Raw genomic sequence first — 144,179 nt, 5'->3', positions numbered from 1 at the left:
TAGTGGTCAGTGTAGTGGTTAGTGTGGTGGACAGTGTAGTGTGGTGGTCAGTGTAGTGTGGTGGTCAGTGTAGTGTGGTGGTCAGTGTAGTGTGGTGGTCAGTGTAGTGTGGTGGTCAGTATAATGTAGTATAGTGAACAGTGTAGTATAGTGGACAGTGTAGTATGGTGGTCAGTATAGTGTAGTATAGTGGACAGTGTAGTATGGTGGTCAATGTAGTGTAGTATAATGGACAGTGTAATGTAGTATAGTGGACAGTGTAGTGTAGTATGGTGGTCAGTGTAGTATGGTGGTCAGTGTAGTATGGTGGTCAGTATAATGTAGTATAGTGGACAGTGTAGTGTAGTATAGTGGTCAAGTGTAGTGTAGTATAGTGGACAGTGTAGTGTAGTATGGTGGTCAGTGTAGTGGTCAGTGTAGTATAGTGGTCAGTATAGTATAGTGGTCAGTGTAGTGGACAATGTAGTGTAGTGGACAGTGTAGTTCTCAGTGTAGTGGTCAGTATAGGAATCCGGTAGGTCAGTACTATTGTATTTGAAGGACTCAGGGATAGCTAAAAGTCCACAGGTTGGGGGGGGGGCGCAAATTACTTGCCTTGCCCCGGGTGCTGACAACCCACGCTACGCCACTGCGGGTATGTGTTACATGTTTTCACGTTATGTTATTATTATTTGGTTAATAAATTGGGGCTGCTGTGGCCATATAAAACCCATGTCACGTGGTCTGTGTCTTTAATTTAATGGTAAGGACCCAAGGTTGACGAATCCTTTAGTCAAGTGAGACCCGTAGGAGAGAATGGACGGAGGGGCTGCATGACTATGGGAGGAACAGGGCTCAGGGAACGGTCAGTCAGGTCAGTGGTGAGGGCATGGGTGCAGCTCTTACCTGATTGGAGGTAGAAGGCAGAGGGGGCAGGGTCCAGAGGTTGGGGTCCGGTGTAGGGGGTGGATTCTTCATCATTCAGAGAAGTTTGGAGAGGAGACATCTTCCCACCCTCCTGCCCTGGTGTTAGGAGTCAGAATGCTGGACAGGTAGGGGGTGTATTGGTATTCATGAATGGTGAGTGAATGTGTTTTTGTCGTTCATGTTTTGTTTTTTAAAAAAAAAAAAAAAACAATAAATAAGTAAAATAAATAAATAAATAATTGAAAATAAATAAATAAAAAAAAAACACACATTGTCTATGGTATAAGTTAATGTTGGGGTGTACTGTTCAATCGTTGTCACAGCAGTCGGCGGTTCAAGGGGTCTTTGGGGGGTCAGTGAGAACTTTACATGGTCACAGGATTAGTGGGGGGCCCATCTAAGGATGGAGCTTACCTTTGGTTAGCGGTGGTTCTCCTAGGAGATAAGTCCCCTGGGGGAGGGGAATATGGAAGTAGGTGTGATGTCAGAGCGTCCTCGAGCCAGTTGGGGCACAGCTGAGGATATAGACCATTACAGTTATAAAGTGTGCTTTTTAAGACACCCAAAGACCTCTTGCTGTTGGACATTATTTTGTTAAAAATTGGCACTTACGGGTATGTGTTACATGTTTTCACGTTATGTTATTTTTTATTTGGTTAATAAATTGGGCTGCTGTGGCAATTTAAAGCCAAATTAACATTTAGTGATCAAGTATATTATATGAATATTAATAAAATGAAAATATATTAATATGAACCATTTAAGATATAGAAGTAAAAAAGAAAAAAAATGAGAAAAAAGATCTGAGTTAAAATATTAAAGATAACAATAAGTGATTTAGTGTAAATTCATAAATGAAGATTTAAATAAGGGTCCAGACTTATCTAATTAACTGTATCTCAAATGCCCCGTACACACGATCAGAAATTCGGCCAGCAAAAGACAGTGTGTATGCTCCATCGGACTTTTGCTGGCGGGATTCCAGCCAGCAAAAGATTGAAAGCATGTTCTCAATTTTTCGGTCGGAAAAAGTTCCGATCGGAAATTCCGATCGTCTGTACCAATTCCAACACGCAAAATTCCTTTGCATGCTCGGAAACAATTCAACGCATGCTCGGAAGCATTGAACTTCATTTTCTCGGCTCGTCGTAGTGTTGTACTTCACCGCGTTTTTGACGGTCGAAAGTTCAGCGAACTTTTGTGTGACCGTGTGTATGCAAGCCAAGCTTGAGCGGAATTCCATTTAAAAAAAAACATCCAAGATTTTACCGACGGAAATTCCGCTCATGTGTACGAAGCATAAGTTGTAACCTGAGCAAAGTCTGGTGAATTTCTACAAATAACCCATGGTAACCATATCTTATTAAATTTCTCTATTGATCCATTAGCTGTTGCTACCAATTCCTCCATGTTGTAAAGCTCCTGAATTGTATTAATCCATTCTTTAATTGATGGATTGCATGTAGATTTCCAATATCGTGGTATTAGGACTTTAGCTGCTATCAATAGGTATCTTTTTAAAGTGGAGGTCGGCCCACTGCTGCAAACATTAAAAGCCAGCAGCTGCACATACTGCAGCTGCTGACTTTTAATAATCGGACACTTACCTGTCCTGGAGTCCAGTGATGTCAACACGGCAGCTGATGTTTCCATTAGCTGTCGGGTGCTGCCGCCTCCATTGCGAGTAAGAGCCCATTCACACAGGGGCGACTTTGGATCCGACTTGAAGTCGCCCAAGTCGCCTCAAGTTGCGCGACATGATAAAATCAATGTAAGTGAATGAGAGCCATCTTAATGCACACTACTGAAGTCACTCCGACTTCAGAAAAGGTTTCTGTACTACTTCAATCCAACTTCTAGGCAACTTGTACCCACTGATTTCAATGGAAGTCGCCTCCAAGTCGGATCACCGTCCATAGTGAGGCAACTTTACAGGAAGCTTTACAGGAACTTTACAGGAACAAGAATGATGTCACAAGAGCTGATAAGCTCTGATTGGCCACTTGTAAGTTCCCTGTCCTGGAGGCGACTTCAAGTCGTGTTGTAAGTCGCCCCAAGTCACGCTGAAGTCGCCCCAAGTCACTCTGTGATTCATACTCAAGTTGTGTCCAAGTTGCCTCCCAAAGTCGCGCTGGAATTTGTGTTGCCCCTGTGTGAATGGGCTCTAAGGGAACCTAGCAGTGAAGCCTTATGGCTTCACGCCGAAAACCCTACTGCGCATGCCCGAAGCTCTGCTCCTCACTCCTACTGGCCCGGCGGCCGAGGAAGGAATAGGGAGCCTGAGGCTCCCGGAAGTGGGAACAGAATACCTGTGAAAGACATGCTGCCCCCCCCCCAAAAGGTGCCTAATGTGGCACCTGAGAGGGGAAGGAGTACAACAAGCAGAAGTTCCACTTTTGTGTGGAACTTCGTATTAAAGGGGTTTTTTGAATTTTTTCATAGAGCAGTCAGAAATATGAAGTAAGCAACAGGCTGGTGTCAATTTAATATTTGCATCAGTAATACTTTTTATCAATGCACACATTTTCTGCCAAAATGGGGTTATTAGAGGGCATTTCCACCAAATGTGCACCAGAGAACCCATCTCTTGATTACAACGCCAACACAAATCAGAGCGGACTGTGGGAAACGATTGTTTCAACTTATCAGGAGTTATATACCAATGTGATAGTAGTTTATATGACAGTTACTGAAAACGGGAGCTAATGGAGCATTTGTGTGCAAAGATACGTGCATGTTGCCATTGTTCATAATGGAATGTTGTATTAAGAGCTGCTTCCCAGAGTGCTTTAAATCTGACCTGGCTTGAAGTGTAATGCCGCGTACACATGAGCGTAATGTCTGACAGAAAAAGTCAGACGGAATTTTTCATCGTATATACCGATCATGTGTATGCCTCATCGGACTTTTTTTATCGAAAAATCTGACGGACCTAGAAATAGAACATGTTCTAAATCTTTCAGACGGACCTAATTCCTATCGGTAAAACCGATCGTCTGTATGCTGCTCCGGACGCATGCTCTGAAGCGTGTACGAGACGGAAGCTATTGGATACTGGCTATTGAACTTCCTTTTTCTAGTCCCGTCGTAAGTGTTGTACGTCACCGCGTTCTGGACGGTCGGACTTTGGTTTGACCATGTGTAGGCAAGACCGCCTGAATGGAATTCCGTCGGAGTTCCGTTGTAGAAACTGTCGGAGTTTATTACAACGGCTAAACCAGTCGTGTGTACAGGGCATAAGAGGTTTGTAGCCAGGCATATACTGTAAAGAGTTTTTTCCATAGTATTTCCTTGAAGGCATACAGATTTGAAAGGTGTTAAAGATCTTAAGAAGGAATGTTTTCTTGTTGTAGTGGAGATGTAATTGTGTATCTGACAGTACATCCTTTTTGGTATAACTTGATCTCCTAATTCTGTTGTCATAGCTGTATGCGATTTTATTTTGCCCTTTTGAGTATAATTTGTAATCAACAAAGGTGTGTGTTCATTTATTTGTAATTTAGATGAAGTTCTTTTTTTTACATGGGTGTAGGGGGTATAAAGAAAAAAATAGTTGAAGTTCTGCTTTAATCACCCCCCCCCCCCCACACACACACACACACACACACACACACACACGTCATCCAAAACTAAAAAGAAAAGTTTTGGCCATAGATACACTTCTGACTTTTTGTAAAATAATTTTTGGATACACACTGACCTCTGCAGGGCTTTTTTTCCTCAAACAATAAGTGCTGGAACTCAAACACGACCCCCCCAAAACCCCTCCCCCACACACACCCTCCAAATCACATCAAATAGTGGGTGTGTTCAGTCAAATTTCACAAAAACAGTAGGAGGGACTTAAAGGGGCATTGCATTACATACAGAGTGCAGAGCTGTCACTTGTAAACACAGAAACCAGACTTCTGTGTTTACAAGTGATTGTGGTGAGCAGGCACCAAAGGGTCTAAGCCAGAGGTGGTGGAACTGAGTTCCACCAAGTTCCCCCTGAAAAAAAAGCCCTGGACCTCTGCAATAAAGGCATAAAAATGTAAAATAGCGATAGATGAAATTAAGACAAGCTTGATGTGCCCACAATGTTAGTAAGTGTAAGACATGTGATTCCTGTCTTCACAGACTCTTAATTGGATGAAATAAAATTTACCAAAAAAGGGGGTAATATCCGCGCTTGGTAAAAAACAGCATGCAGCAGCTGAACACTATAACCCAGATATGAGGCACAGAATAAATGTGTAGAAAAAAGTGCAGCGCTAAAATATATGAAGAAAGTTGTTGGGCACAACTTACAAAAAGGGGCAAATTAGTGGCCATATAATGTGAACAGTGTTACCATAAATCACATATTAACAAGAAAATGCTAAATACTGCAAAAAGCTTGTATAAATCGCATATAAAATCACATATTAAACAAGAAAATGCTAAATAAATAAAAACTTGCATAAATCAAGCAAAACTGAAAACTATATACAAGGCCAAAAGATCATAAATATATATATATATATGGAAAGTGCTACAATAAAAGTGCAAAAAATATGGTGAAAAAAATATATAGTGAATATCTAAAAAAAGTCCATAAAAGTGACTAAAAAATATTCATATGAATATGTGACTTGATGTGATTGCTTGACCTCGTGATACCCGTCACCTATAGTAAAAGGAAGGCTTACCGGACCGCCAGCGACCCCCCCTTACTCAGGTAGGTCAAAGAGCGCAAATTGGATCACAGATCCCCAGAAATTAACTCCAGATCTCCTGGGCCTCCTTGATCCCTCGGGTGTCTCTTGTCAGTATCCTGGACGGTCTCTAATGGTAAGTATCCCAAGTGTTCAAAAGATGGTGCAAATCTTGCAAAAAAGATATGATACTCCAAATAGTGTGATATTGTTTCATCAAGAAAATTTATTGGAGTAAATGATACAATGCTGTTTGGGAGCTTCCACAAGTCTCCAATTTGCTTAAAAGCAGGTTTAAAACAAAGAGTTGCTAGCAAGTAAAAAAGTCTTGTATACAGACATTTAAAAAGCGATCGCTCATGCGCAGAGCGTGTGAGTGTGACTACCCGACGATCGTTTCGTCAACAACTGACGTCATCAGGGGTACCCCTGTAAGCCTTCCTTTTACTAGAGGTGACGGGTATCACGAGGTCAAGAAATCACATCAAGTCACATGTTCATATGAAGATTTTTTAGTCACTTTTATGGACTTTTTTTAGATATTCACTATGTATTTGTTTTCACCATATTTTTAATACTTTTATTCTAGCACTTTCCATATATATATGTGTGTATATATATATATATATATATATATATATATATATATATATATATATATATATATATATATATATATATATATATATATATATGATCTTTTGGCCTTGTATACATTTTTCAGTTTTGCTTGATTTATGCAAGTTTTTATTTATTTTGCATTTTCTTGTTTCATATGTGATTTTATATGTGATTTATGGTAACACTGTTCACATTATATGGTCACTAATTTGCACCCTTTTGTAAGTTGTGCCCAACAACTTTCTTCATATATTTTAGCGCTGCACTTTTTTCTACACAATAAAATTTACCAGGCAGCTAATCCTTGGGATGGACAGAAGACATATGTCAGAAGGAGAGAAATAGTTTCACATAGATCCTGCTTTGAGAAGCAGCCAAGGCACATAAGCTCCAGAAGTTTGAATCCCTTAAGAAACACAAAGCTGAAATAAAAAAAAACATAAGACTAATAAAAAATAGTAAGCTTCAATATCGAGGACAGTAACACTCGGTTAGTCCTCGGAATTTCAAAAGGACAGTTCAGACCAAGAGACAAAATCCCGGCAGGCTTGTAATAACACTCTTATCAAAGAGTGCGTTCTTCGCTCACACAGGCCAAGGCTGCGCTGTTTTTCCATAATTAAGTATAATACCGATGGAATGAGAACTGAGTTTAGAGGCTGGCAAGAGCCTGTTTATCCAGCAAAATGTTTTGGAAACTTGGCCAGTTCTTCATTTTTGGCTACAGAAATTCATTTGTCCCAGGGTTTCTCGGCTTAATAAATCCTGATAGATTATTAAATCTAGGTATTTAGACTTGTACGATTTATCTATCAGGGCAACAGTAATTCTCTGCTTTAGAGAAAATGGCCCTTTTTGACTTGGATTACTGTATTTTATTTTTCCTTCTAGCTGCTGTAGTGCTTTGCTCCAAGACTTAAATGCTTTTCATTTATGGTCAGTAGCTGCTGCGGCTTTTCATTTCCTCTTAAGGCCATCAACTGGCATTGCAAGAGACTTGGTTTTTGTAGAACGAGACAGACGGCTGAGAAACAAGAGGAGAGAGAAAAGTCAGTGAAATGTGTGTGCTTTCTATGAAACAAACAGTTGAGCTGGAAATAGATGTCAGAGCTGCCTCGGGCTGACAAAAGGCTCTTATTGAGCTGCCATCTTAGAGCCCCGAAGGCCATCTGGACCAAAAATTCTGCCAATAACTCAGTACGTCTTGCCTGACCTCTGGCACAGCTAGCTTGTCCTCAGTGCTTTTCTGTGATGTCTTTTATTACGTCCTTGCAAGGACATTACGCTAGAAAATGACATACCGGTAATTAACAAAATATATATTTTTGAGGATTTTTTTTTCTTTTACGCAAAAAAGGTCAATTTGTGTCTTAGACATTTCTTGGGGAATGTTTGTGCAATGTAAAGGAAAATAGAAATCCCAGCTGCCCCTCTTTTGGACCTCAATCCTTCTGTCCTGCTTTCCTTTACAGTTGGCAAATGGTTACTGTAGCTTTTCTACCTTGCAACAGTAGGGTCCACTGTTCAAGTCCTGCATGGAGTTAGCATGTTCTTCCTGTGCTTGCCTGGCTTTCCTCCAGATACTCCGGTTTCCTCTCACACTCCAAAGACATGTTGGCAGGTTAGTTGGCTCCTGCCTAAAATGACCCTATTATGATACTCCATTGAGCGACCCTCAACATGGCCTTACAATCTGATTCAACAGAAGATAAACTGCCTTGAGTTCCAGGCAGGGCATTTTTTCAGGGGGAACTTGGTGGAACTCAGTTCCACCACTTCTGGCTCAGACCCTTTGGTGCCTGCTCACCACAATCACTTGTAAACACAGAAGTCTGGTTTCTGTGTTTACAAGTGACAGCTCTGCACTCTGTATGTAATGCAATCCTGGTATTTAATGCCCCTTTAAGACCCTCCTACTGTTTTCGTGAAATTTGACTGAACACACCCACTATTTGATGTAATTTGGAGGGTGTGTGTAGGGGAGGGGTTTTGTGGGGTCGTGGTTAAGTTCCAGCACCTATTGTTTGAGAAAAAAAGCCCTGGTTCCAGGGGGAAAAGTGCTTCAGAAATATAACCTAAAACGGTTGTAAAGGCAGAAGGTTTTTTTATCTTAATGCATTCTATGCATTAAGATAAAAAGTCTACTGTGTATAGCAGCCTCCCCAGCACCCCCTAATACTTACCTGAGCCCCATCTCTCTCCAGCGATGTCCACAAGTGACTTAGCCATCAGGGACGGCTCCTCCTGAATGGCTGAGACACAGCAGTAGCACCATTGGCTCCTGTGGCTGTCAATCAACGTCAGTTAGCCAATCAGAGGAGAGAGGGGTGGGGCCAGGTCGGGGCTCCGTGTCTGAATGGACACACGGAACTGTGACTCGGCTCGGGAGCCTCTATAGAAAGCTGCTTGCTGTGGGGCACTCGACAGGAAGGAGGGGCCAGGAGCAGCGAAGAGGGACCCAAGAAGAGGAGGATTGGGGCTGCTCTGTGCAAAACCAACTGCACGGAGCAGGTAAGTATAACATGTTTGTGATTTTTATTTTTTTTAAACAAGACTTTAAGATCACTTCATTATTATCTTGAAGGAGTTGTAAAGTCTCAGGGTTTTTCACCTATGCATTATGCATATGCATTAAGGTGAAAAACCTCTTGTGCTGCAGCTGCCCCCCCAGAGCCCCCCTTTTTCTTACCTGAACCCGATCGTTCCAGAGACGAGCACGAGCCCAGCAACTCCAGCCTCTGTCTCGGGTCCTCATTGGATAGATTGATAGCAGCGGGAGCCATTCGCTTCCACTGCTGTCTATCAAATCCAGTGACATGGGAGCCAGGGGGGGGGGCAAGTCCTGCTGTCTGTGTCAATGGAAGCAGCAGCAGGACACAGGTGCCCCCAATAGAAATCGGCTCTCCGTGGGGGCACTCGCTGAAGAGGAGGAGCCAGGAGCGCTGCCGGGGGCCACAGAAAAGAAGGATTGGGGCCACTCTGTGCAAAACCCTTGCACAGAGCCTAACATGTTTGTTATTTAAAAAAAAAAAAAAAAAGCGAACCTTTACAATCACTTTAAGGTATGAAGTGATGAAAGGTGATAGAATGAGTAGCCAAACAAGCTCAGCTATAATGGTTTGTTTATTCTAATAACATATTATAACCAGAAGAATGCAAAAGAAACAATCTTTAAAAGGCTTATCCAGTCAGCAACAACAATAATAAAGTAGCTTAAAAATATACACTTTATTTACTACAAATATGCTAGAAAATATATCAAAGACATTACAGGTCAAACATTGTGCCCGAAAAGCAAAGTATACTACAACATTGCACAACCTTCCCTTGTAAGAACTGTATATAAATATTATCTTGTTAAAGTAGAAGTTCAGGCAAAAACTAACTCTAAATCTACTGGCAGCCACATTCTAAGACTAATCTATCTAACCCTGTAAAACAAAAATCACTATACATACCTTTTCTGCAGCCGGTCCCATGCTGAGCTGACAGCGGCAGCCGACAACGGGAGCCCCATAGTAAGTCATTGGGGGACATCACTTTCCTGGCATTTCCCAGCCATTGTCAGCTGTCTCTTCTATATAGCATCTGCCGCTGGAGACCAGACCAGCTTCAGAAAAGGTATGAATAGAGATTTTTGCTTTACAGGGTTAGATAGATTAGTCTTAAGCCTCATACACATGATCAGACTATAGGACGAATAATTGTCCATTTTTTGTTGCATGCTAGTCTCATATCAAAAGTGAAGAGGTTGCTCAACTTACGAAAATTCTCGTACGACAGAATAAAACTTCGGAAGTGATGTAATGTGTTTAAATAGTTTTGTAATGTTTTCTTTTGTTTCCGAGCATGCGTAGTCTTGCTCTTACGATTTTTTTTCAGAAGAAAACTGTACTAATTAAATGAAAATCGGATGTTGATGAAAAGATATTTATTCCTGCGCTACCATGTAGGAAAAAGAAGGCAGGTGGAAAAGCTGCATGCACCGAATCAGGGTCAGCCAAACCCGGATAGGCAGTAATGTAAGAATGGAGGGAGGTGCTGCGCTAATCCATCACCGAGACGATAATCAGTATAAATATAAATATAAAACCCCAAAACTGGGTTAGAAACTACTGAGGTAAACAGTTTAATGCTGTGGCTGAATAAATAAAATATATGGTGCAAAAATAGGCAGCTGCTCACAACAACCGATTCTGACTTTTCGGACGACAAAAGCTGACGGTGCAAGCAATAAAATTTTTATCGTACATAAACACAACATCCGATTTTCTGTGGCTGAATAAATAAAATATATGGTGCAAATATAGGCAGCTGCTCACAAGATCACTACGTGATAAATAGTGAGGATGGACAGCCTAAAAACACCTGAAAAAATGTTGAGGAAAAGTAAAAATTCCTATACAATAAGTGAGGAAAACATTGACCATTGACACAATAACCAAAAATGTATAATAATCAATGTGACATAATAAATAAATTGCAGCATGCAAGCGTCTAAAAAATTGTCACCAAGACAGTGTGACGCATAAAGCACTCCAAACACTACGTGCTTTATCAGGATCCCCTGATGAAGTCACGTGTGTTGGTGACGTCACGCGTAGGGACGAGATAGGCACTTTGCTCTGACGTGGACTTACGAGCTCTCCGCTCATCGGAATTCAATGCCGTTTATTTTGTAATTTATATGAGTACCCTGATGCTGCTTTTTTCGAATAAAGATTACTAGTGTTTAAGCAATATCACACTATTTGGTACCCTCTTTTGTCTTACCTCCTCCACACCCACCGAGGGATCAAGCCCTGTATGGATTACACCGTGGCTCAGGACTACAAGGAGAGGTAGCCTCCACTGGCATACACCAAATGCTATTACCTCATTACTGTAAGGTAAGAGGCCACTGCTTACTATTGTGTGATTTGTACATGAAGAGGAGTCACTACTTTGCTCTATTTAAGCACTGCACAGTGGAACTTTTTTTCACTCTAAGAAGAAACACTGTCATTCTGACCCATTCATCACTATTTTGCGATTTGCACATATGAACTGTTTTGCATTTTTTGATTTATAGTTTCACTTATTTGTTACACCTGGTCTCTATCTACAATAGAGTTTTGCACACTGTTATTTGCACATCTGGACTTTTTTTGTATTCTTATTTATAAGTCACATTTACTGATCAAACTATTTATTGTCACATCCTATTTTTTGGCACTTCATCTTGCAGTTTATTTATTGCAGAGTTTTGCACATATTATTTAGCACATAGTGATTGGAGTGCTTTATGCGTCACACTGTCTTGGTGACAATTTTTTAGACGATTGCATGCTGCACTTTATTTATTATGTCACAATGATTATTATACATTTTTTGTTATTGTGTCAGTGGTCAATGTTTTCCTCACTTATTGTATAGGATTTTTTACTTTTCCTCGACAACATTTTTTCAGGTGTTTTTAGGCTGTCCATCCTCACTATTTATCACGTAGTGATCTTGTGAGCAGCTGCCTATTTTTGCACCATATATTTTATTTATTCAGCCACAGAAAATCGGATGTTGTGTTTACATACGATAAAAATTTTATTGCTTGCACCTTCAGCTTTTGTCGTCCGAAAAGTCAGAATCGGTTGTTGCAAGCACAACGATCAGATAATCGTCTGATTGTTCGTTGAACGGACTTTTACTTCCGATTTTCTTAACATGTGTACAGGCCTTTAGAATGTGGCTGCCAGTAGACTTATAGGGCGTGCACACGGTCGGACTTTGTTCGGACATTCCGACAACAAAATCCTAGGATTTTTTCCGACGGATGTTGGCTCAAACTTGTTTTGTCTACACACGGTCGCACAAAGTTGTCGGAAAATCCGATCGTTCTAAACGCGGTGACATAAAACACGTACGTCGGGACTATAAACGGGGCAGTGGCCAATAGCTTTCATCTCTTTATTTATTCTGAGCATGCGTGGCACTTTGTCCGTCGGATTTGTGTACACACGATCGGAATTTCCGACAACGGATTTTGTTGTCGGAAAATTTTATCTCCTGCTCTCCAACTTTGTGTGTCGGAAAATCCGATGGAAAATGTCCGATGGAGCCCACACACGGTCGGAATTTCCGACAACATGCTCCGATCGGACATTTTCCATCGGAAAATCCGACCATGTGTACGGGGCATTAGAGTTAATTCGTTTTTGGCTGAACTTCCACTTTAACCACTTGGCCTCTGGAAGATTTACCCTTAATGACCAGGCCATTTTTTGTGATACTTTAACTGACAATTGCGCGGTCTTGTGACGCTGTACACAAACAACATTTATGTCCTTTTTATCCCACAAATAGAGCTTTCTTTTGGTGGTATTTGATCACCTCTGCATTCTTTTTTTTTTTTTTTTTGCGCTATAAACAAAAAATGAGCGACCATTTTAAAAAAAAACAACAATATTTTTTACTTTCTACTATAAAACATATCCAATAAAAAAATGTAAAAAATCTAATTTCTAGATAAATTTAGGCCAATGTGTATTCTGCTACATATTTTTGGTAAAAAAAATCCTGTTAAGCCATATTGATTGGTAGACATGTGCGCCGTCTATAAATTTGTTTATTGAATCAATAAAGTATTAACACATAGTGGTAATGTGGATACGTATAAAGTGCTAGGTGCCACGTCCCAAAATCATTTTTATGATTACAATAAATTTGTTTAGTTTCGTTCCATATTAAAATTAATTCGTAATTCGTGTCCGAAATTCAATTCGGATTCGTACAAAATACGAATTTTCGTTAGGTTCGTAAACTTTTCGTAACAATAACGAAAGTTCGTTATGATAAATTTATCATTATGAGGGGCTCCCACCATCCCTGTGCTGTGCTGACTTCCTGAGTTTTTAACCTCCCTGGCGGTATGATTATTTCAGATTTTTGCATCTCAAAGCGGTACAATTATTTTGCATAGAAATTTGGCATTTTATATTGTAGGTCTGTAATTCTTAGCAATAACACACTTAAATCTGTCCACCAAGAGTCTAGTAGACATCCCGGGTATGATGAAGTTTGAAACACAAAATCATAAATTATAATATAATAAATAAATATAAATAATTTAAAAAAATAATAATATAATAATAATAAAATAAATTTCCCCACAAATCACTATCGCTCAATTCTGCAAGTGTTCTAGTTTACAATCGCTGTTTTCTAGCTGTTCTAAAGCCACTTTTGATATAAAGGGACACTTTTTGGTTGCTATGGACAATCTCCAGTTTCCAGGCAGAAAGAACAGTATATATAATATAAAACTGCATGCAGGGCACTGGACAAAGCACTGGGGACAAAAGAGAAGTGAAATGATTTCATACAATAATGTAATCTGTAAGATTACAGTACTGTATGTGTTATGATTTGTAAATTTTTTTGAATTTGCTGCCAGGCTCTGCCCCCATGCGTCGCGACGCTCGCAGGGAACGGAGCCTGGCACAGAGAGGCTTCGGGCAGAGGACAGAGCCCGTGGACAGCGCGGGGGGATATCGCAGGATTCTGGGGACAAGGTAAGTATACCGCACCAGGATCCTGCAATGTAATCTAAAGTGTGGCTCGGGGTTACCGCTAATGGTGCTGAAATTTAACCACCGAGCCACACTCGGGAATACCACCAGGGAGACTACCTTTAAGTTTCGTTAACTTTTCGTAACAATAATGACAGTTCGTTATGATAAATTTATCCAAAGTTCGTAAACGAAATTTCGTATTTCGTACAAAATTCGTATGCATAAAAATTCGTATTTCGGATCCTTACGAATGTATGAATTTTCGGAAATTTCCGATGCGTACGAAACTAATCGCACATGTCTATTGATTGGTATGCGCAAAATTTACAGCGCCTACAAACTATGGGATATATACTGGAATTTTTATTTAATTTTTCGACAAATTCGTTAATTCGGGAATATCCGAATTAACGAAAACCCGTTTAACGAATTTTTCCCGAATATTCGTAAATTCGATAAAATTGGACATTCGTAAATTCGGACATTCGTACATTCGTACATTAGTAAATTAGTGAATTCGTAAATTTGTAAATTCGAAAATTCGGAAATCTGAAATAATAGTTAACTAATAATAACTTAACTATTAGTAATTACTAGTAACTTTTAAATTATAGGTATTGTAATTTCTTTTCAAATTTGGCTGTTAGTGAACGTAACACATACAAATTTATCCAAAGTTATGAATGATCTGAAAAAACGGAATGGAACGTAATGAATTAATAATAATAAATAACAATAATAATAATAACAACGTTTTATTATTATTATTTATTATTAATTTGTTCCGTTCCATTTGTTTAGATGCAGCATTTGTTTTGGATCATTCGTAACTTCGGATAAATTCGTATTTGTTACGTTCACTGACAGTCAAATTTGAAAGGAAATTACAATACCTATAATTTAATAGTTACTATTTCAGATTTTTGAATTTTCAGGTTTTTGGATTTTCAAACTTCGAATTTACAAATTTCCAAATTTTCTAATTTACAAATGTACGATTTTACGAATTTACGAATGTAAAAATGTACGAATGAGCGAATGTTCGAATTTACAAATATACGAATGAACGCATTTACGAATTTACAAATGAACGAATTTACGAATCGCGATCATAAGGTATGACCCGAAAAAAGAAAAAAATAATAAACTAATGAAACGAAAACGAAAATTAACGAATTTTTGGGCTGTGCACATGTCTACAACTTACTGTATGTAAACCCTGCACCTATGCTCTGCATTGTGTTGTTCATTATAATTGTCTTGTTTTTCGGGGGAGAGAATATGGAGAAGACTACTTTGTTGTTGCAACTACTGCTTACTTTTATATAAAACACCTAAAGTAGAATTAAAGGCAAAACTTTTTTTTATTTTTTTGAATAGAGTAAGGGAGGGTTATAACCCATGTAAGGTTTATTTCTGCCATCTGTCTCCCATTGAGAAGACTTAACTTCACTTCCTGCCCCATAACTAAAACAGGAAGTGAGAATGAAAGTGAAAATTCCTCTAAATTGAGGGAATCCCTGGTTGTTACCAGAACTAGTGTCATTGGAAGATACCCCCCTTAGTCCTGTTCTGGGGAGAACCAAAAATGTGGGATTTTCATTTACTTGATAATGGTAAATAGGACAAATAAAGAGGGGGATCTCCCTAACAGGAGCACAGACAGCAATAAAAACTTAACTGGTGTTCTAGCCCCTTTCCACTCCAATAAAAACATTTTACCTTTAGTTATACCCTAAAGCTGAACTGCAGTTATGATCTTAATTGCAGACTTACATCACCACCACCATTTATAGAGTGCCTTGTATTTTTTCAAGGCATTCTCTGATTGGATGAGGTGAAGATGGTGACAAAATGTACAAGGCCTTCTGTGAATGGCAGCAGTACTGAGATAATAGTGACCCCCTGTAGTCATGATCCAGACAATAGCTGCAGTAACTGTAGTAGTGCAAAAACAGTGATTTCCAGCTTCCCCAGCAGTCTGTCAGATATGAAATGCGCAACTTACATTGGTCAAAACTGGACCACTCTAAATATGCAATTAAAGTGATTGTAAAGCTTTATTTTTTTTCTAAATAAAATGTCATACTTACCTGCTCTGTGTAGTGGTTTTGCACAGAGCAGCCCCGGTCCTCCTCTTCTGGGGTCACCCACTGGCACTCTTGGCTCCTCTTCCTCAGCTAGTGCCCCCATAGAAAGCCACAGATGGATGGATGAACGAGTTTGGGGTGGAGGAACTTGACTGGCCTGCACAGAGTCCTGACCTCAACCCGATAGAGCACCTTTTGGATGAATTAGAGCGGAGACTGCAAGCCGGGCCTTCTCGTCCAACATCAGTGCTTGACCTCACAAATGCGCTTCTGAAAGAATGGTCAAACATTCCCATAGACACACTCCTAAACCTTGTGGACAGCCTTCCCAGAAGAGATGAAGCGGTTATAGCTGCAAACGGTGGGCCAACTCAATATTGAACTCCACGGACTAAGACTGGGATGTCATTAAAGTGCATGTGTGTGTAAAAGCAGGCGTCCCAATACTTTTGATAATCGAGTGTATTTTGTATTCTTTCAGAGCTTTATTATGCATGCCTTCCTGATGAAGCGCGTCGAAGTTACAGCAAGCAGCCCATCCCCTAACTTTAATATGGTTGACGGGGAGAACATGATGTGATATAGAATACAGCTATGTTTGTATGAGACTACAGTAATGTATCAAGATTTTAACATAACACTATTGTTTTAACATTTGTACAAATAAAATTTGGGATTTTATCTTACATTTTGTGTTACCGATAAAGTCCTGACTTTTCTAGTTAGGTGGTTTCTTGTGCTTATATGTAGGATGTGGTACCGGACATAAACATTGTCCAACCCCTACAGGGTTTTCTTCGTTGTGATTCCCTCCTCCCACATGTTGACTGTTTCTTTGGATATAGTGGAGAGGGATTAGAACACCGTCATGTTTTTATTGCTGTTTGTGCCCCCGTTAGGGAGATTCCCCCTCTCTTTTTTTTCCTGTTTACCATTATCATTGAAAGTGAAAGAAAAACCCACATTTTTGTATTATCCCCAGAACAGGAATTAAGGGTGAATCTTCCAATGGGGACATTTGTTCTGGGACCCTGGTGACACCCCGGGATTCCCACACTTTGGAGGGATTTCCTATCATTTCCTGTTTTGGCTATGGGACAAAGTTCACACATGTGAGGTAACTCCACGTGCGTTAGAGCAATAATTCTAGCCCAAGACCTCCTCTGTAACTCTAAAGTGATAACCTGTAAGAAAAATTTATGGCCTATGGAGATTTTTAAGTACCAAAGTTTGTCGCCCTTCCACGAGTGTGGATTTTGCAAAAGCATTTGACACAGTTCCCCATAAACGTTTACTGTACAAAGTAAGGTCCATTGGCATGGACCATAGGGTGAGTACATGGATTAAAAGCTGGCTACAAGGGCGAGTTCAGAGGGTGGTGATAAATGGGGAGTACTCAGAATGGTCAGGGGTGGGTAGTGGGGTCCCCCAGGGTTCTGTGCTGGGACCAATCCTATTTAATTTGTTCATAAATGACCTGGAGGATGGGATAAACAGTTCAATCTCTGTATTTGCAGACGATACTAAGCTAAGCAGGGCAATAACTTCTCCGCAGGATGTGGAAACCTTGCAAAAAGACCTGAACAAATTAATGGAGTGGGCAACTACATGGCAGATGAGGTTCAATGTAGAAAAATGTAAAATAATGCATTTGGGTGGCAAAAATATGAATGCAATCTATACACTGGGGGGGAGAACCTCTGGGGGAATCTAGGATGGAAAAGGACCTGAGGGTCCTAGTAGATGATAGACTCAGCAATGGCATGCAATGCAATCCAAGCTGCTGCTAACAAAGCAAGCAGAATATTGGCATGCATTAAAAGGGGGATCAACTCCAGAGATAAAACGATAATTCTCCCACTCTACAAGACTCTGGTCTGGCCGCACCTGGAGTATACTGTCCAGTTCTGGGCACCAGTCCTCAGGAAGTATGTACTGGAAATGGAGCGAGTACAAAGAAGGGCAACAAAGCTAATAAAGGGTCTGGAGGATCTTAGTTATGAAGAAAGGTTGCGAGCACTGAACTTATTCTCTCTGGAGAGGAGACGCTTGAGAGGGGATATGATTTCAATATACAAATACCGTACTGGTGACCCCAGAATAGGGATAAAACTTTTTTGCAGAAGAGAGTTTAACAAGACTTGTGGCCACTCATTAAAATTAGAAGAAAAAAGGTTTAACCTTAAACTACGTAGAGGGTTCTTTACTGTAATGCCCCGTACACACGGTCGGATTTTCCAATGGAAAATGTCCGATCGGAGCGTGTGTGGGCTCCATCGGACATTTTCCATCAGATTTTCCGACACACAAAGTTTGAGAGCAGGATATAAAATTTTTCGACAACAAAATCTGTTGCCGGAAATTCCGATCGTGTGTACACAAATCCGACGGACAAAGTGCCACGCATGCTCAGAATAAATAAAGAGATGAAAGCTATTGGCCACTGCCCTGTTTATAGTCCCAACGTACGTGTTTTACATCATCGCGTTCAGAATGATCGGATTTTCCGACAACTTTGTGTGACCGTGTGTATGCAAGACAAGTTTGAGCCATTATCCGTCGGAAAAAATCCTAGGATTTTGTTGTCGGAATGTCCGATCAATGTCTGACCGTGTGTACGGGGCATAAGAGTGGCGAGGATGTGGAATTCCCTTCCACAGGCGGTGGTCTCAGCGGGGGGGCATCGATAGTTTCAAGAAACTATAGATAAGCACCTGAATGACCGCAACATACAGGGATATATAATGTAATACTGACACATAATCACACACATAGGTTGGACTTGATGGACTTGTGTCTTTTTTCAACCTCTCCTACTATGTAACTATGTTAGCTATCTATTTACTCTGTGTAAAATCATCTTTCACATTATACAAAAAGATTAGGCTAACTTTACTGTTTTTGTTTTTTTTTAATTAATGAAATTGTTTTTTTTTTCCAAAAAAATTGCTGCACAAATACCGTCTGACGTAAAAAGTTGCAACAACCACCATTTTATTCCCTAGAGTCTCTGCTAAAAAAAAAACATATATAATGTTTGGGGGTTCTGAGTAATTTTCTAGCAAAAAATACTAATTTAAACAAAAAGTTCCAAAAAAGGTCCGGTATGGAAGTGGTTAAGGTATGTAAATGGCCTACACCTAAAGCAAGGGTATTATTCATCTTTAGCCAAAGCTGCACAGGTGAACTATCCTTTTAAGCAATAGGTAATGTTCATCCTATATACTGTGCAAGTGTACAAAGAAATTGCCCATGAAGTAGTACTTGTCACAGTTAAATGGTACATCAGTTACCTGAAATACAGAGGTATGACAAAAGTCACAATGGTGAGTAGATAGTATAATACACTGCGAAAGTATACAAAATCCTAGATAGAGTAGTGGCAATATATGGAGCAATAATAACAGAAGGACTTTCTATCTCAAAAGATTAGATTAGACAGATTCAAATTCAGCCACAGGCCCATGGAATACTCATTGAGGTCTCCTGGGAATTCAGGGTCATGTCATGCTACCAACTTTGAAGAAGAGATTTGTAGCTGCTATAACTCTATCTGCGGATTTGTAGCTGAATACAGTTTCTGCTGTAGCTGATTACAATTCCTATCGAGGCGGCTACAAATAATTGCTGTGTCATTGTTATCTGCAGCTGCTTTGGATGACATGAGTGGCTACTGAAGCTGGCCGTTCTGTCGGATAGCTCCAAATGCTGCAAAATAAAAAGTGACTGACACTTTATTGGGGCTAGCTCCACATGTGACGTCCAAGGGTGATCTGTGTTTTAAGACTTTCCTAACTGCTTGCAGCCACTGAAACCTCAACTTTTTTTTTAGCATGCTACAAAACCATGGTCCTTGCCAGTCATCCTGCTCTTGATGTCTCACTGTAACACTTCATTGTATATTACCCTCCTCCAAGCCAAGAAACTTCTGATTGGTGTAGTTATCTAATTAGGAGCTCTGTACAAACTCGTAAAGTGAACCTGTTGCCAGGCTATGGACATTCAAATATTTGCATATTCTTACCAAGCAGTAAATGAGCTTTAATACAATCCTGTTTTTATTCCCACACGTTCCTGGATTAAAGGCTCCTTTGTAGTGGGTGCTGCAGCGACTGCCAGCTGGACACGGAATATATCACAGATAAATGCACATGTTCACCAGCACACCATGAATCTTGAATTTCAGTCCAAAACTTTTATTGCAGAAAGATCATCACAACAAGATAAGTGCAATGTTTCGAAGTCACACAGAGGTCCTGCAGTAGTAAACTCCTTTACCCCTTGATGATGTTTTTTTGAACGAAACGCGTCGGAAGGAGCTACGGTGGTATGTATTGTCATCATGCCCACTGGGGTGTTGCATGTGTATGACTGTACTATATGCAAACTTACTCCTGCCTGTTGTAAGTGGTTTTCACCTTCACTAAAAGCTTGAACCTTGCATTTCTACACTATGAGTTCCTCCTTTGCTTCCCTTCTATACTGAGTCGATTGTGGATCATCCTGGCTGTATGGTAATCCATACTGGAATTCTGGCTCTTGATATCCACCCATCCCATGGGGATACTGTGATAAGGTACAGCCAGACCTCCATCTTTTCAGTCATAGTAGCTGGTAAGCAGCTTGTGAGTGGGGTGTGAACTTTTGGGTGCGAAGGATAGGGATGGGCGAACGGTTCGGCTCGAGCATAAATTTGGGCCGAACTTTCGCTGTTCGGACATTCGACGAACAACCGAAAAAACGGGTTGTTCGACCGTTTATTCGCCCCCCCGAACCGACCACAATGCATTGCGGCGCTGAACAGTGCATTGCAAGCCCTGATTAGCTGAAGCAACTGTCAGTCATGATTGGACACTGTGATCATGACTTTATCCAATCATGGCTCAATCCCGCCCCACAGTATAAAAGTATTCTTTCAATGGCAGCCATTTTCAGTGTGATTTCGGCGTGGAGAGAGATAGAGCAGGGCTCTGTTCAGTGCCATTGTTAAGGAAATGATTAAGAGCTCCAATCGAGCCCAAGGTTATCTGCTGCTGTCTCTAATTGAAAAGTGTGGATATGCATGCATATAAAAGTAAACACTCTGAGACACGCTCAGCTCCGTTACTTCTTACACTTCTAATTTATTCAAGGCGGTGCTAATGTTTTATACACACAAATACGTCATTGCTATGTTAGTCTAATAGGTACATCTCATTGGTTAAGATAGAAAAAGAAAATGGAGAATCTTCATAACGAGGTCTGGCTGTCCTTGGTTTTATCTTCAGTTCCGTGTTCTTCTGATGTGTGGGAAGTAGGGGGTACTCGCCATTTTGAGAAAATATAGGAACAGAGCAAATCTGTATACTTATATAATGAGTAAGGAGAAGAATATGTATGCACATAAGAAAATAGACATTTTCAGATTATTATTATTATCTACATCACATTCCTTCACAATCCCCCCTAAAATGACTATTTTCTCTTTTCTGTCCCTAATACTAAAGGTCCCACTTTGGCCTGGCCCTTCTCCTCAGCAACTCTTTTAGGCTGTATATAGAATTGGGCAGCAACTGTTCACTTCCCTCCTCGATACAGCTGGAGAGGTGCAGTCAGGCGCTATCTATCCCTAAAACCCTATAGTATTGTGAGATTATGGACAGGGAGTGACTGTAGAGGAGTGAAGGGTTTGTCATCTTCCATCATAAGGGGGTCCTCTTCTTCTTGGTGGAGAAATGTAGGTGTGCTATTGTCTACAGCCTTGCTCATTAACCTTTTTTTCAAAAGATAGAATACAGCATACTATCAGGGCTAAAAGGACCAGGATTATTAATACCGTTACCCGTATCTGGGCGAGCACCTTCTGCCACCCACTCATCCAGCTAAAGTATTGATCCCATGGGTCTGTGATACCTGAGTTCTTCTTCAACTCCAGTGACAGATCTTCTAATTTCTTTATAGCTAAAGTAACCTTACCATTTGGGCCATTATTATCAGGAATGTATGTACAACAGGTTCCCGTTTTTTCCTATGATTTTACAAAACACCTCCTTTCCCAGATAGCACCATGTCTAAGGCCATCAGGTCCTGGAATGTCATGTAGGAAGTGGGGGCTAACTTGTCAGCAATTCCCTGGAGGGCATCTTTTGAGTAATTTACAAATCTCTGTTGGTTATAATATGTGTAGTGTCAGGTCACCTAGAGGCTGGGTGACAGATGCACACCGTTGGGATCAGGAGTGCACCGCAAGGTAGTGGACCCTACGGGTGACAGCTGCGGATTGAACCCTGGGAGGTTCGGGAAGCAGGTCTACTGGATCACTGACACAGATCCCACTGGGAGCTAGAGCATAGATTCCCCAGGGCGTGGAGTCTAAGAGCCAGCAGGTGTTCACCAGAGCCTTTAATGGTAAGGATGGACTGCGCTGCAGTCTGGCTCCAGGTCGCGGCCCCCAGGGTCTCACAGCTCACACTCACCGTAGACTACAGGAGAAGAGGAAGGAGGCAGCAGGCTGGAACATCAGGGTCACAGGCAAACAGGGATGGTCGGGAACAGGCCAAAGTTGGTAACAGGAATCAGATGTAGGAAACACAGCAAGTACACATAGAGGCTAACACACAATAGTTGATCAGCACTGCTGGCTTGCGGTGGACAGGTTAATATAGGGTTCCCTGATAGGGCCTGGGGTGGGGCCATGCTTAGAGGAGAGGTTACAAAAGCAGTCAGGTGAGGGTCAGCTGGTCTCTAGAGATGAACACATGGAGACAGGTATGCTGATCGACAAACTCTATTGCATAACCATGACATGTAGTTAATCCAATCTACATTCTTGCTGACAGTTGTTATGGGGATCAAAGACTCAAAACCAGCTTTTACCTGGTCCCTGGCTTTAAATTCATCAGGGACCCCCCTTGTAACCCTTATGACATGTATGTATACATGAGGATCAAAGCTTCCGGAGAGAGCTGCTCGCTTCCTCCTCTGACTGTGTGCTGGGTCAGTGTATGTATCAGGGGTATCTTTGGTTAGGATATGGGGGCTTTCTATTTTCATCCTTTTTGTCTAATGCACTCTGTGGTCGCCCAGTCTGGCCCTGTGTTCCAACCCACTGGCTCCCACAGAAACCACAACTCTGTCCCCAGTAACTGTCTGTGTGGCATACATATATGTCCTTACCGTCAGGGATATCACTGTACCAATGGCATCACTATGAAGGGTCAAACGGACAAGGTACTATGTCACAGTAATCTAAGGTAAAGGTGGTCACATGTGTACCTGAAGAGTTACACCAAAACGTAATTATGTTATCATTTTTGTGATGGCCACCTCCTGGGCCCCTCCCCCCTAGATCAAACAGAAAAAGGATATGCAGCGCCCGAAAACACGCTCTCCTGCAGTGATAAGCGTGCATTCAGGTGTTCTTCCTGGCCAACTTGACTGAGGTGGCTGTGGTCAGCAAAACTTGGAATGGACCATCATAACTTGGCACAAGGATCTCCAGACAGTAGTTGGTGTGTTCCTGTATCTAATTCAGGATCTGGAATGGAAGAAAACACCTGGACATGCATTCAGGTTAATTCTCGTGATAATGTGGTTACATAATTAGTCAACACATCAGACTGCAACTGTAACTGTTGTGGAAAGTAACAACCAAGTCTGGGAGCTGAACCAAACAAAATTTCATAAGGGGATAGGGCATGTTTCCCCTGGGGGTGTGTCTGACACTGAACAGGGCAATGGGCTAACTGTCTGGCCAACTCATGTTAGTCTCTTGGGCCATCTTTAACATCCTGTTTTTAATGTCCCATTCATCCTTTCTACCTTCCCGCTACTTTGAGGGTGGTATGGGATGTGTAGTGCCAACTGAACCCCCAGTGCTGCCCAACTCTCTTTAGTAAGGGTTGCTGTTAAGGCTGGTCCCTGATCTCTCAATATCACCTCTGGGACCCCAAATCTACATACTATCTCACTTAGTAGTTTCTTAGCTGTGGTCCTGGCAGTTGTGACCACTTCCACTAGAGCGTATTCGAATCTGCCACTTCTTGGCACTTGAGAATGATCAATTTGCATCCTCTGGAATGGGGTATAGGGCTTTTGCCAGGTGCTTCTTCTGTGTTTTTTCTGTGCGTCCTGGGTTACATTTGGTGCAGATAATGCATGATCTGCAGAAGTTGTCGGTCAGTGGAGTAACTCTTGGTGCAACACTTGTTGATAAGAGAGTTCATAAAAGTCTTTGTCAAGTGGGCAGCTCCATGTGCCCATTGCACCATGGCTGGGTACATACTCCTGGGTAGACAAGGCTTCTTGTTGCACTCGAATAGTCCATTTCTGAGAGTTGCTCCTCTCTGTTTCCAGCTTTCCTTCTTATCCGGACTTGTTGTTTCCTGTAGTTCTTTTAGATAAACTCTGTCCACTGGGAAAGTCTGTAAAGTAAGCACGGGGTGGTCTTCTTCTACCACCCTACTGTCCACTTCCCGTGGACCACCAGCTGTCTGTTTGGCAGCTGAATTGGCTAGATGATTGCCTTAAGCTTCCTTTGAGTTCAGTTTGTCGTGTGCTTTTACTCATAATAGTCACTTGGGTTGTGAGAAGCAAGGCATCAATCAAGTTTTCACAGGTGTTCCTGCAGCCATCAGGAATCCTCTGTCCTAGATAACACCATAATCATGGGCAATGCTGAAAGCATATCTTGAGTCCATATGAATGTTGGCTCTTTTTCCCTCTGCCCATTTACATGCTGTAGTAAGTGCTTACAGCTCTGCCTCCTGTGCAGACATCACCGGTGGTAAGGCTTCAGCTTGTAGAACAGTGTTTTCAGTGGTGACCGCGTGTCCTGTGTGGTCATGGGGTGACAAGTCAAGACTCTACTCCTCCTCCTCCTTTCCCCCCTCGAGAAGTGGAAGAAGGGTGGTAGGGTTCAGTGTTTGACAACTTAATAGAGTAATGCTGTCCAGTAGGAGGGAACACAGGAGTCTCAAGTGTCTGGTAGTGGACAAGTGTTTCGGCTGGATCTTGGTTGAATATGGCAACAACGTCATGGGGAGCAAGCAGAACGAGGCAGTGTCCGAGGACCAAGTTCAAAGTTTTGTCAAGCAAGGCTTGTGTAGCAAATCCAGCTCACAGACACAATAGGCCTCCTCTTGCTACCGCATCCAGCCGACAGGAATAATATCCTACGGGGCGTAGGCTGATGCCGTGTGATTGGGTGAGTACACCTGCAGCATGTCCCAGACGTTCGGATACAAAGAGCTTGAGCGTTTTGTCGTAGTCTGGGAGCCCTAGCGCCTGAGATGGCACACTTGAGGGCCTCAAACTTAGATATTTCTTCAGGAGACATCTGGAAGGGTCTGATTGCAGAGCATCAGTAGGAAGGCTTCTGGAATCCATGCTCTGCACTAGGAAATTAGTCCAAGGAAAATGACAGGTGTTGAGCACCACTGCAATTTGGGCTTTGAGGCTCTGCAGCCCTGGTTGGCAAGATAGCACAACAGGCTTTCTGAGGTGACTTCAACAGGGGGTAAGTCAGCTGCACAAAGGAGAAGGTCATCAACATGTTGGAAGAGAATCACTTCCGGGTGTTCCTCTTGTCATGTGTCAAGGATGATAGCCATAGCTTTTGCAAACTGGCTTGGAAAGTTCTGTGCCCTTTGTGGCACAACTGTTTAGGTATGTTGCCGTTTCTTTCCGTGGATGAATGCAAAAAGGTACCAGCAGGAGGGGTGAGGGTGGACACTGAAGAAAACGTTTGTAAGGTCCACCTCTGTGAGGTATTTTGCAGTCAAAGGCATCCACAGTAGGTACCTGGTTCTCTTTTTAGGATTCTCTTCTTGGGGTTATTGTGGTTTCTGGGGCAATGAAGCGCCCTCTTTTAGCTTGACTGAAACTGGTGGCACCTTTAAGTGACCGTTGTCTTCCGGTCCTGTGGACCATAGGCACACAGGGATTCTGTCAAGTACTTCCTGCAGTATTGAACTTGAAGTTTTTGCTTCATTAAGTGTCATCAGGAGAGGCAGAGAACACAAAGCAGATTAGTCTTCTAAAGATAGGGGAGTATGTAACTTCATCCCCCCTTCAGGCGTGTCCTGATTGAGGCCTGTAGTCTGGACAACACATCAGCTCCTAGTAGATTCAAGGGACATGTAGAGGACACCACAAATCTGGCAAGCAAATCAGGAAATGTCCCCACTTGGAGTGGCTCTACAAATGGACTGGAGCGCAGCACCCCATCCACTCCCACGCAGGAAACGTGTGTGTATCTCTTTTCATAGTGGGAGAAACTCAGATCATCAAAGGCCTGTACGAGTTTAGTATGATACTTCTTCAGACTCCCCTTTATCTTGGGTAATATCTTGGATTGTGGTCTTCTGATCCTTCAACTTCTCCTTTGCCCAGTCGTGGAGTTGTGCACAGAACTCCACGCCTGAGGTGTAGGAAGTGGCACTTGTCAGGCTGGCATCATTGAAGGCCGTCTGCATGACTGGCCAAAAGACATGTCCTGCTTTGATTCGGCATAGGCTGATCAAGTCTCTCCAGGCAGCTGAGTAAGTTTCTTGTATCTGCACTATCCTGTGGTAGAAGGGAATTGGCTGCTTCTCTGGGTCAGGCAGACTTGTCACTAAGGCCGCTGCTTGTGATAGAGTAAAAGCGACATACATCACTGGTGCCCCTTCTGGTAACCGAGACTGTTGTTGGGGCGGGGGCTGGCAAGAGGCACTGTTCCTTACGGTTGCCAGCATGTGTTTGAGATCCTCTCGGAACTGTGAGTCTGGAGCCAGATTGGGGGTTAAATCAGTGGGTGGCTTTGCTGCCTGCTGTTGGGCTTCCCACTCAGATGCTTCTTCATCATTAACCTATCCGGCCTGGGAATGTGATGCTCCCGTATTGGGGAAGACAGGTGTGTGGTATGAACCATCTTGGTTTAAAACAGGGAGGGCTGGGTACAGGCTGTTTAAGCTTACTGGGTGTACCAAGATGGCCGCCGGCAGGAAGTGCACTGGACTGGGTAGAAAGTGAAGGCATGGGTGCACTAAGATGGCCGCCGGGCTGAGTTGTCACAGTGGGTTGTGCTTGGGTGGTGAGAAAGGAGTGGTTGTTAGACGGAGGGCAGTGCTGTCCCTCCCCTCCTTTGTTTCAAGTTCCAACATATCATCAGCTCTGTGATACACATACATAATACAATCGCCATCTTTCTTAACTTCCTTTATCCAATTTTCTTTATCACACAGGATTTTTCTCCCTGTTTCTTCAGCAACATAACTTTCGCCACTTCTTTCAACTTTGTTAACTATTTCAACATTTTATCTCCTCTTCACTATCACATTCTTTTCTTTCTCTGTTTCTCGGCTAACGGCTTGAGAGGAGAATACATACAACCAAGGGGTTAATATTCTTTCTCAGTGTTCTTATCAACAAATTCCTTGGGTGGGAGCACATAAAACTGCGCTCCTAGCTTCTACTGTTTGCTATAACCCTGTAATGTAGGGTTAATCTCAGAACAAGAACAAACACGTCAGGGGTAGTGAGGAGCAACGGCCCGCGACCCAACAGATCCCCCGGGCAGCCCCCCCTCCGACCTTAACCAGTCCCCAACCCCTCTCGTGTATAGCAAACAGTAAACCACAAATACACTCACGACAGGACATTACACCTGCCACTCTTCGAACTGCAAAATTTCAGCAGGCTAAGATAACCCCAGGGGCAGACAACTCCCCTTAAACCCAGTTAAAGGCCGTCATTACAGTTACTCCCAGAGGCCGACAGCACATCTGGGGGTGATACATCTGTAATGCTTTCAGACTGCAACGCCAGCAGCTGAGATAACCCTCAAAGATTCGACGAACCCAGAGTAACCCATCCCATAACCGACTGCCGCAATAACCCATCTCATTCCAGAGGCCGACAGCTCATCTGGAGATGAGAACACACATGTAGCACTTTTAGACTGCTGAGTTTCATAGCCCAAAGAATGGCAGACAGTGAACAAATACAGTCAGCAGAAACCCATTGACAGGTTCGTTAAAACAACCTCAGGCGAGGAAATACCTGCCTCTAAGACAGTCTCAGCATACCGACAGAATCCAGCCGTCAACCGAAAGATAAGAAAGTCGTACAGTGGTAAGAATATAAATCAAACTTACCGGTACTGTTAGGGCTGCGCAAACCCCACTCTTATCAATCAATTAACGCCCGAATGCTTGTCGCGGTATAGCTTCGACTGTAGCCTGAGGTCCCGGGTTTCGGCACCAGCTGTTAAGGAAATGATTAAGAGCTCCAATCGAGCCCAAGGTTATCTGCTGCTGTCTCTAATTGAAAAGTGTGGATATGCATGCATATAAAAGTAAACACTCTGAGACACGCTCAGCTCCGTTACTTCTTACACTTCTAATTTATTCAAGGCGGTGCTAATGTTTTATACACACAAATACGTCATTGCTATGTTAGTCTAATAGGTACATCTCATTGGTTAAGATAGAAAAAGAAAATGGAGAATCTTCATAACGAGGTCTGGCTGTCCTTGGTTTTATCTTCAGTTCCGCGTTCTTCTGATGTGTGGGATGTAGGGGGTACTCGCCATTTTGAGAAAATATAGGAACAGAGCAAATCTGTATACTTATATAATGAGTAAGGAGAAGAATATGTATGCACATAAGAAAATAGACATTTTCAGATTATTATTATTATCTACATCACATTCCTTCACACCATCAGTTAGCTAGTGTGCTATACTGTGCTATTTTGCTTCAATTGTCAGTGTAGAATAGTAGTTTAGTGTCAGTCTAGGGATAGTGTGAGTGTAGTGAGGAGGACCATCATTCAGCTTTGCATAGTGTGCAGCTAGAGTAGGGACAGCTCAGATAGTTTCACTATAGTGTAGTGAGACAGTGTCCGGAATCTTTACATTAGTGTATAGCTAGAGTAGGGACAGTTCAGATAGCGTCAGTGTAGTGATGGTTGAACACTGTCTATTTGATTGCGTTTCTGCCAGTTTAACGCCATATAGTTCTGTGTGTGTTACTGCCAGTTTAACACCATATAGTTCTGTGTGCATTACTGCCAGTTTAACGCCATTTACTTCTGTGTGCATTACTGCCAGTTTAACGCCACATCTTTTTGTGTGTGTTACTGCCAGTTTAACGCCATATAGTTCTGTGTGGGTTACTGCCAGTTTAATGCTATATAGATTTGCGTGCGTTACTGCCAGTTTAACACCATATAGTTCTGTGTGCCTTACTGCCAGGTTAACGCCACTTACTTCTGTGTGTGTTACTGCCAGTTTAACGCCATATTGTTTTGCGTGCGTTACTGCCGGTTTAACGCTATATAGTTCTGTGTGCGTTACTGCCAATTTAACGTCATATAGTTCTGTGTGCATTACTGCCAGTTTAACACCATATAGTTCTGTGTGCGTTACTGCCAGTTTAACGCCATTTACTTCTGTGTGCGTTACTGCCAGTTTAACGCCATATCGTTTTGTTTGGTTTACTACCAGTTTAACACCATATCGTTTTGCGTGCGTTACTGCCAGTTTAATGCCATATACTGTGTGCGTTACTGCCAGTTTAACGCCATACAGTTCTGTGCGTATCTGTACGTTTGACGCATTATATTGCAGTATATTATAGTGTATCCGTGGAGTGCGTCTGTGTAGTGTTTTTACTCAAATTAAAGCGCACCAAACACCTTTTTACATTGATTAAAGGGCATCTACGTAAAGATTTCAACTTCTTCTTTACACTTGCTTATAAGTACCGCCCCCTCCCTCCCAATAATGTCTGGGAGGACAACAAGGAGAGGCAGACATTACCTTGGCACTGTAAGGGGGCCAGCAACAAATGTGTACACAGGCAAAGGTGGACGTGGTGGTCAGTCGTCAGGCAGGGCATCATTTCCTCTGTTTAGTGAGTTTGCCCGTGCTATGCAGCCACAGCATGCAGACGAAGTGGTGGACTGGCTTACTAAACCTTCCTCATCCTCCTCATACTCTGACATGCAAGCAGAGACAAGTGTGCAGTCCCCTGCAGTTGCCAGAGTGGATAAACCTGCCTCCTCGTTCACATCTATTCCTGCCATAGCCCCAACATCAGCCATTGAGGAGTCAGCTGAGTTATTTGACCACAGCATCAGCCACTTGCTCCTTGATGATGCCCAGTCATTACTGGATTCAGATGTTGGTTCTGAGGTTGAGGATGACAGGAACATGAGACTAGAGAGAGGGAGGAACACTGGTAGACAAATTGGCATTCATGTTCCCCAAGCCGCAGCGTATTGCCAAGTTGTCTCCAGTGGTAATGATGAATATGGAGGATATGGAGATGATGATGATGAGGTCACTGATGCGACTTGGGTGCCAGATAAAACAGAGGAGGAAACTGAAGGTGAGGCAGTACAACCCCAAGGAGGCCAACATCAAGAAAGCGTAGAGAACAGCCACCCTATTCCATCACTAGGGATGAGCTTCGTGTTCGAGTCGAACCCATGTTCGACTCGAACATCGGCTGTTCGATCGTTCGCCGAATTGCGAACGTTATGGGCCGTTCGCGCTAAATTCGTGTGGCGCGTCACGGCCCATAATTCACTGCGGCATCGCAGTGCATTGCTGGCTGATGATTGGCCAAGCATGCACTATGACCCGCATGCTTGGCCAATCACAGCGCTGTCAGTAGAGAGAGCTGTAATTGGCCAAAGCCAGGGTGGCTTTGGCCAATTATGGCTCAGGGGATTTAGTACACACCCCACACTATATAAGGCCGCCTGCACGGCGGCCCTGTGTAGTGTGTGTTCCGGTGTGCTGAGAGATAGAGAGAGAGAGAGACAGTGTCATTTGATTTGAGTTAGATAGATTAGGCAGAACAGTCAGTCAGTTAGCTGCACTTACAGTGTATTGTGTATATATATGCATCCCAGGTGTTGCATATATATATATACACTGTATTCAGTTTAGCTAGATCCGTTCCTGTTATCTTCTATCTAGACTATTTACATTTAATGCAGTGCGTCCTGCTCACAGTGTTCAGCTAGATCCGTTCCTGCTATTTACATTTAGTGCAGTGCGTCCTGCTCACAGTGTTCAGCTAGATCCGTTCCTGTTATCTTCTAGACTATTTACATTTAGTGCAGTGCGTCCTGCTCACAGTGTTCAGCTAGATCCGTTCCTGCAATTTACATTTAGTGCAGTGCGTCCTGCTCACAGTGTTCAGCTAGATCCGTTCCTGCTATTTACATTTAGTGCAGTGCGTCCTGCTCACAGTGTTCAGCTAGATCCGTTCCTGCTATTTACATTTAGTGCAGTGCGTCCTGCTCACAGTGTTCAGCTAGATCCGTTCCTGCTATTTACATTTAGTGCAGTGCGTCCTGCTCACAGTGTTCAGCTAGATCCGTTCCTGCTATTTACATTTAGTGCAGTGCGTCCTGCTCACAGTGTTCAGCTAGATCCGTTCCTGCTATTTACATTTAGTGCAGTGCGTCCTGCTCACAGTGTTCAGCTAGATCCGTTCCTGCTATTTACATTTAGTGCAGTGCGTCCTGCTCACAGTGTTCAGCTAGATCCGTTCCTGCTATTTACATTTAGTGCAGTGCGTCCTGCTCACAGTGTTCAGCTAGATCCGTTCCTGTTATCTTCTAGACTATTTACATTTAGTGCAGTGCGTCCTGCTCACAGTGTTCAGCTAGATCCGTTCCTGCAATTTACATTTAGTGCAGTGCGTCCTGCTCACAGTGTTCAGCTAGATCCGTTCCTGCTATTTACATTTAGTGCAGTGCGTCCTGCTCACAGTGTTCAGCTAGATCCGTTCCTGCTATTTACATTTAGTGCAGTGCGTCCTGCTCACAGTGTTCAGCTAGATCCGTTCCTGCTATTTACATTTAGTGCAGTGCGTCCTGCTCACAGTGTTCAGCTAGATCCGTTCCTGCTATTTACATTTAGTGCAGTGCGTCCTGCTCACAGTGTTCAGCTAGATCCGTTCCTGTTATCTTCTAGACTATTTACATTTAGTGCAGTGCGTCCTGCTCACAGTGTTCAGCTAGATCCGTTCCTGCAATTTACATTTAGTGCAGTGCGTCCTGCTCACAGTGTTCAGCTAGATCCGTTCCTGCTATTTACATTTAGTGCAGTGCGTCCTGCTCACAGTGTTCAGCTAGATCCGTTCCTGCTATTTACATTTAGTGCAGTGCGTCCTGCTCACAGTGTTCAGCTAGATCCGTTCCTGCTATTTACATTTAGTGCAGTGCGTCCTGCTCACAGTGTTCAGCTAGATCCGTTCCTGCTATTTACATTTAGTGCAGTGCGTCCTGCGCACAGTGTTCAGCTAGAGCCGTTCCTGCTATTTACATTTAGTGCAGTGCGTCCTGCTCACAGTGTTCAGCTAGATCCGTTCCTGTTATCTTCTAGACTATTTACATTTAGTGCAGTGCGTCCTGCTCACAGTGTTCAGCTAGATCCGTTCCTGCTATTTACATTTAGTGCAGTGCGTCCTGCTCACAGTGTTCAGCTAGATCCGTTCCTGTTATCTTCTAGACTATTTACATTTAGTGCAGTGCGTCCTGCTCACAGTGTTCAGCTAGATCCGTTCCTGTTATCTTCTAGACTATTTACATTTAGTGCAGTGCGTCCTGCTCACAGTGTTCAGCTAGATCCGTTCCTGCTATTTACATTTAGTGCAGTGCGTCCTGCTCACAGTGTTCAGCTAGATCCGTTCCTGTTAAATTCCTACTGACCGGCAGGCTTGTCTGGTTACAGTATATAAAGCTACCTGAAGAAAATTACAGGTGTTCTATTTGATCCTATTAGTACCACGGTCAGGCAGCTAGACTATTTACATTTAGTACAGTGCGTCCTGCTCACAGTGTTCAGCTAGATCCGTTCCTGTTATCTTCCTACTGACAGGCAGGCTTGTCTGGTTACAGTATATAAAGCTACCTGAAGAAAATTACAGGTGTTCTATTTGATCCTATTAGTACCACGGTCAGGCAGCTAGACTATTTACATTTAGTACAGTGCGTCCTGCTCACAGTGTACAGCTAGATCCGTTCCTGTTATCTTCCTACTGACAGGCAGGCTTGTCTGGTTACAGTATATAAAGCTACCTGAAGAAAATTACAGGTGTTCTATTTGATCCTATTAGTACCACGGTCAGGCAGCTAGACTATTTACATTTAGTACAGTGCGTCCTGCTCACAGTGTTCAGCTAGATCCGTTCCTGTTATCTTCCTACTGACAGGCAGGCTTGTCTGGTTACAGTATATAAAGCTACTTGAAGAAAATTACAGGTGTTCTATCCCAGCTTAGTGCAGCTACAGGCCATTAGTATGTCTGGAAGGCCAAGAAGGAGAGGCAGACAGTCACAAGCCAATAAGAGAGGGCAAGCAGGCTCTGTGTCTAGTGCTGGTCGTGGAGACGGTGCATCCTCATCAGCACGTGGCCATGGGACACGCTTGGCCTTTTTTTCGGCAGCTGGCCATGTTGAGCCGCAACATGCGGAAGACTTGGTCGAGTGGATGACCAAGCCGTCCTCATCCTCCTCATCCTCTCTCACCCATGCCCAGGGTGCTTTGTCTGGCAAAGCAGCGGCCTCTTCCCTCAGCTCAATGTCATCAGTGACTCCTTCCCTAGCTCCACCATGTCCTCATGAGGATTCCCTCGAACTGTTTGACCACAGTGTTGGGTACATGCTCCAGGAGGATGCCCAGCGTTTGGAAGGCTCTGATGACGATACTGAGCTCGATGAAGGCAGTAACATGAGCGCGGACAGAGGGGGTGCCCAAGAAGGACAGCAATCTGGCAGTCATGCTCCCCCTGCTGCAGCATACTGCCAGGTTTGCTCCAGTGATGAGGAGGGAGGGGATGATGAGGTCACTGACTCAACGTGGGTGCCTGATAGGAGAGAGGAGGAGGAGGAGGAGGAGGAGGAGGAGGAGGAGGCGGCAGCACATCACCAACGAGGCAGGATGCCCTCCAGGGGCCAGCCTAAGGGCAGCACATTGACTGCATCACACCCCAAAGCTCCACATGTGCAGGGCGCTGCAGTCTCTGCGCGTTATTCAAAAAGTTCTTTGGTGTGGGCCTTTTTTGAGACGAGTGCATCAGATCGCACCGCTGCTATTTGCAACATATGTCTCAAGCGTATCTCGCGTGGCCAAAATATCTCCCGCTTGGGTACCACATGCTTGACCAGACATATGTTGACCTGCCATGCAGTTCGTTGGCAAGCGTATCTAAAAGACCCACACCAAAGAACAAAGAGGATCTCTCCTTGCTCCTCATCAGCTGAGATTTCCAACCCCACTAGACCTTCAGTCCTCTCTGAGACCTGCAGTGAGAGGAATGAAGGTGTAGAATTAGGTGTGTCACAGCCAAGTACTTGTGGGCAATCTGCTTTTGGTACACCGACGTCAGATTGTACCAGGCAAATTTCCCTGCCCCAGCTGCTGCACCGCCGAAAGAAGTTTGCTCCCAGCCATCCACATGCCCAGCGGTTGAATGCTAGCTTGGCAAAATTGCTAGCACTTCAACTGCTGCCTTTTCAGTTGGTAGACTCTGCCCCCTTCCGTGAGTTTGTGGAATGTGCGGTTCCTCAGTGGCAGGTACCCAAACGCCACTTTTTCTCACGGAAGGCGATTCCGGCTCTCTACCGGCATGTGGAAGGCAATGTCCATGCCTCGCTGGACAGGGCGGTCAGCGGTAAGGTGCATATTACCGCTGACTCATGGTCCAGCAGGCATGGACAGGGACGTTACCTAAGTTTCACGGCGCATTGGGTGACTCTGCTGGCAGCTGGGAAGGATGCAGGACAAGGTGCAGTAGTGTTGGAGGTTGTTCCGCCACCACGCCTCCAAAATGCTGATTGTGACACACCTCTCTCCTCCACCCCCTCCTCTTCTTCTTCCTCCATGGCCTCTTCCTCGGAACCAGCGGTGCTCCGTAGGCGTTCAAGGGGCTACGCAAGTACGCAGGCCAAAAGATGCCATGCGGTGCTTGAGCTGGTGTGCTTGGGGGACAGGAGCCACACTGGGGCAGAGGTTCTGTCAGCTCTGCAGGGGCAGGTTCAGAGGTGGTTGACGCCACGCCAACTTAAGGCAGGAATGGTGGTTTGCGACAATGGCACCAACCTCCTCTCTGCCCTCCGACAGGGACAAATGACCCATGTGCCCTGTTTGGCTCACGTCCTTAACTTGGTGGTGCAGCGGTTCTTGGGCAGGTACCCGGGCTTACAGGATGTCCTGAGGCAGGCCAGGAAAGTCTGTGTGCATTTCCGCCGGTCATATAATGCCAGTGCTCGGCTGACGGACCTCCAAAAGGAGTTTAACCTGCCCAAGAACCGCCTAATCTGTGACATGCCCACCAGGTGGAACTCAACGTTGGCCATGCTGCAGCGGCTGCACACGCAGCAGAGGGCCATCAATGAGTACCTGTGCGACTATGGCACCAGGACAGGGTCAGGGGAGCTTGGTTTTTTTTCCCCACGCCAGTGGGCCATGATCAGGGATGCATGCACTGTCCTGTCACCATTCGAGGAGGCCACGAGGATGGTGAGCAGTGACAGTGCATGCATCAGTGACACTGTCCCCCTTGTCCACCTGTTGGAGCACACGCTGCGTGGAATAATGGACAGGGCACTTGAGGCAGAACAGAGGCAGGAAGAGGAGGACTTCCTTAGCTCTCAAGGCCCCCTTTATCCAGACAGTGTTCCTGCGTGCCCGCCAATCACACAGGAAGAGGACGAGGAGGAAGAGGAGGAGGAGGAAGATTGTGTCAGTATGGAGGTGGAGCCTGGCACTCAGCATCAGCAGCAGTCTTTAAGGGATCAGTCCCAAGAAACACATGGACTTGTACGTGGCTGGGAGGAGGTGGCTGCGGACCATGTCGTTCTTAGTGACCCAGAGGACTCCGGACCGAATGCCTCAGCAAACCTACGCTGCATGGCCTCCCTGATCCTGCAAAGCCTGCGTAAGGATCCTCGTATTCGTGGTATCAAGGAGAAGGACCAATACTGGCTGGCAACCCTCCTTGATCCACGTTACAAGGGTAAGGTTGCGGACCTTATCTTGCCATCGCAGAGGGAGCAGAGGATGAAACATCTTCGGGAGGCCTTGCAGAAAGGTCTGTGCAACGCGTTCCCAGAGACTGGGAGGTTACAAACTCCTGTTTCTGGACAACGTGTTGCTGAGGCTTCGGTCAGTCAAAGAAGGAGCGGTGGAGAAGGTGGCCGTCTGACCGATGCGTTCAGACAATTTTTTGGTCCGCAGCCCCAAGGTATGATCGGTTCCAGCAACCATCGCCAGCGTCTGTTTTACATGGTGCAGGAATACCTAGGGGCAAGATCAGACTTGGACACCTTTCCCACCGAAAATCCTCTGGGTTACTGGGTCTTGAGGATGGATCACTGGCCAGAGCTTGCACAGTATGCAATTGAGCTACTGGCCTGTCCTGCATCCAGCGTTCTTTCGGAACGCACATTCAGTGCTGCTGGAGGCGTGGTAACCGATCACAGGGTGCGTCTGTCCACCGACTCGGTCGATCGGCTGACCTTCATAAAAATGAATGAGTCTTGGATCACCACCAGCTACCAAGCACCTGATGCTGATGTAACCGAATAATTTTTTTTGAAATCTCAGATCCCTTCAAAGACTGCCTATGCTGATGCTGAGTGACTATCCCTGAGTAATTATCCTCTTCCTCCTCAATCATCACGCTGATAGCTTGTAAGAACATTTTTGGTTCTGGGCGCCACCACCAGTGCCTAAGGCACAATTTTTCAGCCCCTGTTTAACAGGGGCGTGTAATTACAATTTTTGATGTAATACTTTGCAGCAGGGCTCGTTCCTGCATTCCAACTAGAGTGTCTGTGAGGGGTTGCAGTGTTGTGGCACCAGCACCAGTGCCTAGGGCCCAATTTTTCTGCCCCTGTCTAACAGGGGCGTGTAATTACAATTTTTGATGCAATACTTTGCAGCAGGGCTCGTTCCTGCGTTCCAACTAGAGTGTCTGTGAGGGGTTGCAGTGTTGTGGCACCAGCACCAGTGCCTAAGGCCCAATTTTTCTGCCCCTGTCTAACAGGGGCGTGTAATTACAATTTTTGATGCAATACTTTGCAGCAGGGCTCGTTCCTGCGTTCCAACTAGAGTGTCTGTGAGGGGTTGCAGTGTTGTGGCACCAGCACCAGTGCCTAAGGCCCAATTTTTCTGCCCCTGTCTAACAGGGGCGTGTAATTACAATTTTTGAAGCAATAATTTGCAGCAGGGCTCGTTCCTGCGTTCCAACTAGAGTGTCTGTGAGGGGTTGCAGTGTTGTGGCACCAGCACCAGTGCCTAAGGTCTAATTTTTCAGCTCCTGTTCAACAGGGGCATGTAATTACAATTCTTGATCTAATATTTCACAGCAGGGCCCTGTGAGGGCTTACAGTGTTGTGGCCACAGCAACACCTAAGGCCCAAATTTCTGCTGAGTATATAGGGCAGGACCCTACTTTCAAACATCTAACTTACAAACGACTCCTACTTGCAAACGGAAGGAGACAACAGGAAGTGAGATGAAATCTACCCCTAGGAAGGGAAATTCTCTCCTGTAAGAGTTAATATGGGAAAACAAGTTCTCCTTTCCACTGATGCTTTCCAATCCTTGTTCCACAAAAAAACCCAAATTTTCAAAAAACATTTTTCATTGGGACAAAAAAGTGAGGTGAAATCTTCTGAAGAGGAGGAAAGACAGCAAAACAAATGTCACAGGGGTGATAACCCTTCCCTATGTTTTCCAAAAAGCTTAGAAAAGATTTTTTGGCTGGAGCTAAACACGTTAAAAATGTTCAAAATTACAAACAGATTCTACTTAACAACAAACCTACAGTCCCTGTCTTGTTTGCACCGCCTGTATACTGCTGTTCAGAGTATATAGGGCCTGGTGGCCCCACACCTTTCCTTATTTTAATTTGGGTGCGGGGTTCCCCTTAATATCCATACAAGACCCAAAGGGACTGGTAATGGACTGGGGGGTACCCATGCCGTTTGTCTCACTGATTTTCATCCATATTGCCATGACCCGACATGACATTAAACCCGCAAGCAGTTTTAAATGAGATTTTTTCCTTTAAAAATGACATTTGGTGCAGGGACTGTTCTAAACATGGGAAACACGCGTCACTTTACAGGCATACTATAGACACCCCCCAGGTACGATATTTAAAGGAATATTTCACTTTTTTTTTTTTACTTTAAGCATCATTAAAATCACTGCTCCCGAAAAAACGGCCGTTTTTAAAAGTTTTTTTTGCATTGATACATGTCCCCTGGGGTAGGACCCGGGTCCCCAAACCCTTTTTAGGACAATACCATGCAAATTAGCCTTTAAAATGAGCACTTTTGATTTCGAACGTTCGAGTCCCATAGACGTCAATGGGGTTCTAACGTTCGTGCGAACTTTCGGTCCGTTCGCGGGTTCTGGTGCGAACCGAACCGGGGGGTGTTCGGCTCATCCCTATCCATCACATTCTGCAGCTGTTATCTCCCGGCCCACTCCCCAAAGCTCAGCTGTCTGGGCCTTTTTCAGCACATCTGCAGCAGATTGCGCTGTTGCTATATGCAAACTATGTCTCAGGCACATCAAACGTGGCAAAAACACCAACCATATGCATATCATATCAATTTTTTTTGCCTTCATCAAGAGCACCTCTATAGGGTTTTGGGGGGAAGGCGCTCCTGACACCCAAAGAGTAATTTTTCTGCATTGGTTTGAGAGGTGCATATCATTGCAATTTTTTACAGCAAGGTCAATTCTTGCTTTCTTTAAGAGTACCTCTATAGGGTTACGGTGGGAAGGCGCCACCGACACCCAAAGACCAATTTTTACGCGCCCGTTACTTCTATCCAAAGTCAAAGTGACAACAGAATGTATCCAAAAAATCTCTAATCTTGTTCCCAGTGCACTACACACTACATTGTGGCCTCATCATACACACTGGATCCCCAGCTGTTGCTGAGCAAAATAAGGGCAGCTTGCAGGAAAAATGTCTTTTTTTTTGGCTTTATAAATGCAATTATTGCTGCAGCAGATTCTAGACATGGTACAGATCTGCCACTTTATAGGTAGACTAAGAGGCACTATATTGGAAGGAACTTTTCATTTTTAGGATTTCACTTTAAAAATTAAAAAACCCACAGTTAGAAACACACATAGGAAACACAGTTAACCCATTGATCGCCCCCTAATGTTAACTCCTTCCCTGTCAGTGACATTTATACAGTAATCAGTGGCTATTTTTAGCTCCGATCGCTGTATAAATGTCACTGGTCCCAAAAAAGTGTCAAAAGTGCCCAATGTGTCCGTCGCAATGTTGCAGTCCTGATAAAAATCGCAGATCACCGCCATTACTAGTAAAAAAGAATAATAATAATAATAAAAATGCCATAAATCTATCCCCTATTTTGTAGACACCATAACTTTTGCGCAAAGCAATCAATATATGCTTATTGCGATTTTTTTTACCAAAAAATATGTAGAAGAATACATGTCGCCTAAACTGATGAAGAAATTCGTTTTTTTTTTAATTTTTCTTTGGATACTTATAGCAAAAAGTACAAAATATTGTGTTTTCAAAATTGTCGCTCTTTTTTTGTTTATAGCGCAAAAATGTAAAACCACAGAGGTGATCAAATACCACCAAAAGAAAGCTCTAATTGTGGGGAATAAAGGACATAAATTTTGTTTGGGTACGACATCGCACGACTGCGCAAATGTCAGTTAAATCGATGCAGTGCCGTATCGCAAAAAATGGCCTGGTCAGGAAGGGGGTAAATTCTTCCGGGGCAGAAGTGGTTAACTGACAATTGCGTGGTCCTGCAATGCTGTACCCAAATCAAATGTATGGCCTTTATTTTCCCACAGAGCTTGCTTTTGGTGGTATATGATCACCTCTGCGGTTTTTATTTTTTGTACAAAAATAGACTGACAATTTTGAAAAAAAAAAACAATATTTTTTATTTTCTACTATAAAACACATACAATAAAAATTAAAAAATCGAATTTCTTCATACATTTAGGCCAATATGTATTCTGCTACATATTTTTGGTAAAAAAAAATCCCAATAGGCATATATTGATTGGTTTGCGCAAACGTTGTAGTGTCTACAAACTATGTGATATATATTTTTTTAGGTTTTTTTTTACTAGTAATGGTGGTAATCAGCGATTTATAGCAGGACTTGCTGTGGACTTTCTGACACTAACTGACACTTTGGACACTTTTTGGGGACCAATAACACTAATACAGTGATCAGTACTAAAAAATATGCACTGTCACTATATTATTGACACTGGCTGGGAAGTGGTTAACATCAAGGGTGATCAAAGGGTTAACTGTGTGGCTAGCCAGTGTTTTACTGTACTGTGGGAGGTGCTTTTACTAGGGGAAGAGATGGAATTGATTCCCTGCTTTGCAGGGACACAGATTTCATCCCTTCTTTCCTGTCAAAACAGCGATCTGCCTTATTTACATAGTATTGAGTTGGCCCACCCTTTGCAGCTGTAACAGCTTCAACTCTTCTGGGAAGGCTGTCCACAAGGTTTAGGAAGGTGTCTATGGGAATGTTTGACCATTCTTCCAGAAGCACATTTGAGAGGTCAGGTACTCATATGGATAAGAAGGCCTGGCTTGCAGTCTCAGCTCTAATTCATCCCAAAGGTGTTCTATCAAGTTGAGGTCAGGACTTAAGTTGAGGTCAGGACTGTGCAGGCCATTCAAGTTCCTCCACCTCAAACTCGCTCATCCATGTCTTTATGGACCTTTGTTTGTGTACTGCACTTATAGACTGTCGGTCTCCTGCAAGACCTGGACATTGGTTAATGATTTCTTTCCTACCAAAACTCTTCAAAATCTCCAAACTCCGGAACCCAATCCATGAATACCAAAACCCGGAAAGGCGTAAAGACAGGTTTCTCCACTCAAAACTGATATTCTGGAACTCCGCACTTTGCATATGTGCAAATCCTGTGTCATTTCACTTTCCATTTTCACAATAGCAGGGCCTCGCTTGTCACAATAGAACGACAAATCACTCATACCTGGGCCCCTCATTCCTCTCTAAAAATCGGGGACAGTTGGTTATTTTGCCATTCCATCATAATTCTAGACTTCCATCCAGCTGTCGTCAGCTCATCCTAAACCTGGTTCACCAGAAGGTCATCCCAGCTTCTCACCAGTGCCAGACTTAATAAACACATCCATTGTGCTGCTACTAATTTATAACATAATGTGCTTCATTTACAGTGGTAACAACAGACCACATATCTGCAACCTGCTGTACGCCTGGCACAGGGCATGCTCGTCTTTATAGCCGCATCTCTTGACAAACTCCAACAAGTGCCTCTCTCCATGGTCAATGAAAGTCCTGAACGCCTTACTAGATATGTGCCAGCTTGAAATTCCACAGCTGCGGAATGTCACATAGCTTTGTAGTCCTTCCTATGTTACCCTCACACATGGGGCACATCATGCATATTCCGGAACAAAAAAAAGCTATAAAATATACCCTCTGCTTGCCTCGCTGTAGTAGCTGGCATTGAGTGTGCATTGGTTGTCCCATGTTAACAGGTGCATATTTTATTCACTGTTTGAGGCATAAAGAGCAGCTGAGCATACAGGCCCGCGAGGTCATTTAGCGGGCTCTGGATTTTTTTCTGATCCCTGAAAGTAACTGCTCACATTAGTTGTTGGATGTTAAAGGGAAATTCTGCCTTGTACCATTGCGCTTTCAAGAACAATGTCAAGCTTAGAGTGATATTATAATTTTTTTTATAATAACAAACATGTTATAGTATCTGACAGGCTGATCCCCCACCCCTTCGACCTTTGCAGCAATGCTGGCAGCACTCATATGTCTATTTTCCAAAGGCAACCTCTGGATCTGACGCTGAGCACTTGCACTCAACATCTTTGGTCGACCATGGCGAGGCCTGTTCTGAGTGGAACCTGTCCTGTTGAACTGCTGTATGGTCTTGGCCAACGTGTTGCAGCTCAGTTTCAGGGTCTTGGCAATGTTCTTATAGCCTAGGCCAATGATGGCAAACCTTGGCATCCCAGATGTTTTGGAACTACATTTCCCATGAAGCTCATGTACTCTGCAGTGTAGTTGAGCATCATGGGAAATGTAGTTCCGAAACATCTGGGGTGCCAAGGTTTGCCATCACTGGCCTAGGCCATCTTTATGTAGAGCAACAATTCTTTTTTTCAGATTCTCAGAGAGTTCTTTGCCATGAGGTGCCATGTTGAACTTCCAGTGACCAGTATGAGAGAGTGAGAACGATAACACCAAATTTAACACACCTGCTCCCCATTCACACCTGAGATTTTGTAACACTAACCAGTCACATGACACCGGGGAGGGAAAATGGCTAATTGGGCCCAATTTGGAGATTTTCACTTAGGGGTGTACTCACTTTTGTTGCCAGCGGTTTAGACATTAATGGCTGTGTGTTGAGTTATTTTGAGGGGACAGCAAATTTACACTGTTATACAAGCTGTACACTCACTACTTTACATTGTAGCAAAGTGTCTTTTCTTCAGTGTTGTCACATGAAAAGATAGAATAAAATATTTACAAAAATGTGAGGGGTGTACTCACTTTTGTGAGATACTGTATATTTCACAGAGCAGCCCCAATATTGTCTTCTTGGGTCCCCTACCTATGCTTTTGGCCCTTCCCTTCTGCCCCCATAGCAAGCGACTTGCTATGGAGGCACCTGAGCAGGCTCGCTCCCGAGCTGCTGGTCTGTGTGTGCATTCCAATGGCTCCTGCTGCTGTCTCAGCCAATGAGGAGGAAGAGACCCACATTGCTGGATCAAGATGAAGCTCAGGTAAGTATTAGGGGGGGGCTGGGAGGCTGCTGCATACAGAAGGTTTTTTTTACCTTCATGCATAGAATGCATGAAAGCAATGATCAGTGGGAAGATAAAATGCCCTGGTGTTGATGGTCAATAGAAGGAAAAGGTGCTTGGTGTCAGTAGTCAGTGAAAGAGAAAAAAATGCCCTGACATCGGTGGAAGAAAAGAAATGTGTCTATTATCAGCGGGAGTAAAAGATGCCCTTGGCATTGAAGTAAAAAATCCCCAACATCAGAAAATAAATGTCCAAGTATTGGTGGGAGTAGAAAATGGCATGTTTTCAGTGGAAGGGAAAAAATATCCTGGCATCGTTGGTTTGGGGAAGCTGGTAGTCAATGGAGGCCTTGCAAGTGCAAGGACACGTCTCTCCATTTTTATAGGCAGCTTTTGGCCCAAGTAGTCCTCCATAAAAGTGGATGGGCAGCTGCCATGTCAAGTTGTCTGCCGTAGAAAGAAAGTGAACCAGATAGCTACGCTCAGCGGGCACAATATCAGGACAGCCCCACGGGATCCAAAATGGCTGGAGGGTATGATCTCCATCCAAGATATATATCTAATGCTAGTACCAATAATTATAAAAATACATAAGTGCTCTTTTCTGCACTCAATTTTGCACCATGCCCTTTTGATCTATTTAAAGTATGGATTTTATTGATATTATTAATAATTATTTTTTTACTTATAATCCTATTATATTTCATGGCATATTTTCATAAGGAGATTTCATTATTTTGGGTCACAGTGTTAGGAGAAGCAAATTTTGCTCCAACAAAACGCATTACACATCACAATTTATATAACTTTGACTCCTCCATAAACCTTAAGATGCAAGTTGGAAAAATCAATGGCGATTTATAAGGCACAGCTTCTCTATGGAGAAGTAGGGATCCAACTTCAAAGGTTTTTGATTGATTGGTTCTTTGTTCTTATGGATGAGTGCATTTAATACACTTTCTTTTAACAATCTAATTAATGATATTTTTATTAGTACGTTGTACATGATTTGGAGCCTATTGTATGGTCAGCAGGGTCAACCATAACGTCTCATAAAATGTTCTATTTTTCTGCACACCTTTAAGATAAGGACAACCCTGGAAGCCACCTGAGACTTTTTTCTATATGCTCCCATGTTACTGTGCTGTATCTGTTTCATAATAATAATCATCATGACTCCGCTCTAAACTGAACAATGTATGAAATGTTACTAATAAACATGGAAGAAATAATTAAATATTAACAAAAGATGCTTAACCACTTGCCTACTTGGCACTTTCACCCCCTTCCTTTTCAGTTTTCAGTGCTGTCACACTTTGAATGACAATTGAGCAGCCGTGCAACACTTTACCCATATAAAATTGTTATAATTTTTTTTCACCACTGGGTTTTTTTTATTTTTTTTCTTAACAAACAAAAAAAGACCAAAAATGTTGAAAAAAAAATGTTTTCATTCTGTGTTATAAAATTCTGCAAACAGGTCATTTTTCTCCTTTGATAATGTGCACTGATGAGGCTGCACTGATGGGTACTGATAGGTTGCACTGATGAGGCTGCACTGATAGGTTGCACTGATGAGGCTGCACTGATGGGCACTGATAGGTTGCACTGATGAGGCTGCACTGATGAGGCTGCACTGATGGGCACTGATAGGTTGCACTGATGGGCATTGATGAGGCTGCACTGATGGGCACTGATGAGGTTGCACTGATGGCACTGATGAGGCTGCACTGATGGGCACGGATGAGGCTGAACTGATAGGTGCCACTGATTGGCAACATTGATGGGCCATAATAGATGGCACTGGTGGGCACTGATTAGCAGCACTGGTGGGCACTTTTGAGACCGATGTTCTTTTACCAGAAGCCGGTTAACGTCTTTTTTCTTCTCTCCTCACGCTGTCAGTCTGAGGAAAGAAAAGCTGATAACTGGCTTGTGTTTACATCCTGTGATCAGCTGTCATTAGCTGACAGCTGCTTACGTGGTAAAGGGCCGCTGTGATTGGCCATTTACCCCGATCTGTGATCAGCCAAGTCTGAAGGCAGCGCGGTCACGGAAGGACGTCCATGGACGCCCTCCCGGCAAACTAGCCTGTAGCTGTCTTTCGGCTATAGCGCGGGTGGGAAGCAGTTAAATATTTTAAACAAATTATTCCTGCAGTGGTACACTGCCAACAAGTAGTAAGACATTGGTCACTGGGTCGCTGCCAGATGATCATAGGGTATTGGCGTTCAGACCGAACTAACCAACCACTTGGCTACTCCTGAACAGTCTTCTGATGTATTTCCTTCAGGGTCAGTTCACACCACATGCAGTCCAGTGCGTTTTTTTTTCTGCATCAAAAATGCATGGAAAGTAGGTTATATGATTTCCAATGGCATAGTTCACACCAGTGCTTGCAGTTCCAGTGCGTTCTAGAAAAAAATGTGGAACATGCTGCATTTTTCCTGCACTGGACTGTACTGGAACGGGGTAAAAAGCATCATAAACTTACTTGAATGCACCAAAATGCACCAAAATGCACTGGAACACACATGTCCTTATTTAAAGTAAAAAAAATTAAAAAAAAGGGGGAAAAAATGCACTGGATTGGATCAAAAACACAAAATAACGCATCAAAAACGTGCATGCAGAAAAGCATCTGGAACGCATTCAAACTGCGTTTCTATGGTGTGAACTGGCCCTCAATATCCATCCTATGTATGACAAGTTCATTTAACTTCCCCCCAATGTCAGTTGCACATATTCTGTCTCCCTTAATCTCCAAAGCTAATACAACTTAGTCTTTTCTCTGGCCCCAGGCTGTGATGTGGCAATGAAGGACAAGCAGTGGACAGCTCATTTGTCTATCACACAGCTCTCTCCTTCTATCAGCATGCGCCTTGTTAGCACGTGCAATGCAACACATCTATATCATAACTTCCAACTGTCCCTGATTTTGAGGGACTGTCCCTGATTTGGAACAAAGTCCCTCTGTCCTCCTCATTTGTCCCTCATTTTGGTCTCATCTATATAGTCGTATATAAAATGCACTATTTATCCTTCAAAAAGTGTTTCCCAGTGCTAAACCTTTCATCCAATTTCTAAATTGCTGCATTTGTAAATGTCAAAAGCCAATATAAAGGAATAGTAGTATTTACATAAAAGCACTTGTGGTTTAGCTAAACTTTTGTTTGTATAATTCTCCTTTAAAGGGGGCGTGGCAGGGGGTGTGTCCTATGTCTACAGTTCTTTTGCTAATAGATGTCCCTCGTTCCCATCTCAAAAAGTTGGGAGGAACTGTATGCTAATGGTTCCTTGTGCTGCTCCCTTTCTACAGGTGTTCTGCTTTAAATGCCACTGTATGCATTGACATAGCTCCTTAGACCCAGTCTGTCCACTTAGTATAAGTATAAAACACTCACTTCCAACAAGACAGGTGAATCAAGGTGAATCCAAAACAACGCTAACAGCGTGAGAAAAGGAGAGCCGATAACCGGCTTGTGTGAAAGGAACATCTAGACTAATAATCAGGCCACTGATTATCAGTGCAGTCTCAACAGTAACCACCAGTGCTGCCAATCAGTGCCCATCCGTGCTACCAATCAGTTCCTCCTCATCAGCGTCAACTATCAGTGCCCATCAGTGCCACCTAGCAGTTCCCTTCAATGTCACCTATCGGTCCCCATCAGTGCCGCCTTTTAGTGCCCATCAGTGCAGCCTCATTAGTGCCTCCTCCTCAGTGCCCACCAGTGCCACCTCATCAGTGCAGCCTATCAGTGCCACCTCATCAGTGTCCATCAGTGCAGCCTCATCAGTGCCCACCAGTGCCACCTCATCAGTGCCGCCTATCAGTGTCCATCAGGGCAGCCTCATCAGTGCCCATCAGTGCAGCCTATCAGTGTCCATCAGGGCAGCCTCATCAGTGCTCACCAGTGTCGCCTCATCAGTGTCCATCAGTGCAGCCTCATCAGTGCCCATCAGTGCCGCCTCATCAGCACACATCAGTGAAGGAGAAAAATTACCTGTTTGCAAAATTTTATATCAAACTTTGAAAAAAAATCATATGGATACAGTGTTGAAAGCTGAAAATTGGCCTGGGCAGGAAGGTGGCAAAAGTGCCCAGTAGGCAAGTGGTTAAGCTAATTTCAGTACCGATGATGTTTTTCCAGTCTTTTGATATATAACCAGAAAATTACTTTCCTGTCTCTGCAAATAACTAACATTGAATGAGGGAACATGGAAGAAGTTGGGGGGGGGGTCTAGCTAAGACAAAACTAACCCTAAATAGGAGGTCAGGACAGAGGAAGATACCAAAATCACAATAATAAACAAGTTGCAGTGGCCAAAAATTGGCCCTAGATGTCAGCATACTACAAAAAAATTATAACCTTGCACCAGTTCGATACAAGACATAAAAAATACAAGAAATTGGGGCAGAAAATCAAGTTTGAGCTCTGCTGTACAGAGAATGCAAGAGACCAATGCCAATACACAAACCTGCATGAATTGGCATTTTAGATCTCTCTGGAGCTTGTTACCTAAAAAAAACAAAAAGGAATACATAGACCCCAAACCATTCCAATATCCCTTTAAGACTTCACTGACTCACATATGGCTTATCCAAACGTTTTGAGCAAGAACTTTCAAGCTGCAATTCTTGAGGTAGCTACAGACAAAGGAAATCATTTCACAAACCAACCGCTTTTGAAAATACCAACAAAGAGTTACAAAAGACTACAGGAATACATTCACTCTCAATGTCATAAACACACAGAGCATGATCAAAAGAGCCTTCTCTATAGTCCATGTGCCTTGAATCGGTGCTGTGTGTTTAGCACTTGAACACATGGCCGTAATGACTGGGTACATTCTACAATAGAACAACTAGCGCAGCTCAGAAGAAATGATGAACACTATCAAAGCAATTGTAAAGTAAACAAGCTCGCCGGCCTTGATAGGGCATATATCAAATCATGGAAGAATAAACAATAATGAGCTACAACAATGGAGTAATGTTATAGAAATTCTGAGAAATATGCCTATTTACCATGTAGCATGTCTTTCTTCATCTGTCATTGTTTTATACTACTAATGGCCCAGTGAGCCAAAAATGCACTTGATTTATTTAAGAGCTAATAATATTCAGCAGTATGAGAAACTTAAAATCTTGTCTTAGTATTTATAAGTAGTATGAGAGTAAGTCCCCATTTATGGGAAAGAAGGGGGATTTTTAAGTGCCAAAAGGAAGTAACACATAATACAATACACCAGGGATATGCAATTAGCGGACCTCCAGCTGTTGCAGAACTACAAGTCCCATGAGGCATAACAAGATTCTGGCAGCCACAAGCATGACACCCAGAGGCAGAGGCATGATGGGACTTGTAGTTTTGCAACAGCTGGAAGTCCGCTAATTGCATATCCCTGCAATATACTATATATAAAACTACTAAATTGTATTTATACAAAAATTATTTTTAAAAAAGTAAGATATCATAGGACCATATGAAATCAACATTGTCAGCATATAATATGACCTTTCTGTGCAGACAATGCGTGGTCTGAAGTATATGGATCAGATTTATATGGATCATTTCGCCCAAATGGGGGGCTTCTTCGGGATCCACTTTTAAATATAGATAAGACTAGTAACTCGGCCATTGACCAAAAAACATGTTACCAGTTGACCACACCTTGCGTAACTGCAACCACAGTAAAAAAGTGTATGTCACAGAGACATGTGAATAGTCATAAAATCACCAATAAGTAACCTCCATCAATTCAGTCTGAATTGAAAGTGATGAGGCAAAACTGAGTGAAATTAAAAGAAGGTGAATGATGTAATTCAAATAAGAACCAATATATGTGAGTAAAATACTAAAAATCCAAAGAAAATTGGACCAAATGGAAACCATAAAGGAATTGTCAGAAACCATGAATCAGAATGAGACAGAAGTACAGTTAAATCACACTTGTTTAATAATAATAATAATAATAATAAAAAGGTAAACAGAGTAAACGTAGTCAAAACATAGCCAGAGTTCAGGAACCGAAACGGATAGTCAGACAAGCCAAAACGTCAGGGAGCCAGAGATGAGCGTAGTAGAACAGCAAGCAGGATCTGAAGCCAGAAGGAATGCCAAGCAAGTCTTTAACAGGAACACAGGAGAGCGCCTCTAGAGATGTGACCAAGGCGAAGTCAGAGATCTGGGCTGGACGGCTTAAGTAGGCAGGACTGACGAGCAGGATATCATCAACAGGTGAGTCACTGTAGAGAGGAAGGAGCTGGCAATTAGCTGACAGCTGAGCGGCCAGCTTTGAGAAGGAAGGACTGAGCCCAGCCCTGACAGGAATACACCCCTGGTTCCAATATATCTACCCCCTACCCTAATAAAACAACAAAAATAAAGCCACAGACTGTTTTCTGTCTTTTGAGTGCCTGTGAAGATTCGGTGTGCCTGGCTGTGCAGGAGTGGGGGATCCCTGTTCATCTGCAGCTCCTATGTGGGATGTGCTACACTACAACTTTACAGTAGAAAGGACCCCCCAACCACCACCAGGGCATCTGTCCATGGCGCAGGGGTAGCTGGCGTGCCTGCAGCTCCTAAATCGGGCCAGTCAGCAAGTGTATAGAGTCAAGGCCTGACCTGCCCAACTCACTGACTCCCTGGATTCTAGAGTCCTTGGCATCCTAGCAACATGACCACCGCACAATGTCTAGCACTGCCTCATTGGCTGGCAACTCTCAGTCCTGGAATCTAATTGGCTGTCAGACTAAGATTGAATTGGCTAGTGGATCTCACTCCAGGGGTTGAATGTAAAATGAATGGAATGGAAATTTCAGGGGCAGGTGAGTGTTTTGGGTTGATGAGGACTGAGTGGAGCTCCTATACCCCCTGAAGGCCACTCCAACAGCCCTGAGCTCAGCGCATGAAAGAGGTGGAGAGAGGGGGGATATGGAGCTGTGTCTCATGCTCACACTCTAATTTACTTATTACTACTGATCCCTGAACTCTGTATTCTATACTAATGACCTCTGAACTCTCTATTACATACTACTGGTCTCTGGACTCTGTATTCTATACTAATGACCTCTGAACTCTCTATTACATACTACTGGCCTCTGGACTCTGTATTACATACTAATGTCCTCTGAACTCTCTATTACATACTACTGGCCTCTGGACTATGTGTTACAGACTTCTGACCTCTGAACCCTATGTTACATACTCCTGGCTTCTGCATTTTGGGGTACATATTCCTGGCCTTTGGATTTTGGGGTACATACTTCTGATCTCTACAATCTGTGTTACATACTACTGACCCGTGCAATCTACTTTACATACTCCTCAACTCTGAGCTCTACCTTACACACCACTGACCTCTGAGCCCTGCATTACATGTTTCTGACCTCTGTACATGAGTTTACTTGCTTACTTATAACCCTTTCTCTCCTCACCACCAGCACCAAAACCCACCTCCTCCTTACCAGAAGCCCCAAGACACCTCGAGCGCTTAACCGCCACAAACTTTTTCCTCCCCATGTGCCTCCTGCTGCCTCAAAGTGAAGGCCATAAATGTCTTTCTGTGCAGAATAATGCTGGCTAACGTATGGCTTTCTGGGTAAAAAAATAGAGTACAAGACAAATGGTTAACTGCACCAAATAACAGAGAAAGTCAACTCAACTTATATTCTGATATACAATATATACAAATGAATAAATACCTAATGTGCCCAAAAAAAAAGCAACTTACAAAAATATCATCCACATATAAATGAAAAAAGTGTGCTTCCAAGCAGTGAATCCCTCGTAGAAATATAGGACTCATAATGGCACCTGAGTGCCTGACAATGTGGCGCACCACCAGCCGCAAAAAAAATGTATGTAAAAGGGTTGTCAATCAAAGCTGGAATGAAGATGCTGGGCATGAGAGTGGTGTGGGGAAAATGTTGTCTTCTATGTGCACAGCAACAGAGCAGAGGTCTGTGGACCCTCATAGCCAGTTGGTGGCAACAGGGCAAGGTTAAGGGCACAAGAGCAGCACTAGAAAGGGATGTGGCTGCTTTGTGCCCTTCAGGAGAAGAAGGAAACCCCAAGAAAGAAAATGGGGGTCCGATTGATATCCTATGATACTCATACCAGATAAAAATGTCACCCATAAAGTCCAAAAAAAATTATAAATCCAAATATTAGTCCAACACCTGGCCCCAGTGGCTGCTTGTTCCCAGGAGCTGGAAGCAACTGTGTAAATGTATAAACAATAAGAGAGTCAGAATCAGCACCATCTGAGTGTAGTATCGAACATACACTGTTTATTACACATATAATTGGCAGATCACATACGTTTTTAAAAAGAATGCTCATCAAGCATAGAGAGGCACCGCTCTCACCATCTTCTCCCCCTGTGTAGATGAACCGTAATTAGCAGCCCCAGCTGTACTGGAGGTTCCCAGAACTTCCTGCTTGGCGTGGGCACACAGAACAAGCAGATTTGACATCACGTCCTGGAAGCTGGAGCAGTAGGCATGGCACGCATTTGGAGCATGCATGCTCCATCATCAGGCCACCAGCGGTGCCTCTCTATGCCTGATGAACATGCTTTTTACATGCTTATGTGAGTTGCCAATTATTTATGTTGGAGAGTGTGATGAGTCTGAAGCATTATGGGTGAAACTGTACATGGGTGTGCGTCCTACAAAGGTTATCATTGGAGTTTGTTATAAATCTCCCAGTGTTAATGAGGGGGTGGAGGCTCAGCTCCTTGCACAGATAGAAAGGGCTGCAAGGGTTGGGACAGTGATAATTATGGGGGATTTTAACTACCCAGAGATTGACTGGAGTAATGGCACTGCTGGAACAGTTAAAGGGCAAACATTTATAAACCTATTACAAGACAACTTTATGGTGCAGTTTATTGAAGCCCCGACTAGGAATGATGCTCTGCTGGACCTGGTAATCTCAAACAATGCAGAGCTTATTACCAATATTCATATAAAATAACATCTGGGTAGCAGTGACCATAACATGATTTCATTTAATGTTTGCTGTAAGCAACAAACACATACAGGAAATATAAAAACTTAATTTTAAAAGAGCAAATTTTCCAAGGATTAGGGCTGCTCTCCAAGACTTAGACTGGGAGGGAATATTGGCATCGATGAACACAGAACAGAAATTGGAATTCTTCAAAAAGACTGAATGCAAACTCACTGTAAAGTATAATCCCATGGGCAATAAGTTTAAAAGGCTAAAAATAAAACCTATAAATAATAAGAAAAGAGCTTTTAAAAATATAAAAATGAAGGAACACTATCATCGTTTAAATGTTACAAACTGTCAGAAACCATGAAATCAGACCGAGACAGAAGTACAGTTAAATCACACTTGTTTAATAATAAAAGTAAAAAGAACAAAAGTATTCAAAAAATAGCCAAAGTTCAGTAACCGGAACGGATAGTCAGCCAAGCCAGAAGTCAGGGATCAAAGTAGTGGAACAGCAAGCAGGATCTGGAGCCAGAAGGGACGTCAGCAAAGCCAGTCTTTAAACAGGAGCGCAGGAGATAGTTTCTTGTGATGAGACCAAGGCGAAGGCACAGCTCCTCTGGACTGGACGGCTTAAGTAGGCAGGACTGACGAGCAGGATCATCAACAGCTGAGTAACTATGGAGACAGATGGGAGCTGGCAATTAGCCAACAGCTGAGCGGCCAGCTCAGAGAAAGAAGGGCTGAGCCCAGCTCTGACACAAAGAATATAACAGAATATGTATGTAGCAAGATCCTGGACCTCCAAAGGCCTAATGGTGACCTCCAGATCAAGGATAGCTGACATCCGTCTTTGCAGAGTGGGTTACAAGGCATGGTGGGTGTGATGCAAGATGCAGTGATGGGCGCCAGACACTTTTTGGATGCAAAAGATATTTTTTTAAAAAAATCTTGTGATCACCGAGTCAATGAGACGCAAGAAGAGAGGGACATAAATCAAAATGAATCAGTCCTTGATTACCAGCAACTATGAAGCCCCTGATGCCGATGCCGCTGATTAAGTGTTTTTGGGATGTGGAATCTCTGCAGGACTTCTAGGCTGCCTACCGTTGTGGGTGTTGATTTCATCTGGAAGAATTTTTTTAGTGTAGGTTTCATGGGCACAATTAACACACAAAGAAAGACCAATTTTTCAGCACCTGTTTGACAGGTGCATATAATTTTTGACAGCAAGGCCAATTCTTGCTTTTATCAATAGCACCTCTATAGTATTACGGTGTGAAGGCGCCAACAACACCCAAAGACCAATTTTACTGACCAGACCTTTGTGAATTTTAATTCCATACTCCTGATATAGAGCATCCCCTAGCTATGGAGTGAGGTAGGGACAACATCAGGGATGGCCCGTCCATTAAGGGCTCATGGGCGCCGCCCCCCGTCCATCTCCCCTATCTATGTGTCCTGCCCCTTTCAGGACACCAGCACATGGATATCAATGTGGAGGGGCTGTTTTTTTGAAGCACTGAGGCTCTAATAGGCTTCAATATAGGGTCGAAGAGAGTGTGCTCCGAGCTGACCCAGGTGTGTTACAACAGCAATCTGATCCTCCTCCCAGCCAATCATGAAGCGGGTTTTAACACCAGTCACCCGATTGGCTGAAAGGACAGGCGATCCTATTGGACGCCTAGGAGGAGGAGGGAGGAGCCGCACGGCAGAAGCCGCCGTGATGCAGGGAGGACACAGGAGCCGATGCCCGCCGCCCATAGGAGCCTGCAAACTCGGCCACTGCCTACCGCCCGTAGGAGCCCACCTGCAACTGATGGGGTAAGTGCCGGGGTAGGGGGGGTGCTGCCAACCGACCAACCGGGGGGAGGGGTGGTTGTTTGCCCCCCCTCCAAAAAAAAAAAAAAAAAACACCAGCCGCCACTGGACAACATTATTACAGCAAACAAACAATGCGTGTGTAACATAATACCTGCAGAGTCATGTTCTTACTTTTTGTTACCCAAATGGCTGTTATTTGTACCATGGCTGATACACTGCAGGCAGAGGCTGCAGACCACAACAGTGCTGTTAACAGAAGATACAATAAAAAAGGCCCACGCTTTAAAGTTCTTTCTGTTTTTAGCCTATTCAAGTTTCAGCATACTGTCTTGACACTGCCCAGCTTTTTCCAAGCACATAACTGAAGTCTATTCTTGGAAAATTTTTGGAAATAATTGGGGATACGGGTATGGGAGGGGGGTTGAAGAATGTGGGCTTGTGAGGTGTTTTTGTGTGCTCTGTCTTGACAGTTTATTAAAATCTAAGAAAATGCAGTTTGGTAATGTGAAAAATAAAACTCACAAAATATACTGTGAAACTGATTTGATACTGGATAATATGTACAAAGTTGAGGGCTTTAGCTTTATTTATTTATTTATTAAAGATTACAATTTCCTAAAGCTTCTAGATCTGTTGTGGCTGTTATTTCCACTGGTCAATTCAGGCATATAACTGCTATATAAAATATAATCAGGTGTCACAGTCAAAACTAACTAAAACCGCCTTTATTTCCTACTGAAATTAATCAGATTGGGGTGATGCTGCTGAGATAATGGTAAAAGTAAAAAAAAAAAAGACAAATGCAAAATATGTGATGTCAAAGTATGGTGACACTGACATTGGTTGTGTCAGCTTATAAGCATCTCTCAAGTATGTAACAGAAATAAATGATGTCTTTCCCATGTCGTTCCCCCCCCCCCCTAAAAAGAAGGACCCTCTTCCTGCTAAATAGTATTTTATTTTTATTTTTTGCATCGGTACATGTCCCCTATAGTGGTGCCCGGCTTCCCATGCCCTTTGTTTGACAACTAAGGCCAAGATAACTGTGTTCAAGCAAGTAGTAAGAACTTTGGCCAAGATCTTAGCATCCATGTTCAACAAGGAAATGGGACAATATGAGGAGCATAGGTCTGGATCCCTCCCGGGCTTAAGCGACACCACCACCACAGTCTCAGATATAAAAGGTGGAAGGACATCGGAGTTCAAAGACTAACACAGCATCTCTTGGATTTGTGGTACCAACATAGGCCTTATATTTCATGGGAAGACCATCTGGACCAGGAGCCTTTCCAGCCTGAAGGGATAGAAGGGCCTCCTGCACCTCCTTAACAGTGATCAGGCTATCCAGTTTAGCACTATATGTGGGGGTCACCATTAACTTTAACCACCTGACCTCCAGAAGACTTACCCCCCTTCATGACCAGGCCATTTTTTGCGATACGGCACTGTGTTACTTTAACTGACAACTGCGCTGTTGTGCTTCGATGTGCTTCGATGTACCCAAATAAAATTGATGTCCTTTTTTTCCCACAAATAGAGATTTTGGTGGTATTTGATCATCTCTGCATTTTTTATTTTTTGCGCAATAAACAAAAATAAAAACCAACAATTTTTTAAAAACATATCCAATAAAAAAATTGAAAAAAATCGAATTTCTTCATAAATTTAGGCCAACATGTATTCTGCTACATATTTTTGGTAAAAAAATCCCAATAAGCGTATATTAATTGGTTTGCGCAAAAGTTATAGAGTCTACAAACTATGGGATATTTTTATTTACTTTTATATTTAGTTAGTTTATTAGTAATGGTGGTGATCAGCGACTTATAGCGGGACTGCGATATTGCGGCAGAAATTCTGACAGCAACTGGCACTTTTGACACTTTTTGGGGACCAATAACACTAATACAGTGATCAGTGCCAAAAAATATGCACTGTCACTGTACTGATGACACTGCCTGGGAAGGGGTTAACATCAGAGGCGATCAAAGGGTTAACTGTCGGCCTAGCCAGTGTTTTACTACGCTGTGTGAGGTGCTTGTAATAGGGGAAGAGATTAAATGTATTCCCTGCTTTGCAGGGACACAAATGTCATCTCTTCTTTCCTGTCAAAACGGCGATCTGCCTTGTTTACATAGGCAGACCACCATTCTGCCCCCCCTGCATGATGTTTGGCGGGTGCCTCAGATATCGAGTAATCACAGCAAAAGGGAGCGCCAGCATAGAGGTGCCGCCCTGTAGCAGTAAAACTGCTGTAGGGCGGACCTTAAGACCCCTTTCACACCGAGTCGCCTAGAGCGCATGCGGTAAAACGCCGCTATTTTTAGCAGCGTTTCACCGTCGGATTTGCGGCGTATTTCAGCCGCTAGCGGGGGGTAAAAGCACAGAGAAAGGGTTAAAACCGCCCGCAATGCGCCGCAATAGTATAATATAGTAAAATATATAATGTTTGGGGGTTTTATCTTTTTTTATCGTGTGGCAGTGACACACACACTAATACCTCTGTTAGCCAGACCATAGTGATCTCCGCTTCTCTGCTTAGTGGCCTATGGAGAGTTCTGTGCTCTGGCATGGTTTGTGCTCACAAACCATACCGGACTACAAGTGAACCAGGCACCAGACCAGCTCTTAACCACTTGCCGACTAGCCGCCATCATACTGCGGCAGGTTGGCTCGTTCCTGCAAATTGCCATACCGGTATGGCGGTTCCTTTAAGAGCTATGGCGGGGGAGGAAGCTGCGATGTCCGCCGGCCATGTGCGATCACTCCACAGAGAGCCAGAATGGTTATCTGTCAATGTAAACAAACAGATCCCTGTTCTGACAAGAGAGTACAGTAAAATTGTCTGTTCCTAGTGATCAGGAACAGCGATCTCTCTCTACTCCCAGTCAGTCCCCTACCCCCACAGTTAGAAACATCTCCTAGGGAACACTTAACCCCTTGATCGCCCCCTAGTGTTAACCCCTTCCCTGCCAGTGTCATTTATACAGTAATCGGCGCATTTTTATGGCACTGATCACTGTATAAATGTCACTGGTCCCAAAAAAGTGTCAAAAGTGTCCGATCTGTCCACCGCAATGTCGCAGTCCCACTAAAAATCACTGACCACTGCCATTACAAGTAAAAACAAAAAATAATAATAAAAATGACATACATATATTTCCTATTTTGTAGACACTATAACTTTTGCGCAAACCAATCACAATACGCTTATTGTGATTTGTTTCACCAAAAATATGTAGAAGAATACAGATCAGCCTAAACTGAGGAAGACCTTTTTTTTTTATTTGGAATATTCATTATAGCAAAAAGTAAAAAATATTGTTGTTTTTTTCAAAATCGTCTGTCTTTCTTTGTTCATAGTGCAAAATAATAAAAACCGCAGAGTTGATCAAATACCACCAAAAGAAATCTCTATTTGTGGAGAAAAAATGACGTCAATTTTGTTTGGGTACAACGTCGCACGACCGCGCAATTGTCAGTTAAAGCGACGCAGTGAAGTATCGCAAAAAAAGGCCTGGTAATTAAGGAGGTAAACCCTTCCGGACCTTAAGTGGTTAAAGCGGAGTTCCGCTTAAAAAAAAAAAAATTTAAAGTCAGCAGCAACAAATACTTTTATTAATCGGAACACTTACCTGTTCCAGGGTCCAGCGATGCGGGGGTACGCTGGCATTGTAACTGTGGGCGCCCGGCTGTGGCTTCACAGCCGGGCACCCACTGCGCATGTGCGCACCGCGTGGCGCGTCATGACTGGCCAGGCAATCATCTGAGACCTGTGACGTGTTCCAGATGATTCCTGAGAGGGAGGGGGGAGAGGTGAACTCCCTTCCGGTGCCGCGGTGCCCCGGGAGGAAATGACATCAGGTCCTGGTTTAGGGCACTCACACTATACAAACAGGCCCACAGGGGTGAGCCGTGCCAAGTAGGGTAAAAAAAAAAAAAACTCAAATGTAATTTTTGGGTGAATTGGCCCTTAAAAAGAAAAAATATGATGATATGCCTTTAACAAAGTAAAAAAAGAAAAGATGTTTTGTTCACTGCTACCAGAAGCACACTCCTTTTTTCCATTAAGTACAATTACATGCAGATAAAGACATCATTGAAGATCAGACTGGTAGTAATTAATTCATTGTTAAAAGTCAACTGTGCCCAAATGTGTGAGATCTTGTTGAGATAGTTCTAGCGTGAGGCTTTTGCCACCCACTCCTTGGTTTAGTTCTTAGATGCTGCAAAAAACACACAATACTTGTTTTAAAAACAGGAATTGAGTAACAGGAAGGTGTCTGCCCTCTGAAACATGAAGACATTCCTGGAGGGGCGCACGATTCTTCCAGCATACGCGGGTGGGTTTGCCAGCACAATAGCAAGTAAACATTGTGGGCTTCTAAATTCCATTTATTTATAGATCATACTGGATGATGAATGAAATGTTCATTCTAAAATAATTACACCAGCCAGGGCTTTGAAAACAAACCTTCGCCTCTAGACAAACTGGGGAGTAGCTCATTGTTTTAGTGCCCAGATTCTTTTACTTTATTTTCATAAGGTAAAAGGAAAATAGATATTTAATGCAGAAATCTAGCCAAAAATGACAAGATGAAGAATGAATAGCTCATTAAAAGAAAAAAAGAAAACCATGTTTTGGTGGAATATTCGCCCTCAATCCAGAGATTTCCACAGCACTGTTAAACACATTCAATCAATTTCCTCTAAGCTCAGGGTGTCCTGGACCCGCCCCCAGCCTGCGACTGGACAGTAAAAGGAGAAGCAGCACAGTGATGAGCTCCTCCCTCTCTCCCTCTGCTTTCTGTTCCATGACTGACTGATTGTGCTGATTCCTTCTCTGGCACTCCATCAGTGTAGCCAACCTCCCGCAGCATTTTTTACTGTCAAAACATGGAAAATTTACTGAGGGAGCACATTCTTTACTGACAACCTGACATTTGACAGAACTCCAATTAAAAACTAAGACAATGATTATTTAAAGTCGAGTTCCACCCCCCCCCCCCCCCCCAAAAAAAAAATAGTAATGTGCTTAAAAGAAAAAAAAAAAATTTGGAGAATTTTTTTTTACTCACCTCTAAATGCCTGTTGCTAGGGGGTCCCTTGTAGTCTGCCTCCTTCAATGCCTGGGCTCCTGATGTCACTTCCCTCGCGCAGGAAGGGAGATTGCCTCTCCCACCTCCCTCTTGTCAATCATCTGGGACACGTGACCGGTCCCAGCTGACTGTGGGGCCAGTGATGGCACGCGGCGCGGCTCGCGCATGCGTAGTGGGTGCCCGGCTTTGAAGCCGCAGCTGGGCGCCCACAGTTAAAATGCTGGTGCCGCTGAGCGGAGGGGGGTACAAGCGGGGCTTCGTTCCCCCACATCGCTGGACCCTGGGACAGGTAAATGTCCGATTAAAAGTCAGCAGCTGCAGTAGTTGTAGCTGCTGACTTTTAATAATTTTTTTTTTTAAATGGGAACACCGCTTTAAACAGTATAAATACAATATGGAAACACTATACCCATATACCCATAACAAGTAATTTGCCTGGTTTACACTTAAAGTGGTTGTGAAGTCAGAAGGTTTTTTTTTATCTTAATGCATTTCTATGCATTAAAGCGGAGTTCCGCCTGGGTAAAAAAAAATACTGCAGCTGCTGACTTTTAATATCAGGACATTTACCTGTCCTGGGAGCCCACAATGTCGGCACCCGAAGCTGACCTGTCCCTGGGCTCCGGGTGCAGACGCCAGCATCAAGGGAAACAGGAAGGGAAACCTTATGGCAGGGATATGCAATTAGCGGACCTCCAGCTGTTGCAAAACTACAAGTCCCATCATGCCTCTGCCTATGGGTGTCATGCTTGTGGCTGTCAGAGTCTTGCTATGCCTCATGGGACTTGTAGTTCTGCAACAGCTGGAGGTCCACTAATTGCATATCCCCGCCTTATGGCTTCACAGCCTCTTTCCTACTGCGCATGCACTTTCTGCATAGTCCCTGCTGTCTTCTGGGACCTGTGTGTCTCCCAGAAGGCAGCGGGGGGGGCGGACATTACATTGTGCAGCGATCTTTCCCCGAAAGTGGGAGCAGATCCTTGAATCTGACAGGTATCTGCTCCCCCCTCCCCCCTAAAAGGTGCCAAATGTGGCACCGGAGGGGGGGAATCCAATCAGCGAAAGTTCCATTTATGGGTGGAACTCCGCTTTAAGATAAAAAGCCTTCTGTTTGCAGCAGCCACCTTAATACCTGAGCCCCATCTCTGTCCAGCGATGTCCAAGAGTGTCTCGGCCTTCCAAGATTCACCCTCCTGATTGGCTGAGACCCAGTAGGGACCCCATTGGCTCCTGCTGCTGTCAATCAAAGTCAGTTAGCCAATCAGGAAAGCGAGGGGGCGGGTCGCGGCTCCATTTCTGAGGGGAAACACGGAGCTGTGACTCGGCTTGGGTGCTCCCATAGCAAGCTGCTTGTTGTGAGGGCACTTGACAGGAGGAAGGGGCCAAGACAGCCGAAGAGGGACCCAAGAAGAGGAGGATCCGGGCTGCCCTGTCCAAAACCACTGCACAGTGTAGGTAAGTGATGATGTCCTATTGATGACGAAACGCGTAGGGAGGAGCGACACACTGACATCACCGCTACACATCTAGTCCTGGAAGCGAAGGGCTGTTTTTCGATTTATCTGGCTCGATTTTCATGCTTATTACATCTAATACCTTGTAAGTGTTCATTTGTCTTAAGTATTAATGAATAAATATTAAAAGGTTTTATGCTATGTGAGCCTTTATTGTTTTATGGGGACATACCACCAACCTGAACGGATCTACCTGCGGACCAAGTCTATTGAGGTTGAGGTTTGTTGTGGTTCCCTGTAATAAGGGACCACCTGGTTCCGGTAAGCGGCAGTGTTTTCTGTGGTGGAGGTATTCTCACTTGTCACTGTCTTTGGGAAATCCTACAGTATATCACCATTGAGGAATCACCATTTCCTACACGGACTTTCTTGTTTTAATTTTTATGACACAGTCTTTAGATCTACTCATATGCTTTCAGTACTATTTATGGACACAGTCTGGTAATTTGATTTTGATTTTTGTCACTTTATGCATCTAAGTGATAGTTTTTATATAACTTTATATAACTTACACTTAGATCGTTCTCAATATTATCAATTTTTATTCATTATTTCACTAGTTTATCACAATATTTTTGAATATATATTCTGTATACGCTCTATGTATTATGTAGATTATTGATTATCACTATACTAGCGCAGCTCCTTTTTTTATTTTTATTTCTGTTGATTTTGTATACCATCTTGAGCCGCAGCTTCTAATTTAACTAATAGCGCAGTTTTTATTTTTACTAAGTATAGACAGGTTTGTTATTTTAAAAGAAAAAAGAAATAAGATTCTAAAATCACTTTAACCACTTGACGTCCGCGCTATAGCCGAATGATGGCCACAGCGCGGACCTGAATTTCCGGGAGGCCGTTATATGATGGCCTCCCCTGTGCACGCTCCCTGCGCGCGCCCTACAGGACAAGCGCGGAGTGCGCTGTGATCACCGAGTCACTGAGACTCGGGTGATCACCGATCCGAGTAAGGGGCTGGTCCCGGCCCCTTACCGTGTGATCAGCTGTCAGCGAATGACAGCTGATCACATGATGTAAACAAAAGCTCGGCTCATCTGCAAGGGACATCGGTCCCGAAGAGGAAGAGGCAATTATGCCTCATCTGTGCATACTAGTACCCCCTGCCAGTGCCACCTGCCATTGCCACCTGCCAGTGCCCACCGGTGCCACCTATCAATGCTCATGAGTGCCACCTATCAATGCCCACAAGTGCCACCTATCAATGCTCATGAGTGCCACCTATCAATGCCCACAAGTGCCACATTTCAATGCCCACCAGTGATGCCAGTCAGTGCCACCTAGCTGTGCTACTTATCAGTGTAATCGATCAGTGCCCATTATTGCCACCCATCAGTGCCCATCACTGCTACCCATCAGTGCACATCACTGCCACCTATCGGTGCCCATCAGTGCCCCCTCATCAGCATACATCAATGAAGGAGAAAAATTACCTGTTTTAAAATTTTATAACAAAATATATAAAAAAAAAAATGTTTTAAATGCGGCCTTTTTAAATTTTTTTAACAAAAAATAAAAACCGCAGAGGTAATCAAATACCACCAAAAGAAAGCTCTATTTGTGGGAAAAAAAATGATAAAAATTTCATTTGGGTACAGTGTTGTATGACCGCGCAATTGTCATTCAAAGTGCGACAGCGCTGAAAGCTGAAAATTGGTCTGGACAGGAGGGGGGTTTAAGTGCCTAGTAAGCAAGTGGTTAAAAAGTCAACACATCATTAGGCTCGATTCACACCTATGCATGTTGCTTTTGAGCGTTTTTGGAGGTTTTTTTTTCATGCTTGCCACGTTTTTGAGCAGCGTTTTTGTAGCGTTTTTGCGGCGTTTTTGCCGCGATTTGCGTTTTGCGTTTTTTTTTTTTTTTTTTTTTCATTTTTTTTACAGTCTTAAAAAAAAAATTACAAAAAAAAAAAAAATAAAAAAAAAAATTTAAAAAAACGGCAAAAACGCACCAAAAACGCTGCAAAAACGCTGCAAAAACGGTGCACTTGCGTTTTTGATGCTTGTCCATTGAAATCCATTACATGCAAAACGCTGCTTTTTGCATGAAAAAAAGTCCCCGACCCTTTCCAAAAACGCAGAGATACAAAAAAGCATTGATGTGAACATGTTCCATAGGAACCCATGTTAAAAAATTCCCATGCATTTCTGCAAAATGCAAAATGCATCAAAAAACGCGCTAGTGTGAATGGAGCCTTACAAATTATCAGCCCTAATATTTACAAACAGTTGTACAGAATCACAGATTTTTAAAACTGTCTGTAAATTTACTGACGGTTGGCAACCCTGCAATCCACCCCTGCAGTACAGGGACTGCAAGAGGCCGAACCAGGTCCAATCCATATACTTTGGTCTGTTTCACACGGGCTTCAGGTTGTATAAGGGCAGTGTGAACAGAGAGCTTTCTTGAAGCTTTTAAATTACCATTCAGCTCCAGTTTGTAAATGTTGAACACAGATCCTAATGGGAGGGCTGATTGTCACTTTGGGAAAGCTGTATGCAGTCTTCGGCGCTTGTTGAAAGCCTGCTGAAGCCTGCAAGCAACTTACTTAAAGTGGCAATCAGCACTCCTATTAGGGTCTGTGCTCAACATTAACAAACTGGAGCTGAATGGTACTTTAAAAACTTTCTGAAAACTCTGCAAATGCTTTGTCACAGCTTGCTGTTGACACTGCTCTTAAACAAGCTGATGTCTGTGTGAAACTGGCCTCACATTGCAATTAAAAAAATAAATTTCAATAGGTACTTCAGACCCTTTCTAATGTTAGTCCTGAGACAATCGTCTTTGAAAAGCATTGAGGAGCAGAACGTCATTCTCGCCTATGCAACAAAAATACATTTTTATTAGAGTAGAAAAGGGTTGGTTTTGACAATGTTTTTACTACTGCCTGTTCCTTCTGTCCCAGTGACAACCATTTCTCGAGCGGGCGTAACAAGAAAAAGAGAGGAGAAAATATTAAAGTCACAGGCAAAATTAAAAAGCTTAGTAATTTGTGTTCCAGGAGCTAGAGACACAAGGTTGGAATGATAATCAGCTTAGTTCCTTCCTAGTGAGGTCTTGTCCTTGATTGAGGATGCAGACTTGTAAGCAGGTGCAGTTCGCTGTCTCCACTGCAGGTGGTGCTCAACTGCAGCAGCAATGCAGAGGGAGAGGAAGTCACAGGGAACAGGGTTCCTCTATGGTTTCCTGAGTCACTGGGGCAGCAATCCAAATGGATGCTGGCCGCTTATGTGACTCTGGTGGCCATCTTATGTGTGGCAGAGTCTATTTAAGACTAAAGATGAGCTCGGGCATGTTCGCACACTCCACATGCCGAGCCCGCCAGGAAGTCGGCACGGCGCTGCGCTAATCATAGGCAGTGAGACATTTTCCCGATGTGCGGCTGCAGAGATCAGGAAATGTCTCACTGCCTGTGATTAGCGCAGCGCCGTGCCGACTTCCTGGCAGGCTCTGCACGTGGAGTGTGCCAACACGCCGGAGCCCATCCTTATTTAAGACCCTGGCCCCTGGGTTTGGCACGCTTTATGCGAGTGGGTTGTATAGGGAAAATGTAGTGTAGGGAGAGATACCCCGATAGTGAAAGGTTCCTGTTGAGGAGGGAAAGCTTAGGGCTGTATCTCTCTGGATACCTTCCCGATTGGGTATGAGACGACCAGGATGCATTCTGTCCCCTCTCAACAGACGCTGTTGGCTGGAACCTGCTTCTTCACATTATTGGAAACTGTGAGTGTGCCTGACTGCGTAGCTGTCCCACCAGGTCTATTGTGAACTGTTGGTGTATTACTTGAATGCAAGTTTTGCATTGCACCCAACTGTGTAAATCATTGCATCCATACCACGCTACACCCCACCTACCGACTGCTTAGGGTGCCCTGGGATGTGTTGTATCCAACTGTTGCATTACTATAAAGGGGTAACTGTTGGGTGCCCTGTGTTGTTTAGGAAAGGATCCTAATCTGCCTTAAAGTGATATTAAAATCTGAGCCTGGGTTCACACTGATGCAAATTTACAGCAGGTTTGATGCGTTTAGGAACACACAGATTTGCAGGTCATGTAAAAAGCATAGTATTCCATGGCTTTGGTTCACATCTATGCGTTGCGAATTTGGTGCGAGAAAAAAAAAGGGTCCTTTGCGTGTTGACTGCGGGTGCAATGCGAATTGCTATGGTGCAGTGCAAATTTTATCTTCATAGGCTTCAATTGAACTTGCAGTAAACTCGCAGCACACAGTTCACATTTCTGCAAATTGTTCACTGTCTGCCTCCTGAAATTCATGGTAAATTTGTGGTAAAATTGCGGTAAGTTCGCACCTGTCCACCTCAAAACGCAAGGCAAATTTGCACCTCACACAGGACAAAAAATGGATCAAATTCACAGTACATTGCATCGCAGTAGTGTGAACCTAGGCTTTAAAGTCTTGTTTTTTTTCTTTAAAATTAACAAACATGTTATACTTACTTGCCCTGTGTAATAGTTTTGCACAGAGCAGCCTGGATCCTCCTCTTCTCGGGTCCCTGATCAATACTCCTGGCCCCTCCTTCCCGCTGAGTGCCACCACATCAAGCAGCTTGATATGGGGGCACCCCAGCCAAGCAGCAGCTCTGTGTGGCCACTCAGGCAAGGAGTCGTGGTTCAGCCCCACTCCCACTCTCTCCTCATTGGCTAACTGACTTTGATTGACAGCAGCGGGAGCCAGTGGCGCCACTGCTGTACCTCAGCCAATCAGGAAGGAGAGTCCTGGATGGCTGAGGCACTTGTGCACATCGCTGGATCTAGATGGCCCTCCAATAAGTATTAAGGGGCTGAGGGGGGCTGCTACATGCAGGTTTTTTTTTCTTAATATAGGAAAAAGTATACCACGCTAGTGGAACATATAAATCAAGCTAGAGCAGCTGCTAAGGTGAGATACATGCACAAAATTGAATAGAAAAAATGTAGCAGCGCTAAACTTAAAACAAACATTAACCACTTCCCGCCCGCCCTATAGCGGATTGACGTCCAGGAAGTGGTTCTGTTATCCTGACTGGACGTCATATGATGTCCAGCAGGATAACATGCCGCAGCGCGCCCCCGGGGGCGCGCATCGCGGCGATCGGTGGGGCGGTGTGTCAGTCTGACACACCGCTACACTGATCTTGGTAAAAAGCCTCCGGCGGAGGCTCTTTACCACGTGATCAGCCGTGTCCAATCACGGCTGATCACGCTGTCAATAGGAAGAGCCGTTGATCGGCTCTTCCTCACTCGCGTCTGACAGACGCAAGTAGAGGAGAGCCGATCGGCGGCTCTCCTGGCAGGGGGGGTCTGCGCTGATTGTTTATCAGCGCAGCCCCCCCGCAGATCACCACACTGGACCACCAGGGATCGCCACTAGGACCACCAGGGAAGGGGCAACATGTGGATGGCCAGGTATGTACCCCATGGCCATCCACATGTGCCCAGTGTGCCAAATCTGTGCCAATCAGTGCCCACAAATGGGCACTGATTGGCACAATTATGTTGCAGTGATGCCCAGCAATGCCACCCTTAGGGGCATCACTGCAAACAAGTAATGCCATCAGTGCCACCCATCAGTGTCCATTCATGCCACCTGTCAGTGCCCATCCGTGCCCATCAGTGCCCATCTATCAGTGCCCATCCGTGCCCATCTGTGCCAACTATCAGTGCCACCCATAAGTAACCATCAATGCCACCTATGAGTGCCCATCAGTGCCGCCTATAAGTGCCCATCCGTGCCACCTATGAGTGCCCATCAGTGCCGCATACCAGTGCCACCTATCAGTGCCCATCAGTGCCACCTATCAGTGCCCATCAGTGCCGCCTATCAGTGCCCATCATCAGTGCCCGTCAGTGCCACCTCATTAGTGCCACCTCATCGGTGCCCATCGGTGCCGCCGTATCAGTGCCCGTCAGTGCAGCCATATCAGTGCCCGTCATTGAAGAAGAAAACGTACTTATTTACAAAAAGTTTTAACAGAAACAAAGAAAAACTTGTTTTTTTTCAAAATTTTTGGTCTTTTTTTATTTGTTGTGCAAAAAATAAAAACCGCAGAGGTGATCAAATACCACCAAAAGAAAGCTCTATTTGTGGGAACAAAATGATAAAAAATTTGTTTGGGTACAGTGTAGCATGACCGCGCAATTGTCATTCAAATTGCGACAGCGCTGAAAGCTGAAAATTGGGCTGGGCGGGAAGGTGTCTAAGTGCCTGGTATTGAAGTGGTTAAATAAATAAGGAATCAAATAGGATTGATAATCAGCAGTGATATGGTAAAAAGTTCATCGAAATATTGTCATTGAAACAATCACAATCCTGGTATTAAAGATGATCAGAAGTAAAAATGTCCTTTAGTAGGAAACTAATCGTGCTCAGATTCCATAAACCAAGTGTAGATAATTGATGTAATAAGTGAAAGATGAATCATCCACCGCAACCAAAGTAAAACACCACACAGAATGCACGCTTACCCCAAGGCAAGCTATATGAGCCTGCAGCCTATTACCAGGCCAGGGCCTTTATCCAAGGACAGGGGAGACCATTGCCACAGCAGGATCCTAGAGATGTGGTCAGCAAACAGCCCAGATCACCCGAGTCCCAGATTCAGATAGGTAGTCAACTCCAGGTACCGTTCGGCTAAACGTGTTGCTTTAGGAAGACATTAAGGTGGGCGTGCCGGAGAACAGGCGAATCGTGCGGCACCTCTGCTGGCTAAGAGCTGGGTCAGCTGGTACCTGGAGTTGACTACCTATCTGAACCCGGGACTCGGGTGATCTGGGCTGTTTGCTGACCACATCTCTAGGATCCTGCTGGCAATGGTCTCCCCTGTCCTTGGATAAAGGCCCTGGCCTGGTAATAGGCTGCAGGCTCATATAGCTTGCCTTGGGATAAGCGTGCATTCTGTGTGGTGTTTTACTTTGGTTGCGGTGGATGATTCATCTTTCACTTATTACATCAATTATCTACACTTGGTTTATGGAATCTGAGCACGATTAGTTTCCTACTAAAGGACATTTTTACTTCTGATCATCTTTAATACCAGGATTGTGATTGTTTCAACGACAATATTTCGATGAACTTTTTACCATATCACTGCTGATTATCAATCCTATTTGATTCCTTATTTATTTAATGTTTGTTTAAAGTTTAGCGCTGCTACATTTTTTCTATTCGATTTTGTGCATGTATCTCACCTTAGCAGCTGCTCTAGCTTGATTTATAGGAAATATATACACAATAATTCTGCGCTACCACAAAGGAAAATGGACACAGCAGCTAACACAACCAACAAATGTAAATAATGTCAAAAAACAAGATAAGTGTAGCGCTAGGGGGAGGTCACAAATTAAAATCTATGAATCAAAAATTCAAATCCCTCTCCACTCTAAAACTAAAAAAAAGTTTTGCCCCTAGCGTTTCGTCTGCATAGACGTCGTCTGGGTAGGACGACGTCTATGCAGACGAAACGCGTCGGGTAGGACCCCACTGTCGCCACTTCTCTACAGCGCTGTTTTTAGATACCCTTTTATGTGAGTGTATACTTTTTTATTATATTTCCCATTAAAACGGATTTACACTATCTGGCCATTCCTTCTCTTCATTTGGTTGCTGATATTGCTGGTTCCAACGCGGATCTGAGGGATACGCCTTATGGGTGCCGTATTTCACATCTTTTGACCCGATCACGCTTGAAGAACACAGGCATGTGGTAGCCATTCCACCAACTTTGCCCGTCCGGGCCTACTTCAACCCAGCACCACCTAAGTCTGATTGACTCCACCTGGCGTATGCCTTGTTGGGTCCACCGAGTCCGGTAAGCCTTTTCACTTCTATTGGTGGTGTGTGGGCTCCTGTTGCAGATGATTCATAATCTTGTGGAGATTTGTTCCAGAGGACTTTTTTAGTGATGTTCTTTCAGACCTTTGAATTTTTGATCCATAGATTTTAATTTGTGACCTCCCCCTAGCGCTACACTTATCTTGTTTTTTGAGCTTGATTTATAGGGTCTGGAGGATATTAGTAATGTGGAAAGGTTGCGAGCACTGAACTTATTCTCTCTGGAGAAGAGACGCTTGAGAGGGGATATGATTTCAATATACAAATACCATACTGGTGACCCTACAATAGAAATAAAACTTTTTCGCAGAAGAGAGTTTAACAAGACTTGTGGCCACTCATTAAAATTAGAAGAAAAGAGGTTTAACCTTAAACTACGTACTGTAGAGGGTTCTTTACTATAAGAGCGGCAAGGATTTGAAATTCCCTTTCACAGGCGGTAGTCTCAGCGGGGAGCATCGATAGTTTCAAAAAACTATTAGATAAGCACCTCAACGACCACAACATACAGGGATATACAATGTAATACTGACCTATAATCCACACATAGGTTGGACTTGAAGGACTTGTGTCTTTTTTCAACCTCACCTACTATGTAACTACTATGTAACATCAAGCTTTTATATCAATCTCCTACAATCATGCACTTTGTAACTGTTTCCTTTCATTGTGTGAACCCTTTCATTAATAGATTCCTCAGATCCCAGCCAATAAACAGTTACAGTTACATAGTTTATCAAGTTTAAAAAACACTGTTGTCCGTCAAATTCAACTTCTCACAGTTCTATAGCCACAAAGGAGGACAAAAAATGACCCCCAATGACAGTTGGCTTAAAGTCAGTGGCAGCCCGTCCATTAGTGGCGCAGGGGCGCCACCCCCCTAATCCATGCACCCAGCCCCTAACCTACATGCAGGGCGCCGGATGCATGGATTTCAATGGGGTTTTATTTATTAGAGCCTGAGGCTCTAATTGGCTTAAAAAAGGGTGGTCTGAACCCATCCAGTTGTGTGACAATAGCTAATCAATATTCGCTATGGTCTTCCTGCTTCTCCTCACAGCCAATCAGGAAGCGGGTCGTGAGACCCGATTGGCCAGGGAGTCTTAGGACTCCCAGCCAATCGGGTCTCAGGACTCACTTCCTGTACAGTCGGGAGAAGAAGCAATTGCCCTGGCTCTTCCCTCGGCAAGCTGGAGGGAGGAGTAGCATCTGCCTCCTAAGGTAAGGCCACTGATCGCAGCCGTCTATGTCCCGTGGGGGGGCACTGATTGCCACCGTCCATCTCCTGTGGGGGGGGCACTGATCGCAGCCGTTTGTCTCCCATGGGGGGGGCACTGATTTCTGGCATCCATCTCCCACATGGGGGGGGGGCAGGTTTGTTTGCCGCCCCCACCCCAAAATATTGGGCACTGCTTAAAGTATAGCTAGGGGCAAAACTTTTTTTTTAGTTTTAGATAGAGTGGAGAGGGATTAGAACACCTATCAGTTTTTATTGCTGTCTGTGGCCCCCTTGTTAATGAGATTTACCATCTCTATTTGTCCTGTTTACCATTATCATTGAAAGTGGAAATAAAAGATAATCCAAAATTTTGGGTTGTCCCCAGAAAAGTAATACAGGGGAAATCTTCCAACGGGGACACTAGTTCTGGTGACCTGGGGGGGCCCAAGGAATTACTTTAATTTTCAGGGATTTCCTCTCACTTCCTGTTTGGCTATGGGACAGGTAGCAAAGAGAAAATTCTGCAATAGGATATAAATAATGAAAAAAAATCTGACAGGGGTTATAACCCTCCCTTTCGCCATCCAAAAAAAATATATATAAATCTTTGCCTTTAGTTCTAATTTAATTCTCCGGAATACATTTTTTTTTTCCTTCTAGTAATTCTTGATTGTAGATATTATTACATGACAATTATTAAGTTCTTTTCTTTTTTTTAACTTCAGTTTTCTACGTGCAACTGTTTTCCCCTTGTACTTGGATAAAAAGTACATTTGCCAAATAATTATCCTGGGCTTGAATAAGTATTGGCAAAGCTGCTGAATTTCTTGAAGCTCGAAATTTTCTTGGTGTAATACAACTCCAGTCCTGCAAACCGAATGGCTAATTGAGAGCTGCACAAGGGAGAAGTGGAAAAGGGGCATGTTGGGGGGGAAGGGGGCCACCCGCCCTGCATGTGGGGTACCTTTCGCCTTACACACACTCACCAATGCCCGAGACCAGGTGGGGACTGCGGTCATGTAAAAGTCCAACATTATGGCAGTTCCCTGACTTAGAGATGAGCCATGTCACTGTGTGCAATAATAAAAATACAGAACTCTTCTGAAAGTGATGTCACATGTCAATACACACTGTAACTTAATATAGGTTGCATTGGAGGGACACTGCTATGCCTGTGCCCACTCCACCAGTCCAGCCTACCTTTGTTACTTCACTCCCAGTAACAGAATGGGGTCCTGCCTTTCACTTAGTGTGGACCTCATGCGCGCACTTGTTAACTTCTTCACTCCCGTACCCATTGTCCAGACCATGGATCTCCATACTGCGGGAGGGAGCCAGAACGTCAATCCCCTTGCTAATGGAGGACCTGGCACCGTACCAGGTACCACTCTTAACGGCTGGTTGTTTTGTAGCCTGTTCTTGACCTTGGTTACCCATAGCAACTACATTGCTGACTTGATGGGTAGACCTTTTGTTGCAAATAAGCTTCATACCCCACTCATACCTTGCAGACCCTGGTTCTTTTGATACGCCAGAACCAACATGCACCCCTTGAATAACTTCAGACCAGGCTCAGGACAGTTGATATAATTTAACTTAAAAGTCTTTTGACAGTACAGTCCATAATAAACATTTGCATAATAAATACCCTATCTAATCCTAGCTGGCTGCCCAGGCATACATACCTCCACAAGATAGTAGTCCATAGCTGGTGTTTTCCAAGTCTTGGTTGATCTCCAGATTCCAAGTGCCTCCGATAGACTACAAGATGCAGCAGTCCCACTACACACAAATCACAACATATCTTGCCCCTTAGCATAGTTGCCAACATTGCAAAAAAAAAAAAGTGGGACACTTTTTTGGCTGTAGGCGGAGCCGTGCAATAATTAGGGGGTGGGGCATTCACTTGTAGGTGTGGCTTAGAAAAAACATAAGTGTGGCGCGTGAAAAATGGGCGTGGTTTATGCGAAATAGTGGGCATGGCTTAAATGGGCGTGGCTCAAGAGGGTGTGGTTAGAGTCTGAGATGAATGAGGGATGGAGAGGGAAAGGGGGAGAAGGAAAGGGGGAGAGGGGAATGACAGGACAGCAGCCCCAGATCCTACACAATAGAAATATGTGTATTCTAGAAAGTTTAACAATCAGCAGATAAAGATACTCCAAACACCTGGTGTTAGCACTTCAATCATCCCGGCACCATGGTTGTTATGGTGTCAGGATGATTGAAGCGCATTATTTCTATTATTACATTGTAATATAAAATGAAATCATTCAACTCACCATAATGCCGAATCAGTGGGAACCCTGAGCGTGTCACTAGCCACGTCGCCTGCCACCAGATGAAATCAGGTGTCCCCAGCGGAGTCCCCCCTTACATCAGACACTGCCAGCAGAGTCCCCCCTTACATCAGACATTGCCAGCAGAGTCCCCCCTTACATCAGACATTGCCAGCAGAGTCCCCCCTTACATCAGACATTGCAGCAGAGTCCCCCCTTACATCAGACATTGCCAGCAGAGTCCCCCCTTACATCAGACATTGCCAGCAGAGTCCCCCCTTACATCAGACATTGCCAGCAGAGTCCCCCCTTACATCAGACATTGCCAGCGGAGTCCCCCCTTACATCAGACATTGCCAGCAGAGTCCCCCCTTACATCAGACATTGCCAGCAGAGTCCCCCCTTACATCAGACATTGCCAGCAGAGTCCCCCTTACATCAGACATTGCCAGCAGAGTCCCCCCTTACATCATACATTGCCAGCAGAGTCCCCCCTTACATCAGACATTGCCAGCAGAGTCCCCCCTTACATCAGACATTGCCAGCAGAGTCCCCCCTTACATCAGACATTGCAGCGGAGTCCCCCCTTACATCAGACATTGCAGTGGAGTCCCCCCTTACATCAGACATTGCCAGCAGAGTCCCCCCTTACATCAGACATTGCAGCAGAGTCCCCCCTTACATCAGACATTGCCAGCAGAGTCCCCCCTTACATCAGACATTGCAGCAGAGTCCCCCCTTACATCAGACATTGCCAGCAGAGTCCCCCCTTACATCAGACATTGCCAGCGGAGTCCCCCCTTACATCAGACATTGCCAGCGGAGTCCCCCCATACATCAGACATTGCAGCGGAGTCCCCCCATACAGACATTGCAGCGGAGTCCCCCCATACAGACATTGCAGCGGAGTCCCCCCATACAGACATTGCAGCGGAGTCCCCCCTTACATCAGACATTGCAGCGGAGTCCCCCCTTACATCAAACATTGCAGCGGAGTCCCCCCTTACATCAGACATTGCCAGCAAAGCCCCCCTTACATCAGACATTGCAGCGGAGGGGAGGGAGAATTTTTTTTTCTCCCTCAAACAGAAACTGGGAGCACTTTGACTTACCGAGTGACTCAGACTAGCTCCCCCCACGTGGCGCCGACTGTTCCCTGGTGGTCCCGGCCTCGGGCTCCCGCGGACTTTCACGTTCTCCTCCTTGGTGCTGTGTAAACAGGAGGAGGCAAACTTCTTCCTCCTCCTAGTGAGAGTCCTGGCGCCCTGGCACTGACACAGCAGCCATCAGCGTGACACAGCGGTGCGCACCTCCTCCCCCATCCATCGGCATCCATGTGCTCTGACTGCGAAGTAGCCACGCCCCTGCTTGCCATACTTGGCAAATCAAGGCAGGCAGAAGGAGCATGTGTCCTCCTTGTCCAATAGAGGACAAGGAGGACAAAATGAGGCAAGGGGGAGGATACCGAGGCTGCGGCGATGCTAATTAACCCTTTTATTGCCTAAAAAAATTTACGATCTCGGGACAAGCAAGGAAATTCGGGACAAATCCCGGGAAATAAAAAAATCGGGACGAGGCTCCCGAATTCGTGCATGTCCCGGGAAATTCGGGACTATTGGCAAGTATGCCTTAGCTGACCGAGAGAGACTCACAAACCCAGCTTTCCCCTGTATTTATATCACGGGTAGGTAGGTGGATCCAAAAGTCCAGGAACAGCAGCACACTTATTAACCCCCCCCCCCCAACCTGGGCTAGCCATTTACTAAAATCAAACTCCTGCAGTTGCTTTGGAAAAGTTTGGAAATTCAGTGACAGCCTCCAGTGCCAAGATATAAGCTTACCAGGTGACAGGTTAAGGCTGCCTTTAGTTTTTGTTTGCCATTGATTCTCTTTATTCCTTGTCAGAGTTACCTTGGAAATGGAAATTGCACCTATGAGCAATGAAGCAAGGACCACACATCTCATAAATTGAGTGTTTCTCAATGAACTTTAGCATTCAAGTTCAAAGTGTCATCCTGTCATAAAAGGAAATGCTTAAAACCAACAGCATAATAGTCGCTTTCCTATAGTATCTGTAAAAACACCCTTCCACTGTAGGTGATCATGCTATTATTATCAAAGCATTTTAGCATTTTAACCTTTTAAAATATGATTCTGTTTGACCTCAATTTCTACAAACTGCTGGCAGAAATATTGACCTAATCCTGTAATCAATTGCAATTTAGCTTTCTCTCAGGCTTTAAGTACCCGACACCTTTGAAAAATGACAGATTTTTTACATTTTAAGCAGCAACCTAACACCTGTCAGCTGTACGTGGCATCTTGCTGTAATCTGTAAACTGCAGTTCTTTAGAGATTCTAAAGCTTGTAAATGACAAGGCAACGTTTACTCCCATATCACATCTGTTCCCAGCTTCATGTCATTGTTGGGCAACAAAAAATAGAATGCATATTTGTGGCTTATTTCCAGAGGCAACAATTGTACAACTATAAGAAACAATGCAAGCCTTTGTAGATTCAGAAACTTGAAGAAAGTTATATTATGGTTTCAGATAATTTGGTATTTGGGTATGACTTGAGAAAACACATCCATATTTCATTGGGAGCTGTAGTGGCTACAAATGGGTACAGCAGGGGGGAGAGCCTGAGCATGACTATGCCCGGAGTGACTGGAATTTGCATCATAGAGTACCTCGAGTTTTCATGATCCTGAGGTTCTGTGCAAATCAGCTGATAATACATGCACTCAGAGCTACGTTTATTGTTGTTGCCCCCTAGGCCAACTGTCACACTATCAAGATTCTACATCAAAGCTACACCGGGCATGTAGTGGTGATCTACTTCCTAAACTCTTCAACGGAATTTTCTTTTCTTTTCTTTTTTTTTTTAAATATGAATAAAATAAAAATTAAGACTAAGCTTTCCTGCAAAAGATAGAGCTCTTATACTCACCTGTACAGAGACCTGTGTCACCTTCCTCCCCTCCATTTTCAGCAATGCAGCCTCCGTCAGTGCCCAACATTCTACTCTTCTGAGAGTGTTTGATGCTTGTGTTCCCAGTAACGTTTCATGGTTCCTTCCTCCCTACACCACTGCTAAATCCTTTAGTTACATATGGGATGGAGGATGAAACCATGGCATGCTATTCTCCAAGCACTGTTAAATGCTGAAGCATTGATGAAGGCCACAGTACTAAACCAGAGCGAAGATTGGACACAGGAGCGTCCACAGAGGTGAGTGTAAGGACTCTTCTTTTGCAGGGATACCTCATCTTGAATGTTTTTTGTTACCTGCCAGGGTCACATTAAAGAGACAGAATGTGTCACAATTTTCAGTATTTATGTTTTATCATTGCAGTGCAAGTTTCATGAACAATTGAGTTGTACATTAAACATTTTACACTATTAAAATCAGATAACTTAATCTTGCATAATGTTAATCTGTTTACTTGGACTACAGCTTTTTGGAATGTTGTTTAACTATACCATTTGTCTACTATAGAATACCCTGATTTCCAGTGATGTATATTAGCTTTAATAAACTGGGTTGTTATTTTCTTACTGTTATTAATTTATTTTGCATTTCCCAATATGCCATACTCTCTACTTATTTGGTTCCCATTAGATATTTGTGAGTATAAAGTATAAAATTATTCCTTTTTTTTTTTTTTTTTTTTTTTTTTTATTAAACTGCAGTTTTAATTACACGTAAATCATTCCACCATATAATAACTCTTCTCTCCAGAGGCCCAACACAGTTACTATAGCTCGGCAATGTTTTATACACCTTTCTTGTAAAAACTCTACCATGCTACATGGTATATTTCCTTTTTTCTTCGAAATATGTTTGTTCTTTAGCTTCTGCAGAATGACTTTGACCTTGCAGGCACAGATTCCCTTTTATCTGTATAGGACAGCAATATCCTCCAATCAGGAAACATGATCTTTGGTACACTTCCCAACTTCTGTAATTAGAAAAATTGGTTCCTTTTAGCACAAAGTATGCAAGCAAAGGACACACCCCTCCCACATACCCAGTTACGTGGAGCACAAAGAATTAATGCACAATTATTGGTTAATTTTCATCACAGCTTTTTTTTTTATGCCAGTTTTTTAAAAATAACTTTTGCAATATTTTAGAGGCTGCATGAAAAGTTTAGACTAGTATTTTTTTTTTTCATAGAGGTCTATACATTAGCCCAAAAAGAAGTACAGCTGAGGTAGAAAGAGGGGCAAAGGGAAAAGGTACCAAAAGAGGGACAGTCCCTCCAAAAATGAGGGACAGTTGATAGGAATGATCATTGGTACTATACTACAGTGGGAGAACTATGGACAAATTCTGCAAGGACCCATTACAGGCATGCTAAGGTTTAGGACAAGGATACCAAGAGAGACAATTTGCCCATTCTGCATTATTAATCCTGGAACTAACAGTTGGAACAATACAGTAGAAATCAAAAAAGGGGAAATTGGCACTAAATCAACTTTGACATTTTACAGCTACAAAAAGAAAGCCCATAAATGAAGTCCATAGATCAAACGGGATGATTCCAAACCATGAAAATATGATCTTCTTATATCTGAAGAGTGATCCTCCAGAAAAATCACCGATAACCACCACCAATGTGAGAAGCGCCCACTCACTGTAGCTCCAGTGACCTATAAACGAATAAAGATGAGGTAAAGGAAACCTTACTGCCACTGTCACTTCCAGTTACATCTGACGTCACTCCTGGCCTGGACTTCCTGGTGGTGGAGAGCACGCCAATCCCGGGAGGGAGAAGCAGTCAAACACAAGGCTGTATACATTTGTGCCGAGTCAGGGCACATGTAAACTACATGTAAGTGCAATACATTTGTTATCTTTTAAATTGGTGAATAAATATACTACACTATAGTATCTCTTTGTTTTATTGTGGTGATATCATTGAAGAGAGAGAGGGAGACTAGAAAAATATCTGGAGACCTAATGGAAGACTGTGATTGATTCTGATGGGCCAACCAATATTCTGAAGTGCTTACTGACCTTTATTCCTTTAGAGGTCACCGGAGCTACGGTAAGTGGCCACTTCTCACATTGGTGGTGGTTATCCATGATTTGCTGGAGGATTACTCTTCAGATATAAGAAAATCTAATTTTTATGGCATGGGATCATCAAGTTTGATGGATGGAGTTTATTCCCCCTTTTTTTGGTTTCACTGTGTAATAGTATTATGCTATTGGGAAGGAAGCTTTGTTGTTCAATTTAGGGAAGCAGTCACCTTTATGTTTACACTAATGCCCCGTACACACGAGCGGAAATTCCGCCAGCAAAAGTCCAATGAGAGCTTTTGGTCCAAAAATGTGACCATGTGTATGCTCCATCAGACTTTTGCTGGTGGAATTCCAGCCAGCAAAAGATTGAGAGCATGTTCTCAATTTTTCGGTCGGAAAAAGTTCCGATCTGAAATTCCGATCGTCTGTACTATTTCCGACACACAAAATTCCTACTCATGGTTGGAAACAATTTGATGCATGCTCGGAAGCATTGAACTTAATTTTCTCGGCTCGTCGTAGTATTGTACGTCACCGCCTTCTTGACGGTCGAAAGTTCAGCAAACTTTTGTGTGACCGTGTGTATACAAGCCAAGCTTGAGCGGAATTCCAAAAACCATCCAAGATTTTTCAGACGGAAATTACACTCGTTTGTACACGGCATAACAGTAAAGTAGACCATCACCTTACTTTAATAACAATTTCACTTTGGGTGTACGGCCCCAGAGTGGGTTAGCTACAGTATGTATAGGTCTGGCCCTGAAGACACCCAGAGTTAACTACATTACAGTCAGCCAGCCAGTTATGCAAATTTAAAGACAACACAGGTTTGCTTTAAAACATATTTGAGGTTGTAGTAATTTGGTTTCCTAATGTCAAGTTGATATTTCATCTAGAAACACACCAGTGCAAAGAATAATGTGAATGGTAAGTGGGAGTAAAATAGAATGCATGAAGAAATATTGCCTGTATACACATGAAAAAAAAGAAATCTTTTTGTTTCAGCAGCCACCAAAGGATTTGTAACTATCTGATTAACATTTTGTTTGGGTTTTGAAGGAATGTCGTTAGGGAGGTTCTGGCTTCTGAGCTAGTCCCTGCAAGCGATACAACTGAATGATTCCCCCCAACAATAAAGCTTAAAAGGAATGTGTGTTACAGCCCTGCTTTAGGCATCAACTTTTAAATACAAAAGATGAATAGAGCTTAAGTACTCAAGAACTAAACAATATAGTCCATAGGCCTCAATGTCATGTTATACTTATATGTGGGTCTAAAAGACACAATAGCCTATACCGAATCTTAGCTCTCTTTCACATCAAAATGTACTTTCAGGTTGTTAAGGACTGAGAGAAAAGGTGTTAGAAAATATGTCTGTAAAGGGTTTCCAGTCTCTCAGCCCATGGTATTTTAAGTGGAAGTAAATCAAGTATTCGGATTGTATTGGATTTTGCTGATTATTCTTGAAACTTTTTCATCACCCATCCAAGTGGATTATTTAGTCCTTCTGATGAGATGGAATCTCCTGGAATTTAAATGCTTAATCCATTAATTGTGATGTTATACACATGAAAAATGTATTAGTTGGTGTAAAAGTATGAATATGTTCCTCATTGGACATATATCTGAATATGGCCCACCTCATGTAGACAGAGGTAGATGGCTGCTCTGGGGGAAGGGGGGAGGTTAAATGGGGACCAGGGGACACCCCCCCCACCCCCACCCCTTGCTCCCTGGCCAGTACAAAAATATATATTGGACTGGTGGCCCTAAGAGGAGATATTAAACCATTCAGACCTCAGTCAAAGCTTGTTTAGACCTGTAATCAAATCTCTCAGCAAAGGATAGAATTGTTATGCAACATCATAACATGTTTTTCAACCAAATGAAGATAGCTTAACAGAAAGTCAACACTGAAAGAACGCAACACTGTAAAATGTTTTTTGCTCATTTATTAAAGAAAGCTGAGTGCTAAGGTTTGTTTGTGATGATTTTAAATGGAGGAAATAGAAGGGAGAGCATAGAATAACTTCCAACAAGAAGCTTACCATTGGTTTTTTAGATATATGGATGACCTTTGGGTAAAAACACACGGGATACAAGCTTTCACTAGACACATCAGCTCAGCAAGGCAACAAACCAGTCTTTTTGGGCAGTGTTGTTTGTGTCAGAGAGGGTATAAAGGGTGTAATCTTGGGTACTAAAATGTGCAGAAAACTAACTCATACACACTAGTATCTTCAGTTTCATTTCTACCACCCACAAGCGGTGGTCATTAGATCACTATACCGCCAGGCTGAGGTGGTGACAACCAGTGTTGAGTCTAACATTAGACCAACAGGAAGAAGGGAAAAAACCCTCCTGATGGAATTACACAGTCATCCCATAGAGGAGAGAATTAAAGATTTGGAAAAACACAGTCAGACCACAGTCATCCCATCTTAGGCTGAGTATTGAAAAAAATGATTTTTTTCAACAAACCCAGTAACATTCTTAGGCTGAAGCTTGCAATTTGAGCAAAGCTATTTGATATGTACTGTTCAAGCACCTAAAAGTGTCCAGACCTATAAATTGCGAGACAAGGCACCTCAATAAATGCTTAGTAAAGAAAAGAGAGACTTGCCTCGTCCCAAAACTAGTAGAGAAAAAATAATGTACCAACTGCAAAGTGTTTCTGTTGCCTATGAGTGAGGACTATAGCGGCACAGCCAACCAGGAGAGCCAAGAAACGAAAAACAATAAGATAAAATATAATTTTTATTTATACAATGTTAAAAGAAGAATAAAAACAACAATAGTTGTGTATTCTATATGTTATAGGGAAGTAACACCCTAACTGTGCGAATGACAAATACTTATATACAGACTCAGATGGTAACAGCCCAGTATAGATGAGAAGGCTTTCCCAGTGCCTGTAAGGTCAACGAGTTTTGCCAAAGAGTGGCTTCCTCAGGACTCAGGAAATGTTTGTCCAGTATAGGTGGGTTAACTTCTCTGGTGAGGTCTCAACTGCCTACCTATATCCAAAAGAACAAGAGACAGTATTTTGAGCACAGACTTTGTACAAAGAGGAATGACAGTGTAGCACTACTCCCATAGGAGCCACAGGATTACTGTCCAGGTTTTGCCCACAGGCTTTGCCCCGCAGCCAGGAACATTGTCACAACCCGCAACCTACCTGTACCAACCGCAGGGGTCCTCACACTCGCAGCATGTCAGTCTTTGGCACTCTTGTTGGTGGCCTGTGTCCTGTGGCCCCCCCGTGTGAGTATAGTAAGGCCTCTAGCACATGTCTGATGGCATCCTCATATCAAGATGGCAGCACCAAAGTGCTTCCTGTTATAGACAGCAATTGCATCACTTCCACCACACCCTTCGGAGGTAATTTCACATTTAATCACTATAAAGCTGAGAGGTTCCAAAGAGAGAGAGAGTGCTCAGTTGTTTTAGAGCTACCCGCATGGTGTGTACCTGTTCCTTGCCGTGTGATATTGCTACCTGACCTTTGCTACATTTATTGACTCTGATCTTTTGATGCTTCCCCCGACCTTCTGCTATGATTGACTTCAATTATTGGACTTTCCCTTTTGTACCATGTTTTTGGAAACTGTGCTGGATTCATCTCCTGAGTATCCTTATCCAAGGTGTGTACCCCTGATATTGGGCTCCCCATACCCAAACACTGACACACATAAGCTCATTCACACATTTCTTCATTAACCAGTCTAGATGTGTTGTTTTTATTTTTGGAGAATTTGGATAGGGTTGAGGGAAGTGGTGGGATACTCCAAAAACAATAACTATGTACAACTGAGGACTTAGGTATTCTTCAGGACAAGCTATATTGAAGTCTGGGCTTGAATCAAACGGAAGAATTCAGCTTAGTAGTAGTAGTAGTTGTTAGAGCCACCAGAGCAGAGTTCCTTTAAGAAGAAGATTAGGTGGACAAAACTCTTCAGGACACAAGCCGGTGTCCCCTTTAAATAGACCGATGGCTAACTATGTAGTATGGGGAGGGGGTAGCAAAAAGCACAAAGGTCCCCAAGATCTCTCAAGCACCTGTACTCACAAGGCCCAAGAACAGCTGGTAGCCTCGATCCAACTTCCAAGCGAAACCTTCCTGTGTCAGCTTTTTTGAGCTCCCAGGTCTCATCATTCAAACCCCTCAGGTTGCCCACCTGTGGTATCATCAACAGCACCTTCCACCTGGGGGGGGGGGGGGGCAGCGTGCCCCCCCCAGGCTAGACTAATCCACTATGGGAAAATACCTAGAGCTCAAGGTGCTTCTTGAATATATACAGTTACTCAACATGCTATCAGAGTCCGCCTCTCAATACAGCCACACTGACTACAGTGTGGCAACTAAATGTACCTATCAAAACACAACTAACTCTGACTTATCTAATTCCTAGCACCTATCTAGAAGGGTGGTACAACAGTTTTTAAAAAAAAAGTGTAATGGAGACCATATATTACAAATTAGAACATCCTCCCCCAAACAGTGAGGCCTGCGTTATCTATGATCACCAATTTACAATGCCGTCCACTCATGCTGGGGTAGGGTCAATCCTGTCAGATGAGCTGAAGACATCATGTGGATAAAGTTTACGAGAAAGGTATAGTCCTGTTGAATTAGGCCTACTACCATTAGGAATTTTGGCAACTCTTTAGCAGAGGCCTGCCTCCCTTGCAGCACACTGTGGCTCCACATGTCAAACACTACATCATTACTGCATCTCTGCAGAGCTGTAGTGATGTAGCACCTGGTGAGTGGAACCAAGGCATGCAAAACAGGCACCGACACACCTGAAAGTATTGAGTGGTAAGGATTCTTCAGCCAGTGTAGTTCTGAAGACACATGGGTGGTGGAACAGGTAAGTATTATCTCTCTTCTTTTACAGAGTAATTCTTTTTTTTTTTGTGCATGAAAAAGTAGCTTTAAAATGAACCTGATATATCCGCTTAGAAAATACAGAAAGATCAAGTCCTCAGTTCTTAGAGGTAGATTTGTTATGGTCAACTTCTGTTCTAGATGTTCTGGGAGCCCATTGTAACTTCAAAGCTTTGTCTTCCCCTCCGCTGTCCCACTATCCAGGACTGCCAATACAGCCTTAATTTATTAATTTCTAATTGTACCACCCTTGAAGGCTAAGACTTTGTAGACACAAACATAAAATTCTATTTCATAGTGTTTAAGACCATGGGTACTAGGAAGTTACTCATAGAAGCCATTCTTATTTTATGTATCTCGGGTGTAGTTCTATTTAAAGCTTCAACAAACTTACAATATTGTACCAGTTGTATCCTCTATAGCTAATTTCTAGTTGACATTACAGGCCTTGATTGTAAAATCTCTTATTTGTTGGGTGCACCCCATCCATTGTTTTGGTAAGTGAGCATCTGACCTCGTTCAATATGGGCGTACTGTGTGTGTGAATTTCTTTTTTCTTTTTAAAGATCAAGTAGTAATATTTTTGCCAAAACAATTCCACCCACAATAAAGACAGAGAGAAACATAAAATCAAATCTTCTGACTGATAACAGTTAATTAATAAAATGTAACCTTGATAAAATGTAACGATGTAGACTTGTTAAACAAAGTAGCAGAAAGGGAGAGGTCCTTGTCATTAAGGCCTGAAAAGAAAGCTGTTCTGCCCAGTAGGGTAAAGAGAGAGAGTTATCTATACAGTTAAGGACAATTACTGAGGCATAATCCTGTACAGTGAAGGGGAATAAGGAAAACAATATTTTGCACAGTGACAGAGAAAAAGCAAGACAGTATTCTGCACAGTAAAGGAGAAGGAGCAAGACAGTATTCTGTACAGAGAAGGAGCAAGACAGTATTCTGTACAGAGAAGGAGCAAGACAGTATTCTGTACAGAGAAGGAGCAAGACAGTATTCTGTACAGTGAAGGAGAAGGAGCAAGACAGTATTCTGTACAGAGAAAGAGCAAGACAGTATTCTGTACAGTGAAGGAGAAGGAGCAAGACAGTATTCTTGCACACTAAAGGAAAAGGAGCAATTCTGCACACTGCACAGTAAAGGAAAGGGAGCAAGACAGTATTATGCTCTGTGAAGGAAAAGGCGCAAGACAGTGTTCTTCACAGTGAAGCAGAATGAGCAATACAGTATTCTGCACAGTAAAGGAGAAGGAGCAAGATAGTATTATGCTCAGTAACGGAGAATGAGCAAGACAGTATTCTATACAGTGAAGGAGAAGGAGCAAGACAATATTCTGCACAATAAAGGAGAAGGAGTAAGACAGTATTCTGCACAGTGAAGGCGAACAAGTAGGACAGTAGAGCAAAACAGTATTTTGCACAGTAAAGGAAAAGGAGCAAGGCAGTATTCTGCTCAGTGAAGGAGAAGGAGCAAGACAGTATTCCGCACAATAAAAGAGTAAGTTATAAGACAGTGCACTGCAAAATAAAAGAGTAAGGATTAAGGCAAAAGGCAGTGGAGCAAGACAGTATTCTGCACAGTAAAGGAGAAGCAAGACAGTATTCTGCACAGTAAAGGAAAAAGAGCAAGACAGTATTATGTACAGTGAAGGAAAAGGAGTAAGACAATATTCTGCTCAGTGAAGGAGAAGGAGCAAGACAGTATTCTGCATAATAAAAGAATAAGGAGTAAGGCAGTGGAGCAAGGCAGTTTTTTGCACAGTAAAGGAGAAGAAGCAACACAGTATTCTGCACAGTAAAGGAGAAGGAGCAAGACAGTATTCTGCATAGTAAAGGAGAAGGAGCAAAGCAGTATTCTGAACAGTAAAGGAGAAGGAGCAAGACAGTATTGTACTCAGTGAAGGAGCAAGACAGTATTCTGTACAGTGAAGAAGGAGCAAGACAGTATTGTCAGTATTGACAGCAAGACAGTATTCTGTACAGTGAAGGAGAAGGAGCAAGACAGTATTCTGCACAATATAGGAGAATGAGAAAGACAGTATTTTGCACAGTAAAAAGGAAGGAGCAAGACAGTTTTCTGTACAGTGAAAGAAAATTACTGAGGCATCATTCTGTAAAGTGAATATGGAAGGCAATATTCTGCACAGTGAAGGAGAAAGGACAAGACAGTATTCTGCACAGTGAATACCATGGCCCAGCTCCCTGGGATTGGCTAGGGCTGCATAAATATGCATGCTGCCATCTGCATAGCTCCACACCTATGATCCAGAATGTTCTCACAGCTTTTCTGGAAAGCAGAGGGAGTAAACAGACCAGCAGCAGCTAAGAACACTGAGCAGACCTAACTAGTTAACCACTTCAGCTCCAGAAGGTTTTACCCCCTACCTAAACAGGCCATTTTTTTTTGATAGGGCACTGCATTGCTTTAACTGACAACTGCACGGTTGTGGGACGTTGTACCCAAAAGATGTATGTCCTTTTTTTCCCACAAATAGAGATTTCTTTTAGTGGTAATTGATCACCTCTGCGTTTTTTATTTTTTGCGCTATATAAACAAAAAAAGACTGACAATTTTGAAAAAAAAAAAAAAAAATTTTTTTACATTCTGCTATAAAACAAATCCAATAAAAAAATTTTATTCATTCATTCATTTATTCATCAAATTAGGCCAATATGTATTCTGCTACATAAAAAAAAATAAGCGTACATTGATTGGTTTGCCCAAAAGTTATAGCGTCTACAAACTATGGGATATTTTTATGGACTTTTTAATTTTTTTAATGGTTTTTACTAGTAATGGCAGCAATCAGTGATTTTTAGCGGGACTGCAACATTGTGGTGGACAAATCTGACACTAAGTGACACTTTTTGGGGACCAGTAACACCAATACAGTGTTCAGTACTAAACAAAATGCACTGTCACTCTATAAATTACACTGGCAGGGAAGGGGTTAACATCAGGAGCTAAAGGGTTAAATGTGCTCTTAGGGAGTGCTTTCTAACTGGGGAGGGGGGGATGCTGACACTGGAAAAACACAGATCCGTGTTTCTTCATTTTCCTCCCTCACAGAACGGTTGTCTTATTTACATAGGCAGGCCACTGTTCTGTCTCTTCTCTAAATGATCGCGGGTGGCCGGCGGCGCCCCAGAGCAGATGACAGCAATGACATACATGTACGTGATTATGCGCTTAAGGGCTGCCCTGCCACGGTACATGTACGTGGGGGTAGTCCTTAAAGTGGATGTAAACCTGATTCGTGAAATTTGAGCTGGGCGCATATATCTGCAGTATTTTCTTATCTCTCTTCAAAGCACTAAGTGTCGTGGCTTTCTCCTGCTCCATTCTTCTGTTATCAGCCTGATAACTTCTGGCAAGTTCCCTGTCAACTGAGATAAAACCGGGCTGAAATTTTTGTCGGGGAGGTTGCTATAAATAGATTAGCAGAGAGCTTGCCATGTCACAGGACAGCTCTAAAAGTCTCTGCCTATGTGGAGTGGAGGGTGTGTGCCTTTCCTCTAATCAGCTGTCTTGGTTGTGTGCCCAGACTTCACACTCAGTGCTGAACAGGAAGAGAAAAAAACTCTATCACGATGTGAACTTTCTAAAGAATATATAAAGCTGCAGACAGCAGATATACATGTAAAACTTATGTAGGGAGATTTCATAGCTCCCAACTGTCCCTGATTTCGAGGGACTGTCCCTGATTTGGAACAAAGTCCCTCTGTCCCTCTTTCCTCCTCATTTGTCCCTCATTTTGCTCTGATCTATAGTGTTGTATATAAAATTTACTTTTTATCTTCCAAAAAATGTTTTCCATTGCTAAACCTTTCATCCAATTTCTAAATTGCTGCATTTGTAAATGTCAAAACCCAGTATAAAGGAAAAAGAAATAGTAGTGGTAAAAAAAGGACTTATCTGTCTGTAACTAATCATTTTTTTTGTATAATTCTCCTTTAAGGGGCAAGGCAATTGGTGTGTCCTATGCCTACATACTTTTGCTGATAGGTGTCCCTCGTTCCCATCTCAAAAAGTTGGGAGGTATGAGGTTTGTTTCATCTCTGTGTATAATCTGAGGCTGTTCACTTCACTGGGTATATGTGAGGGTTTACAGCCACTTTAAGTGGTTAAAGGCAGCTGCACTGAATACAGTTAGCAACTAAATTTACCTAACACAGCAATTGTGGTCACACTGACTACAGTGTGACAAGCTAAATTTACCTAACAAAACACAGCTCCACAGACACAGTGAGCCAACACTAAATCTATCTATCTGATCCCAGCACCTATCTAGAAGGGTGCAATATTCATACCTCCCAACATTTTGAGATGGGAATGAGGGACACCTACTAGCAAATGTATGTACGCATAGGACACGCCCCCTGCCACACCCCCTTAAAGGAGAATTAACCCCCCAAAAAAAGGTTAATAAATCCACAAGTGCTTTTTTTACCACTACTATTCCTTTCTATTGGCTTTTAAAATGTACAAATGTAGCAATTTGGAAATTGGATGAAAGGTTTAGCACTGGGAAACATTTTTTGAAAGATACAAGGTGCATTTTATATACAACTATATAGATCAGACCAAAATGAGGGACAAATGAGGAGGAATGAGGGACAGAGGGACATTGCTTCAAATCAGGGACAGTCCCTCGAAATCAGGGACAGTTGGGAGGTATGTTACTATGTCTAGTTCTGTGTGAAGATGTGGATAATCCCTATAAATAGAAGTCAATTTGTATCCTCCACATGGTAGCTCATAAGCAAATAACAGACATTTTTTAGTTGGCTTAAAACATTCTCCTTTTATTCAGCTCCACATATTGGTATATGAAAGATTTAGCTACACCAGTATACATATGCATAGATCCAAAACAGTGCTATGCCGTGTACACGGGCGGGCTTTTCGACCGGACTGGTCCGACGGACCGAATCCGGCGGACAATCCGACCGTGTGTGGGCTCCATCGGACCTGCGGTGGACTTTTTTGGTGAAAAATCTGACAGACTTTAGATTTGGAACATGTTTCAAATTTGTCCGACGGACTTGAGTCCGGTCGAAAAATCCGCTCGTCTGTATGCTAGTCCGACGGACGAAAACCCACGCTAGGGCAGCTATTGGCTACCGGCTATCAACTTCCTTATTTTAGTCCGGTCGTATGTCATCACACACAAATCCGTCTGACTTTAGTGTGATCGTGTGTAGGCAGGTCCGTTCGTTCAAAAGTCCATCGAAAGTCCGTCGAAAGTCCGTCCAACCAGTCCGGTCGAAAAGTCCGCCTGTGTGTACGTGACATTAGGCATAGCAGACTTGTGCCTATATGTGGCATCATTGGACATATATGCTTTTCTATGTTAAATCATACAAACATCTCTCAAACGCTTATTTTCACACTTTTCCAATACAGGTTAGAATCAGCAAAACAAGGAAATGTTTTGTGCAATGAAGGTAATTCTGGCAAGCATCCTGCATGAGCCGCCTAAGGTTGTGTACCTCCAGGCTCCAGTGATGGAAATCAAGTCCTGGGTATGTAACCTGTTTGTTATCCCATAAATAGCATCTTGAAAAGCAGAATTCCAGGTGCAATGACAAAGGTCTTGATACAAACCACTACTGACAAAGTTTGGGAAACACTGTATTATGCTGCATACATACACGGTCGGAATTTCCGTCAAAAAAGTGTGATGGGAGCTTCTGGTTGGATATTCCGACCGTGTGTACGCTCCATCCAACTTTTTCTGTCTGAATTTCCGCCAGCAAAAGATTGAGAGCTGGTTCTCTATTTTCCCAATGTAAAAAGTCCTTGACGGAAATTCCGTTCGTCTGTAGACATGTGCATTTGTTTTTCGTCCGAATGCATTTTCTGCCCGAATTTCAGGTTTTTTCGTTATCGTTTTAACAAACGATAACGAAAGGCAGAATACGAAAACCGAAAGATCCGACATAAACAAATGCTTTATTTTCATTTTCGTTGCGACAACAGTTCGATATAGATAGGAGATTCGACATGACACTGACAATAACAATCGGTGTCTATCGAACCTGTGGTCGAATGTGCCTAACCTTAACTCTATTAGTCCAAGATTATTCTTCATAGGGAGAAAAGATTCGACATAGAGAGAAAAGATTTGACATAGAGAGAAAAGATCACTGCTGGAATTGGGTGAGGGAAGTAAAATAAAAATAATGATGATGATGAATGTTATTGGCCGATTGTATCCAATGAGGAGGGGCAGTAAAATAGCTAGAGGGTGAAGAAGGGAAGCGCCACCTGAGTGCAGTATTAGTGAATACTTTTAATGACACAAAGTTTAAAAACACTTACAAAAGACATAATTAAAAAGAGCTCATCTGTAGATGGATGGTCCTGGTGGGTTCCTGGTGGGGATGGTCCTGGTGGGTTCCTCGAGCTCCAGTCTGGATGATGTGTCAGCGGTGTAAGGCTGAAGGGGAAGCTGTTCAGCAGATGGTTCGTCCTGTGGCCATCAGGGGGAGGCTGGGGCCGGTGTGGAGCGCACAGAAGGTGTGCGTGACGTCACGGGCTGTTCAGCGGCTTCCGGCTTCCGGATACACTCCGGGGGGAGGGCTCACATAGAGGGAGGATACTTGCTGTGAGGGAGTTTGTGGATAGGCTACGCGCTCGGAGCAGCTGCTCCTTCAATAGGCCTGAGCTCAACAGTATACTGTCAGACCCTCATTAACCCCTGGGCTGCTAACATTTTAGCCATGGACTATATGCCTGGCCAATCTGATTAATCCTGATTATTGTATACTGTATATGCGCTTAAAGTTATTATTATCTTTAGTAAAATAGCTAGAACTAAGTACACACGTACAGCCAACTTACTTTCACTTCCGATTTGCTAGCAGAGAGAGACACACACACTGAATCATTTCAGAAGACAGTGAATCTTAGCTGGTCCGTTTGTCAGAGAACCTGAATTATTTAGCAATTAAGCATAAGCACAGCAGCAGAACAATAGTGAAGCAAGCTACAGTTCAACTTAACTTTTTCATAATAATCTGCTGCTATTGTGTTAGTGTTGTGAACTTGATAGTGATACTAGTGTTGCTAGTGTTGTGATAGCCTCAGAGGCTGCCCGTGTTGTGGGGGGGGATTTATTATTATAGATTCTATATCATAATTCCATATCAATATCTGACACAACGTCGGATGCCGCGCCCGCCATTGCACTTGGAGATTGAGAAACGAATGTGAAAGTTGGCTGACTGTTGGGGTAGAGTAGACCATTCAACATGAACGATGAAGATTCGACAAAGCAACGAAAAACATACAAACGTCGAATCTTTGGCTTATGGTGTCTGTCGAAAGTTCTAAGAAGATTTGACGGAGCAGCTAAACTGTACGACGCTGCAATCATACATTTCCAGTCAAATGCATCCGCCCATAGACTATAAAAAAATTCTAATGTTGGTTGACTAGTAAAATAATTAATCAATATAATTATTACCAGTCATACAACATTAGAATTCTACTACAGCTAGCTTGTAGGCGGAAAATTCGACCGGAAATGTACATGTACAGTTTAGCTGCTCCGTCTAATCTTCTTTGAACATTCGACAGACACCATAAGCCTTCAATGACAGATTTGACCTTAATTAATTTAGATTTTCGGACGAATGCAATTTTTAACGAAAAACTAAATAAATAAAAATGAATTTCGGGAGTAACTAAATAGATTTATTTTTTGGACGAAAACGAAATTCCGAAACAAAATATTTCAGTGTGCACATGTCTATTCGTCTGTATGCAATTCCGACGCGCAAAAAAACACGCATGCTCGGAAGCCTTGAACTTCATTTTCTCGGCTTGTCGTAGTGTTGTACGTCACCGCATTCTTGACGGTCGAAAGTTCAGAGAACTTTTGTGTGACCGTGTGTATGCAAGGCAAGCTTGAGCGGAATTCCGTCGGAAAAACCATCCAAGATTTTTCCGACGGAAATTCCGCTTGTGTGTACGGGGCATTAGAGGTTCGTTTTAGTGAAAGGAAAAACAACTTTCACTAAACTGTTCACTGGAGAACTGTTCTATCAGCAAGCAACACTACACATGTGTGCAGTCATAATGCAGCATGTATGTCTTCCAGGGCCTGCCAATAAAAAGGGGGAAAATGGTCAGTTCACTCCTAGTTCCGCTCGGATCGCCTCACTGTGGAAGTTCTCCTCTACCTTCCTGCAGTCATCTGGGAGATGACACAGGTCCCAGATGACTACCAGACATTTCAGGACGCGCAGCGTGACTCGCACATATGCAGTGCGCACCTGGCTGTGAAGCCGCAAGCTGTCACACAGTTGAAATGCTGGCGCCGATGGGGGAAGAGGGAGAGAAGCGATGGCTCGGGTGAGCACAACACTGAATTGTGGGACAGGTGAGTGTGGGTTTATTAAAAGTCAGCAGCTACACTTTTTGTAGCTGCTGACTTTTAATAAACATAGAAATGACTAAAACTCCGCTTTAAGTATGTAAACATAGAACTTTGTTGGACAGCATGTAATCCCCCTGTGGCACCAATACACACACCCTGCGTGTTTCGTCCTTCTCTTGTACATGCAAGTAAAGCCTACATGAGAGTAGCAACGCTGTTTCGAATTGAGGAGCAGTGCAATATAATTTCCACACCATCGCAGGAAGCTGCAATGGGGGACTTAACTGGCAGGATCAACAGGTATTTGTAGGACTTTGCAGAGGCATTTATAATAAATGTTGCAACACATATGTTTTTTTTAAATAGGAGGAGAAACCTCTGCTTTAAAAGAGAAGTATGTTTTTGGGGTTTTTTTTAGATTCATACTTACCTAGGTGGATGAAGCATCAGACCGATGCTGCATCTGTCCCCTGCCGCCTCTTCACTGAGAACCAAGCCATCCAACATCGGTTCTCTCACCTCCCTGAGTGGAGAGCTGCTGCCTGTCAGTCAGCATCTTTCCTGCTCTGCTCCTCCATGCTCATTGGAGCGCTGAGCTGTGGAGGGGCGGGGAGCGGCTGTCTAAGCAGGTCGCTGAGAGGCTGAGACTGCCCTCAGTCCAGGCAACTGGCGGATCCAGACTTCCTAAGTGGGGATTATGGGGTGCCTCGACTGATTGCAGTGATGTCAGCAGAGAGCGGACTTCAGAATAGGGATAGGCTGGCACAGACTATCAATTAATTTTTTTTTTTTTTACATACTGTCACCGGTCAGTGTCCCTGATCACTGCCACACCAGTTTTATAATGACGTACTGCACTAGTGACAGTATGTAAAAAAAAAAAAAAAATGTGAAAAAAACAATTTTTTTTAAATGTCTTCATTTTCCAAAGTATTTTGACAAAAAAATACAACTTCAAAAAAATCTCTTACTAAATACCTTGGACTGTCTACTTTCCAAAAAAGGTAATTTGGAGGATATTTGTACTGTCTTGGCATTTTCAGGCCTCAAGAAATGAGGTAAGCCATCAGTAAATTAGGCTTGATCATTTTTTTTAGATATACAGTATATATACCATAGTATGTAGCCTCTATAACTTTCCTACAGCCTAAATAATAACCACCAATTTGGATTTTTTTTCACCAAAGAAATGGTGCGGAATACATTTGGACCTAAGTTTATAAAGAGAGATTATTTATTTGCAAAATTTATAACAGAAAATGAAGAAAAAAATTTTTTTTAGCAAAAAAAAAAAATTAAATACCAACAAAAGAAAGCTATATTTGTGTGAAAAAAAAATGTCATATGGGTACAGTGTTGCATGACCGCACAATTGTCATTCAAAGTGTGACAGCGCTGAAAGTTGAAAATTTGCCTGGGCAGGAAGGGGGTGAAAGTGCCCAGTATTGAAGGGGTTAATGGGCCTAGGGGCAAAACAAGGATGCAAAAACAAGAAACAGGTAATCAAGACTGTGATAACATATCTGTAGAAAAAAGGTTTGGAGGACATTTATAAAGAAAATCTAAAAAACCGTGGTGTACATTTTTGGAGCCTTTTTGGCATCCTGGGCCAACTATTTTATTTGGAGGGAATAAAAAGCATTACATAATTGCTGTAAAAAGTTGGACGACCTTCAAGGGGTCTATGTACAATGATAGACTTTCATCACTTTTTTTTAGAAATGAGAACATATGGGATGGCCATCATTTAGGCTTCTTCCTATATGGTCATTTGTAGTCTCCATCAGAAGTACATGTGAGAGGGCAGCAACATAGTGCAACTAGGAGAGCATACAAAGCATTGTCACCCTATTGCAGGAAGTACTTGAAGAAGGACCTCATGGCAGGGTCACCAGGAAATGTTTTTGATGAAAACTGCAGGCATAAAAAGACTTAAAATGATTTTTGAAATTACATGATCATGTTAAAGTTTATACATGATTTTAGAGATTGGGTTTAAATCTAATTTTAATATATTTTGGTTGTGTGTATGGAAAATCTATGAAGGACCCGACCTCCCAGAGGTAATGATACGGCGCCACAACAATCAACGTTCTTCTTTTTTCCTGAAATAATGCAGGGAAGTCGATGACTATCTACAAGTTTTTTTAGTAAGTGCTACCTTGAGGATGACAGACATCCTAATGGAAAATAGAACTTAATTCTTGTGCAGATACGAGTACCCCTCGATGTGAGGCAATCTATTACTAGTAGCACTAATTCTTTTTAAAGGTAAACTCCAGGCAGAAGAAATTTGAAAATGAATGCAGCTTTTTATTCAATTCAGGTTTTTTTTTGTCTTAAATGCAAGCAATGTAAGTACCTGAATGTTATTTGGTATCCACCTCTTGCAGCCCCTGTACAGTAGAGCTCAGAGTGAGAAGCAACACAGGGAGCCAGTCAGCTGTGCTGCAATGCTGATCATGTGCCAACAAGGATCATGCTGATAGGAAAAGAGAGAGAGCTGAGTGACAGAGAGGTGAGCTCAGTCTGCTGCTTCTCCTTTCCCTGTCCAATCACAGGCTGAGGAGAGGGACAGATCTGTAGTATACAGTATAGTTACATAGTTAGTCAGGATGAAAAACTACACAAATCTACAGTGCCTATAAATTTTCCTCATTTTGTCATGTTACAACAAAAAACGTAAATGTATTTTATTGGGATTTTATGTGATAGACCAACACAAAGTGACACATAATTGTGAAGTGGAAGGAAAATGATAAATGGTTTTTAAATGTTTTTACAAATAAATATGTGAAAAGTGTGGCGTGCATTTGTATTCAGCCCCCTTTACTCTGATACCCCTAACTAAAATCTAACAAACTAATTGCCTTCAGAATTCACCTAATTAGTAAATAGAGTCCACCTGGGTGTAATTTAATCGCAGTATAAATACAGCTGTTCTGTGAAGCCCTCAAAGGTTTGTTAGAGAACCTTAGTGAACAAACAGCATCATGAGGGCCAAGGAACACACCAGACAGGTCAGGGTTAAAGTTGTGGAGAAGTTTAAAGCAGGGTTAGATTATATAAGCAATAGCCCAAGCTTTGAACATCTCACGGAGCGCTGTTCAATCCATCATCTGAAAATGGAAAGAGTATGGCACAACTGCAAACCTACAAAGACATGGCCATCCACCTAAACTGACAGGCCGGGCAAGGAGAGCATTAATCAAAGAATCAAGAGGCCCATGGTAACTCTGGAGGAGCGGCAGAGATCCACAGCTCAGATGGGAGAACTATTAGTCAAGCATTACACAAATCTGGCCTTTATGGAAGAGTGGCAAGAAGAAAGCCATGGTTGAAAGCCATAAGAAGTTCCTATTTGCAGTTTGTGAGAAGCCATGTGGGGGACACAACAAATGTAGAAGAAGGTGCTCTGGTCAGATGAGACCAAAATTGAACTTTTTGGCCTAAAAACAAAACGCTATGTATGGTGAAAAACTAACACTACACATCACCCTGAACACACCATCCCCACTGTGAAACATAGTGGTGGCAGCATCATGTTGTGGGGATGCTTTTTTTTTCAGTAGGGACAGGGAAGCTGGTCAGAGTTAATAGGAAGATGGATGGAGCCAAATACAAGGCAATCTTAGAAGAAACCTGTTAGAGTCTGCAAAAGACTTGAGACTGGGGCAGAGGTTCACCTTCCAGCAGGACAACGACCCTAAACATACAGCCAGAGCTACAATGAAATGGTTTAGATCAAAGCATATTCATGTGTTAGAATGGCCCAGTCAAAGTCCAGACCTAAATCCAATCGAGAATCTGTGGCAAGACTTGAAAATTGCTGTTCACAGATGCCTCTCCATCCAATCTGACAGAGCTTGAGCTATTTTGCAAAGAAGAATAGGCATAAATGTCACTCTCTAGACGGGCAAAGCTGGTAGAGACATCCCCAGACTTGCAGCTGTAATTGCAGCAAAAGGTGGTTCTACAAAGTATTGACTCAGGGGGGCTGAATACAAATGCACGCCACACTTTTCACATATTTATTTGTAAAAAATGTTGAAAACCATTTATCATTTCCCTTCCACTTCACATTTATGTGCCAATTTGTGTTGGTCTATCACATAAAATCCCAATAAAATACATTTACGTTTTTGGTTGTAACCTGACAAAATGTGGAAAATTTCAAGGGGTATAAATACTTTTTCAAGGCACTGTATCTATTTTAACCAATGAAAAAAATAGATAAATAGAAAACCTGCAAATACTGTGTGACATAAAAAATTACAACGACCGCCATTTTATTTTCGAGGGTCTCTGCTAAAAAATATATATAATGTTTGGGGGGTTATAAGTAATTTTCTAGCACAAAATACAGATTGTAACTTGTAAACAAAAAGTGTCAGAAGAAGGCCTGGTCTTTAGTGGTATAAAATTATTGGTTTGGTTTGCCCTTTTGCATAAAGCTTTAACACATTTGCATAAATTTGCATAGAAGGTGCCTGGAGCCTGATTTCTCTGATGTTCTCTGTCCATGGATAATTCCTTAATATGGGTTGTGTTGTAATATATTTGTTACCCCAACACTTCATATTCCTGATATGTGCTTGCTGTACCATGTACTTGTATGAGAAAATCTCCTATTCTCTTTGTATTGCTTCTTTTGTGTGAAGGTCCTGGTGTTCCTGCCAGCCCCTCTGTTTTTCTAATAAAAACTGACCACACTAAGCAGGAAAGCACACCATGGTCAGTTCTCTAGCTATGCTGGGAACGCAGTGTGCTCTCCTCCAATGACCAGGCTTGTCCTGACACGCCCCCAGCACAGCCATTCACTGGGAAGCTCAGTGTGCTTCTGTTTCTCCTCCCCCCAGCTCTTGCAGCTGAGAACAGAGGGAATGTGATCACTTATAAAAAAGGGAAAAAAGGTATTTATGATTTTTTTTTTTATATCTATACAAAAAATGTTTTCCCTTTCAGTTCTGTTTAAAACTGAATTGTTTACAATCACTTTAATTTAGACACTGGTAGGCTTTATGAAAAATCATCAAGAACCGCTGCATGTCCAAGTAATTTTGTCTAAATACACTGATAAAAAAATTCTCATCATTTCCGTAAAATTATTTTGTAATTTTTCATGGTTGACTGGAGTGTCCTTTTACTTAGACATGTGCAGTTTGTTTCATTCTGAATTAATATTCGGACAAATACCCAATTTACAGTATAAACTAAGTTTACTGGGTACTCCGAATAACGAAAATGAAATTCGAATCGAATTTTACATTCCATTCGAATTCAACCCGTAAACATATTTTTGAATTCAAAGATTGTGTATGCTTTGCTTCAAAAATGATACCCCATGTAGCTTTAGTGGTGCTTCAAAGCGTCTTCAAAGCCTCCAAAGAAGTCTATGGCAAGGCTTGCTTGAAGCCCCATCAAAGCCTCACTGAAGCCCCACCAAAGGCTCATCGAAGCCCCAGCAAAGCCTCATCGAAGCCTGACCGAAGCCCCATTGAAGCCTCATCGAAGCCCGACCGAAGCCCCATTGAAGCCTCATCGAAGCCTCATTGAAGCACCAAGCAAAAGCAAGGTGTAAACAGAACTGTAGGCTAACCATTTTATTTAGTGACAGGAGCTTTGACTAGCCTTCAGAGAGCTTTAAGAAAGCCTGTCCAAAGCCATGATTTGAAGCAAGTGTAAACTAGCCCTTATATTTCCGGCACATGCCAAGAATGTAACTGTCCCATTGGTTGTGCTCTCAACCAAACTGTCAAACCATCCAATGGCTGGTGTCATAGCTGATCACATGTGTAAGATGGCAACTTCCATGGCTGAAAACGATAGGAGGGTTTACTTCCACGTTAAAGTGTCACTGTAATCATTTGATGAAGATTTTTCTTTTGTTTGTTCACTTTTTCCGCATTCAAATCGAAAAAAAATTTCGATTTAACTGATTCTAAATGTATCGATTCGAGCGTTTCAAATCTAAAAAAATCGGTAGATTTGAAGAAAATTCAAAAGAAGACATGAAACGAATTCCGAATACGAATTCCAAATATGAATTGAACGAATCAACCGAATTTAACAAAACTGTCAGGGCTGGGCTCAACCCTTCCTTCTCTGAGCTAGCCACTCAGCTGTCGGCTAATTGCCAGATCCTATCTCTCCACAGTTACTCAGCTGTTGATGATATCCTGCTCGTCAGTCCTGCCTACTTAAGCCGTCCAGTCTAGAGGTTCTCTGCCTTCGCCTTGGTCAACATCACAGAAACTGCGATCCTGTTCAAGACTTGCTTTGCTGACATCTCTTCTGGCTCCAGATCCTGCTTGCTGTTTCACTACATTGATCCCTGACTTCTGGCTTGGCTGACTATCCGTTCCAGTTACTAAACTTTGACTATGTTTTGACTATGTTTGTTCTTTTTACTTTTATTATTAAACAAGTGTGATTTGACTGTACTTTTGTCTCGGCCTGATTTCATGGTTTCTGACAAAAACTAAATATCTAGATTAGGAATCTAAACAAAACAAAACAATTTTTTTCGTCATGCACATGTCTACTTTTTCTCAGTGATGGAGCTTTAAAATAGCCACACAAAGTGCAGAAAGAATTGAAGGTCTATAGGACACTGTGATGTAAATCCCTGTATATCATATTACAAAGTCTCAATGTGATCCAAAGACAATTAACTTACTGTGAGGGGAAACAGCTAAAAACTGTCTTTCCCCACCTAGCTTGTATATTCTTTGGATATCCTATGGATTTGCCTGTGAATGGTAAGAATTCCAGTATAGTAAACTTATACATATTTCTCCTGGTTCATTAACACAGCTCACTCACACCAGTCAATAACACAGACACTGATTCCCATAAAGTCAGAGTTATTTCCCTTCCCATTGTCTTTCCTGCCATATGAAAGCAGTTATTCTAATTATAACAGTGAAGAAATGAATGTTACAAAAGCACAAGCGATTTGGAAAAATAACCTGAGGCGGTATTCATTTTCCCTGCTCGAGTCCTAATCTGCCCTTTAGGTTTCTCTGTACTGAGCACCTATACCGATTCCACGCACGGCTTTTGATGTGCAAAGTATCAAAGCGTTTCTTTAACAACACATGAAAAGTCACGTTGTTTTCAGCTCTCTGTGAATCATCCACAAGCTGTAGACTTATTTAAAGAGGACAAAGTCACCAGCGTGCCAAAACAATGTGTTTCCACAACACGGACCATGTCACATAAGTCAAACTGTAATGCCAATTTTTCGGGGTCTCGCAGGGTCCCCTTCCTCAAAGTGACTCAGTTAATTATGCACTGCTTTTCTTCAGCGGGAAGGTGGGGGAACACAGTTCCGGCACCTCCACCACTGAATGTATGTAAGGGCAAGGGGTGCTGGGGTGTGCTGGAGGGTCTATTGATGCTGGCTGCTGAGGGATTTATTGTTGCTAGTGGGGATCTTTTTTTCGCGTGAGGGTCTATTGTTGCTTGGTAGGTCTATTTTTGCTGGTGGGGGGTGTTATGTTGCTGGGGTGTCAATTGTTGCTGGGAGGGATCTACTGTTAAGGGAGAGGTCTATTGATGCTGGCTGCTGAGAGATCTGGTGTTGCTGCTGGGGGTCTGTTGTTGTTGGGGTGGTAATTTGTTGTGGGGGCCCATTGTTGTTGGGGGGAGTCTATTGTTGTGTTCGTGAGTCTATTGTTGCTGGGGTGGGGTCTATGGTTGCTGGTGGGGGGTATTATGTTGTTGGGGAGTCAGTTGTCGCTGGGAGGGATTTACTGTTGAGGGAGAGGTCTATTGTTGCAGGATGTTGGAGGGTCTATTGATGCTGGCTGCTGGTAGATCTGTTTTTGCTGCTGGGGGTCTATTCTTTGTGGGTGGTATTTTGTTGTGAGGAGTCCATTGTTGCTGGGGGGGTCTATTGTTGTGTGTGTGTAAGGGGTCTATTGTTGCTGGAGTAGGGCCTATGGTTGCTGGGGGATCTACTGGTGCTGGGGTGGGGTCTATTACTTACTGCCATGTTTCACCATGTCCAATGCAGACTGATTCTGAATGAGAAAAGCTGCAGGACCTTCATCCCTTTAGGGTGTATTCCACCAAAATTTTTTGATGGAATGCCTAAAATTTGCGATATATCTTGGTGCAGACTTCTGGGAAGATCAGTGATCCAATAACAGGGAATTATATTTCTGGGGGTTTTCTGCATCACAATTGTGTACAGAAGGTCTCCGGCTTGCCATATTGCATTGAGTGGTAAAGTGGTATTAAACCGAAATCACAGCTTACCAATGCTTAGATGTGGTGATTGCATTCATTTTTTTAAGACTTTCCTTTATTTTCACCTGGTATCTCTGCCAGTAAGTGTGTTCTTTTTCAAGCAGTACAATCTGTTCTGCAGATATAGCAGTTACAGTGTTGAGATAAACCAGTTACTACTGGCAGGGGTTCTTACACTGGTCAACTTTTGTTTATTTATGTAAAATCCCAAAAGAAATAAACAGTTTGCTGTAACTGCTTGTAAAGTATTAGCTGGAGTTCGGCTTCAATTTGTTATGACGCGTACACAGGGTCAGATTTTTCAGCTGCAAAAGCCCGACAGCCCGTCCGACAGACTTTCGACGGACTTTTGGTGGACTTTCAACTGACTTTCTAACGGCCGGACTTGCCTACACACGATCACACCAAAGTCCGACGGATTCGTACGTGATGACGTACACCGGACTAAAATAAGGAAGTTGATAGCCAGTAGCCAATAGCTGCCCTAGCGTCGGTTTTTGTCCGTCGGACTAGCATACAGACGAGGATTTCTGGGTCCCGTGGAGTTACGACGTAAAGATTTGAAGCATGTTCCAAATCTAAAGTCCGTCAGATTTGTGGCTGGAAAGTCCGCTGAAAGTCCGGGGAAGCCCACACACGATCGGATTGTCTGCCGGACTTGGTCCGTCGGCGTCCGTCTGACTTTTGTAGCCGAAAAGTCCGACCGTGTGTACGCGGCATTAGTGTATCTAAATCTGCTAGTGCCTTTATTACTCCCCTCACCCCAGACTGACAATACTGCTGTCCAAAGGTGCTCCCTGTGCTCCTTCATCCAGAGTGGGGACACTCTAATACAAAAGGTGTGTTACTATCCAGATAACCAGGTAAAAGCAGGTAAAGGGAAAGGTAAGGGAGGGAAAGGGGATAATTTCCTTGCATCATGTTGCAGCTAAATAGGTGGGTTCAGCCCTCGTTGGACATAAGGGTTGATTTACTACAGTAAAGGCTATTCACGTTACAAGGGAATTTTTCTAAGAGTTTAGTGAATAAGGTGAAGCTCTGCTCACTTCCCTCATCCAATCATGTGCAATCGAAATTGCTGTTTTTTTATTTTCTTTGCATGCGATCGGTTGGTTATTCTTTGCAAAGTGAAATTTCACCACTTTCACTAAGCTCCTGGAGAGAAAAATTTTGCTGTTCAAAGGTGCCCCCTGTGCTCCTTCATCCAGAGTGGGGGCACTCTAAAACAGGAGGTGTGTTACTGGCCAGATAACAAGGTAAAAAAGTAGATGGAAAGGGAAGGGAAGGGAAGGGAAGGGAAAGGAAAGGAATAATTTATTTGCATCATGGTGCAGCTAAATAGGTGGGTACGGCCCTCAATAGACATTAGGGTTAATTTACTAAAGGCTATTCACTTTGCAAGGGAAGTTGCACTTTGCAAGGGAATTTTCCTAAGAGTTCTGGGGCAAAGAGCAACCTACCTTGCAAATTATACTGCCTATTTATTTTTAAGTATTTATTTTAGTAAAGCAACCCCATAATTTGGCCCTTAGAATATGTAGTCCTCTCAATTTGGCCTGCTATTTTTCAGTTCATTTTTGGACGAAACCTAATACCTTTAGTACAGTTACAATGTTTAGGCTAAATATATTTTTTTGGGGTACTTGCATTTGTGCCCATAAGAAATTGTTTTTTTTTTTTTTAATAAATAAATGAAAATGAAGCTCCAAGTGCAAGACCATGAAAGAAAAAAAAAGAAAAAAATCCGACTCCTGATATGTGCCTGCTGTACCATGTACCTGTATGGAAAAGTAACCTCTTCTCTTTGCATTGCTTCCTTAGTGTGAAATACCTGGTGTTCCTGCTAGTCCCCCTGATTTTCTGTTAAAAACTGACCACACAAAGCATGAGAGCAGAGTGTGGTCAGTTTTCTGGCTGTGCTGGGAACACAGCCTCTCTCCTCCACTGAATAGACTTGACCTGACATGCCCCCCCCCCGAACAGCCATTCATTGGGAAGACCAGTGTGCTGCTCTGTTTCTCCCTCTCTGAGCTCACTATGCAGCTGAGAACAGAGGACATATGTTTACTAAAAGTGGGAAAAAGGTATTTATAATGTGTGTGTGTATATATATATATATATATATATATATATATATATATATATATATATATATGTGTGTGTGTGTGTGTGTGTGTAGCGCCCTGCTCCTGTTGATCAGGCGCTTATATGTAAATTTAGTGGGTTATATGTTAATATATGATACAGATTTAATCTATGGCTAAATTAGCTTCTGTACCAGTATTGGCTGTGTTGTGTGCAGTTTCACTATGTCGCCTGTAGGTGTCGTTGTCACCACAGGCCGGTGTTGAAAAGCAACAGGCTGAAGTGCATTGAGTGCTCTTCTTTCTCAGAACCAACTCGGCAGAGGTGGTCCACTGCTATGCAATCTGGGAGAGAGTACTTAAGGGGCGGACGCAATTTTTGGTTCTCTTTCACCTGCTGGTCCTCCTGGCCTAAATGTATGTGATGGCTTCCTTTCAGCCTCGGGACCATTCTGGCCCAAGGCTTAGTTGCTATGAGTGGGCCCAGAGGTCGTCTGGGGCCCGCTGGTTTAGAGGTGGTCCTGTGCTGTCTGTCCTGCGGGAAGAAGCCAAGCAATTGAGAAGATCCAGGGGAGGACCCTGTCACGGAACGTCCTTCACTTCGCTTGACTGCTTCCGTCAGTATACCGCTTCCTAAGTTCTGGAACACAAGTCCAATGGATCCGGCTATAGGAACCCCCAAGAACTAGACAACACCAGTCTTGGAGTACATCAGGACTAACTCTTTATTTGAGATCTCACACACATTTATACAGCAGGCTGACTCAAAATTAACCTAATTAACATGAACTAATTTACTAAAAAATGTACCCAGACCAGATGACAGACTTGTGGGCACCAAGCTTCACACAGTAGTATAAACACAATAGCTGGAGCTAATTACAATTAACAATACAAACAACAATCTCCCCCCCTCCTCAGCCTAGTCATCAACAGTTCGGCTCCTAGCCAGTCCTGGAGGCTAATGTGATCAGCTCACTCAATTAACAGGTTGAGTTCAGAATTAACCAAACCAATAATAGTCTCTACATACATCCTGGGAGATATTGTGGACAAATATTACTGTCCAAGATATATTTTCTCACTCACCCTGTGCCAGGATAGCACAGGGTGACTTAGACATAAGATGTATATGGGGCGCTGAAACAAGGACATCCACTACTTTCCAAGGGATTCTGAGTTCCACGGGTCCTCCCGTCACAGACCCATCTTGGAGAGGACCGTGCGGAAGGCTGGTCTCAAGAGGGGCCAGGTGACTCAATTGGAGGATGCATCCTAACCTAACTTATCGCACGGTACTGCTGGGTCGGCTTAAAGGTTCTGGTACCGTGTCGCTGTTCATCTAAAACCATTACGTCCTGTGGCAGAGGACTGTTCATCTAATACTACATTCTGTGGCAGAGGATCGTACAACAAATTTTGTTCCTTTAAAGTCTCTGGCAGAGACTTTTTGTTTGTGCGCCATTCCGGCTGCTAGGTCAGTGAGAGAGACCTATCCGGGTGGGCAAAAGATCTTTGGACTGAAGGTTTAATTGTCTCTAAGATCTTTAATCCCTCAATGATCTAAAAAGGTATTTGAATTTTCCTGCAACTCCCTTTCTACCTCTTCACTGCTACTTCTTTCAAGTTCTTTCATTAAAGCATTGGAAAATTACTAAAGTGACTGGTGCATACATTGTTGGATACAAAGCTCAACATGGACTCTAGGTTCCTGATGTGGTGAAATTACAGGTAAAAGGGTGACGGCAACAACCCAAAATATTTCAGCAGCTCCTTCAGGGGTTAGTGCTATATATATATATATATATATATATATATATATATATATATATACAAATGTTTTGCCTTTCATTTATATTTTAAACTGAGTGGTTTGTTTTACAAACTGAGGGTTCACATATATTTAATCATTCATGATATTGCACTCACAGTAGTGCCTTTAGTACAGTTGAAAAGTTTCCTTGTTTTTTTAGGCACTCGTATTTTTGCCCATAAGAAACTGTGCTATTTTTGTAAAAATAAAAATTAAGCAACAAGTGCACAATTAAGACAGAAACATCTAAATTCGGAATAGGTTAATCATCCAGGATATGGCAAAATCCCATTGGAAGGTTCCAGCTCATTTGTTTCCAGTGGGTATTGGTGTCCCTGGGAAATCCTGTAGAGAGATTGTAGAAAGTCATTGTCCTAGCTGGAATTAACAAATCACCACATCCCTTATGAAAAAACTCAAGTAAAATAACACATTGCAAAGGGAGATAAGCAACTCAGGTAGCTGCCCTTTTATCTAATTTTATTTCTTACATTTTGTATTTCTGATGGCATCTTGAGAGTTAGTGCTGTCACCATAGCACTCTAACGAGGTGGGTATTTTATGCATTTTGATGTTGTTTAAGATTAATTGTGGTCTGATTGGGCTGAGGTGTGTGCGGTTGGGATTGTGTTCTCTACTAGGTATAATGCAAGGGCACATAGACATTGACCTTGAAGACTCAATTCTCCTGTCAAGTTTCTCACAAGACCTAAGTTTAGTGGTTGTCACAGCCTTATTAGCAGTTGATACCTCATCAGTTTTCATGTTTAATGTCCATTATTTGTTTAAGGGGATTGTCCAGCACTGAAGGTAATAATTACGGGTCTAAAAATAAAGCAGTGGCATTGTCCTTTCCAAAATTAATTTTCTTCTGTGCCTTAATTGGGCAAGGCCAACTTTGTGATGCTATAGTTCAGGGCTGTCCAACTGGTGGCCCACAGTCCATGGGACCTGATCCTCCTTACCCCACCAACATTAAATCACAGCTGTCAAAATGACATCAGATGAAATCTGTTGAAGCTCAAATTTAGATAAAATGTTTAGAGTAGGGAAGGTTCAGAAACTCTTTTATTACCACCTGTGTCTCTATTTTTTAGATTTCCCCTGACTTCCTATGAGAATACGATGTTCTGGGAAATCTCTACAATGAAGACAAAGACAAAAAGAAAATTTTAGGGTTTTGTTGCTATCCATGCCTTGCTGTCCTTGTAGTAACCTCCACCTCCAATTTATTGTACAAGCATCATAGGATTAGGAAATAAGAACAATGTTCCTTATTGGAATCACAGAGAAGAATACAATCTAAGTAAAGGGAGTCCCTGCCAGTCATAGTCTTACTATGACTGGCAGGGATAATCACACCTACCAACCATCCCAGGACTGTCCCGGGATTTCAACAAAAATCCCAGAGCCCAGTGTCAGTATGCATTGAGGAAGATCGTCACCTGCAGGCCTCCACACCACTTGCTCCGAGGGAATAGTGCAGAGGTTTTCAAGGGAACATGTGAAGATTGGCAAGTGGAGATACTGTAAACCCTTTAGAGCAGCAGCAAGGGCAGGCAAGCAGCAGCAAGATCAGGCAGTGACCACCACATTTCTCTTTCAAACTTACTGCTGCCACAGATAGCTTTTGGAGCCGGCTGTGCTGGTGATTTGACTAATTCAATTTTCTGGCAAGCTTAAAGGCACATTGCAAGTCACTGCAATCGAACAGTGGGGCAAGGAATGGAGAAAGAAGCATTCTGATTGGTGGCCTTGACTTCAGCCCACCAACTGGTTGAAAGCTAAGGGAAGCAGGAGGAAGGAGAGCCTGCCTGACAGTGTGAGGCAGCATGTTTACGGCTATTGCATGGTCTGAAACCCAGTAAAGGTGACCCAAAACCGCCACCTTACTCTTGAGAGGACATTGTAGGCTACCTCTCTCCTAGCTTCCAGAGACATGTGATGTGAGCAGCTTGGAGGCATTCAGAGAACAAGCAGCCTGTTAGGACAAAGTTTGTGAGACTGTTTGCCAGCAGGACAAGGAGCATTGGAGTATTTTGAGACCTTTGGTCATCCTTAATTGTGTCAAGCTTGTTTTCTGTTACAAAAATGTTGCTGTCGCCAGAAGAGTTCTGCTCAAGCTGTAATTATGAAAAGAATTTCCATACCTAATGTAACTTTAAATTAGTGACAGGGTCTCATTAAGCAGAGTGAAAAATGATTGAATCCTCTTTTGTTTTTTTTTTAATTCATGTCTTTGTTCCCATCAGGAATCCTACTCATTACCTGTAAAGATGACAGGTGTCACCAGTGCTAGAAAGAAAGGAATCAGTTCACAGACACATGTAAGGGTGGGGGCAGGTCAGGGTCACAAGGTGATGTCCCCCATGTTTTCCCTCCTCATGAGGCGCCAAGCAAGGGGTCACATGAGAGGCCCACCCCAGGGTGGGTTCTTTTGGTCTATGCTAGGCACCTTGTACAGGGTCACTTTGACTACACATGGGGTACCTTGTGTCCTGGGTCAAGGCTGAGACTGCCATGGGGGAATACCTGACTTTAAGGTGGGCTTCTACTCTCAGAGATGAATGTATACCATGTAAACTTGCACTGTTATGCCCTGTACACACGATCAGACATTGATCGGACATTGGGGGCAGGTCAGGGTGACAAGGTGATGTCCCCCATGTTTTCCCTCCTCATTGGGCGCCAAGCAAGGGGTCACATGAGAGGCCCACCCCAGGGTGGGTTCTTTTGGTCTATGCTAGGCACCTTGTACAGGGTCACTTTGACTACACATGGGGTATCTTGTGTCCTGGGTCAAGGCTGAGGCTGCCATGGGGGAATACCTGACTTTAAGGTGGGCTTCTACTCTCAGAGATGAATGTACACCATGTACACTTGCACTGTTATGCCCTGTACACACGATCGGACATTGATCGGACATTCCGACAACAAAATCCATCTGATTTTTTCCAACGAATTTTTGGCAAAACTTGTATGGCATACACACGGTCGCACAAAGTTGTCGGAAAATCCGATCGTTCTGAACGCGGTGACGTAAACGGGGCAGTAGCCAATAGCTTTCGTCTTTTAATTTATTCTGAGCATGCGTGGCACTTTTGTGCGTCGGATTTGTGTACACACGATCGGAATTTAAACAATCAGATTTTGTTGTCAGAAAATTTAATATCCTGCTCTCAAACTTTGTGTGTCAGAAATTCCGATGGAAAAAGCCCGATGGTGCCCACACACGATCGGAATTTCCGACAACACAATCCGATCGCACTTTTTCCATCGGAAGATCAGACCGTGTGTGCAGGGCATAACTTTTCTCCAGTTAACTCTCTGGTCTTCGTGCCAATGCACATCTTCCCAATAACTTGCAATTAGGAGAGACATGCTGAGCCTTGTCCACCTGATTACCTGTAGCAGAGTGGGCCCCGCCGTGCACCCTGTGTGGGCTCCTAACATGAACTTGAATTAACTCTTGAACTTCTGTACCTCTGTACAGGATGGGGATCTCTGCAGCACGAATCAGCTCCTGTTGCTGTGGGATACAGACCACTGGTGGAAGAAGTGCCAACAACATTTTCCTCGTTGCTAGAGGCCATACCTCCTATAACAGGTACACGCTACCGACAGACTGCTCTAAGACTTCCATTACGTTAGGTAACCACTTGTGTCTTTACACTACTCCACTCCACACCAATGTCTTTATACTCTGATGTGTTTAAGACTCACTCGGTAGAATATGTGTGTCAGTTATTTGCATTACACCGCTTTCAGTAACTTCAGACCAGGCAGGAACAATATTTCAGATACTTTACTTATAAAAGTGCAACATTCACAGACATAATTCTTCTCTAATTCCCTACTCTAACTACTGGCTGTGTGCTGCCCCGGCATACCTGCAATGGTAGTGTCCATTATTCCTCCAGGGCTAGTGTCTTCGGGGCGAACCCCAGGTTCTGATGATTTTACATTCCGATGATGATAAGCAACATCCTTCTACTCCTCGCGGGTGACATTCGCCGCCTCTCTCCCTTACGGCATCGGTCTTAGCTCTCTACTAGGCCTTTGTCGGGAACATGATGCTAGAGGTGACCAACCTTAGCTGGCTCTCTCAGGGACTCTGAGCTCCACACTTTCAAGCTCCTGACCTACCTGTACCAAACCACTGTCCCAATTTATATCACAGGTTTAGTTGGCCGGATCCACAGAAGAACTTGCCAAAAAAACAAAGAAGCAGGAAAGGCATTAACTCCTACTCTCCTATATGGGACAGTACCTAACTGGCTATTTCAGCCTGCTTACACACCAGAGGGTCTAAATCTAATGAATAACCTGTTTTAGCCTTGTCCATTATTTTAAACATGTTTGGTGCCTTGGGTTTCAAGACTTATAAAAACATATTTTATGATTTGAAGAAGAGCAGGAACCCACCACAATCGGATTGGAACAAAGCAAAGGCCAGAAAGAGCTACAATGCACTATAAGCCTGCAGAAGGAAGATCGCTGGGAATTTAAGAAATAAAATAGAAGAGTTCTTTAACTATGCCACTGTTTCCCATGTAAGGTAACATGACAGTGGAAGAAGGGTGTGGGTACCCATTAACATCTCCCGAGCAGACACAAAGGATGTGTGTGTTTAAACTGTGGTGTATCATATTCCCAAACCCTACATACCAGACGTCCAACACTATAATTTACAGTAGTTCATTTCAACACCATCATCCATCATTTAAAAAGTTTGTTTTATTCAAATGAACTCCCATTCCCAACCCATTAAAACTTAATTAGCCATTCTGACACATAGAGAACACACAGAGCCTGTAATACAGTAGTAACTGAACCTAGGTACATTCTCTTTATGGCTGGAACTATATATTTACTTTACATTACCATGGGCTGAAAAAAATTCTCATTACTGCAGACTAGTAATGTTCCAGTCAAACGCGGTGACAAGTGTTTGTGTGTGTTTCTACTGTGTTTTCCTACATCCTTCATGCTTGGGTGTCCATGTTTTGTTCCTTGTCTGTTAACATTGCTTTTCACATTGGCTAATACAGTGCCCTGAAAAAGTTTTCATACCCCTTGAAATTTTCCACATTTTGTCATGTTACAACCAAAAACATAAATCTATTTTATTGGGATTTTATGTGAAATACCAACACAAAGGGGCGCATAATTGTGAATTGGAAGGAAAATGATAAATGGTTTTCAACATTTTTTATAAATTAATATCTGAAAAGTGTGGCGTGCATTTGTAGCCCCCCCCCACATAGAAAACATTGAGGCTTTAGAACCACTTTAAATACAAAATCGATAAAAGTACAATCAAAGCATAACAGATCAAGAAAACATGAGAAATTGATCCTACCAGGTCTAAGGTATTTGAAGCTACATATATTCACAACAAATTGGCTGTATCTGCCACCCAGTGAAAAAGGCCCAAAGCCACTACTGCACCACCTTGGAGATAGGTAACCACCTACATAGTCCCAGATGTAACCCTATAAGCACCCCAATGTTACCAGCGTAACCTATTGTTGGGAAGGGACACCCATACCTGAGATAGGCCCAACTCATAATTCTCTAAAATGTAAACCAGCACGACCTCCAAAGACCCAGAGATGTCTGCCTGCTGCTATGACAAGTGCACTGAAGTGCTAACAAAATCAGTAAGAAACAAAAAAACACTTACTAAAAGGCAAAATAAAATAGTACAATTACTAGGGCATAACAAATTCCAAAACCAAAGTGTCTAAGAGAGGGAGGGCAGGAGAAACATGTCTGTTGCTGGAAATGCTCTGATTCAACCACTGACAAGGTCCTCTCTTCTAGGGGTGGACTGACAACTCATGGGGCCTCCGGGCAATAGGAGATTATGGGGCCCCCGGGCAATAGGAGAAGATTATGGGGCCCCCGGGCAATAGGAGATTATGGGGCCCCCAGGCAATAGATTATGGGGCCACACAGTATACACACACACACACACTTACAGTATACACACACAGACACACAATATACACACACAGTATACACACACAGAATACACACACACACACTGAAAAGGTACTGGAGAGGTGGGGCAGCTATAATCTTGGGATTTAAAAAAAAAAACAGATTTTTACATCCTGTCCCTGGTTTTATTGAGGCTGGCAACCCTGATGGGGCCCCTTAGTGGCATGGGCCCCTCGGGCAGTGCCCGAGTGCCCGAATGGTCAGTCCGCCCCTGCTCTCTCCTCTTCTCACACAAAGAGATACCCCCTGAGCCCCCAAACCCTCCAATCAGGTAAGTGTCATTCTATATTTACAAAACCCACCAAAACCCCTGTACAGCTCTGTCAAGCTGGACCAATGTAACTATATAAAAATTGCCATACCTGAAATTTTAAGTTATGTTTTTAGTGCTGACTGGCTGGAGCATGCTGGGAAATTTTTGAATCTCCCCAACAAAGACACAGACTGCAATAAAAACCTGACCAAGGTTCTAACCCTTCCCACTCCACTAAAAATTGTTTTGGTTTTTGTCCCTACTGGAGAGATTTCCAACATTTCCTTTTCTGACTGTAATTAAAGACAAATTTCTCACCAAGAATCATCAAAAAGTCAGTCCATTAAAGCAGTATTAAACCCAAAAATAAACATTTATTATATTGCAGCTTGCCAATTCTTAGATGTGGTGGCTGCATTCGTTTTCTTTCTTTCTTGTATTTTCACCTAGCGATTTGGCCAGGATGTCTGTTGTTTTTCAAATGAACAAACTGTCCTGCATGTAACCAATGGGTAAGAAAGTGAGAGGTAAATCCAAACTTTTTAGTTGCCACCAGAACAGGAATAGAGAGGAAATCTTTCAAGGGGGATATTTGTTCCCATTTAAAAAGAGGTAGGGATGCACCGATACTGGTATCAGTGCCGATACCAAACATTTGTGCGAGTTCCCGATACTGAAACCAATACGCTGAGGTGCGATTTGCGTCAATACAAGATAAATGGGCGCAAATAGCACTGCAAATAATTACATGATATTTATAAAGGAATGCGCTGCAATTTCCCCCACTGCGTGTGTGTGTGTGTAAAAGGAAAAGCGCCATCTAGTGGGCGGCTTATTAAAAACGTTAGAACTCACAGTACATAGCTGGCCAAATACAAAATCTGCATAGGTGTCCCAGGCCCGCTGATAATAGAAAATCACAGCCGCTGGAGGTGCTTACAGGGCTGGAGGAGATGTAAAGGCTCCCCCACCCAAATTGACATCACTCCCCCACCCAAACTGACATCACTTACGCCCTATACCCACGGGGTCCCAGAACTTCTTCTCCAGCGGCCGTGATTTGCTTTCATCGGCCGGACCAGGACACCCATGTAGATTTAGCATTAGGCCAGATATGTACTGAGAGTTCTAAAATTTTTAATAAACTGCCCACTGGATGGCTCTTTTTTCCTTTCAATACAGACACAAACAGGAGCAGTAGGGGAAATCACATGCGATTCGGACAGGAATCTCACCGCAATCCTGTTCAAACCACATGCGATTCTTTGCAGTGCGATTTGCGCCAATTTATTTTTTATTGACGCAAATCACAATGCAAGGTATCGGCGAGCTCTTGACCGAAAGTATCGGTAGTCATACTCGCTGAAAAAAAAACGATATCAGTGCATCCCTACTAAGAGGGCACGTCTCTCACATTGGAAAGACATCCTCCTACTTCCTGTTGACTCTACAGGACAGGAAGTGAAAGGAAATCTTAATGAGACACATCTGGTGTAAAAACCTTAACAACTTTTTGAACTCTCTCCTTCTCTATCCATAATGGAAAAAAAAAAAGTTTGGGCTTTAGTTATACTATAATATATAGCTGCACACATGTTCTTCCATTATTCGTATACATCTCCTGGCCATGTTCACTGTATATATGATGGAATGAAGGTTTGTATTATTTCACTCATCTTTCCCGTCATGTAGTAAACTGTAGGAAATACCACTTTAGCTCTACTCATGTTCTATTCTTCCATCTAAATTTGTATCTATAGATTTCATGTTTTCATAGGATTTATCTTGTTTTATCTATCAAAGAGAAGCAGCATGATGTTTATTATCAGCCAGCTGGATACAATCGTTCTTTCCTCTATGAGAGCTCACTATGAAAGGCTGCATCCTCTCTTACCGCCACACCCGGCCTCACCAGACATTAGACCATTTGGCCCAAAGTAATGGAAAATGTGCAGCATCCTGGCAATGTCATGGCCTCACAATTGTTTTTTTTTTTTTTTAGAGAAGTTATAGACTTTATTATTTGTTTGCAGGGTTATTTGATCTGCGTATCTTCAGAGATGAAAAAGATTTTCTGTAATATGGCACACATCAAAACAACTTAAATAGTTATCTTAAGAGCTAGATGTTTATAGATAGCAATTTTTTTTTTTAAATCAGGCCCTGCCCCCGAGGAGCTTACAGTTCAATACTCATACTACAGTCATACAGCGATCAGCCTTAACATTATGACCACCCTCCATAACCCATTGTGGCATTGACTCCACTAGACCTCTAAAGGTAAGCTGTGGTACCTGGCACCAAGCCATCATTAGCAATGTTGTGAGATGGGGCCTCCACTGATCAGACTTGTTTTTCCAGCACATCACACAGATCCTTGATTGGATTAAGATCTGGAGAATTTGGGGGCCAAGTCAACACTTTGAACTCATTGTTATGTTCCTCAGACCATTCTTGAATTCATCAGACCAGGCCACCTTCTTCCATTGCTCTGTGGTTCAGCTCTGATGCTCATGTGCCCATTGTAGACCCTATTAGTTCTGGACATGGGTCAGCATGAGCGCCCTGAATAGTCTGTGGCTACACAGCCCCATACACAACAAACTATGATGCACTGTGTTCTGACACTTTTTTTTAAATTAAAACCAGCATTAAAATGACTGTAAAGTCTCTTTTTTTTTTTTTTTTTTTTTTTTAGGTAAAAATAACAAGCATGTTATACTTACCTGCTCTGTGTAGTGGATTTGCACAGAGCAGCCAAGATCCTCCACTTCTGGGGTCCCTCTTCGGTGCTCTTGGCCCTTCCCACCTGTTGAGTGCCTCCATAGCAAGCAGCTTGCTATGGTGGCACCCAAGCCAAGCCACAGCTCTCTGTGACAATTCAGAAATGGAGCTGTGGCTCATTGGCTGACTGACTTTGATTGACAGCAGCAGGAGGACCCATGGGTGTAAGCCATCTGGTTCAGGTGATTTATCATTTTTAAGTTTCTAGACCATATCAATTTTGAAAAATGTAAATGTATTTTATTGGGATTTTATGTGATAGACCAACACAAAGTGGCACATAATTGTGAAGTGGAAAGAAAATGATAAAGGGTTTTCCACATTTTTTACAAATAAATATCTGAAAAGTGTGGTGTGCATTTGTATCCAGCCCCCTTTACTCTGATACCCCTAACTAAAATCTAGTGGAACCAATTGCCTTCAGAAGACACCTAATTAGTAAATAGAGTCCACATGTGTGTAATTTAATCTCAGTATTCTGTGAAGCCCTCAGAGGTTTGTTAGAGAACCTTAGTGAACAAACAGCATCATGAAGGAACACATCAGACAGTTTAGGAATTTAGTTTAGGAATAAAGTTGTGGAGAAGCAGGGTTAGGTTCTAATAAAATATCCCAAGCTTTGAACATATCATGGAGCACTGTTCAATCCATCATCTGAAAATGGAAAGAGTATGGCACAACTGCAAACCTACCAATACATGGCCGTCCACCTAAACTGACAGGCAGGGCAAAGAGAACATTAATTAGAGACCCATGGCAACTCTGGAGGAGCTGCAGAGGTCCACAGCTCAGGTGGGAGAATCTGTCCACAGGATAACTATTAGTTGTGCACTCCACAAATCTGGCCTTTATGGAAGAGTGGTAAGAAGAAAGCCAATGTTGAAAGAAAACCATAAGAAGTCCCATGTGCAGTTTGCGAGAAGCCATGTGGGGGGCACAGCAAACATGTGGAAGAAAGTGCTCTGGTCAGATGACACCAAAATTTAACTCTTTGACCTAAAAGCAAAACGCTATGTGTGGCGGAAAAGTAACACTGCACATCACCCTGAACACACCATCCCCACTGTGAAACATGGTGGTGGCAGAATTATGTTATGGGCATGCTTTTCTTCAGCAGGGACAGGGAAGCCGGTCAGAGTTGATGGGAAGATGAATGGAGCCAAATGCAGGGCAAATCTTAGAAGAAAACCTTCAAAAGACCTGAGACTGGAGAAGAGGTTCACCTTCCAGCAGGACAACGACCCTAAACATACAGCCAGAGCTACAATGGAATGGTTTAGATCAAAGCATATTCATGTGTTAAAAATGGCCCAGTCAAAGTCCAGACCTAAATCCAATTGAGAATCTGTGGCAAAATCTGAAAATTGCTGTTTCCAGATGCTCTCCATCCAATCTGATAGAGCTTGAACTATTTTGCAAGGAAGAATGGGCATCGCATAATAGTACATTATATTAAACTTACCTTAAAATGAAACCCTCCCGTACCAAGATCTCAAAACTGCAGTGGGCTTTAATCTTCACCCGTCTTGCTTCTGGGTTTGTGGGGCTATGGCTCTGTAACTGGCCAGAGCCGTGATGACATCACTCCCGCGCATGCTGCCGATTACGGCACAGGACTCTGGCCATTCCTTCAGAGCGCATGCACCAGTGACGTCACTGGCTGCATGTAATGTAACTATTTCCTAAACTGTGCCTGTTTAGGAGATATTTACACTACCTATAGGTAAGCCTTATTATAGGCTTACCTATAGATAACGTGGAAGTAAAGTTCCACACTTTAACGTTTTTAGTTGTAACATGACAAAATGTCAGAACATTTCAAGGGGTATGAATACTTTTTTAAAGCACTGTATACTGTATTAGAGGTTTAGAGGTACTATGGGAAGTTGTATTAAAGGCAGAATATTCATTTTCTTATGCCCAGTAATGTGCAATGTGAAAAAAGTTCCATGAACTATCTTTGTGAATGAATTCCTGCAGTGAATTAATGCAAAACAACAAGACGCAGCATACACATAAACACATGGAGTAAATGATTAGTATGTCACAGCTGATGTATGCTGGTCTAGACATGAGAGGCTCCAGTGCTAATGTAGTCTGCGTTCTCTGTTTTCAGCGCTGTATAAACACACGTACTACAGTTCAGCTTCATGAACACCATTCAGGCCACTGCATGTGCAGTTCCTGCTGAACAGGATTTTCTAAATACAAATGTCTCTTGTTCATCTTAGAAAATTTCCGGCTGGCTGATAACACAGGAGAGACCCACCTAACAGCTGTCTAAATTACAATAAAAACAAAATTATATTAAGAGAGAGAGCTTTCTCATGGGAATCAGAGTGAATAGCCACAATGCCGAGTAAAAGTACATGGGTATGCAAAACTAGAACAGTGCAAATTATTGAAGTAGACTTGGAAAGGAAATCCAGGCTTCACTCAAAACAATATGGTACATATTAGCATTAACAGATGACAAGAATTTAGAAAGAAAAGTGCATCCACCTGGCCATGAATAAAAACTGCCGCTTAGCTAGGCAAAATCACATTGTCTTCTGCTTCAGGAACATTGTGGGTCTTTAATGTCATTAGAGAACGCAGATAGGGAAGGATCAGCCAGGTCGTGCAGAATTATTAAGCAGATCTTCACCCTAAAGGGCATGTTGGACTGCCCTTCCTCCTCCCCCCTCCCTCTCTAACAAATGTATTTTTTAATAGCTTTATATGCACTTCCACAATTAGCCCCTTTTGTTTAAATATTTATTAGTGAAGAGTATTGGATTGCCATTGAACTGTTTGGTATAATTTAAACAGATATGATGATTGGACGATAGGGGACACTATTGAGTATTTAACTGCCATCACAGGAATTTGCGGTGACGTCATTGCGTAATGATTTGATGAGATCACCCCATGGGACCCATTGATACAGTGTCATTGTGCTTACGCCAGTATATTATAAATAGAAGGCAGTGTAGGGGGGCAAACATAATTAATATGATTTTCTTGTATTTAACTTTTTCCACAATATTGCACCCCTGACAAAGCCCTTGTGATTAGGACAAAAGATGTTAGGTTATTTGGGGATTTGTTTTGAGCACTAATTTTATCTTTTGGGGGAAACGTGGAGACCTTTCTTTAATGATTATTTTGAGAACAGTGGAGTAGGCCCTGGATGCAATGGAGTAATTTATATAGAGAGATCTATTTCAGTGATCAATCCTGCATTCAGTTTAGAGACAGAGTACCGACATCCCATCTGTCCTCTGATTCTCCAGGGGTGATCCCTGTCCTCTCATTCTCCAGGGGTGATCCCTGTCCTCTAATGTAAGGAGGAACTCTGGGAACTCAAAACTCTTAAGCCACTTTGAGCATCTTGGCGTGCGGTTGGTGTATCTGCACACGTGGTGGAAGTGGTGGGTGGTAGTGGGGGGGTTCCTGGATCCTGGGATGGACAAACTTTCCACCGGGGCATGTACTCCCTCTGAGCTGTCCGCTTGGGTGGAAGCCTCCAATATGATAGATGTGTGGAGATGGCATCATCCCCATCATTGCGCCTACACCTGCATTCCGCCTCGCATAAAACCTTTTCCTGTATAGACCTAGTCTATGCTGGGGGGTCTGTTCTTTCTAGAATTCGGGACATCTCCATCCTACCTCATGGCATTTCGGACCATGCTCCTCTTACCTTGAAACTGAATGTATCTACTGCCCCGCAGGATAGTTTGTGGCGTCTATCCAGGTTCTGTTTGTGGATTCAAGGGTTTCTGAACCATATAGATCTGACATGATACACTACTGGAAGGATCAGGACCGTTCTATATCTCTGTCCACCTCATGGGATGCTTTTAAAGCGTTTTCCAGAGGCAGTCTGCAGTCACACATCCATCAGGTTCGCAGGGGTTTGAGGGAGGATTTGCTGAGGGCTGAAGAGAGGGTGGCTGCCCTTGAGGTGGAGTACTCCCTGTCAAGAGCTTCCCGAGTGTACTCTGATTTTCAGGCGGCACTGAGAGATGTTCTTCTGCTCCGAACATCTGCTACTGAAACCTAGTTTCTACATAAATCCCAATGCATATTCAAACATAGGGAAATAACTGAGTGCATGCTGGCATGGTTGGCTAGGGAAAGTTCCTCACGTGTGTCTATCTCCGGCATTTGTGACTCTGACGGGTCGCTGATGACTGATCTTCCTCTATTAATGCTTGATTTGCATTGTTTTATCAAGAGCTATATAGCTTTCGGATGGTGGGCATGGATGAGGAAAGCGGTGGCTTTTCTGCAAAATGGTAAAACACTGAGCCCTGATGACCTGCCTGCTGAATTCTTTAAGACATATGCGGAGGAACTTCTCCCTACATTTAGGCTTATGCTTCACAAGGCAATGGAGGAGGGGTCTCTTCCTCTTTCCATGTCTGAAGCGGTTGTTGTGGTCCTTCTCAAACCTGGGAAGGCTCTGGAGCAGTGTTACTCGTACCGGCCAATATCCCTTCCTTATGTGTATGCAAAAATTTTGGCTAAGGTTCTGGCCGGTCGATTGAACACTGCGATCACTGCTTTGGTACATGCAGATCAATCCGGATTTATGCCGGGTAAGGGAACGGATATTACTATCCGATGCCTGCTTACACATCTCTCTAGGGCAGACAGTAATGGTTCAGGGGTCGTGGCCTCCTTGGAAGCTTAAAAGACTTTTGATTCAGTGGAGTGGTGCTACCTCTGGGCCGTCCTACGTAAATTTGGATTCGGCCCTTGGTTTATTAAGTGGGTGCAATTGCTTTATCACAACCCTATGGCCCGCATACGTACTAATAACTCGCTGTCCTCTCCTTTCCCCCTGACTAGGGGTACTAGACAGGGCTGCCCACTCTCCCAGAGCCTGTTTGCGTTGGCAATTAGGTCTGCTCCCTCAGTTGAGGGCATCCAGGTGGGGGCGATTGTAGACAAAATATCCCTGTATGCAGACGACACTCTCTTGTTCCTGAAAGACATCTCCTCTCTCCCTTCAAATCATAGATGTTTTTGGATCCTTTTCAGGCATCAAGATTAACTGAGAAAAGTCACTTCTATTCCCGTTACACACCTCAGATCCCCGCACCCAGATTAGTACTCCGTTGACCTGGATTACTGAATTTAAATATTTAGGTAGTGATAAGGGCCCCTTTGTCCTCATATTTTGAGCTGAACCTCTTGCCAATGCTTAGGACCTCCTCTCAGAAATGTATGGCCTGGAGGTCTCTCCCTTTTACTCCAGTGGGTAGAGTGAACCTTGTTAAGATGGTTTATTTACCTAAGTTCCTTTATCTCTTCCATAGTTCCCCTCTGGTGCCTCCAGCTTCCTTCTTTAACAAACTACAGGGAATTATATCATCCTTTGAGTGGAATGGGAGGCCTCCACGTTTGGCCATCTCTACTTTTGCAGCTCCCTCTCATCCAGGGGGGCCTGTCCTTACCTAACTTTCAGGCTCATTTCTGGGCGGCGGTCATGGTAACGGTGAGATGGTGGTTCTCCCAACCTAAAGAAAACCCAGCGGTTACTCTGGAGGCGGCCATCATGGGGTCGTACTCCACACTTAGTGACCTGGTGTTCAGGGGAGCAAAATCCCACCCTGAATCTACAGATTTGATGCGTACCACTATTTCGGGCTAGGGCCCGTTATAGCTCTCCAGAGGCGTTCTACCCACATACCTCCCTTTGGGGTAATCCAAATCTCCCGCATCTGAATAGTGTTCCTGACCTGTCGGTTTGGGCAACAAGAGGGATAGTGAATCTTAAACATGTTGTTTCAGGCGGCAAGTTGCGCTCTTTCCTTGAACTTAAAGGAGCGTTTACATTACCACGGTGGATGTTGTTCCGCAACTACCAACTTCACCACACGTTTCATAAACAGTTCCCACCCTCTCTCACGCTAGAACCGGACTTTGTTGAGGGATTGCTTATTGCTAAGGTAATAGACAAGTCTTTATCTTCCCTGTACTTCCTACTACTACTTCCTACTAATAAATTAGAAAAGACCTTTGACAAGTGGAAAGTAGACATCCCTGGTTTAACTGAGGAGGGTTGGGAGGGTTGTTTGTCCTCTTTTGTGACTAATATGGTCTCAGTCAGAGACTGTTTCTTACAAGTTAAGTTCTTGCACAGGGCCTACTTCACCTCAAAAAGATTGACAACTATGAACACGGTGGCCCCGGTATCCTGTCCCAGATGTGGTACGTAGGCTGCTTCTTTTCTCCATATGGTCTGGTCCTGTCCATGCCTTGATGCCTTTTGCTCAGAGATACTTACTAATCTCAATCGGATTACCTCTCTAACCCTTGAGTCGGATCCTAGGTTTATGCTGCTTAATGTTTTTGTCACTAACGTTAAGGGCCAATATACTAAGTTGTTCTTAAGTTATGCCACTTTTTATGCATGTAGGGAGATATTTCTCCATTGAAAAGATGCTGCACCACCCATGGTATCTACTTGGTGCTCTGTTTTAAACTCTGTTTTGCCACTGTAAAGAATCACTTATCTTACCCAGAATTGCCCTAACAAATTCAATAAAATCTGGTCAGGATGGATAGACGCTTGGGGCTCTGAGATTACAGAGATGCTCTAGGTCATGAAGCTGTGCCTTGATAACTGTTTACTCATATGTTCCCTTGCTTCTTAAAGTGGTTGTAAATTGACTTAACTGCCTGATTCAAAAAGCATTTTATCAGTACTGGAAGTGTCCCTTTAAATTCAGGTAAAGGAACTAGTGGTCATTCAAAGTGTACTTGTCACTAATATACAGCAGGAGTAAATATAAAGCAGAAAAAAATGCAACTCTTGTCTATTTCAGCTACCAGTACAATATGGTAATAAAGAACTGTATATTGATAACAGGTACATTTTAAAATAATATCCCAGCTATAATTGTTTATTGGACGAAGTAAGGCTAATGTACCTTTGCCTATGAACAGCATTGTACCCTTAGTTATCTACAAGAAATCCCCTGACACCCAGACAGAAAGAGAAGGATGGACAACTATCACTAGAGGTACAGGAATCAAGCAATAATTTAAAAGAGTAAATGGACAGAATTAATGCCACTAAGATGATTCACATTTAAAGATTAGACTCATCTCAACCATGGAGTGGAGCAACCCTTTAAGGCAGATTTAAACCCTCAAAATAAAATCCTTATTTGAATTTTATGCTTTGCAGGCATCTGTTCACATATGTTAAATAAATTGGCATTCTATCCAACTAACATCTGTTTTGTAATCTCAGTTTTTGCTGACTGGGAGCTGCCATGATGAGGTTTCTATGAGTGGGTGGTACTATATATATCGGTAATAAGTCTCCTAACTTAGGCTTTCACTAGGACAAACAAGTGGTCAAATTATGAAGGGTTTTTCAAGGAGAGATATGCTTTCTGACAATATAGTATATGTTTAGGCAGTGGATGTTGTACAGCTATATCTTAGGAAGAAGTACTAACTTCCACATAACCATTCTAAAGAATAATTGTGGCATGGTAAGTGTGCAGGACTGTTAGGCGCCAAGAGTTGGACTAATAAGTTTAGTGCTAGCTTGGAGAAAAAATATTAATCATCTAGCAAAAATGAAATTTAAAAAACGGAATCTTCCTCCATGGTCAACTGGACAAGAGTTACCCCCAGAACTCTGGGGGATTTCTCTGAGGAAGACACGTGACCCTGTGTGGACACGGGTGGGGGAGGGGCACAAACGATTATGACACCAGGAACTAGCATGGAGCTGGTCGCCTTTGGTAGTGTCTGGGAGGCTTGTGTGAGATGGGAGAGGTGTTCCTAATTATGGATTCTTAAAGCTGTTTATAGACTGGTGCTCTGGAAGCACCAGCAGAATGAGAGTACCCTGTACTATCCTTTGTTATAATAAATGCATTTTTAAATGATATAAGCACTATTAGTCTTTTTCCATTTGATTATATTGGCTACCACGGGAGCAAGGAGTGGAGCAGAGATCTGGAGTTGTCATGGTGTAGCCCTGTAATTGACCCTACTCAGTTGTGGTGGTCGCACAATTTCAGGTGAGATTACGCCTGGAGGGGGGGCACCTGCGGTGTGACAATATTTACACTATTTTTTGAGCATGTGAGGAGTGGATTAAATCTAAGTATCACAGTGGAATACACAGATGTGGGATACCCTATTCTTCTGGGTCAAGTTTTTATGTCAATTTTCAACTTTTAATTTTTTACTTTTGCATGGACACTGTTTTGTCAAACAAAAATTTCAAGGACTTTTTATACATTAGTGTTTGTCTACATATATTTAATAATGTGTATGGCTTTATTGATTATTTATTTTCACAATATTTATGCATATCATAGCAATTAGGTGTGTTCTTTTTGATATTAGCAGCGCTGTACATTTGTTTATGAATATTTCAGTTACACATGTGAGATTGTGATTAGTGTCAACAGCTTTTTTAGGCTCATATATTTATATTTAACATCTAGTAGTGGCGCGTAGGTATATTTGTTTACTATTGTAGCTTATTAAAAATACTGAAATACTGTGCATGGAGTCAGTACACTATATCTGGCTTTTTTCTTTGAAATAGTACACTCTAATTATTATTTCTTGATTTAAAAGCTGCCTGGCGTCTTCCACTAAAATTGCACCCTATCTTAAAGTGGAGGGCCACCCTGAAAAAAAAAAATCACCAAAAATCCTAAAAAAAAATTAAAAAAAAAAATTTGAAAAAAAAAAAAAATTAAACTTACCTAAACCCTTGTTGCTAGGCAGTGTTCCTAATCTGCCTCTTCCTATTCCGCGGTGAGTTCTTCTCCTCTGTGAGCGGCCCCGTTGTCTTCTGGGAACTGTGTGTGTTCCCAGAACACCACGGGGCCATTCACAGAATGGAGCGCCGCGCCGCTCGCGCATGCGCAGTAGGAAACTAGCAGTGAAGCCGCAAGGCTCCACTGCCTGTTTCCCTTTCCTAGGATGGCAGTGCCGGGACCCGAGAGCCGAGGGACGGGTCGGCCTCAGGCGGCCGACATCGCGGGCACCCAGGATAGGTAAGTACTTATTTAAAGTCAGCAGCTACAATGTTAGTAGCTGCTGACTTTAAAATTTTTTTTTTTAGGACGGAATCCCGCTTTAAGGTGCTTACATACTATACATGGAGTCTGTACAATATCTTTGACAGTTGTTTCTGAAATTATAGCATGAATAAACCTGCATGGTCTCTGCCTCAGAAGTTATGGCCTAGCAAAACTGCTAATATAGTAAATAAAATTCAAAATACTAGCAACAACCTAAAAAAGCCATCAACAACTCTGCCCCCAGCTACATCACTAACCTTGTCTCAAAATAGCAATCAAATTGTTCTCTTCACTCCTCTCAATATCCCCTGCTCTCTAGCTTCCTCATCCCCTCCTCCCATGCTCACCTCCAGGACTTCTCCAGAAGTTACCTTTCCCATTCTCTGGAACTCCTTACCTCAATATGTCCAATGTTCTCCTACTCTATCCACATTTAGGCGATCCCTAAAAACCCATCTTTTCAGGGAAGCCTATCTTGCTTCTATCAGTTCTTCCAACTGCTAAACTTGTTTTCTCCATCAGCTCATCCACCACAGCTTTGTATCACCGTTTGTATCACTCGACCCTCCCTTTTAAATTGTAAGCTCTATTGACCAGGGTTCTCTGATTCCTCTTGGGCTGAATTGTATAGTAAATGTACTGTCTGCCTTCATTTTGTAAAGTGCTGCGCAAACTGTTTAACACTATATAAATCATGAAGACTAATATTGATACAATTAGTGTGTATAGTGTCTGTAAAATATATCTGGATTTTGTTTTTAAAAATATCACACTTTACAGGCAGGAGATACCTGCCTTGTCTCTCACTCTTCAACTACTGTCTTGTAAAAATGCTTGCATAATTAGAGAGCAAGTCTGTGCACTATTTCTGGATAATGTCTTTTAAATACACTCTAATGTATACTAAAAATTAAAAATTACCTTGTTTCTCCCTTTTAAATTGCAGCTCAATCAAGCTGCTTACATACACTTCTGCCACCGTGCTACATGTGTGGATATTGTATAAAATATGGCATTCTGATTTTTAATTTAGGATAAAAATAGACCACCGACTGCTGTGTTCGATAACGTAATTATATTGTAATAAAGCAAGTTAAACACAAGGCATAACCCAAAAGGCAGGCAACTGAACATGTTTCAAAATGCTGAACTAAATAGGGTGAACACTGGCCTATTATGGCAACTACTATACTGCAATAATGCTAAACCAACTTGAACTGATGCAAGCAGGATCAAAAGTATCAATGTTAGTTAACTCAAAAGAGAAAAGGCCCTCGTGCCTGCAATAGTGGTTGGGCATATGCATTCCTGACGAAGGGGTACACCTAGAGGTGACTGCAAAGTACCTGGCGCCTAAATGTCAGTGTTAGCCAGCTGTCATTGGGGTCCTTCTATAGGGTAGAGCATGTGAAGAGTGTGTAATGGATGGTTGATGGGCTGCTGAACAAGGAGCAGTCTCTATTGCATTACCTGTGTCAGTGTAGAGATAAGCACAGATGATTCAGCGCACCTCTCCTGGCATGAAACAGATTCAGACCCATATGCTTGGCGGTCTGCTATGCCAGAAGAATCCGATTCTCCCAATCAGGTTCCTACAAGCCTCTGTCTCACAGCTTTGATACTCACAAGACTCAGTCTCTCAATGATGTAAGCAACATGTCTCTCCAGCTCTGGTCCCAGCTCAGTGGAAAATCTCTCAGTGTCTCAGTCCCAGACTCTCTCTCTCAGCTCAATCCCCAGGTTCCCTTGAACATAGTGCAAGCACCAAATCTCCACACAGGCTCTGTCCTTGCTGACACAGTGCACAGATCCCAGCAATGGCTCTGCACTTGCTTCCCGCACTGGTCTGCCCCAATCTCTGGTAATTTGCTTGGGAAAATATTGTCCCTCTCCTCTTCCTATTTTCAGGAAATCCTAGTTATTATAGTCCACAGCCCATAGCCTCTATTGCTTCTTTTTGGACTACATTTCCCAGTGTTCTCAGCTCTACAGTGCTAACCTCCCCTGAATGGATCTGATCTTCTGCTTCAGAGAGGGAGGGGGAGCGGGGAACTTTACACAGAGCCACTCTGTTACAGTGTAGCTGCAGCGGGGGAGGAGAGCAGGCACAGAAAGCAAAGTCCTCCAGTCACTCTGTCTCATTCTAACAGTGGGAAGGAGGGGGAATGTGCACACAGCTGAGAAGCAGTCCACCTCATATTGTTTTTAGAGTGGGGGGCGACATTGCCACCAATGTGAAGCCCTCATACTCTCAAACACAAATTAGACAGATTGTCATCCTGGGCCTAGTATCAGTGAAGCAATGATATGACTTTACCATTGAGATCAATGGCACAACCATTGGTCCCTCCACACACGCCAGGGTGCTGGGTGTAATCCTAGACTCTGACCTCTCCTTAAGCCCCACATCCATAAAATGGCTAATTCTTGTCGCTTTAACCTCTACAACACATACAGAATTTGCCCTTTACTTACCAACGACACCACAAAACAACTTATTCACTGCTTGGTTATTTCCCGCCTTGACTACTACAACTCTCTCCTCACTGGCCTACCTTTTCACAGGCTATCCCTCCTTCAATCTATTATGAATGCTGCTGCCAGACTAATACACCTTACTAACCAATCCGTGACTGCTTCTCCTCTCTACCAGTCCCTTCACTGGCTTCCCCTACCTCAACCTATAAGATTCAAAATACTAACCACAACATGGAAAAGGTAATTTTACTGCGCTATCCTAATAAATCAATTGAAAAAAAGCTGCAACTATAATGTGGGACACACACACTCTAAATATAACATAAAAAAGGAAGCTGCGCTATATAGTTATAGTGGTCAAATAATAAAGTGACTTATAAGTGATTTATTTGAATAAGTGGAGATATATAAACTCCGTATAATCCACTGATACATAAATATTATATGTAATCACAAGTCAAATGTGCAAAAAATAATTAATGAAAAACAAATGAAAATTGCAAAAGTTCTCCAAATAGATCCAATCCATTCCGATGGACTGTTAAAAAGAAGCTCCACTGAATATACAGTTCAAAATAGTATTTCATAGTGATAATCATCCCCCCACATCTATTACCTTTTGTACCACCTCCCCCTCCCTTTAGATTTTAAGCTCAATGAGCAGGGCCCACCTATTCCTTTTGTATTGAACTGTATTGTAATCGTACTATCCCCCTTTATATTGTAAAGTGCTGCATAAACTGTTGGCACTATATAAATCCTGTATAATAATAATAATAATAATAATTAGGAGTTTGAGGGGCTTATGAGTCTATGTGTGACACCTACCTATATATGACCAGACTAAATTGCCCAGTAAAATAAAAAAAAGCAAAAACAAAAAACATATGCCTGCTGTTTTTTTATTTTTACAGTATAAGCAAATATGTACATTACATCTGCAGTATACAGTAAGGGAGGCCACAGGCCCTATATAGTAGGGCACCACAAAAGGGTCATACTATCAGGGACAGCTATGGGGTAAATTATTAGTTAGGCTCTAGTTTTTAGAAACTTTGATAATTTCTTCTAAAACAGTCACATTATTAAAGCTGTATTCAGCACACTTGTGTTCCTGGTAAGATTCCATGATCTCCTCCACATGGTGGCACTCAGCAGCTTGCAGACACAACGCAGAGCTCCAGCAGGCTCTAAACACATCTGCTACAGCAGATTAGAAATCACAGGGAGGCTCTCCTGCTATTCATCCTCCGGCGTCTGGCCTGTTCCAGGGATAATCCTTTCATACGATTTCCTGCTAACTACTGGGGGCAGATTGTATGAAGCTACTTGGACTGTCCAGGAGGCACTCTGCAGCTCAGCATTGGAAGATCAGTGGCTATTAAAGAACCTTCCTATTTAATGTGAACAACCTGAAGTTTTATGTGTAAAACTTTTTGAGTTGTCATTGTGTCTTTCTAGAATTCTTCTTAAAAAAAAGAAAAGAAAAATGTTTCAAAAGTAAATGTTTTCTCTGGAGGCCATGGGGGGCAGGAAAAATAAGTGACTGAGTTGTGGTTTTAATAGCCACCTAAAATATAGCATAAAGCCAAACAGTACTATATATCCTCCTTTATCCCTTGATAATGTTCTTTTGAACGAAACTAGTCAGGAGGAGCTACAGCGGGACCCACCGATCATTCGCTTTAAGGTTCGCAGCTTTAAGATTTACTGTTGCTTGAAGGAGGAACAAAGCAACAGGAATAACACAGACTGTGTGGAGGGAACACGGATTAGGGAGGGAGAAAGGAAAAGTAGGAGAGGTGACAAGACAAACTCTGTTGCCAGGGAAACACAAAAGCGTTAAAGTGATTAAAAGCCTCAGACATGAAAAGTGAACAAAACCTATCCTTCTTTAGTGTGTACTTGAACCAGAAATATGTTGTAGTAAAAAAACAAAACATTAGTAGCGCTAATCAATCATATTATTTTAGGATTGCAATGAAGTCCACTTAAAGTGGTGTTCCACCCAAAAAAAAAACTACATGAAAAATCCTAAAAAAAAAATACAAAAAAACATTTGGATATTTTTATTTTTTTTACTCACCTCTAAATGCCTGCTGCTAGGGGGTCCCTCGTAGTCTGCCTCTTTCAGTGCCTGGGCTGGTGACATCACTTCCGTCTCGGCACAGGAAGGGCTCAGCTCTGCTCCCTCCCTCCTGTCAATCATCTGGGACCCATTACAGGTCCCAGGTGACTGAGCGGCCAATCACGGCGCTCGGCGCCGCTCGCGCATGCGCAGTGGGTGCCAGGCTGTGAAGCCACAGCCTGGCGCCCACAGTTGCAATGCCGACGCCGCCGAACGGAGAGGGAGATGAGCGGGGATTCGATCCCCCGCATCGCTGGACCCAGGGACAGGTAAGTGTCCAATTAAAAGTCAGCAGCTGCAGTATTTGTAGCTGCTGACTTTTAATTTTTTTTTTTTTTTTAGTGGCCCTCCTCTTTAATCAATAAATGTAGGTGAATATGAACTGAGTGGACTTCATTGCAATCCTAAAATAATATGATTGATTAGCTCTACTAATATTTCGTTTTTTTACTACAACATATTTGTGGTTCATTGTTGTATTATTATAGTAGCTGCTCATGTTATTTCAAACAACTTTATTTTATGAGCGCTGAAGGAGAGGTATTGAGCTGTTTTTTTGATTATTTATCATTTTCTGGATATAGTGTGTACTTGTCTCATTTAAGAGCACTAAGTGTCACTTTTGTCTGCTGCCTCATTCCTCTGTTATCAGCATGAGTCATTCTGACAATTTAGGCCAATATGTATTCTGCTACTTTTTTTGGTAAAAAACAATCCCAATAAGCGTATATTGATTGGTTTGCGCAAAAGTTATAGCATCTACAAACTATGGGATTATTTTATTTATTAAGTTGTTTTTACTAGTAATGGTGGTGATCAGAGACCTATAGAGGTACTGCGATATTTCAGCTGTCACATGATCATGAGCCAATCTTGCCAGCTACTGGTCATTAGTGGGGATCGAGAGCTGTATCTGTATTCGACAGCACAGAAACATTGACTGCCCAGTGATGCATATGTGAAGTGCGTGGTCATTAAAGCCCACACTTGTGCCGCACATATAAGTGTTACACGGGCAGCAACAGTTTAGTATAACTGCAGTTCAATATTGTTCTCCTCCATACTGTTCTGTGTTGACACTTGTATTAAGGGGTGTGGCTGTTACTAAGCTCTGCCAACACAGAGCATTGGAAGAAGGTATTGTAAGGCTTTTCCCAGCAACAAGTCACAGATGAGAACATGCAGGACTATATAGAGATAAAAAGGTGTGATACTTCAGATGGACTTTAACAAAATTAGACACAGCATGTACAGTGGTCAAACTAATGGAGGACGATTGGGTATGAACAAACAGAATACTATCTATAAATCTAACTTTATTCAGACTAGTAATCATATCATTTGCAGCTGTCTAGGCATAGTATTTCATTTGAATTTTACAGACATAACTGATGAATGAATCAACTCAGAGACCATCCACTCCTTGGAATTCTGCGATCATTGTTATATCTTGTTTGGGAGTGGCGATTAGGCAAAAAAGGCATTCATAAGGAATTTAATAAATCTTCCAAATATGATATGTCCATGTGAGTTTTTGAGAGAAGAAAAAATGAGATACGAAGATAAACTCTCAGTTATCTAGATACACAGAGTTGAGTTACAGATATCAGATTCAACACATTAAAGATCTTAAAAATGTATTCTGATGACAAGGCAGCTTTGAAGAAGCATGATCAGAAGAATGTTTCAAGTTTTCGGCCATGTCAAACTAGTGTTTTCTGGGGCATGTTTTTGGCCTTTGAATTCCTTTCTTTCAGTCCTTGGCCAGTTAATGAATTTAAAGTATAGCAAAAGCCCAAACTGTTTTCTATTTTTTGATAGAGTAGGCAATTGGTAACACCCCTGTGCCACTTTGGGAGTGATTTCTCTTTACTTTTTTTTTTACGTAACAGGAATGGCAATTTCCCCCAAAATGAGGGAAACCCCTCTTAGACAGTACAGCTGTCACCAAAAGAGTCCCCAATTGGAGATCTCTTGTTACAAACCTTGAATTGTTTCAGTCATGGTGAACACTGTCCTGGTGACCATTGTGAGAGTAATTCTACCATATGGGAACACAGAGAACACACAACATGTCCATGTTTGAACCAAAACTGAACAAAAGGCTTTGGCTTTAGATTTTATTAAGTCTGTACTGGCGGTAAATCTAAAAAGAAAAACAAAATTTGCTTAGTAGCTCTTGTCTGCCCTTTGGTAATCTTCCTAGGTACAGTGGGAGGGCAAGTACCCAGGGCTCTCCATATGCAATGGTAGCTTCAAACTTGGAAGTAGAAGTCCCACAAAGCCTCATTCAGAGCTCTCAGAGGAATTTGTTCTCTCTGTGTCTTGTCAATATACAGGTAAGCATTGCAAAGCAGGGGTGTGGAACAGGTACAGTTCTTAAACTTGAAGTCACTATTTACATCTGTATCTTCCCGAATTTGCCACCTTCTGGACTTTCTGGAAGATGAACACAGATGAGTGCAGGTATAGCTAGACACTCACCTTTGTATGGCAATGTTATTGTCAACATGGGTTTAAACAGCCACATCAGCCCTTTTTTTTTATTTCAAAACAGTTCACAGTTTCAATTTACAATGACTGTTGGTTATGAGAATGGGTATTTAGTGTCCCCTAGACAAAAGGCTTACCCAAACCCCATCCTTGACCCCAGCTACACCCCATCAGTTTAAGGACAGCTCCCAAATTGACTACTTCCAATTTCCCAAGGGGACTAAACCACATTAAACAACTGACACCCTGGTGGGGAACCCATACCACCAGAGGGGTACCCCCCTTTTTGTAGGCATTTCACAGACACCTAAACACCCCCTAACCCACCAAGCTTCTATGACAAGCAGCTATAAAACCAATACAATGAGTATCATTAGATGAGGACAAGCAGATAGGACAACCTTTTTCCTGGTGATCTTTCCAGAAAGAACTCCTAGCAGCCCCTGGAAGTACTGTCTCCTTCCTTCCACCTGACCTATGGCTTCCAATCTGGTAAGGAGTGGACTGTTGTTTCTCTCTACCCTTTTAACTCTTTTTTTTAGGGACTATTCCTCCCTCAGTCATGCAGCCCTTCTGTTCATTTCCTCTGGGTCGCTCTTTAAATTTAGAAGACCTCTGAAAAGAGAATAAACTTATAAACATCAGTGCAAAGCAGGACTCACCAGCACCTGATGTATTTTCAAGTACTAGCCCAGGGATTTTCATATACCAGACACACCTAGAAATTAACTTAAAGGGGTTGTAAACCCTCAAGGTTTTTCACCTTGATGCATTCTATGCATTAAGGTGAAAAACCTTCTGTAGTGCAGCAGCCCCCCAGACACCCCATTTTACTTACCTCAACTTGATCGTTTCATCGTCGGGGAGGAGAACAGCAACTCCAGCCGCTGTCTTGGGTCCTCATTGGATAGATTGATAGCAGAGCAGCCAGTGGCTCCCACTGCTGTCAATCAAATCCAGTGACACGGGAGCTGGGGGTGGGGCCGAGTCCTGCTGTCTGTGTCAATGGACGAGCAGCAGGACTCGGGAGCAGGTCTCAGAGGGGGCACGCGATGCAGGGAGGAGCGCTGCTGGGGGGCCCCAGAAGAGGAGGATCGGGGCCGCTCTGTGCAAAACCCTTCCACAGAGGAGGTATGTATAACATGTTTGTTATTTAAAAAAAAAACAAAAAAACTTTACAACCCCTTTAAATTGAGCTTGGCCCTGCCCCTTACCTCTTCCCATGACTGACTGGTGGCCAGTGAAGCCATTGATAGCATGAAGGTTCAAGGTCAAGATTTGCAAGTTCAAGTTCAGGTCAGGTCAAGATTGGTAAATATGTTGCCCGGTGTTTTATATCTCTTTTGATGACTGCTGTGTTGAGATATAAAATGTTTCTTTAGTTTAAGACGGCCACACACATAACAATCTGACAGTACAATCTCTGTACTATCTGCTGGTGTGAGGGCCTACCTAAACAATCTATCAAATACATATCTAGTAAGGTAGGCCCTAAAAATTTAAAGTTGCTCATAAATCTAATGGGGATCATACAATTTGTAATGTATTGAGCTAGCTTTAGTTGCTTGAGTTCTATAATAGACATGTGCAATACGCTGTGGTTCCAAATTTGTTTTTCGTTAAAACTCCATATTCGATAATTCCGAAGCATCTGAATTAACGAAAAACTGTTTAATACATTTTTTCAAAAAATTATTTTCGAAAGAACGAAAATCCGAAATTTGAAAATTCGAAAGGACAACAGTGAAAATTCGAAAGAACGAAAAATTAGAAAGAATGAAAATCCACAAATAAGAATGAAAATAAGAACGAAAATCCAAAATAAAAAATGAAAATTCGAAAATCCAAAAGAACAAAAAACATTCTACTATAATTAACCACTTCAGCCCCGGAAGGATTTACCCCCTTCGTAGTCCTGCGACGTTGTACCCAAAAAAAATGGATGTCCTTTTTTTCCCACAAATAGAGCTTTCCTTTGGTGATATTTGATCACCTCTGCGGTTTTTATTTTTTGTGCTATAAACAAAAAAAGAGCAACCATTTTTTCTGCTATAAAACATATCCAATTAAAAAAATTTAAAAAATCCAAATTCTTCATCAATTTAGGCCAATTTTTATTCTGCTACATATTTTTGGTAAAAAAAAAAAAAGCCAATTAGCGTATATTGACTGGTTTGCACAAATGTTATCGGATCTACAAACTATGGTATAGATTTAGGGACTTAAATTTTTTTTTTTGTGTTTTACTAGTAATGGCGGCGATCAGCGATTTTTTAGAGGGACTGCGATACTGCGGCGGACAAATTGGACACCAAGTGACACTTTTTGGGGACCAGTGACACCAATACAGTGATCAGTGCTAAAAAAAATGCACTGACACTGTATAAATGACACTGGCAGGGAGGGGGCAATAAAAGGGTTAAATGTGTTCCCTTCTCTATGTGTGCTTTCTAACTGTGTGGGAGATGCTGACACTAGACAAAGAGAGGGATCTGTGTTCCTGATTAGTAGGAATCACAGATCTCTCTCTTCCTCTGTGACAGAACGACAGTCTGCCTTATTTACCTAGGCCGACCGCCGCTCTGTCATTCTCCCAAATGATCGCGGATGGCCAGCAGCCACTAATTGGCTCCCGCTGAGTCCAATCACAGTGGGAGCGGGTCGGCAGTACAGGTACGTTGCTTCGTGCAGCCGTGCCGCCTTGCCGCAGTATATGTGCTGTGGGCGGTCCGGAAGTAGTTAAATTATTACCCATTATTTATTTTTTATTATTATTTACTCATAATCAATAATAATAATAATAATATTAAAAACTATAATAATAGTTATAAACTATTAAATTATAAGTATTGGAATTTCCTTTCAAATTTGGCTGTTAGTGAACGTAACGAATACGAATTTATCCGAATTATAAAAATATTAACTACTGCATCTATACAAATGGAACATAACAAATTAGAATTTTTCCGAATTTCCGAATTATCGAAATAATGAATACCGCATCTATACGAATGGAATTTAACTAATTCAAATTTTTCCCAGTTTACGAAAATTTTTCCCAGTTTTACAAATGGAACATAACAAATTAGAATTTTTCCGAATTTACGAATTATCTAAATAACGTATACCGCATCTAAACGAATGGAACATAACAAATTAACATTTTTCAGAATTTACTCAAAATAACGAATATCGATCATAACGGATGACCTGAAAAAAAAAAAACCCTGAATGAAAAATAATGAATTTTTCGGCAGTGCACATGTCTATTCTATAAGGCCCAACTGAGCTATCAGTTTAAATCGACTCATTACATTTCAGATGCATTCAAAAGTTGTTCAAAGTCTTATTGTTCATTTTTCAAAAGTTAATAAAGTGGTGTGTGGATTATTTTATGCGGAATGGGGGCATGGTCATCCGCCATTTAGAATTGGAGTTGGATACCGGGCTGTACCTAGGGGGGGATGGGGTCCATTTATCTGCGGTGGGTATTAATTTGTGGTCCCTGGGGTTGCAAGATGGCATGCAATGTGCATTGCAGGTGTGGAGGGTCCCTCAAGGGTAAGGTGTCACCCTGGTGGGCGGTGGTGCTGGTTGGTCTTTTGATGGTGGAAGAAAATACGGTAGAAATGAAAGTGTGGGGGACTCATTGGTGGTATGTGCCCCTCTGGTGTATTCCCGTTAACTAAGGTTAGCTGGAATATGGTAATGGTTGCATTGCGGGTGTGGCTTGTCTCTGAGCTGGTGTGTCACGGCTGGAGGCCTAGTATGGTAAAAGGTCCCGCAAGTTTACAAGTGGAACAATTTTGAATTCTGGGTGCCATCAAAGACCAACAGGCTGAGGACTGTTAGTTGTGTTTAAGATGTTGATAGTTAAATAATGTGAATTTTAATAAGTTGTTTTTTTTAATAAAAAGGCTGCTATGGCCATTTGTACTCCAGTTCATGTGTGGTCTCATTAAGTTAGGCAATAGCAAGGGGTATGGTGAGTACTTATGGTCGGGCAGACACCAAAGAAGGTGGGACATCTGAGCTACACTGGTCATGCAATAGATCACTTTTTTGTTGTATTCAACATGGTGATGTAACCTTCTATATCACTAAATACAAATATGCCCTTTTGTTATTTGTCTCCAATACTCAATAAAGAAAAATCACTGAACAAGAAAACAAGTAATTTGCTCAAAGAAAATGGCAAATGTAGTTCAGTTAAATATTCACTTTGCTCTTATTGAACTTTACTTTTCTTAAATAGGGATAGCTTCTGAAAAAATAGACAATTACACCACTCGACCGTACGCACATATGCGTACTCGGCTTTCCGGGGTTATACCGGGATGATGCCCGCAGCTGCAGGCATCATCCCGGTACCGTTGTTTTCAGCGGGCGATCGGCTACCCGAGTATAACAACCGATGCGGCTAAAAGCCGCTCAGCTGTTATACCGGAGGAGCAGGAGGGGACATCCCCCCTCCCGCCGCCTCCCGCCGCTGTTACCGGGCCTCCCGTGCGATCGGGAGGCCCGGTGTCCAATCGGGAATCTTCGGCGGCTGGGGGCGGGCTGGAACGAAGCTGTGAGCGGCTTCGTTCCAGCCTTCTTGTTGTAAACGCGGAAGCGACGTCATGACGTCACTTCCCGTTTACTCGGCTGCCAATGGCGCCGAATTTAAAAAAGTACACAGTATTCAGAATCGCCGTTTTCGGCGATCTGAATACTTTGAAGTGTAAAGGAGGGATGAGGGGTCTTTTAGACCCCCCATCCCTCCATAAAGAGTATCTGTCACCACCTATTACTGTCACAAGGGATGTTTACATTCCTTGCTTGTGACAGCAATAAAAGTAAAAAAAAAAAAAAAAATTTTAAACACAATTTATAAAAGTACAAAAATAAATAAAATAAATAAATAAAAAAAAAAAAATTTTTAAAGTGCCCCTGTCCCCGCGAGCTCGCGCAGCGAAGAAAACGCATACGGAAGTCGCGCCCGCATATGTAAACGGTGTTCAAACCACACATGTGAGGTATCGCCGCGATCGTCAGAGCGAGAGCAATAATTCTAGCCCTAGACCTCCTCTGTAGCTCAAACCTGGTAACCGTAAAAAATTTTTAAAGCGTCGCCTATGGAAATTCATAGGTACCGTAGTTCGTCGCCATTCCACGAGTGCGTGCAATTATAAAGGGTGACATGTTTGGTATCTATTTACTCGGCGTAACATCATCTTTCACATTATACAAAAAAATTGGGGTAACTTTACTGTTTGGATTTTTTTAAATTCATGAAAGTGTCACTTTTCCAAAAATTTGCGTTTAAAACACCGCTGCACAAATACCGTGTGATAAAAAATATTGCAACAATCGCCATTTTATTCTCTAGATTCTCTTCTAAAAAAATATATATAATGTTTGGGGGTTCTAAGTAATTTTCTAGCAAAAAATACGGATTTTAACTTGTAAACACCAAATTTCAAAAATAGGCTTAGTCATGAAAGGGTTAAAATTGTGAAAAACTATCTGTTTTTGTTGCCCCACTAGTATAAAAAATATGTTTTTGCTGTAACAAGATTGAGGAAGTCTTTGTTTTGTAGGAAAAGATCATGTATTAGAATGAGGAGATAGAAGGTTTATTTACATAGAATGTTCAATGGTTGCTTCAGTGGTCACAAGACTCAGACATGTATTGACTGACCTATTTCTGTTGGGGTCATGGTTGTCCAGTAAAATAATAATTGTCAAACCCAGGAAAAGGCTGTATACTGTATTGATGTCCTAAAGGAGCTGCAAGCCTGATTATGATATATACACAAGCATACCTCCTAACTTTTTGTGGTGTGAAACAGAACATTTTGTAGCACAGAATTTATAGGCAAAGAACACATTCTAGCGGCACCCAGAGCACGCATAAAATGAAACTTAACGTATAAAGCCTAATAATGAACTTCTCTTAGTTACTCTCTTCCGGTCTGAAAATATACAATTGAAAACATTTACTATAGTTATATGTGTTTATTAGGTTAGCTGACAACACAGAGACTATACTGTACTATAATCCCAAGGAGTCTTATCAACCCTGCCCAGGTCACCTCTGTGAACTACAGAACACTTCCATTCTCTGGTATGGAGAAGAGGAGGGGAATACCCCGGCACACTTTCTGTCTAAGGTGACAACGCTTACAGTGAGTGTCACCCTAGGACAAGAATGTGTTACTGACTGGGTCACCAGATAAAAAAAACATTTTAAAAAAAATTTTAAAAATGAAAATTAAAAAAAGGGCTGGTATAATGTATTATACTACTGTATAGGGCAGGGATGTGATTAAGCAATTGGCCAAGCGCTGCGTAAATTGTTGGTGCTATGTAATAGTTGGTAAAAAATTAAAAAATACATAAACCCAGGAACGAAAATGGATCACTGCCTGCTTGCAAAATGGATCACTGGTGACCCCGAAATGTCACTTTTTCTATGGTGGCAAGTGAATGCCCTGTTTATACTCATCTGCAATGGTGTGCTGGTGAGTAGGGATGAGCTTCGAGTTCGAGTCATACTCATGTTCGACTCGAACATCGGCTGTTCGCCAGTTCGCCGAACAGCGAACAATTTGGGGTGTTCGCGGCAAATTCGAAAGCCGCGGAACACCCTATAAAAGTCTATGGGAGAAATCAAAAGTGCTAATTTTAAAGGCTTATATGCAAGTTATTGTCATAAAAAGTGTTTGGGTACCTGGGTCCTGCCCCAGAGGACAAGGATCAATGCAAAAACAAGTTTTAAAAATGGCCGTTTTTTCAGGAGCAGTGATTTTAATAATGCTTAAAGTGAAACAATAAAAGTGTAATATTCCTTTAAATTTCGTACCTGGGGGGAGTCTATAGTATGCCTGTAAAGGGGCGCATGTTTCCCGTGTCTAGAACAGTCTGACAGCAAAATTACATTTCAAAGGAAAAAAAGTCATTTAAAACTATGCGCGGCTATTAATGAATTGCCGGTCCGACAATACACATAAAAGTTCATTGATAAAAACGACATGGGAATTCCCCACAGGGGAACCCCGAACCAAAAAAAAAAAAAATAAATAATGTGGGGGTCCCCCTAAATTCCATACCAGGCCCTTCAGGTCTGGTATGGACATTAAGGGGAACCCCGGCCAAAATTTTTTTTAAAAAATGGCGTGGGGTCCCCCTCAAAATCCATACCAGACCCTTCAGGTCTGGTATGGATTTTAAGGGGAACCCCGCGCCAAAATAAAAAAAAAATGGCGTGGGGTCAACCCCAAAACTCCATACCAGACCCTTATCCGAGCACGCAACCTGGCAGGCTGCAGGAAAAGAGGGGGGGGACGAGAGAGCGCCCCCCCTCCTGAACCGTACCAGGCCACATGCCCTCAACATTGGGAGGGTGCTTTGGGGTAGCCCCCCAAAACACCATGTCCCCATGTTGATGGGGACAAGGGCCTCATCCCCACAACCCTTGCCCGGTGGTTGTGGGGGTCTGCGGGTAGGGGGCTTATCGGAATCTGGAAGCCCCCTTTAACAAGGGGACCCCCAGATCCCGGCCCTCCCCCCTGTGTGAAATGGTAAGGGGGTAGTACCCCTACCATTTCACAATAAAACTGTCAAAAATGTTAAAAATGACAAGAGACAGTTTTTGACAATTCCTTTATTTAAATGCTTCTTCTTTCTTCTATCTTCTTTCTTCTATCTTCTTTCTTTTATCTTCTATCTTCTATCTTCCTACGGTTTCTCCCTCCATCTTCTTCTTCTTCTGGTTCTTCTGGTTCTTCCTCCGGTGTTCTTGTCCGGCATCTTCCTCCGCGGCGTCTCCTTCCCTTCTTCTCCTCGGGCCGCTCTGCATCCATGATGGCATGGAGGGAGGCTCCCGCTGTGTGACGCTTCTCCTCTTCTGACGGTTCCTAAATAATGGGGGGCGGGGCCGCCCGGCGACCCCGCCCCCTCTGATGCTTGGGGACTTGACGGGGACTTCCCTGTGGCATTCCCTGTGACGTCAGGTGGGGGTCACCCGTTACCTAACCACGCCCCCTTCTGACGTCATGTTTCGGTCTGCAAATCACACCCAAAATGGCTGACGGGACTTTGGTCTGCACTGTCACCTGCAAAATGGCGGCCATAATTACCAATACGTGATACAAAACACCAAATCAGTATAAATAGGAACTGTAGCAAGCACTATGAATGCTCCAGATGACGTCAGAGTGATGAAACACGTAGGGCGGAGTCAGCATACGTCCTTGCACCACTTCCTGCTTCAGAGGCTCGTGTCAGCAATATAGGCTTTTTTTATCCTTACCGAATGTGAGTACCTTTTAAACGTTTGCACCAATAAACAAATTTTTATACAGTATCACGCTATGTGGGCTCCCTCTTTCTCTATCATAATGGAATCCCCTCACAGTCCACATTAAGGACGGAGTTATCCTGCGTTGCTACACAGTGGCATATACTGTGGATGTGTGTGACCCCAAGAGGGGGTGAAGGATCTGGTGAGTGCAGTCACTATAAGAGCACGGATTAAGGCATGCACTGAGGGCTTACTCACGGAAAAATCCACCAGAATCCAGGCGAATCTCTTCACCGGCACCATAGCACCTTATAACTCAACTGCATATATCAATTAGAAGTTCACCTGTTTATTCACATCAGCACTTTAAACCTACACTATTGATTTTACTGTGTTATTGTTTATACGGTTAATGTATATAATGATTAGGAATATTGCACTTTAATTTTATTTATTTATGAAATAAGTTGGTGTCCCACACATTGCACTTTATTAAGTAAGGCATACAGCTTGACACTCATGCACATTTAGGAGGTTATACACAGTTTCACAATAATATGCACAGTTGCACTGTGTATTTGGTGATATAGGACTACATCATCTCTTTCTTTTTTTCCCCCACCTAATTACCTTCCTCCCATTAAGGGAGCAGCACACACCTTAATCCATCAGGCCTGGAACGGCGCCATATCTACTTCTTTTTTCTTTCCTCATTATTACACTTTTATTGTTTCACTTTAAGCATTATTAAAATCACTGCTCCCTAAAAAATAGCCGTTTTTAAAACTTTTTTTGCATTGATCCATATCCCCTGGGGCAGGACCCAGGTCCACAAACACTTTTTATGACAATAACTTGCATATAAGCCTTTAAAATGAGCACTTTTGATTATTCATGTCTTTAAAGGTGTTCACGCGTTCGAAGGAATTTTTTGCCTGTTCGCAAGTTCTGGTGCTTCGAGGGGTGTTCGGCTCATCCCTACTGGTGAGAGACCTGTGTTTGGTTTTCACTGCAGCACCCATAATATTTTAGAGCTTTTTAGAGCAAAAATACAAAAATATATTTTAAAGGCGGCAATGATCATTTAAACCTATTTAATAATTTAAAGTGGCTTTTTTTCCTATTTTTCTTTCCAATTAATGCAATAATTTGAAGTATTCAAAGAAAGTTTAGTGCAATATAAACAACTTTAGCAGTTAAATTATATTTAAGCACAAATAAATTATATTATTGTAGCTTACAAGTTCTTAACAGTGGTGGCTGCATTCGTTCTCTTTTTAGGCTTTTTTCCCTTTATTTTCAGCTGGTTACATAGTTACATAGCTAGTCAGGTTGAAAAAAGACACAAGTCCATCCAGTTCAACCTTAAAAACAATAAATAAATAAAATAAAAAATATCGTACAATCCAATATACACAATTTTATACCCTCAGTTGATCCAGAGGAAAAACCCCAGCAGAGCATGCTCCAATTTGCTACAGCAGGGGAAAAAATTCCTTCCTGATCCCCCAAGAGGCAATCGGATTTTCCCTGGATCAACTTTACCTACAAATGTTAGTACCCAGTTATGTTATGTACATTTAGGAAAGTATCCAGGCCTTTCTTAAAGCAATCTACTGAGCTGGCCAGAACCACCTCTGGCGGGAGTCTATTCCACATTTTCACAGCTCTTACTGTGAAGAAACCTTTCCGTATTTGGAGATGAAATCTCTTTTCCTCTAGACATAAAGAGTGCCCCCGTGTCCTCTGGGTTGACCGTGAAGAGAATAACTCAACACCAAGTTCACTATATGGACCCCTTATATATTTGAACATGTTGATCATATCCCACCTTATTCTCCTCTCCTCAAGAGTGAATAAATTCAGTTCCTCTAATCTTTCCTCATAGCTGAGTTCCTCAATGCCTCTTATCAGTTTGGTTGCCCTTCTCTGCACTTTCTCCAGTTCCCTGATATCCTTTTTGAGAACTGGTGCTCAAAACTGAACAGCATATTCCAGGTGAGGTCTTACTAATGATTTGAACAGGGGCAAAATGATATCTCTCTCTCTGGAGTCCATTCCTCTCCTAATACAAGAAAGGACTTTGCTCACTTTGGAAACCGCAGCTTGGCATTGCATGCTATTATTGAGCTTATGATCTACCAAAACCCCCGATCCTTCTCCACCACGGATTGCCCCAGTTGTAGCCCCTAAGTGTATAACTTTACATTTCTCAACATTAAACCTCATCTGCCACATAATAGCCCAATTAGACAGTGCATTGAGGTCGGCTTGAAAATTGGAGGCATCCTGTAAGGACGTTGTTCCACTGCATAGCTTGGTGTAGTCTGCAAAGACAGAAATGTTACTTTTGATCACAGACCCAATATCATTTAAAAAGATATTAAAAAGTAAGGGTCCCAGCACTGAACCTTGGGGTACACCACTGATAACCTTAGACCATTCAGAGTAAGAATCATTAACCACTACTCTCTGAATTCTGTCTTTTAGCCAGTTTTCTATCCATTTACAAACAGATATTTCCAGGCCTGTAGACTTTACCTTACACTTGAGCCGCGTGTGGGGAGCTGTGTCGAAGGCTTTTGCAAAATCCAAGTATACCACGTCCACAGCCACCCCTCTGTTCAAGGTTTTACTTACCTCTTCATAAAAAGAAATCAGGTTTGTCTGACAACTTCTGTCTTTCATGAATCCATGCTGTCCGTTGCTTAAAATGTTTTTTTTTTTTCCAGCAAGAACTCGTCTATGTGGTCTTTTATTAAACGCTCCAGTATCTTCCCGACTATAGAAGTTAAACTAACAGGTCTATAGTTACTTGGTAAATACTTTGATCCCTTTTTAAATATAGGCACCATGTTCGCCCTGCGCCAATCCAGTGGTACTATTCCCGTCATTAACGAGTCCCTAAAAATTAGATACAATGGCTTTGAAAAAACAGAGCTCAATTCTTTTAGGATCCATGGGTGAATGCCATCAGGTCCAGGTGCTTTATCCACCTTTATTCTGTCTAAATATTTCGGGACCATATCACTTTTGAGCCATTGTGGCTCATTCGGGGCTGTGTCAATACCACCCCTATTACAGTATGGACATGAGCTCCCCCATGCTCTTTTGTATACACAGAGCTGAAGAAAGTATTTAATAAATTTGCCTTCTCTTTGTCCCCAGTCACCCACTCTAGATTATTTTGTAAAGGGCCTATATGCTCAGACCTGACCTTTTTACTATTAAATGTGTTACTGGCTGGTGATTCAGCCAGTAACACATTTCCTGTCTTAAGCCTCGTACACATGGTACAATTGTTGGCAGGGGATTGTCTGTTGATAGACTGTTGTCCTAAAATCTTACCGTTAGTACACTCCTTTTGACAATTGTTCAATTTTCCACCAACAAATGTTGGATGACAGGCTAGTAAATTTTCGGCGGACAGCGGTTTGCGTCAGATTTTCGTATAGTCAGTACACAAATCCATCACACAAAAGTCGAAAGTACAAACACGCATGATCAGACCCAAGGAACGAGCCGGAAGCCTTGTAAACTAGCATTCTTAATGGAGAATTAACATTCGTGACGTGGCAAATTATGAAAAATCAAAATGCCGCGCACATTCTCTTCTTCTTTAATGGGATAATAATGAAGCTGCTTTGCTGGTAATACTGATGGAGTTATGGCAAATATATTTTAAAAGGCTATTGTTTTCCAGTGGTATCAAGAATATTCTTATAATGCTTGTTGTTTGCTTTTTTTGGGCAAGTTACCACAACACCATTATCGCATAGTTTTTAAGATCAAAGATACAACTATGTTGGTGTCTCTTGTTAATTTTACATTGTATTTTTTTATGTAACTGCCTACTCCCAAACTGTCATTTGAAGTAAAACACATAGCCAAGTATTTATTTATTTCAGGTACTTATATAGCGCCGTCAATTTACGCAGCGCTTTACATATACATTGTACATTCACATCAGTCCCTACCCTCAAGGAGCTTACAATCTAAGGTCCCTAACTCACATTCATACATACTAGGGACAATTTAGACAGGATCCAATTAACCTACCAGCATGTCTTTGGATTGTGGGAGGAAACCGGAGTACCCGGAGGAAACCCACGCAGGCACAGGGAGAACATGCAAACTCCAAGCAGGTGGTGTTGTGGTTGGGATTCGAACCAGTGACCCTTCTTACTGCTAGGCGAGAGTGCTACCACTACACCACTGTGCCGCCCAAGTATTATTCTACACAATTTTTTTATTGTGCGAAAAAAAATAATCCAAATAAATTAGACATGCTATCTGCCATCCAAATACAAAGAACGTAACCAAAAAGTGCATTCCATGCATACAAAAATATAAAAAATATAACAAATAAAATAATTTTTCCAAAAAAAAACTAAATAATAGAAATTAGTAAGTGGTGAAGGGGTTAAAATCCCCAGTCCAGCGGGGTTGTTGGGGTTCTTGTGGCTGGTATTGCCACTGACCGCCATGCTGCTGTGGTGGGTGGTTTGGCTGTGGAAGTGGTGGAGGTGAGGCCACAAAATCAGAAATGTGTGTGCTTTCTGAAAATTGGCCCCTCACCCCCTTGTTGAGGAGCTACCGGATATGTTCCTCACACCTGCTCCTTTGCTCATCGGCCATCTGCCTTAATTTATTGGCCGTCACACATCCAAATGCCTCAGCCTCATTTGGGTCTCTCCGGATGGCAGTAGTGGCCTGGCTGAGGAAGGCAGCTGTGGCCTCCTCCAGATTCCTGCTCTTCCTGGCCCTTTTAGCAAGAAGGCGTAGGGGAGGGATCTGGGACTCTGGCTACTGGCCCCTGGCTCCTCCAGACTGACACTTTCCTGTGTATGAAAATGGGACATAATTAGAATCTTTTGTAGGGTTTGGTCATCAATCACACACAATTTTTATCTCCTTGCTGTTGCAAATTGAATGTAGAGAAATAGAAAAGGCTATCATTCTGACCCCAGCATTTTTCATTCTTGTTCAAATCATTTTTGGTCACTGCTGTCTATTGGTATGGAAACCACTTTGTTAAGGCAGAAATGTTTTCACAATAACATCTAGTTATCATCATTGTATTTTTTGGATACAAATATGTTCAACAATGCTATACCTGGGTCAAGCTGGGCTTCTCCACATCTTCATCCTGTGCATCAGGACCTGTGCGGACCTCAGGAGCTGGGGCCTCAGCAAACGTCGAAGGGAGCGTAGACAGAGATGTCCTGGGTTCTGTCTGGTCTGTCAAAAACCACAGGCTGGGGACATATAGGTCATCCGCTGCTGCTCCAGATCTCTCAGAGCCCAGGACCTTGTTCAGCTCCTTTTTAAATGTAGTCCGAAGGTTGGCTATCTTTTGCTTTACATAGCTGGTGTCTGCCCTGGGGAACACAGATTTGACCAACATCACCACTTTCTCCAAAGCTGCCTTCCTCACTATTTTATTGGAGTAGTCTCTACTCTTCACCTTCCAGATACAGGGCTGCTCCCAGGACAGGTCAATGAATTGGGAGAGAAATTCTGGCACTGTAAATTTATCCGTCATGATGATATGATGCCTGCAAGACAGAACACAAGACAAACCATAATATCTTGCTTAACCCATAAGCTGGTCCCAGTATAGGCCTCAATCTAAGCAGTATAGGCCACTACTCACCTATGCCCCAGTTTCCAATTGTACGTTCGTTTTATGCCTCCTTTCGTTGGCGAGCGTTCATCCTCCACTCCAAGATCGTTCCTACGGCCGCTCCATTGACCGTGCGTTCTGGCTTCATATACACTGCGCTTGCGTCAAACACTCTCAGTGTGTCATGACGATGGGTTGTAACCATCTCTCTTCTGCATGTGACACACATGGCGGGACATTCTGGAGGGACAACATGGCGGATTTGGAGAATTACAGCCAGCCCCGTGGTGGTGGAGCTCATAGGAGGCACAAAGCGACCCCCATGAGCAAGGGTGAGATGGTGGAGATGGTGCGCATCCTAGAGAAGCACGATTACGACTGCAAGCTGCGCAATTACGAAAGGCCCAACAGCCGAAAAGACATCATTTTGGAGGTTATCGCTGTTTTGCAGTGGGAATTTTCAGTGGAATGATCAAAGGACCAAATCTAAAAACGATGGTCTGATCTCAAACACAGTGAACAAGACCAGATGGAGCACATACATCAGATCATAAAAAAGTAAGCAATATTTGGATCTAAACTATATGTAGCTGTCTGTATAAGTTCTTTCTCCAAGTAGCTCTAGAGAATTCTATATAAGCTTTTCTAAAATCTTTGTATGACTTGGGATTCCAAAGATGAAGGTAAATGTAAAGCAAATATGAACATTCTTATTTGGTCATGTTTTTGGCCATTCCTTTTTTTTGAACTGATTCTATTTTCTTCTTTCAACAGGGAGGCACAAAAAAAGGAGGCTCCAGCCAAGCCACCACAAGGGACGAAGGGAGGCTACCCTCCCTCAGGCCCCAACAGGGGAGCAACAAGGCCATCTTCCCCCCAAAAATGTAAGTGCCAACTTTAAACACACTCATTTACCCACCGACAGGGGTGTTTCTAGGTGGGCCAAAGGCCATGGGCTTAGGGCAGAACTTAAGGGGTAAAGAACACTTTCTGGTTGCTGCCTGGCTCATCAGTGCCCATTAATGCAGCCTTGCCAGTGTAGACGTGGGTAGAAGTGAGGCCTCAGGGCTCCCAGTCACAGAGAGTCACGCCTGCTAGGATGGTCATCATATATCCGTATCCCATAGGAGACAAGAGGGGTGGGGGGCAACTGCAGGACTTTTTCAATGTTGGCACTTGTCAAGTGTTTGCCCTCTGGAAAATGCCATCGCCTTCCCTTTTCTATGCATTTTTCACAGAAAAAAAACAGTGCAGAATGGTGGAGTCCACTAGTCAGGAGCAAACATTGCCATCAGACAAGTGCAAGGTTGGTCAACTACTGTAGCACAATGGATGCTAGAAACAGATGTGACTTGGGGTGGCTTAATGAATGGTGTATTGTTTCTTTTTAGAGGAAAGTGAGTGTGGTCAGCTCACCCAGGATGTTTCTTTGGAGCCATCGGATCTGACTCCTGGACGCAGCACAGGCATTGCCATTTTGGACGTCAAATCCCCTGACGCAAGTCACAATGAGGGCCAAAGTGAACCAGAAAAGGAAGAAAGTATTTGGGAGCCTCTTGTCTTGTTTTTTGTTTGCTCAAGTAAGTATTCTTGGAATCTTGCTTCAAATGTGTATACATGTTGAGTGTTTAGATGTCCAAACCAAACACCCACTCCACACATTAGCAAAGTATGTAGTGCCTTAACATTAGCATGGAGATGGAAGAGGTGGAAGGAGCTGGCAGTGTTGCTAGGTACCCGAGTTTGGGAGACCCATGCACCAGGGCCAAGATTACAGAGTAGTTGCAGCGTGTACATTCCTAGTAGTATAGGTGTCTGAAGGGCAAGCATATAGATTATAGAATAAGAGATTTTGTGGACATGCTTGCCAACTTTTAATTTCCTCTTGCCTGGTATGAAGTTTATTTTTCCACTTGTTGGCTCCTGTTTGCCATTGCTAATTACCATGTTTTTATGACTTTTAAATGTGAAATTTTAGGGACAGAACTCGGTGTTTCTACATTCCACTCCTCTAGGTGCACTACCAGGTCCTGTTTTCTAGATTTTTTTTAGTCTATAAACGATTGTGCAAATTACTAACAGTGAAAATGACAATATCACCTGTGCCAAATTCAAGAAATTTCTAAAACATGACCTGGGTTTGCATCTTGAGGAGGAGAGTTGGGAAACACTGCCCTAACTAATGTGAATTGTAATGTTTATGTGCTTTTTCGAATCTAAAACCAAAAATGTCAAGGTGCCCCCAAATTGGGCCTTAACATTATTATTTCCTCCATGATCCCATGCCTAAAATGTGTGTAGTACAATACATCTATTTTTCAAAAACCCCAAAACACACAGTGTGTCAACATGTGCTATCTCCCATCACAGGGTATCAATGGACACGTTTTGAGGGTGCAACCCCTTCCTCATAACTAAAGTAGCTCAGAGGAAGGGGTTGCACCCTCGAAACGCATCCATTGATACCCCGTGATGAGAGATAGCACATGTTGACACACTGTGTGTTTTGGGGGTTTAGAAAAACACACATTTTAGGCATGGGGTCATAAGGGACATTTAATTGTTAGGCTTCTACGTGTACGTGGCTTCAAATTTGGGCTTTTAGAGAGATCACCCCATCAGAGGAAGGCAACATCCACACAGTCTTGGGATACTAATGTCTTGTTTGGCCTTCACTTTACCAAAGTTGAACGTTGTAAGTTACTGAGTTTGAGATGGGGATCTAATGTTTTAGAACATGCCTGTTTAGCCACAAAAAAGAGAAATAATGCAAAACATACATGTTATACACCAAGATGTTGGTTTGTTTTAAAACCTTAAAATGCACATGCGAATGTGCTTTGATTAAAATGTTTTATACCAGTGTATTTCATAAGTTATTGTAGTTACAGTGACACTGTGCTCTTAAATGTGGACAACTCCTGCAATTTTTAGGCCTCCAAAAAATTAAAGGAGTTGTAAAGGCATAATGTTTTTGAACCTCATGCATTGGATCCATTAAGAACAAAAACATTGTGTGTCTGTAGCAGACCCACAGCACACCACAATAGTTAGCTGAAGAAGATATTGTCACCTCATATAGCAATTGAGGTACATTTGCACTATTGTAGCAAGTGGCCAAAATAAAGCCCATTTGGGAACATATTAGACATATAAGAACTCCCT

Source organism: Aquarana catesbeiana, linkage group LG01, assembly GCF_042186555.1.
Source record: "Aquarana catesbeiana isolate 2022-GZ linkage group LG01, ASM4218655v1, whole genome shotgun sequence".
NCBI classification, from domain to species: domain Eukaryota; kingdom Metazoa; phylum Chordata; class Amphibia; order Anura; family Ranidae; genus Aquarana; species Aquarana catesbeiana.
Note: the sequence above shows the minus strand (reverse complement) of the source record.